Source organism: Acomys minous, assembly GCF_964271855.1.
Source record: "Acomys minous genome assembly, chromosome: 13".
Classification (NCBI taxonomy): Eukaryota; Metazoa; Chordata; class Mammalia; order Rodentia; family Muridae; genus Acomys; species Acomys minous.
Window position 1 is genome coordinate 61,137,621 of NC_140495.1, and position 127,810 is coordinate 61,265,430.

General features: G+C 46.6%; 3 protein-coding genes across 7 annotated transcripts; 1 reads left to right on the forward strand and 2 right to left on the reverse strand.

Annotated features, from left to right (window-relative positions):
• Window positions 1-7,224: 7,224 nt before the first annotated feature.
• On the reverse strand, window positions 7,225-7,467 carry LOC311581177 (non-histone chromosomal protein HMG-17-like; the record flags this gene model as incomplete). The annotated part of the gene is made up of 1 exon (XM_084753193.1): window positions 7,225-7,467. The coding sequence occupies one exon, from the start codon at window positions 7,465-7,467 to the stop codon at window positions 7,225-7,227; it is 243 nt and encodes an 80-aa protein (XP_084609319.1).
• A 2,962-nt stretch (window positions 7,468-10,429) lies between these two features.
• Window positions 10,430-95,558, forward strand: UBR2 (ubiquitin protein ligase E3 component n-recognin 2). Of its 5 annotated transcripts, none has more exons than XM_084752954.1 (47): window positions 10,430-10,913; window positions 22,108-22,367; window positions 28,817-28,895; window positions 30,684-30,797; window positions 34,167-34,297; window positions 35,737-35,875; window positions 36,483-36,545; window positions 40,982-41,102; window positions 42,119-42,226; window positions 42,943-43,031; window positions 43,843-43,941; window positions 48,267-48,430; window positions 48,517-48,616; window positions 50,749-50,877; window positions 51,847-52,030; window positions 54,619-54,680; window positions 55,426-55,536; window positions 57,087-57,152; window positions 59,234-59,356; window positions 59,455-59,518; window positions 60,288-60,412; window positions 61,751-61,803; window positions 63,576-63,678; window positions 64,603-64,651; window positions 65,359-65,513; window positions 67,511-67,613; window positions 69,700-69,809; window positions 69,921-70,001; window positions 70,510-70,688; window positions 71,267-71,466; window positions 72,248-72,341; window positions 73,241-73,402; window positions 75,902-76,005; window positions 77,621-77,684; window positions 79,188-79,336; window positions 80,410-80,465; window positions 80,618-80,714; window positions 80,903-80,970; window positions 82,226-82,361; window positions 82,970-83,060; window positions 84,853-84,983; window positions 85,809-85,917; window positions 86,965-87,021; window positions 88,664-88,741; window positions 89,659-89,829; window positions 90,962-91,063; window positions 93,308-95,558. In XM_084752954.1, the coding sequence occupies exons 1-47, from the start codon at window positions 10,836-10,838 to the stop codon at window positions 93,447-93,449; spliced, it is 5,253 nt and encodes a 1,750-aa protein (XP_084609080.1). In that variant the 5' UTR covers window positions 10,430-10,835; the 3' UTR covers window positions 93,450-95,558. The 5 variants fall into 5 exon arrangements, with proteins under 5 accessions (XP_084609080.1, XP_084609083.1, XP_084609079.1 ...); XM_084752957.1 differs by having other exon boundaries at window positions 82,973-83,060; XM_084752953.1 differs by lacking the exon at window positions 43,843-43,941 and adding an exon at window positions 44,011-44,109.
• Window positions 95,559-99,921: 4,363 nt separating this feature from the next.
• On the reverse strand, window positions 99,922-116,126 carry PRPH2 (peripherin 2; the record flags this gene model as incomplete). Its single annotated transcript, XM_084752187.1, has 3 exons — window positions 99,922-100,237; window positions 104,715-104,961; window positions 115,546-116,126. 3 exons carry the CDS (start codon window positions 116,124-116,126, stop codon window positions 100,025-100,027), a joined length of 1,041 nt encoding a protein of 346 aa, XP_084608313.1. The 3' UTR covers window positions 99,922-100,024.
• Between the last annotated feature and the right edge of the window lie 11,684 nt (window positions 116,127-127,810).

Here is a 127,810-nt window from a genome sequence, read left to right on the forward strand (position 1 = left end):
CTCTGGGTAGCCTTGGCTGTCCTGGACTCACTTTGTAGACCAGGCTGGCCTCGAACTCACAGAGACCTACCAGCCTCTGCCTCCCGAGTGCTGTCATTTTCTTCATAAGACAGAGCACGTGCTAGTCTCTATCTCCCCAAGCACCCACGGCTGGCCTCAGGCACCTGGTCTTCCTCCTTCCACTTCCAAATGCTAGAATTGCAGTATGCAGCACCATGGCCTGTGGAAGTCATACCAGTAAGACGTGACACAATGGTTCCCATGCTGGTGGGATGGCTCAGTGGGTAAGGGTGCTTGATACCAAGTCCAACAACTGAGTTCGACCCTCAGGACCCCATGGTATGTGCATGAGCTGGCACAATACTCTCTCACCATAGATAGATAGATAGATAGATAGATAGATAGATAGATGATAGAGAGATAGATAGATAATTGATAGAGAGATAGATGATAAATAGATACATAAAAATGTAGTATAAAAATATTTAATCAGCCCCATCACAGAACTCCGCAGTAACAGGACCAAAAGATGAGCACAGATAATGGAGAACAGGTAAAAGTGTAACACGTAAGTAGGTCAAATCCTGGTTATATCTGAACTAACACCTACAATAAGACCTGAAAGATACCTCTAAGGAATTTTCAACTCTGCTCTGAGACATGGAGACTAGGACAAGGAATGAGAAGAGTTTTTTGTTTTTTTTTTAAACATTTTTAGTTAGAGACAGGTTTTTATCTGTGTAGTCTTGGCTGTCTTAGACTCACTTTGTAGACCAGGCTGGCTTTGAACTTACAGCGATCCTCCTGCCTTTGCCTCCCAAGTGCTGGGATTAAAGGTGTGCGCTACCACACCTAGCTGAGAAGAGAATTATAAACCAGTGAAGAGGCAAGGAAATCCATGAGTCTAATGTCACTTGAGCTGTAATGGATTTGTAAACTCATTTATTTATTTATTTGTACACATGTGCAATGCGTGCGCACGTGTGTGTGTGTGTGTGTGTGTGTGTGTGTGTCTGTCTGTCTGTCTGTCTGTCTGTCTGTTCCGGTGTGTTCCATGTGTGTGCAGGTGCCTGAGGAAATCAGAAGAGGGTGTCAGATCCCCTGGAGCTGGAATTGCAGGCACTTGTGGCTGCTTGGAACCCAACTCCAGTCCCAGGCAAGAGCGGAAGCACTAAGCCATTTCTGTAGCCCCCTTTTGGGGTTTTATGAAATGTTGCCATGTACGGAAATTAACCCTCACTAAATCACATCACTGTGAAAACCGAGAACTGTAAGGATAAAGAGAACTGTGGGTTCCCTGAGATAGAAAACGAGGGGCAGTAACAAAACATCAGACGTCAATGGCTGTGGATTTCTTGACAGTAGGACCAGCAGCTGCAAGAACCCGGGCATACTTTTTCACACAGCCTTTCTTGGAGAGGCACTGGAATTCATGTTTTAACAAAATTAGGGGGGATCCAAGAATGAACAAAATATCCGAAATAAGGCCAGGCATGGTGGCGCACGCCTTTAATCCCAGCACTTGGAAGGCAGAGGCAGGTAGATCTCTGTGAGTTCGAGGCCAACCTGGTCTACAGAGTGAGTACAGGACAGCCAGGACTACAAATGAAACCCTGTCTCAAAAAAAAATTTTATATATATATATATATGTATATATATACATATATATATACATATATATACACACACACATATATGTATATATGAGATAAGTAAGTAGTAAATAGTTCCAACCCAAGAGAGAATTTCTTTATTTTATTGTAAATTTATATATATCAATATACAGAAGAAGATGCCAGTCCTCTGGGGCTGGAGTTACAGGTGGATGTGAGCCACTGTGTGGGTGCTGGGAATCAAGCCCAGGACCTCTGGAAGAGCTGAGCGCTCTTAATGGCTGATCCATGTCTCCAGCACTATCAGAGGAAGGAAACTTAAGGATGTGGAGACAGAGCATTCCAGAATAATCTTTTCCTTTTGTCCTTTGACTATCCTTAAAAAGAGTTTGGTAATTATCTGAAAAATAATTTTTATTCAATTTTATTATAAAACACCAGAAAAAGCTAATGAATTCCACAATCAAGACAAATAATGCATGGAACAGGCATAGTGGTACACATCTTTGATCCCAGCACTCGGGAGGCAGAGGCAGGCAGATCTCTGTGAGTTCAAGGCCAGCCTGGTCTACAAAACAAGTTCTAGGACAGCCAGGGATACAGAAAGAAACCCAGTCTTGAAAAAAAAAACAAAAACAAAACCAACTACATAATGATGTGTTCTATCATAGAATACTATGAAGAGCATTGCTTGTTTAAAAAATAATCAGGGTGGCTTTCTGGTTTATTCACTTATCTTTTATTTACTTCCTTGGAGACAGGGTCTCATGTATCCCTGGCTGGCTTCAAACTCGCCATGTTCCTCAGAATGCCTTTGAACTTCTGATGTTTGTGTCTCCAAGCGCCACCTGCCCAGCTTGTGAGGCACTGCAGTGGGGATCTGTCGCTGACTGAACCACACTCTCTCCTGAGCTTTTCTTTCTTTCTTTCTTTCTTTGTTTTGTTTTGTTTGTTTGTTTGTTTGTTTGTTTTTTGTTTTTTGAGACAGGGTCTCTCTGTGTAGCGTTGGCTGTCCTAGAGTAGCTCTGTAGACCGAGCTGGCCTCGAATTCACAGTGATCCACCTGTCTCTGCCTCCCGCGTGCTGGGATTAAAGGCGTGTGCCACCACGCCCCGCGAAGCTGAGCTACACCTGGCTGTGAGCTCAGGATTGTGATTGCTAAATCAGCTACTTTCATACAGTTGCTCCACATCTTCCAAGATTTTGATGTAGGGCCTCTAGCCCCTCCCTCACCTGGGTCGGGGGGCAAATATCCTGCAATGTCTGTGAAGTATAGCACGTCTGACTGTGTGCCAGAAGATGGTGCCGGGTCGCCCGGAACAGTGCTATAGGTGAATTATGAGCCATCTGAGAAAGAAATTTGTAAAGGAATCTTTCATCATGCTCAGAGTCAAGGCAAGGCCTATAGCTTAGGCGAGAAATAGGAAGTAGGACATCTAGCAGGCAGAAAGGATTCTGGGTAGAGTCAGGTATGGGAAGATTCAACCTGGACGATGTGAGGATTAGACACATGGTACCTGAGCACAAGTAACCAGCCACGTGGCAGAACGTAGATTAGTATACGTGGGTTGTTTTGAGTTACAAGCTAGTCAGAGAAGAGCCTAGCCATATGACCTAGGTATTTGTAAAAATAATATGAGTCTCATGAGTCATTATTCTAGGAGCTTAGGCCTAGGGGAAAAGTTCACAACATAATGGTGCCCAACGTGGGATACAGAATCCAAACTAACCTGAGAAAAGTCCTGGGTAGAGGCACAAACTCTCCCCCAAACCAAAATAGCTTCTAAGCTCTGTCTGTCTAAGAAAAGAGTCTGGGGACGGGGAGGCAGTAATGCTCAAAACCTCCACTTTACACAAGCATTAGTGGGCTCTCCCTAGCACTGCATGGTTCCAGGGGTCAAAGTGCAAACTAGGATTCAGCTACACACACTGAGCAGACCGCTTGCCCTGCCTTGCTGTGTTCAGCCCTTAGCCTGGCTGAACATAGGGACAGAGGCCAGTGGGAACCTTCCCAGGAGACAGGGCAGCAATGAGAAAAGGACAGAGCCAGAACTGTGCAAAGCACAGGCTGGTGAAGACAACAGACCCCAAGTCAGAGGCTTTGCATGACCTGGCAAGCCACAGACCAACCCAGGTGGGCACTTGGGCCCAGGTAAACGGTGGGAATGTGAGCCAGTTTTAGGCCAGAGTCAGAGAAAAGGCCAAAATGCCTCTTCCTGTGAGCAAAGGCACAGGTGTTCCGCCACGTGCAGCACAGCGCAGGAAACAGGAGTTAAGTGTAGACACAGAAAGCCTCTGCTTCCCCCCCCACCCCCTTCTCTCTCTCCAAATTCAGCCACCCAGGTTAAAAAAACAAACAAACATTTAAACTTAAGTGTTAATGTTAGAGAGGGAAAGAGACTGTACGTGAAATATCATAGGTAAATGTATGATTTAAATTTGATAAAATAAAATCCTTAAAGACAGAATTAAATAAATTGAAAGGAATACGCCACCTGAAGATGGGAAAGAGTTTAGATAAAGTTATTACAGAAGGCTGAGCATGGTGGCACACATTTTTAATCCCAGCATTCGGGAGGCAGAGGCAGGTGGATTGCTGTGAGTTCAAGGCCAGCCTGATCTACAAAGTGAGTCCAGGACAGCCAAGGCTAGCAAAGAGAGACCCTGTCTCAAAAAACCAAAAAAAAAAGGTGGTAAAAGAGAAATAAATAAATGCACACAGAAAGTAAATCTCCAAAGAAAGGAGACAGAAAGAAAAATGGGTAAAGATGTTTCTGAGGGTACATGGATACTAAAGCATAAATAAACACATGTCTTTAAACCCAGCACTCAGGAGGCATAGGCAGAGCCGGAGCCACACAGAAAAACTCTGTCTCAAGAAAATTAGAGCCAGGTGTGGTGATGCATGCCTTTAATCCCAGCACTCGGGAGGCAGAGGCAGGTGGATCGCTGTGAGTTCGAGGACAGCCTGGTCTACAAAGTGAGTCCAGGACAGCCAAGGCTGCACAGAGAAACCCTATCTCCAACAACAAAACAAAACAAAACAAAACAAAAATTAGATCTGACAGAAGGAGACCACCTGAAGAGCTTGGCTTCAAACAGGAAGGGGGGGGGGGACACCAAGACAGGTAACGTCTTTGCTGGCCTCTGTCTATGGGAATAGCTCTTAAACTGGAAGAGACAAAAATGTCTATGCATAGCCAATAACTCTTGTTGGCTACAAAAGCCTCAAGACTTATGCCATTCTTTTGAATGGCATACACAAAATTGGTATTACAGTTTGGCATATACTCCAGACTGGCTCAAAGACAGACAGACGTCTTTTACCTGCTCATACAAAGAGCAAGAAATCATCTTTATTTGATCCAGGCACCTTGCACATCTTGTGCATATGTAATTGCAGAGCATCCTGACGAGACTCATCCCTCCAGGATGCTGAGACACTGAATTATTAATATATACTATTAACAGATATAATTATTATGTCGGTTATTATTTAACCCACTACCATATCAATAAGTGAAACGGATACCTGTGCTCATCTGGGTGGCAAACAGATCTTGGGGGCCAGTAATTAGCATTAGAATACATAGTACCAGATTAACCCCAACAGGCTTTCTCTATCTATTAAGTATATAGTGTTCTGTCTGCATGCATGTACACCTGCAGGCCAGAAGAGGGCATCAGATCACAGTATAGATGGTTGTGAGCTACCATGTGCTGAGAATTGAACTCAGGACCTCTGGAAGAACAAGTAGCGCACTTAACCACTGAGTCATCTCTCCAGCCCCCCCCCAACAGGCTTTCTTAAGACAACCTTTTCCCCAATTTTCGCGGGCCCTCCAAAAGGAATACTACACCCCAAATCAGCAGGAAGCAATATTAAAGAATGACGTCCCATTCCCGTAAGGCAGGGTGGAAGGTTTTAGTTGTTTTATTGGGTGATGGATACTTGTTATTAAAAGAGGTTGGTTACAAGTTATTAATATTCTTGATCAGGGAAAAAACCAAGTATAGAAACTTAGACTCAGGGATTTCTCTCTTTCCTTTCCTTTTCTCTATTATTTTTTTATTAGGTAATGGGAAAGAGGTTGTGAGGAAAAAGGGGGAAATAGAAAAATATGTATAGAAATGATATAGGAACGATAGAAAAAAGGTAGAAATTTAAATCTGTTCTTCAACTATAGAGCTATTATTATTCTCAAATATTCTTGAGATTTGGATATGATACAGAAAATAGTTATTTTTACTTATATTAGTATAGATTTTAATATATTAGTATAGATTATTGTATATTGATACAAAGTTAAGTTATTTTTGATACACATGTATATATGTTTTAACTCTTGTATAAGGTATTGGACCTATACAAATCATTTATAAATATAAGGTTTACTTCCAGTCCTTTTGTTGTTGTTGTTGGTTTGTTGTTGTTTCCGAGACAGGGTTTCTCTGTGTAGCCTTGGTTGCCATAGGCTCACTTTGTAGACCAGGCTGACCTCGAACTCACAGGGATCTGCCTGCCTCTGCCTCCTGAGTGCAAGTGCTGGGATTAAAGGCGTGGGCCACCACACCCGGCTACCTCCAGTCCTTTTATTTATTTATTTTTAACTGTATCCAGCATTATTAAAGATGCTTTTCATAAACAATCATGGTATTTCAGGCAGGATGTGGGCAGACAATCATTAACAGTATACAAGAACTTCCAAACTCCCTTTTTGTATAGACTGCCAAAATCAGAAAGCCACTATAAAATCCAATGAAATCTCTATTCAATGCTTTGAAAAGGGGGGAGTAGCTTAGAGTGAGGGTTGACATTTCACATTAAGGATGTTGTTTAACAACTTTTCACAAGCCAACTCTGACTTTCAGGAAATGAAATGGAAATGGCAGAATTATCTGAAGATCCACAGTCTTTTATAAAAGGAACCACCCCTCTTCTGAGGACACTCAATGACATCACTGCAAAGTCCAGATTGCCCAATAGACTGGGAAAACAATTTTGGGGGTCAGGTTCCAACAGGTCTCTGGTTTTAAGGGAGTTAAGTCGATGTTGATGGTACGGGGAAGGAGGATACAAAAGTGAATTTAGTTTTCCCACATCACAAGGCGTTTTGTGCCATGGCAGCCACATATGTCAACACCAGGATGTCTCTTGGGAGCCGACAGGAGCCTTTGAAATTTATCAGGGAAAGATGTTTTCCATCATCAATCGAGCTTAGGAGACATTATGTTAGTGACACATGTTCCTTCCCCGCCCCTCCCCTGAACAATGACATGTTCTGTGTGCTAACATAATAGCTTAAAAAAAAAAGTTAAAACAAAATTCTGCCTTTATAAAACTTGATTAAAAGGTAGTATTTCAAACTGTACAGTCCCCAGAAATACACAGTTATCAAAAATGCACACACGGGGCCTGGAGAGATGGCTCAGTGGTTAAGAGCACTGACTACTCTTTCAGAGGTCCTGAGTTCAATTTCCAGGAACCACATGGTGGCCCACAACCATCTATAATGTGATCTCATGCCCTCTTCTGGTGTGCAGGTGTACATGCAGGCAGAACATTGTATATATAATAAATAAATCTTTTTTTTTTTTTAATGCACACGCGTTACTTGGCATCTCCAGCACCTCTAGCTTTCTTGGTGTCTCCATTTTCCGAGGGATTATTCGCATCCTTCCCGGCATCTGCTTTCCCCTTCTTCCCCTTGGGTACCTTCTCTCCCGTCTTAGGCTTGGGCTCCGGCTCTAGAGGAGCAGGTTTAGCAGACAACCCTGCAGATCTTCTCTGTGACTTGTCCTTCACCTTGACTTTATCTCCTTTAGCATCCCCTTTGGCCTTTCTTTTGGGCATGGCGGCGTTTCGGGGAGGGAGGGGGGGAGTCGGCGCTGAACGTGGTGGGGCGGGGGGGGGGGGTACAGCTGCACGGGTTTGGTCCATCAGGAGCTCAGTGTCGATGCTTCTTGACACTGCTCCTTCCAGACCTTTTAGAAGCTGCTCTTACAAACTAAGATAAGTAAGTGATGCAAGTCAATAGTCAGTGAAACTCATAGTCATGTGAGATACTAGTTTGCTTTGTCACAGAAATACACATCGTAGGTTAAACAGATAGTAAATAGCCAGAATAAGCAACATTTGCCTATTCTGACATCCTATAGATAGACAGTTAAGGACTGTGCACTACGTAAATATCTAGATAGATCAATGGTCTTTAGAAACCTCAGAGACCTGCAGAAAATGGCATTTAAAGATGTTTTATTATTTTATGGCCTTTCTGGCAATGAGGCATGTCCTCTCCTAGCAGCACCCCAGTCAACTTAAAAGACAACGAGCATCAAAGAGCCTCCATCAGGAGACGGCTTCAAATGTGGCAAGCTAGCCACCAAGCAAAGAGAATTATGCCCCTTCTCCCCTCTCACCTTATTTATCTTCTACCTAGTGTTGGGGTGTTGGAAGGGTTTGGGGTGGAGAAATGAGAAAGAGATATAAGAAACCAAAATAAAAACGGATTTTAAAAGTACGCCTACAGTGTAATGTGTGTGTAAACGTATGCCCATGCCATGCCATGTATGACACTTACTGAAAGCTCTTTCTCTCCTTTCATTGCAGTCACTGGTGATGACACTCCAGTTGTCAAGTTTGTGTGTGACAAACTCTTTTATCCACTGAGGCATCTTACAAGCCCAGTAGTAATTTTATTTCATTTAATTTTTAGGAAATCACACCCAGGACCTAGAACATCAGAAGCAAGATCTTTCCCAGTCCAACAGCAGATTAAAAATATATATATGTGTGTGTGTGTGTGTGTGTGTGTGTGTGTGTGTGCGTGTGTGTGTGTTTAAAAAGTTTTCTTTATTTAAAAAGTAATATTTTGGCGTGGGGACGTGGGTGCTTTTGGAGGAGCGTAAAAAATCTGACTGACTTAGATTGTTGAGGGTTACGAATTCAAGGCAGACTTCCAAAGAGTGCATGCTGTCTTACTTACTTGTCGGTTGTTGTAATAAAGACATCATGACCAATGCAGCCCATAGAAGGAAAGGTTTATTGCAGTTTATAGTTTCAGAGGCTGAGTCCACATCGTGGCGGGGCACATGGCAGCAGGCAGCCATAGCACTGGAGCAGTAGCTGAGGGCCCACATCTGATCCACAAGCAGTGGGCAGAGGTAAGAGCTAACTGGGCATGGCAAGGGCTTTTGAACCCTGAAAGCCCTCTCCCTAGTGACACACCTCCCCCAAAACAGTTCGACCCACTGGGGACCAAGCATTCAAATAGATAAGCCCCTAGCAGGCCCCTTTTCATTCAGAGTAGTACCACAGATGCTCTTCCAGGGTGCAGCTCCCGAGTAGAAGCCTTTTCATATCCTAGCATCAAAAGCATCTCTCTTTTCTCCAGCCCCAGCTGGTACGAAGTCTTCTGACACTTGTGCTCCTCCTTCCTTTGGCTACTAGGCTATTGAGACAATGGTCCCCGCAGGATAGGAAGTGGCAAAGGCTGGCAATCGGGTGTCAGTCAGAGCCAGAGCTTGTCTCCCGCCCAGAAAGAGATTTCCTACAGAGCACCTTGCAAAAGAGAGGGAATCAAGATAATGATGGATCAGCGATGGGGGAGGACCACGCTTTGACCAAGGCTGCCCTTTATTTAAACCTAAACCTCACGTCAGGGCTCTAAAGGTGGTGAACAAGTTTAGGGATGGGGATGGGACCACTGGGCCGCTTTGTTCCTATTCCCAATGTGGGAGAGGAGTCGAATGTGTCGAATAAGACCCCTTTGTTTTGTTTTGTTTTGTTTTTCTTGTTTTTGTTTTTTCACTATTGATCATCTCGTTAATTGTCCTATTGAGGGCACCTGTGCGTGCCTAGCTTGTTAGGGCTGCCAGGCTCCAAAATCTAAGCCTAACAACTCCAATAACGAAAATACCAGCTTCTTCCCACAGGGCAACTGGGGTCTGGTTATCTTTGAAAGCCTAAACTTCTCCGCAAAGATAATTTAAAAGGTATTTAAGGCATGTCACAAAGTACACAATTTACACAAATTACAATCCATCTGCTTTCAGTGAAAACAACTTGTCTTAAAGCGACGTAGCTGAAAAATATCCAACACCTCTTCTGCTACCTTGTGGCCTGCCGTTGGACCTAGAGTTGTTTTGTTTTGTTTTGCTTTGCTTCGTTTCCTTATCGTTTGGGAAACTGCAAATACAATGGCAGCTCTTCGCCTTGGCTCTCGCTCCGCGCAGCCGCAGGACGCAGGCGGGCTGGACGCGGAAGTAAGGGCTGTTCCACTCTCGAACCCTGAGAGTTAATCTTTAAGTTGGCTCGTTAGATTTCTTTTGCATAAAGACTTAAACAAACAAAAAAAAAAAAAAAAAAGGAGGGGGGGTGGGAAATCAATCGATGGTAATAAACTAATTGCTTGCGAAGTTTTAGGGGAAAAATGTGTTTTAAAACTCTTCCAAACCTCGCTACTAAAACACCGCGCTGACTCGCGCAAGGATGACAAGGCATTAGAACCTCTGGAATAGAACGCGCGGTTCATTCATTCTTTTGACAATTGAGGGCTTGTCAGACACCAGACTTTTGACAGACAGCTGATCGTCTATCGCGCCAGAAACCTTTGTTTTTGGTGCTGTGGAGATTTTTTTAAAAATGACAAGAATAAATGAGACTAAGCGTCTAAAGGGAGGGTTCACACGGTTTTTTCCGCTCTTCTGGCGTCAAATTTCTCTCGCGGATTCTAAATTGTTATATCCCAGGCTTCCGCCAAGGGGATGGACTACAACTCCCATAATACTCGTGCGCCGCACCTTATTTAAGGCTTCCCTTCGCTCCTTGGCCGCGCAGGGAACGACTACAGTACCCAGAATCCTATGCTCCCCCGCCTGGGTGTTTTTGCCCCTCTCTTGGCGTTGAACGCGGTAGTGGCCATCCTGAGTGCCAGGCCTGGGGTTCTCGGTGTCCTTCCCCGGGTCACGGGCGAGGCGGCGACTTGACTTCTGGGCGCTAAGCCCGGGAGCGCGCGCAAGCGTCTTGCCGCCCCTGCTGCAGGTTCGCGTCCCGCTTTGCTCCTTGCGCAGTTCGGCTCGCGCCCGCCGGGACGACCCGGGACTGACGGCCCCGGGACAGGGGTGACTGTCGCGGCTGCTGGAGCAGAGGCGAAGCTGAGGCCCGGGGAGAGGCGACAGCGGCGAGAGCGCCCGGGGAGAGGAGGAGGAGGAGGAGAGAAGATGGCGTCGGAGATGGAGCCTGAGGTGCAGGCCATCGACCGCAGTTTGCTGGAATGTTCTGCTGAGGAGATCGCAGGGGTGAGTGCGGGAGCCCGGGAGGGATACGTCCGGCCCTCGCAGGCCGCGCCCCGGAGGAGGAACAGCGTCCTGGAAATCCCGGAGTCTGCCAGTGACTTTGGGTAACAGCCGCGCTGGCCGTGTCTTGTGGGGGGAAAGGACCCAGGAGGCCATCGAGCCTGCTCCGCGCCTTCCGTGCTCGGGGGGGGGGGGTCTCCAGGCGCCCTGACACCCGGCGACTCTACTGTGGCGCTTTCATTATCCCTAATTACCTTCACCCTCCATTAAGTCTACAACACTTGGGCCTGTTTTGCCCTTTATGCCGGCTTGTTGGGAGACGGGAGGGAGCGAGCAGCCTCCTAGCGTTGTCGTATAGTCGCCCTACTTTATCTTCTGAGCCCTTTTCTTGGGATAAGCGGAGCTGTGTCTGCAACCTGTCCTCACCCTCATCCAACTAAGTTGTTGGGACTGCGGGGGGAGGTGCGGGGGGGGGGAGGGGGTACCCAGGCCTCACACAACACAGCCCCACAACCCCGTCGGTGCTTTTTTTTTTTTTTAAAGTTGTTTTGCACTTATTTATTTAGTTAGATGGCAACGTCGGTGCCTGTGTGTAAGGTAATGAATGTCTTGACACGTTTGCTAATTTTTTTTTTTTTTTTAGGAGTTGGGAAAAGTTGGACAGGGAACAAACGTTATATAACTTTGAGAAAGCAGCTCTGGTTAAACAGATGCAAGCTCATTAAATGATAGAATTGATCACAGCATTATTTATCAGCAGCCCTGAGGCCCTAACCTTAAGCCATTCAGACTTAGTAAGGACTTAAAATGTAATATGAGCATTGCTCATACAAGTAGCAAAGTGATAAAAAAAACAACTTAAGCAAACTCAGTGTCATCTTTTGCCAGTGAGGGCAGGGAACACCAGTCAGAACAGACTGTCTAAAGTGAGGGTGTATGGCTCAGACAATTGGAGCCCAGCGTGGAGGCCTCCAGTTAGCTAGGAAAGGAGTGACTCTGAACCCATCAGCAGTGTTGGGACAGTAACTGCAATATACGGCTGGTGGTGAGTATTTGGAGTGAATTGATGAAACTAAGAAAGTTCAGGTGGAAGTCAATAAGAGGGTAGAGGGGATTTTTTTTTTTTTTTAAAATACATTGTTGCCTGATGAGATTAAATTTCAGGTTTTTTTCCCTCTTTTCTAATACTAAGGTGTGCAGTCTGTTTTCATGTACTTTCTGTGTGATATATGCACAACCAAATTATTTTTCAACCCCCATCTGCCCTTGATTTATCAAAGAGATTTGGAAAAGGAAATGAAAATCCTGTTATAAGAAAATAGGAAAGTAAATAATAAGTGACTTGGTATCCTTTTCTATTTGTGTCAAAATGTTTTTTCTTTTTTTTTCCCCCCCTCTCCCACTAAATTTTTTGCGTCTGTTGGCTGGTGGTGATACCAGCTGTGTTACCCCATTCTAAAAGTGAAGAGGGTATCCTCAGTTTGCTGAGGTTTCTGAGGAAGCCGTTTGTAAAACCAGTGCCTGAGGCTCTTGCCCCCAGGTTTTAAGTGGTGAAAATTTCAAGCAGATGGAGTTGGGGGAAACTAAGGGAAATGGAACAAAACATTTAACATTTTTATTTTTTATTTTTAGTTATGTGTATTTGTGTCTGTCTGTGTTGGGGTGTGTGCATATGAGTGCAGGTGTCTTCACCCTGTCCAGAAGCATCAGATCCCCTGGCACTGGAGTTACAGATGCCCAGCGAGTGCTGGATGAAGAGTAATAGTGCTCTTCACCGCTGAGCCGTCGCCAGCCTCCAGCAGAACCTTGTTAACCTGTGCTTATCTGAGCTTGTGAAGATCTCCATCTGGGCTCACTTTACTGTTAAGCGCTTTCCTATATAGATTTATGAACTTTCAACTTGGGGTAGAGCAGAGCACATGCACACTAGGGTGGATGCCATGCTTTTCCCCCTCCCCTACCGCCCCTCCCACCCCCTCATCCCCCCCACCCCCCACCCACCCCCACTGCCGCAGGGTGTTTCTCACCTGGCATTATTATGTCTGGAGGGCTTTACTGGCTATATTTGGCCAGAACTCAGTATTGTTCTTTTAGCCTTAGGCCCCAGCATGGCCTTTGACCACAACTGAAAATTCGGGTGGTGTTTCCTCTTAGGTTAAAAGTAAATTTTAGTCAGCTGTGCTGGTATATGCCCTTAATTCCAGCACTGCTGAGACCAGGAAGCAGATGTCAGTTTCAGGCCAGCATGGTCTACATAAAATTCCAGGCCAGCCAGAGGTATTAAAAAAAAAAGTTTGTTTTATTTTTTAAAGATTTATTTATTTATTATGTATCCAGTGTTCTACCTGCATGTAACACCTGCACACCAGAAGAGGGCACCAGGCCTCATTATGGATGGCTGTGAGCCATTATGTGGTTAGCAGGAATTGAACTCAGAACCTTTGGAAGAGCAGCCAGTGCTCTCAACCTCTGAGCTATCTCTCCAGCCCCCCATTTTATTTATTTATTTATTTATTTATTTATTTATTTTCTTTTTCAAGAAAGGATTTCTCTGTGTAGCCTTGACTGTCCTGGACTTTGTAGACCAGGCTGGCCTCAAACTCACAGTGATCCACCAGTCTCTGCCTCCCGAATGCTGGGACTAAAGGTGTGTGCCACCACGCCTGACATTTTTTTCCCTTAAATTTATTTTTTAATTTTTAATTTTTTTATTATTAATTTATTTTTGTTACATCTCAATGGTTATCCCATGCCTTGTATCCTCCCATTCTTCCCTCCCTCCCATTTTCCCCTTACTCCCCTCCCCTATGACTGTGCCTGAGGGGGACTTCCTCCCCCTGTATATGCTCATAGGGTTTCAAGTCTCTTCCTGGTAGCCTGCTGTCCTTCCTCTGAGTGCCACCAGGTCTCCCCCTCCAGGGGACATGGTCAAATATGAGGCACCAGAGTATGTGTGAAAGTCATATCCCACTCTCCACTCAACTGTGGAAAATGTCCTGTCCATGGGCTAGATCTGGGGAGGGGTTTGCTTTTTCCTTAACTTTTAAGAAGTAAATTTCAAAGAAGATTAAATAAAGCAAGCAGTTTTTGCAGAATTTAAACTTCTATAGTTGGTAATTTTCTAAGGCCAGTTCCGTCTTAACTTAATAAGTACTGATGCCTTTGGTGTCATTATTTTGAAATGAACTTGCTGTTTGTCCCAAGCTACCCTTGAACTCACATATCTTCCTGCCTTAACCTCCTGCATGCCGGACTTACAGGCATGTGACACCACACCTGGCCTATGAGCATCAAGTCTTGAACACTATATTGACACACTGTAGTAGGCAAAAGAAAGACTTTGCAGTTGCATCCATTTCAGTTGTGACTTTAAAGGGTCGCTGAAGCCAGCTGCTGTCTCATTCTTGGTAGAGGCAACTCAAGTATGATTGGTCATTCTGGTATGTCCTGATGAGTGACTATCGTTTAAAGCAGTTCATGATTCCCCCTCACCCCCACCCCAAGCATAAAAAGAAATCCAAAGTGTGTTGGATGGTGCAGATCTGTAGCCCCAGCACTCGCAAGCCTGAGGCAGCAGGATCACTTGGGAGTTCCAACCCAGCCTGTGCTATGTAGGGATCCTTCTCTCAAAAGACAGGCAGAAAGGAGAGACATTTGGAGCTGGGTAGATGGCTTATTCAGTCAAATGCTTCTTTTCTTTCTTTCTTTCTTTCTTTCTTTTTTTTTTCTCGAGACAGGGTTTTTCTGTGTATCCCCAGCTGTCCTGGACTAACTTTGTAGTCCAGGTTGGTCTCGAACTCACAGCAATCCGCCTGCCTCTGCCTCCCAAATCCTGGGATTAAAGGCATGCCACCACCGCCCCGGCTCAGTCAAATGCTTCTTCATGGAGCCATGAGGACTTGAGTTCTCTCACCTGTAAAGGGCTAGGCACAGCAGGGTGTGCCTGTGATCCCAGCCCTGGGGAGCAAGAGACAGGATTCTTGGGGCTTAATAGCAAGCTAGTCTGGCTGAATCAGGAACTCCAGATTCAGTGAGAGACTTGTTTAAATAAGGCAGCGAGCAATTGAGGAAGACATCTGATGCGTCCACACACACACACACACATACACACACAGCAAGCAAGAGGTCTCAAAATTGTCTTATCATGAACTTGAATACCCACCAGTTTGTGTGCGTGTGAAGAATGAATGAATGTGAGTTGGCACGCGTGTGCCAGGCAGTCTTGTGGAGGTCACAGAGCATCCTGTGTAGTCTGTTCTACCCTCCCAACTTCATGTGGACTCTGGGGACTAAACACAGATGACGAGGTTTGCCAGGCAAGCTCCTTTAACCAATGGGCCATCCCGGCGGCATTCGTTCTGGATGTTTTGTGTGTGTCTTATTTATTCCTAGCGTCACACTGTGGCCTGTGTTAGGGAGGAACAGCACACACTGTGTGGTTCAGGGATTGGGTGCATTGCTAGAGTTGTATGATCATGACTTCTCTTTTATAATGTTTTTATCATCTTTCCAAAGGAATATGTCTCTCTCCAGTCCCCCAGATCTCCAAGCTGTAAACAACTGCTAACCTATCTTCTGTTTCCATAGATTTGTTTATTCTGGACACCATATAAATAAAATCATACAATGTATTTTGTGATCGTCTCCTTTTTTTCACAGATGTTCACCACTGTTGTAGGATGCATCATTACTTCATTCCTTTTTATTGCCAAACAGCCCCTTGTGCATATGGGTATACCGTGTTTTATCCACTCGAGAGTGGAGAGATGTTTGGGCTTTGATGATTTTTGGATATGTGGAATGTGCTACTGTGTGTGTGTGTGAGTGTGTGTGTGTGTGAGAGAGAGAGAGAGAGAGGGAGGGAGGGAGAGAGAGGGGTGAGTGTGTTTGTGTAGAGATGTGAGTGGGCGCCTTTGGTTTCTCTTGGCTATGTCCCTGGGCCTGGAGCTGCTGGGTCAAACGTTAATAACTCTTTTGAGGAACTGCCAGTCTGTTTTCCTAAGTGGCTGCAGCATTTTGTATCCCGTCAGTAGTGCAGGGCAGTTCTTCGTTTTCCGCGTCCTTGCCAGCGTCTGTCTGTTTTGATTATTGCCATTATGTTAGGTGTGAAGTACTTTCTCCTGACTGGGGTTTACATTTCTTCCTTGATCGCGGTGCTGAACACCTGCCGTGAGCTCATTGCCCACTCCGTGTCTTCTTCCTACCTGTATTGTAGTGTAGCTCTCCCCCTACTCTGCTGTCCATTTTACCAGTAGGGTTTGCTGCTTCAAAGCTAACTCTCTTGTTGGGTAGCCTTGTTTGAAAGCAAACCAGATGTGCTTAAAGGACGCGACTTTAATTGGCTATGGAGTACTTAGAGTAATGAAGGAGGCTAACCTCTAGGGATTCTTTTGTTTTTGTGTTTATATTTTATATATGCTCTCAATCCCAAGGCTTAAATTTAACATTCAATAAAAGGAAAGCTGCACATGTTGTCATAGCATGTTCACTCTAGTAGAATGAGGTGGCAGTTTCTTTGTTTCTTTGATGGGCACTTACAAGGTAGTAAATGCTTATTATTCTAGTCCGTGTGTCTGAAATAAGGACAAATGAAAGTGCAGCCAAGTTAGAAATCCTGTTAATGTTTCACGTGGAAGACTCAGATGCATTTAGCAGGTGAGAACCGATAAAAAGCTGTTGATTTTATTATTTTGAGAAATATGTGAGCAGTCATTGTGAGAGACAATACTCAGTTATTCTTGCTTTATATAATGACACATATTAAATTCAATCAGCCTAAGGTGCCTGTAAGAGTCCAAATATATTAGGTGGCATCTAACTTTTCACACAACAGTAGTAAACTTTTGTTTTTGTTTACTATTTTGCAGTACTGGGTGTTGTAACCAGGACTTTTTTGTTGTTGTTGTTGGTTTTTGTTTTTTGGTTTTATGGTTTTTCAAGACAGGGTTTCTCTGCGTAGCCCTGGCTGTCCTGGACTCACTTTGTAGACGAGGCTGGCCTCTAACTCACAGCGATCCACCTGCTTCTGCCTCCTGAGTGCTGGGATTAAAGGCATGTGCCACCACGCCTGGCAGTGGTTTACTTTCTAGAGATGGGGAACATATGTCAGCCTTTGTAGCTAGGTTTTGAAGTAATAGCACATAATAAAATGATATTTAAAATAAGATACTTGTTTTTCTAGTGGCATGTTTCATGTGAGGACAGTAGTCAACTTTTTTCTTTCCTCTGACTTATTTTCAACTTTTAGTTATGTGTATGTATGTGTGGTCATGTGTCTGTGTGTATGTACACATGTATGCAGGTGTTCTCAAGGGGTCAAAAGAGGCCACCAGATCCCTTGGCTCTAGAACTCAGGTGGTCGTAAGCTGCCAGGGGAGTGCTGGGGCATGAGTTCAGGTTCACTGCTTGCAGCCCTGGCCCTTCTCCAGTCCAAGCTTCCTATATATCAACTTTATGAACAGATTTGCTACATCTGATGTTGGAACCATAGTAAATACTGCGTAATTTCTTCTAGGAATTATCTGATTTTTTTATTACAATTCTGCAAAAGTGGTTTTAGGAGAAATGGCAGCATAAAATAAGAAAAACTTAATTTTTTTTTCTTCTTTTAAATGGCTGCCTCCACTCCCTAAGTAGCTGAGGATGAGCTTGAACTTCTGATCCTCCTGCCTCCATACCCAAGTGCTGGCAGTATAGGTGTGTGTCCCATCTCCCCACCCAGTTCACCATTTTAAATGTAATCTTTTTGAACAATTCGTGTTCTCATTCATTCTCTTGTGCTTGCTTTCTTACCATGGTGGGCTTGGATGCAGGGCTTTGCTCATTCGAGGCAAATCCTTTCCCCCTAAGCTATGTCCCCCGTCCTTTTTTCAAAAAATCTATTTATTCAAGACTTACTTCTGGCCAGGCTTTGGTGTCACATGCCTTTAATCACAGCACTCAGGTAGTGGATTTCTGTGAGTTTCAGGCTAGTGAGAGCTATATAGTGAGACCCTGTTACCCCCTCTAATATGTGTGTGTGTGTGTGTGTGTGTGTGTGTGTGTGTGTGTGTGTGTGTGTGTGAGAGAGAGAGAGAGAGACAGAGACAGAGACAGAGACAGAGACAGAGACACAGAAACAGACAGAGACAGAGACAGAGGGGTATATTCACTTGAGTGCAGGTATCCACAGTGTCCAGGAGAAAGTGTTGGATCCCTTAGAGCTGTAGGTGGGTGCTAGGGACCAAACTCTGGTCCTCTGTAAGAGCAGCACATCCTTTTAACCTCTGAGTTGTCTCTCCATCCCCTGAATTTATTTTTAAGTGTGTTTGAATGTATGTCATTATATTTGTTCTTCATCCTGTCTCCCACTTAGGGGAAAAGGTTTTAAATAAAACCTTTCATAGGCTTGTAACTAAAATTGTATTCAGTCTTTTTACTTTTTCATTCAGAAAGAGGATGAGTTGATAACCTTTTTGGGTTTTAATTTTTGGTTTTTTAAAGACAGGGTTTCTCTGTGTAATAGCCCTGGCTACCCTGGAACCCTCTTTGTAGACCAGGCTGGCCTGGAACTCACAGAGATCCGCCTGCTGCTGCCACTGCACCGGGCGATAACCTGTCTTCATTTTCATGACAGTGGGTAAACAATTGGACATCTACCCTTGGACGTGCCAATAAAGGTATCATTTAAAACTCAATGAGTCAGGTGTGGTGCTTTTTGGGCTGCTGAGGCTAGAGGGTCTCTGACAGTCTGATCTATATACAGGTCAGGACAGCCAGGCCTATGTAGAGAGACCCCGCCTCAAAGGGGGGAACAAACCTCAATGAATAAGGTTTCACTTTCCCTTTTGTTAACTACAGCACTTAAAGTTTGTGTGTACACGTGCTTGCTTACATATGTGTGTTCCTGTACGTACAGAATTTTGAATTATAGCTACTCTTTAAAAGAAGACAAAGCTACTCTTTAAAAGGAGACAAAGCGGTAGTGGCCCACACCTGTAATCCCAGGACTTGGGGGAGGCAGACACAGGCGGATCTATGTGAGTTCAAGGCCAGCCTGGTCTACAAAAAGAGGAGAATCCTTAAATTCTTGGGATTGTCTCTAAGAAATACTGTCATTTTAGTCCCTTCCTGCTTACATAAAGCAAACACGAAGGTGGTGTTTGAAGAATTCACTGTAACCAGAGTGGTAAAAGCTCATGTTTGCAGTTGCAGCCTTTCTTTCAGTACCATGCCTTACGCACCAAGTGCTCTTTGGAACCTCAGAATGACTGAAAGTTAGTATGTGCCACCTCACAAATATTTAGAATGTCACTTTCAGAAGGAAGTACATGAACTGAGGGCTGTGCAGATAGTAGTTAAATGAAGGCCTAACGTTTACTTTTTATTTGTAAGAGCATTTTGCATGGATGGATGGATGTGAGCCATGTGCACGTCTGGTGCCCTTGGAGTTTAGAAGAGGACATCACATTTCTTGGGACTGAAGCTACATAACTGAGCCATTACGTGGGTGCTGGGAACTGAGCCTGGGTCCTCCGCAAGAGCAGCAAGCGCTTTTAACCTCTGAGCCAGCTCTCCAGCTCCTTACACAGACTTTCTCAGGTGCTAGGATTGATCATAGTTCCTTGAGTTCTTGGTCTTCCTGCTTCTACTTAAGGAGTTCTGGGATTACATGTATACTATAAAGTGCATGTTTTTTTTCTATGCCCACTCTAGCTCTCAAGTAACAACACTGAAGACCTATTATATATATTATTAGCTTAGGACACTATAGCTGGGCATATACTAAGCTATTCTAACCCAACTACGCTGGCCTGGCCTACTTCGCAGCCTTGTGGCCTGCCACCTGCTGTCTTAGTCTCTAGCACCTCCATGTTCACGCGCGTCCTCATGATGACTTCCTTCATGGTTACTCCCGGTCCCCACCTGAGACCCTCTCTGTGTCTCTTGGTCCTGGAAGTCCCACCTTATACTTTCTTGCCCAACTATAGGCTGTTCAGCTCTTTATTAACCAATCAAAAGGTGATGGAGAATAGTTTTACACAACATTAAGACAGGAGATGCTTCATAAAAATGAATACACCAAAGTCATTTTTATGATTTTGTTTTATTTGCAGTCATTTTAAGACTGCAACCACATCTCTAGGTACAGAAACTGGCATTTGAATACACAGTGCACAAAACCAGCCCCCAACAGTATATGTCACTGTGGCTGGCTTGAATGGGAGGGTTTTGTCTTGTTTTTTGTCATTTTGAATTTTCAAGACAGGGTTTCTCTGTATAGCCCTGGCTGCCCTGGAACTTGCTGTGTAGACCAGGCTGGCTCAGACTCAGAGACCCACCTGCCTCTGTCTCTTTGAGGATTAAAGGCCTGTACCATCACCACCTGCCAAATAGGAGTCTTTTTTTTAAAAAAGCAAGACTGTGATTGCAACTTAAGTAAACACTGGGTCTGTGGGTTTGGGTAACTGCTTTAGTAGAAGTGGATCATTTTATTTCACGTTTTGAGGTTTATAATCTTTTTCTTGGTGTAGAGCCGATATGGCGCAAAGAAATTTAAGAGAGCAATGGGCCCCTGGGCAGAGGGGGTAGGGATGCGTGGCAGGAGGCAAGGGAAGGACGGAAGGAGAGAGGAACAGTTCGAGGGTGCCTTACCTAGGAGTCCATGGGTGTAGTTTAGAGACTTAGCGACCCTGCTGCAGGCCTGCAGCCCCCTCTGCTTGCTCTCTGTGGGGCATTTTTCTGCTGCAGGCCTGCAGCCCCTCTGCTTGCTCTCTGTGGGGCATTTTTCTAGAATGTAAGTACAGTGGGAGTGAGAGTGGCCGTGTTTGCAGTCCTTCACTGGTCTACCCAAGTGCTCACTGCGGAAACCTAACCAAAGGGGAGGGAAGGCAGGAGACGGACTGAGAGGACTCCTTTCAGGAGACAAAGCGCATGCACTCAGGATGACTAGAGATGGCTATAAAGCCGCATCTAGTGAGACAGCAGGACTTTACAGGCCATGCCAGGGATGACCTTAAACATAACGGGAAGGCGTATGACACGATCAAATTTGTACTTGTTGAAAATTACCCCAGTCGTGAGTTTAGAAAAAGTTCACAGAGGGACAAGGCTTGTGGGGACCCTAAGAAGGACATGACTTTGCTATTCTTGGTGATGGGCTGAGGGGTCCTGTAGGGGGAAAAAAATCAGGAGAGTTTTAGGATGCCTGCCTGATGGTGAAGACAAAGCAATTAGGTGTTGAGTGAGGAGAAGAAAGTTTTTTTAGGTTTAAGAACGTAGGTAAATATTATAACAGATTTTGATGGTGGTGGAAGGATTGGGAGTTCAATTTTGGGCATTTTGACTTGGTACTTGTGTATACCCAGGTATATCCAGATATATCCATAGTAGTTGGAAGCGGCCAGGTGTGGTGGTGCACACCTTTAATCCCAGCACTTGGGAGGCAAAGGCAAGAAGATCTCTGAGTTTGAGGCCAGCCTGGTCTATACAGTGAGTTACAGGACAGCCAGGGCTACACAGAGAAACTCTGTCTCAAAAAACAAACAAAACAAAACAAAAAAAGTAGTTAGAAGCAAAAGTTGAGGCACAGAAAGGGACGTATTTAGTTTGTTTTGGTTTTTTGTTTTCTATTTGGATTTAGTAGGGAGAGCCAAAGGGAAAGGATTTATAGAAAGAAGTTGGTCAGAGAAAGAATTGGCCAGGCTCTTGTAATACAACATTCATGAAAGACTACTCCTGCATATGTGCGCGCGCGCACACACACACACACACACACACACACACACACACACACACACACACACATCTATCCATTCATCTCTGACATGAAAATCCCTGTCACAATTAGAATAACATTTGAGCAAAGCATTAGAAGTCAAAAGAATATGACAGCTGGGGTCTGAATAAGGAGAGAGGGGAGGACGGTAGGGACACATATGTCAAGAGTAAAGGGACAACTTTGTGGAATCTGTTTTCTCCTACCTTTATGGGGGTTCTGGGATTGAAATCAAGTCATCAGGCAAGCACTTTTACCCACTGAGTCACCTTGCTGGCCCAGATTAAATTTAATGTACATCGCTATAAACAAATTATGAAAAAACAAAAAAAACAAATTATGATTATTAGTTTTTTTAATCAAAAAAGAAGTTGGGTATAATTATTCAAATTAGCAGTTATTTGACCTTATTTAAAACTTTGTTGTTCTCTTTTTCTAAAGAAATGGCTGCAAGCAACTGACCTCACCAGAGAAGTATACCAGCATTTAGCCCACTGTGTACCCAAAATCTACTGCCGGGGTCCCAACCCTTTTCCCCAGAAGGAAGACACCCTGGCACAGCATATCTTGCTGGGACCTATGGAGTGGTACATCTGCGGTGAGGACCCTGCGCTGGGATTTCCAAAGCTTGAGCAGGCGAACAAGCCTTCTCATCTCTGTGGCCGAGTGTTTAAAGTGGGGGAGCCTACGTACTCCTGCAGGTAAAATACTACACTTCTCCTGTAAAACTTTAAATTTTTATTTCCGAATTATAAAATCTATGCATTTAAAAGTCAACAGCTTGGACTTTAAAATGGAAACAAGTATTCGTGAAATGATTTCCCAGATCAAGAGCCAGCCTGTCCCCAGCACAGAAGCCCCTGGGGAACCGCCATCTCTCTGCTGGCCACAGTTCCTTCCTTACCCTTCCTGATGCAGCTCGCTGACAGTGACTCTTTGATGCTCCCATTGTTCCAGAACTGGCTGTGGAGCCCTATCATGCTGTCCTTTGTTCCGTTCCTGTCACGTCATTAGCTTTGGGGTGCTTCTACCTCCCTGGCATGATGAGATGCCCACAGCTTCCTGTGTTTGCTGTGACCTATATGGAGAACCAGCCATTTCTCCAAGGAGTTTCTTTTTAATTGGGAATGGTAGAAAGTAGGATATGTTTGCTGCGTGGGCTGGCTGCTACAAGATGACCTTAAAAGATTGGTGAAATTGAATCTGAAAGAGTAGAAGGAGGAGACTACTGTGCCCTGGCCCTGTCTGACTCTCCATCCCTGTGTCATTGTTAGCACTTTTGTCCTTCAGAAATTCTTTATGCATAATAGGCATCATGTGTGCATGTGGATGCGCAGACTATCTTAACCATAAGTATTAACACGTACACACAAAAAGGAATATATGGGCTGCCTCAAATGGGTTAAGGCCCCTGCTGCTAAGCCAGAATTTGATCCTTGAGAGCACTGATAGAAGGAGAGACTTGCACACACACTCCTGGCACTCAAGCTTTACACATGTGCCCATGCGCAGAGAATGAATTAATGACAGTAGGCATGTAAGCCAGGGGTGAGGGCACATGCCTCTAAGCTCAGCATTCTGAGGCAGAGGCTGGTGGATCTCTGTGTATTCAAGGACAGCCTGCTCTACATAGTGTGTTGGCTCTGTTTCTTAACAATTAAACTTTATTATACAACCCAACTAGCTTACACAAGAAGGAAAAGAAAAGTTTAATCTTTCCCACATAGTGATTTCCAGGACAGCCTGCTCTACATAAAAAAACCCTGTCTCAAAATGAAGAAAAGAAAAGAAAAAAATAAGTATACAGAATTAAAGTTTCTGTTTGACAAAAGTGTAGCATCTTTCCATTCAGTTTACACACCTAGGTAATATACCACTGTGCTGACATACTGTTGATAGAGGTACTGTTTAATGTTTAAAAAGCGTTTTCCTATAAAACTCAATTAAAGCTAATTAAGGTGTCTGGGTTTCCATATTGGTTTTCCCTATTATGGTGGTCAGAATATCGATTCTGTAAAGCACTGTTAGATTAGGTTCCTTGATACTATCACGATCTCTTTGAGTGTGCTCTTGGTGCTTGGAGAAGAGCTGTAGTCCAACCTTGCGATTTACAAATAAGGAAGCTATGTTCCAGCGGGTCCAGCAGTGTCCTTTGTATCCAAAGATACAATTCCAACCGCACACTTGTATGGTTTTAAATCTAAAGTCTGAATATTACCCTCTGTCTTTATTTGATTTTTTTCGTAATCTTGACACTTTTGAAGATTACAAACTAGTTATTTTGAAAAATGTTCTTCAAGTTGAGTTTGTCTGTAAATGGACCTTGTACCTTTGGCCAGAGTGCCATAGAGAACAGGAATCTAATCCTGTCATGTGGCCTGTGGCCCCATTGATCACCTGCTGTCTCTACTATGAGATGACTGTCCCTCATGTAATCAAGAATTTTGTCGGAAGCACTTTGCTACTATTACCTATCCTTTTCTCTATAAAACGTTGAGTTTCTTTGTTTTTCTTATGTTTCTGCGGTGCACTCCATGCCCTAGCCTCACACAGTAGGAACCTTTGATGTCATCAGCTCTTCCATACTGCTAGTGTTCTCAGTGAGCATGCTTGGTTCCTGGCACACGATGCCACAGTGACATCTTGGATTTCTCTCCAACCATTTTCCCAGGAAACTGATTTTCATAGTAGAGAACGGTGTTTAGCAATAGGATAGTGGCGGGGGGCAAGTGTGCTCAGTGCTTTGGGTTGTTGGTGCTTCTGGACCCTCTCATGGGTCTGCATTTTATCTTTGTCCAAGCACTGAAATGGATTCCAGGGTCCAGAGTGGTTTCTCCCCTCCTAACCCACCCCCTCAGGGTTCTCAGTTTGTGTAACTCCCGCTCTGCCAGGAGGAGCTTAAGTCCCATCATCTTTCTGTGTACAGCCATGCCTTGGCTCTTGCCACCAGCTGTGTGCAGGGACTTCCTTGTCACCTCGCCTCCCTTGTGTCTGCTGGACATCTGTCTGCCTTGCCCAGGACTCCAAAGCCTCCTAGTTCTCAGCCTCCTAGACTCCAAGTGTCTTTGTGGCGCTCTCTAGTCCACACCACTCTAGGAAGCCTGCAGAGCCTGCCCCTGACTTACTGCTGACTCCGCGTCATCTTCTGTCCTTGGACCAGTTCTCAAAGGAGCCAACCCAATAGGACTTGGCGACATTATAAAAGAGCGTTTGCTAGAACAGCTTACACGGTGCTGTCTGGGGAGCCCCAGAGTGGCTAGCTCAGTCCATGAGCTTCCTCCCTCACTGCTACCAGTCATGGGCTGAGGACCTGCATAACTGCCAGAGAATCCACTAATCTTTGGCCCAACAAGCTGGAGTCCAGTGTGAGCGGAGGACGGTGGCTGCACTGGTTCAGCAGGGAATGTGGGGCACTTGGTCACATGGCACTCACAGTCAGGCTGGTGCTCAGCTCTCATCTCCCTTTCACTCAGGTCAGGGCTCTTCATGTGGGATCGCACTGCCTGCATGTAGGATGGGTCTCCCCACTGCATTTAAATGTTTCTGGAAACATCCTCATAGACACCCAGAGATAGATTTTTAGTGTGGTTCTAAATCCAGTCATGTGGACAAGAAGATGGCCAGGGTGCCTTGACCACAGCGGGCAGCGCTAACTGAACCTCAGCTGTGCTCAGACTTGTCTGTAGCTGGGCTGTCCTGGGGGACGCTTGGGGGCCTTCCCTTAGTCCTTGCTCCCGTGCTGCCTGGTATGCAGCCTCTCTGTGTTTCAACTCATCTTACTCGTTCTCAGTGGCCACGATGGTGGGATGGGTGAGTGTACGTGGGATAGCTGTCTCTGAATGCATGCAGGCCGCTCATGTGGACAGATGGAAGCCAGTCAGGCAGAATCTTCTAATTCTTCCATAGCCTCTGAGATGATGTCCTCCAGAACCTGAGGGTCAGCGGGGGAGTTATTTCCTGACAATCACAAAACTTACAGCCACATCCGACATGGAGGAAAACTCAGGCTCAGTTTCTGTTTTTCCTGTTGTATTCTCACAACACAGTGCCGAGTCTCATGGTTACTTCCCCTCCCTCCCCATCTCAAATGACTGTCACAATTCTGAACCCCCGAGTTCAGGATGGGGATGGATTCCTTAGCAATTGGGATTCCTACATCTCCTTGGCTTTGATTAATTTGCCACAGGGACGACTTCTATTTCCTGGGCTACTATAAAGCATAAAGGACACAGATGTGCAGGGCAGGATGTGGGAGATAGGCATTGAGCATTCTGGAAGTACTCCAGTACTCCACGATGCGTCCTTGTTTTATGGAGCATGGGTGAGGCTCCAGCAAGCATGCAGGAATGTGACTGGACCAAAAGGTAAGCTCTAATGCTAATAATAGACCAGGTGGGAAACCCCTGCAAAGCCTGTCCGAGGATACCTCTCGGCCTCTGCAGCTTTCCTTCTAAGCGGTACGGGGCAGGACCACTTCTGGATCCCCATTAGCATCACCTTGGGAGCTGCTCTCCGAGTTTCTTTACGGCTCTCTTCAATACATGGGACTGAACATAAGTGCGTTTTCAGTCCTGGTGACCTAGTGTAGAAAGGAGAAGCGGGTGGGAGGAACGCAGGAGAAGGTCAGGAGACATTTGCTCTCTGAGGCCTGAAGCACCTCAGTGTTGTTCAGCCACTGGGAAGCCCGAGTGGGGAACATGGGCAAAGCCTGAGTATCTGTGTGTGTCACACCAGGCCTCTGACTGGGAAGCCCTTTGTTAGCCACCTTGCCTTTTAGTCTCAATCTCACCAGTATGTTAGGAGTGTTTCACTCATACAAATAAAATTGTGGGGAAACAGGCTTTTTTTTTTTCCACCAAGCTAAATCCAGCTAAATTTAAATGCTTAGACCTATGTACTTTGTTGTTAAAAATATATCATGGTGGCTGGAAATTGGCTCAGCAGCTAAGAGCACAAACTGCTCTTGCGGAAGACCTAAGTACCATTTCCCCACATCCGCATTTGTCAGTTTGAAACTACTTGTAACCCAGTTCCAAGGCATCTAACTCCTGTTGTCCTCTGCAGGCACGTACAGGCATGCTCTCTCACACATGCGCATCCACACCCTGAGGCATGCTCCCATACACATTGCCACACACACACAGGCATGCTCATATAATACACACACACACACACACACACACACACACACACATACACACACACACACACACACACACACACACACACGAATAAACAATAAAACATTATATGAGTTGATGGTAATAAACTTTTGTTTTTGAGTACTCTTGTTTTGTTTAATGGATAATTTCTTGTGGGCACTGAAACTCACAGTGTGGCAGCTGCTGTTGGGAATTGTTGTCCCTAGGAAGAGCTGTGGAGTTTTTGAGGTAGGGAAAGCAAAGCCTCCAGGTTCCTAAGAGGTTTTGTCACACCCTAGAGAAAGAATTCTGGGGCTTAAGTAAGGAATTTTGATTAATTTTATTGCAGAGACAAGTGGGCATGCAGGCTTAGAGAGAGGTTTGTGCTGCTGGGGTTTGGACAGCTGTCTTATGGGCAGACTGGATGGAGAGGAACTCTCATGAGCTACAGTGAATTATTCTAAGGAAGGGTCAGGAAAGGCCCTTGGAGGGCACTCTTTCTGTCCTTACATGCGGGTTGCAGGTGTGTCAGGTGCATAATGGGAACAGCTGGTTTTGCAAGGCTGCAGATGTCACTCTGGTGAAGCAAGGATGACTGTCACGGCGGCTGGCCATCTTAGTCCCAGCCCCCTTGGGATGGTGCTGTGGTAAGGTGTTGAGTAGTCACAGGATGGCCTGAAGGTGCATCAGCAGCTCGCCTCCATGCACTTTGACCCTTAGAGGAAAGTTAAGTTGTGTTGTGGTACTGCTCCTACCACCAAGTACACACAAAGGCTACATATGAGCAGCATGCTCGGGTTGTAGAAAGAGCTGTTCATAACGCAGAACCATGGACTTGACCTGAACCCACATCTCCTGTTACCGCAGCTGCAGATGTGAAGTATGTATCTAGTGCCTCAGACAGAACAGCACGTATTGTCAGCCAAATTCTGTGCTACTGTCTAAGTACAGGGGGCAGTAGAAAGGGGACATTTTACTGTTCTTACTTTAAATGTCTTTAATACTGCTATTAGTTGGGTATTTCCATTTTTGTTCACAACCTAATCAGGAAACTGTCAGAACTATCTTGAATTTAATTTTTAAAAAGAATTTATTTATTTATATGTAGTGTTTTGCCTACATGTACACATGTCCACCAGAAGGGGACACCAGATCTCATTATAGATGGTTATGAGCCACCATGTGGTTGCTGGGCCTTTGGAAGAGCAGACAGTGCTCCTAACCCCTGAGCCACCTCTCCAGCCCCTGTCCTGAACTTATTATAGGTACTAAACACAGTGGCCTTTACCCACTAGAGGTGAGACTGAGAGAAATATATCCAGAAGAGATAGCTGTTAACCAAGGAACATCACGGAGTCAAATAAAACTTCACCGGCTGGTTGTGGTGGTGCCGCCTTTAGTCCTAGCACTCAGGAGGCAGAGGCAGGCAGACAGCCATGAGTTCAAAGCCAGCCTGGTCTACCAAGTGAGCCCAGAGCAGCCAAGGCTACATAGAGAAAGCCATGTCTCCAAAAAACAAAACAAAAAACCCAAAACAAACAAACAAACAAACAAACCCAAAAAACCAAAAACTTCACCTTTAATCCCCAAACATGGGAAGCAGAGGTGGTTGGAACTCTGTGAGTTTAAGGACAGACACAATTATAGTGAGACCCTGTCTCAAAAGAGAAGAGTACCATCAGTGTTCAGGCGTGGCCTTCACTTTAGATGCCACTTCCAACAGGAAGGTGTCAGCTGTGATGTAAGGGTTTGGTTAGCTTATTAGGTTAAGTCTTCCCAAACCTGTGGAGAAATGGACTGTTCTAGTCAGTGTGTGCTCAAGGGCTTCCTTGTACACTGCTCCTGTATGAAGGCGAAACCCCTGTGCTTGCTGATTTCATTGGGTGAAGATCTAACAGATTTGGAGGACTGGCACTCGTTATTTTGGCACTCCTAGAAGGGTTCTCATGTTGCGGGAAAGTGTGTTAATTTTTGGCGCTCTGATTTATTCATTCTCTTTAACTTCACAGAGACTGTGCAGTCGACCCCACCTGTGTTTTGTGCATGGAGTGCTTTTTGGGAAGTATCCACAGAGAGCATCGGTACAGGGTCAGTAACGTCCACACACAGGACTGACTGTTAGTCTAAATAGTGTTGCCTCATCTTAAAATGTAATGGATGAGAGGGCGAGCTGGCCGAGCTGGCTGGGTGCTCCCTTCCCCATCACCGCTCCACTTGGTTCTCTCCTAAAGTTACGTGCTCAGTCAGGAACAGCTCTCCCCCAAATGCAGGACCTGTCTTCAGTGAGGGTGAACTGCGCCCCTCACTAGAGCCCCCAAGCCAGTTCTCATTTAAAGCCTAAAGATTTAACTGTAAAGGGGAGAGAATGGTTTTAACTGTGGGATTTTATTTTCATTTTTAGGAAATGTAGATTGTTGGTAGATAAGCCAGGCACAGGCCAAGCCTGGACTCTTCCCAAGGAGGGAGGGAGGGGACTCAGTGTGGAACTCAAAGACTGAGGAAGAGCGCCCACAAATCAGGCTATCTGTGCCGGCTGTCAGCCACTTTGATCTGGTATTTTAAAAGATTATTAAAGAGGCCTGCACTACTTACTATATCAATCAGGGCCCACCTCTAGCACCTGAGACTTTTTTTTTTTTTTTTAAATATACAGTGCTGTCTACACATAACACCTGCAGGCCAGAAGAGGGCATCAAATCACATTATAGATGGTTGTGAGCCACCATGTGGTTGCTGAGAATTGAACTCAGGACCTCTGGAAGAGCAGTCAGTGCTCTTAACTGCTGAGCCATCTCTCCAGCCCACACCTGAGACTCTTTTATAGTTCTTTTATGGGCAGATTATCCCCAAACCTGCCCTTCTTCCTCTACTGGAGATGGTTTGTCATCATTCAGAAGGCAGTTGCCAAGAGGAACTTTTAGATAAAATGGGAGGGAGGGAGCTTCGGTGCTCTTCCTAATTCCAGAGCCCACTTGGGAGCCAGTTTGTTTTCATTCACTCTACCCCAGTGTAGATGATGATGATGAGAAAAAGGACTGTATATAAAATCAGTTGTTTTCATTCTCGTAAACCAGTAAGAGGCTCCCTGGTACCCTGGAGCTGCTCTGTCTAGTGTTTGGTAACAAGAGCACATGCAGACGGGCCGCTGCTTCCCAAGGGGCTGCCTACCCATGCTTCTTGGTGCACATCTGCATCTCATGGGAACAAGAGCGTTGTGCAAACTGACATCATTATACTGTGATGCAGAGCACACAGACGCGTACTTTGGGCAGAGTGAAATTGACTTTATTCTAAATATTGGTGCATCTGAACTAACCCATTCCTAACTCTCTCATGGCACTTTTTAAAAAGCAGAATTTCTGATGTACCAGTTATTAGCCTATAGGTTCTGTCTGGCCAGACTTAGCAACTAGTTGTGTAGCTCAAGGAAGTGTGACTAATTCTGAAGTCTCCAGGTGATAACAAAGTCTCAATGAGCACTTTTTAGGAGTTGTTAAAGAAGAAAAATTGTTTCCTTGAACCCACTCTGTTGCAGCATCATTAGCACAGGCAGCAGGCGCTCCCTGGCGAAGCCCCAGGGAAACCTCTGCAGTCTTCAGGATTTTCCTAATTAAGAAAGCAGTGTGTGCAGACAGCCTCTCTGACTTATCTGGACTTCCCCTCTGTGACCAGGCAGCTCACTCTCATTTGAAACCAGCCAAAAGCCTACAGGCTTCCTTATTAGAAAATAGCGACGGGCTCCTTTGCTTGCTGTGTTTTCCCTCTGAAGCAAGGAAGCACTTAAGCAGGTTTCTGTCCTCAGCACTTGATATTCTGATTTTTTTATCTGAGAATCCTGTGAACACTCACCGGATACCGTCTTCTTTTTCCTTGAAGATGACAACGTCAGGAGGTGGAGGCTTCTGTGACTGTGGTGACACTGAAGCCTGGAAAGAGGGTCCTTACTGTCGAAAGCATGAACTTAACAGCTCGGAAGTTGTGGAAGAGGAGGTAAAAATACCCCCAAAACTGTCTTTAAATGTATACTATGTTGGTTTGCAGTGTGTGTGAGAGTGTGTGTGAGTGTGTGTCTCTGTGTGTGTGTCTCTGTGTATGTGTGTGTCTGTGTGTGTGTGTGTGTGTAGGACAGAAGTTAATGTTGGCCATCTTCCCCTGTTCCTTCCCACCTTACTGGTTTTTTTTGTTGTTGTTGTTTTGTTTGTTTGTTTGTTTGTGGGGATGGGAAGGGTTCAAGACCTTGTTTCTCTGTTTTAGCTCTGGCAGTCCTGGAACTCACTGTTGACCAGGTTAGCCCTAAACTCAGAGATGTGCCTGCCTCTGCCTCTGCCTCCCAAGTGGTGGGGTAAAGGCATGCACCAGCACTGCCCGGCTCCCAGCTTACTGCTGACATTGAGCTCTAGGGGATCCTCCTGTCTCCTCCCCAGTGAGGGATTCTATTCCCATAAGGAGCCCTGTCTAATGGAGTACTTGAAGTAGGTGTGCTGTACTAGGCCCAGCTGTTTACATGGATGCTAGGGCTAACTCAGGTCCTCATGCTAGCTAGACTAGCCAGAAGCTTCAGCTTCAGCAAGTGACCCTACCTCAATAAAAAGTAGAAGGTGATAGAAAAAGACAAATCAGCTCTGTCCTCTATACACATGTACAAATGTGCAAGCATACCTACACACATACATAAGCACACTACACATACATATGCACACAAAAGAATAAAAGTAAAGCTGGGCGTAGTGGCACATGCCTTTAATCCCAGCACTTGGGAGGCAGAGGCAGGTGGATCACTGTGAGTTCAAGGCCAGCCTACAAAGCGAGTACAGGACAGCCAAGGCTACATAGAGAAACCCTGTCTCAAAACACAAAAAAACAAAACAAAACAAAAAAATAAATAAAAGTAAAATAGTTTGGATTAAAGAAAAAAAACAATAGTATTTTGTCATGTGAAAGTGACATGAAATCTGTTTCATTATTCATAAATATTTTCTGGGTGTTGGCTTGCTTGTAGTATCTTTGTACTATGTGGTTGCAGTATCCTCAGAGGCCAAAAGAGAGTGTCCAATCCCTATGGAACTGGAGCTGCAGATGTTGTCAGCTACCATGGAAATGCTGGGACTCAAGCTTGGGTCCTCTGGAAGAGCAGCCAGTGCTCTAACACGGAGCCACCTCTCCAGCACCGAGCTTCAGAGTTAATGTACCGCCCGTAGCCTCTTTCTTATCAGAACAGCAAAGTTATAGAGCAGCTATGGCGAGTTAGAGTGCTGCATTAGGCGGACGGGGCTCTCGGTAGGAACAGTCGACAAACAGATGACTTACACAGGGGATGCTTAGATTCCAGGCTTCTACAGCAGGAGCTGGCTTTCCTGCAGTGGCCATCTGCATGCTGGAGAGACTGAGAACAGTCCATAGCTGGATGCCAGCAACCCAGTTGACACTGAAGCCCTGGTATGGGGGTGGTGGGGCGTTCCCGGAAAGTCACTAACACTCAGTCACTTTGGGAAACCAAAGTTCTCAGAGGCTGGAGTTTGACAGCAGCAGCTATGGCTACACTTGCTCAGAAGTGAAGGAGGCAGACAGGCATTTGCCTGGGTCCTTTTTCTAGCTGGCTCCTCATCAGAAGGTGTGGCTGAATTTGAGGGTGGATTGTTCTCCCCTTTGTGTAAATGACCTCTCAACAGACACAGGCCTGTGTCTCCTAGATAATGCCAAATTCCCTCTACATGCCAATCAAGATGTGCCACTGCAGGCCCAGAGAGATAGCTCAGCAACTTGATAGAGCACCACTTGCTGATTTTCTGGAGGACCCAGGTTCGATTCCCAGCACTCACATAATGGCTTACAACAATTTGTGACTCCTTTTCCAGGGAATCTGACTACCTCTTCTGGCCCCTTTAAGAGCCCTGAAAGCATGCTGCACAGAAACACTTGTAGGCATACCAATAAAATAAAAATAATTTTAGAGAGACTAACCATTGCAAGTACTGTGTCATTATGAAGAAAATTTATTGAGCAGATGTATTAGGCTATTAAATACATCGTGTTGAGTATACCTGGTTCCCCTTCACCAAATGGCAGCAGCGTCTCTCTCGTCACTGTGACAATTAAGAAAAACCCATCAAAATTGCACATGGCGCCTTGGCAGGCGTGAACAGGGAAGGTGGTGGGTGTCAGGAGAGCATAATACACCGTGTGGCACATCAGTTGTTCATGTAAGAAGCTTTTCCTGGGGAAACGCATGTTTTCTCCCTTGTAAATTGTTTTTTAATAAAAAATTTAAATTAACCAAGAAGAGACTTGATAACCTATGAGCATATAAAGGGGGAGGAAGTCCCCCTCAGTCACAGTCATAGGGGAGAGGAGTAAGGGGAAAATGGGAGGGAGGGAGGAATGGGAGGATACAAGGGATGGGATAACCATTAAGATGTAACAAGAATAAATTAATTTAAACTTTTTTAAAATTATTTATTTTATGTGCATTGATGTTTTGCGTGAATGTATGTCTGTGTGAGAGGATCAGATCTTGGAGTTACAGACAGTTGCGAGCTGCCATGTGGGTGCTGGGAATTGAACCTGAGTCCTCTGGAAGAGCAGTCAGTGCTCTTAAACTCTGAGCCATCTCTCCAGCCACTGCCATGTAAATTTGATAGCTGATTGTCTTCCCTTGTTTTGTAGGGCATTTCTTACCATGTGTGTACATGTACACATGCATACCACACACCATGTGACCGTAAGAGCACTTGCAAGGAGGTGATTCTCCCATGCTACCAGGTAGCCTTAGGGATCAAACTCAGACCATTAGGCTTCCCTGCAACACCTTTCCTCAGTTCTGCAACTTGGAGCTTCCCATACAAAGCTGGAAAGATGCTTTGATGTTGGAACTTAGAGATCCCTGTGTGCCATTCCAAAGTGTTTAGTTATATTTGTTAGGCATTTGTGAGTCTAGATATTTTGACTTAGCTGATTTTAAATTGACATCATTGAAAGATAACATTTTAGGAAGTTTAATTTTGTATTTTGTAACATATACAGGATTAAATAAATTATGAAATGAAACCTGTCAGCCTTCGTGTGTGTGTGTGTGTGTGTGTGTGTGTGTGTGTGTGTGTGTGTGTGTGTGTGTGTATGTTTTGATTTTGTTTTGTTTTTCAAGACAGGGTCTCTCTGTGTTAGCCTTGGCTGTCCTGGACTCACTTTGTAGATCAGGCTGGCCTCGAACTCACATCATCCACCTGCCTCTGCCTCCCGAGTGCTGGGATTAAAGGTGTGCCCCACCATGCCTGGCCAGCCTTCTTGTGTTTTGAGAACTAAGGTTGGAAAGCAGAAGAAACTAGTGTGCACTGATGGTTTGTGCTTTCTGTTCTCCCTCAGGACCCTCTTGTGCATCTCTCAGAAGATGTGATAGCAAGAACATATAACATCTTTGCTATCATGTTTCGATATGCAGTAGATATCCTGACCTGGGAAAAGGAAAGCGAATTACCTGCAGACTTAGAGGTGGCGTAAGTAGCAGCCATTCCTTATGTATACAGTACTACTAAGTTTTAACGTCTTTCACACAGCAAAGAGAGCATAGTCTTTTCTTTTACAATTATTATTACATCTACTGGGACATTTGTTTGTGTGTGAGGAGGTACTCTCTGCATTGGTGTGTAGATGGAGGTCAGAGGAGAGCTACCCAGTGCGTGCTGGGCCCTTACCTCCTAAGCTACCTTGCTGTCTCAGCACTTTTTAGAAAATAGTTGGATTTTAGCAGAATCCTAAGTTTGGCGTTACAGTTTTGTAGTTTGTATGGCAAATCAGTGAAAGTTTTTTAGGTTGATGGGTGGTTAGAATGTTAAATTATGTCGGGCTACAAGATGACACAGCAAGTAAGTCCTTGCCGGGAAGCTTGACAACTTGAGTTTGATCCTTAGCAAGAACCCTTAGGAACCCTGGCATCTCTGTCCTTTGCACTACTTCTCTGATTGACCTGAAGCTCACTGTGTAAGCAGGCTGCTTTCACTCAGAGAGCCGCCTGCCTCTTCCTCCTGAGTGCTGGGAATAAAGGCGCTCTACCATGCCCACTAGCCATCTTTTTTTTTTTTTTAATGATCTAATAAAACTGGAAAGGTATTAGGGATGAGCTCTTTTATGTAAGTGAATTTAGGGGTTTTATGAAATGTGCAGAGGAAATTTTAGCCATTTTGCTTCTAATTTTAAAATGTACTCAACATTGTGCTATTTTGCTGTACATCTGCCATTTTTATTTAGACTGTTGAGGTCATAAACTCGCAAACAGACAGTTGAATTCAGCAGCAGCTCTGTTAAAAAGTCCAGCTGCTGGTTCCCGTTAAATGCTCACCTCACATGGCCCTCTCTGCTCTGAAAAGTCATTCCCTGCTTGTTGGGCCTTTGTGCGTAGCTGAGGGAACTGTGGGCTGGAGACTGGATGTCAGAAGGTCACCAGACTAATATTGAACATCAGTCTTCAGAAGGGGACTTCTCTGCATTTTCAGCATGTTCCAGATAATTGGGATTATGGGTAAAATGTTGGTGGCTTTTTTCTTTCTTTTTTGTTTGTAATAGGGTTTCTCTGTGGATTAAGTAAGCCCTGGCTGTCACTCACTCTGTAGACCAGGCCAGTCAGACTCAGAGATCTGCCTGCCTCTGCTTCTCAGGTGCTGGGATTGAAGGGTTTTGCCATCACAGCCTGGCTCTTGCTTTGGTTTGACTTTAATTTTCATAACTGGTCAGGGCCACCAACACAGGAAACTCTGGGCTTCTCAAAATAATTTGCCGTATCAGTTACCATCTAGCCAGGAACCTGCATCACCCAGCCCTTTGGCCAGCACCGCCTCGGCTTCTCTCCCTCCAATTCCTCTGCTACTGTTCATGCAAGGCATGCCTGCTCCTCACGCCTGCCCCTCACGCTGCTTTCCCATCATTGTGTTCTGTTCAGAGAGAAGAGTGACACCTACTACTGCATGCTGTTTAACGATGAGGTTCACACCTATGAGCAAGTCATTTATACTCTTCAGAAAGCTGTTAACTGTACACAGAAGGAAGCCATTGGCTTTGCAACAACTGTCGATCGAGATGTAAGTAACCAGTCATGAGAAACCCAACATTTTTCCAGATGGGGGCCCACTGCATAGTCTTCACTGACTTACAGAGGTCTGTATGCCTCTACCTCCTAAGGTCTGAGATTAAAGAAATTGAACTTTCATAGCAGATAGCAGCCTAGAAAAGTTAGTTAAAAGAATATGTGTCTAGGCTTTTTTTTTTTTTCATTTGAATACTGGCCCAAATATATGTTGTTAGAGCTAAGCTGTTACCAGGTAGAACATTAAAAGGAAATGTACAGTTGTCCTACTTCTGCCCAGTGATTAAAAATACTGGGCCATGACAGTGGACATTATAGAAGTCTGCTAAAATAAGTGCTCTGTTGTTAGGGATATATATATAATGTTATATAAACATAATATAGATAGATAGATAGATAGATAGATAGATAGATAGATAGATAGATACTTTAAACAATCAAAATAACATTAAAGAGAGATTTTAGGTTTTTTGTTGGTGACTAGGACAGATGTTAAAATATTAAAGGCTGACTCTAGTTGTATGTTCAAGCATATTGACGGGTTTACAAATGACTCGTGCTGAGTATAATGCTTTTACAGTTAGATTTAAACGTCTTTACAGGGGCGTAGGTCTGTTCGATATGGAGATTTCCAGTACTGTGATCAAGCAAAATCAGTCATTGTGGTAAGTGATTTAAAGCCATGCATGTGTTATTTTTTATTAGCTTAAAACTTACTATATTTCAGCATTTATTAAGACATTTGTATGCCTTAGTAAACCCAGTATCACCTAGGTTGTGTTTGAAGATGTCTCTTGGCATTGGATTACTCTAGTTCTTTCAAAGCCATGTAAGAATGCTAAGAGGATAATCAATACTCAGCCAAGACTTAGGTTTTCTGTTTGCCCATCTGTCTCATCAGAGGAATCTTAGAAGGCTCTTTGCACCCAGCCACCTCCATGGTCCTGATTTTTTGCTTTGTTTTTAGTTATTTTTACATTTATTTTATATGTGAGTGTTTCCTCCATGTTTGTGTGTATGTGTCATACGCTGGTACCCGAGGAGATCAGAAAAGCACATTGGACCCTCTGGACCTGGAATTACAGACAGTTGTGAGCTCTCATGTAGGTCCTCTTCAAGGGCAGAAAGTGTTCTTAACCACTGACCCGTCCAACCTACTGTTTGGTTTTTAGTTATGAGGGTTTCACTGACGTTTAGGAACTAAATTGGCCTTTATGACCAAAATTGAAATTCAAGAAAAGTATTTCTTGGCATATTATTGATAAGGTATAGTCAATATTTAATAGTATTAGTATTGGGGGTTTTTTGTTTTAATCTTAGCTTTATTTGTTTATTCATTTGCTTATTCATTTATTCTTTTTTTCCTTTTGGGTTGAGGGGTTGGTTTTTCGAGACAAGGTTTCTCTGTGTAGCCTTGGCTGTCCTGGACTCACTTTGTAGACCAGGCTGGCCTTGAATTCACAGAGATTCACCTGCCTCTGCCTCCCAAGTGCTGGGATTAGCTTAGGTTTATTTTTAACTGTTTCATATAACTGCATCTTATGTATTTGTGGATTTGTTCTTTTCTAAAAAAAAATTCTTCTTCTTCCACTACCCCCCGGGCCCCTCCCCCAGACAGGGTTTCTCTGTGTAGCCTTCACTGTCCTGGACTCGCTTTGTAGACCAGGCTGGCCTCAAACTCACAGTGACTCACCTGCCTCTGCCTCCCAAGTGCTGGAATTAAAGGCGTGCACCACCACTGCCCAGCCTAAAAAGAATTCTATATGTTATAAAATGTTTTAAATATATAGTTAAACGTAAGCTGTTAAGCATCTGTTTATAGATCTCCTGTCTCACTTCCTGCTTTAGGACTTTTATCTTTGTTTGTTTTATTGTTTTTGAGGTAGTGCTCTCTGGTTACCCATTCTGGTCCCAAGCTCACCTTTTAGCAGAGGCTGACCTTAAAGTCTTCCTGGCTCCTCTGCCTCTGCCTTCCATTGTGGAGACTACCTACTTATTTTAAACAAAACAGTTTGGAGGCCTGTGGATTTTTTTTCTTCTTGATCCTGCTGCCCTTCCTCCTTTCCTGGAGATAACTACTTTCCTCAGGTCACTGGTTGCATTTGTGGGGTTTTTGTTTCTCTGTTTTTTTAGATAAGGCCTTACTATGTAGTCCTGACTGACCTAGAACTCTCGATGTAGATCAGGATGGCCTTGAGCTCACCAGAGATCTACGTGCCTCTGCCTCTTGAAAGCTTTTGTAAATTAAAAAAAAAAAATTGCCATCCTGGCATTCTTGAAATGGTTATCCCATCTGTTAAATTCTTACTGAACATACTCAATAAGCGGTTAGAAGCTGTGCCGTGGCCGTACAGAAGCATAGTTCTCATTGGCTGGAAATGCTACCATAATATTGAAGTATAGTAGTAACCTAACACGTAAGTGTGTCTGTGTGTATCCATGTGTGTATGTGTAGAAAGGAGGTGGTGTGCTAATGATAGACCAGTTGGAATAAAATGCAAGTACATGGGCCTGGGCAAATGACAATGTTTATAGCTTTATTTTGTACCATTCTTGTTCCTATGGTAAATTAAAGGTATTTTCAATAAAAATGTACTTATAAGGTCTAAATTCAATTTCTCTGATGTTTAAAGATGCTCCTGAATGGGCCTGGGAGTCACTCTAAATTGCTGTTTTTATAAGCATGGGAAACTGGGATGGAAAGGCAGTCAGTGCTTGCTCTAGCAGCACGTGAGCATGTGTGGGACCAGTGCAGGGATGATCATGGCCTCCAGTGCAGGCGTGACTGCAGAGTCAGGAAGCATCTCGTATTTAAAACAAACACTAGAACTATTGTTATGTCCTGATTTTCGATCTTATGTAAGGACATGTTGCCAGGTGCTTCTCGTGTCTCCTTGCATGTCAGTGGGATATTCTCATTAATATTTTTGGTCCCTGGTGGGGTTTGCATAGGAGTAGCCAGGTGTATTGGCTCATACAGAAGAGTCCAAATGCACTTAGTCCTATGAAGAAACTGGTGACTACAGGAGGGACACATCTTTGCCAAGACTAGAACTTCAGGAGTCAGAGAAGAAATTACATACATTATTGGCCACATCAAATTCTTATGTAACAAAATATTCCGTATCTGAAGTCAAAAGACAGGTGGCTGATTTGGGAAAAAAGATTTCTAACACAGATGTATATGATGTGTGCACACAGAAAATATGCAGAGCCATGCATGTAAAAAGTAGGCTGTGGAGATAGGGTAAAGCAGGCAAGAAATAGAAGGAAGTAAAGTTGTATGTTCCGTGTCCCTGGACGCCGTAGGCATTCTTCAGACACAGATAAACAGCCAATAGGAACATGGAGACAGGAACCACGCCCAACTGGGGGAGTGAAGATACGGCACTCCTGCTGGAATGGCTTCCGTCCAGGAGAGTCAGCAGGTCCAGGGTGACAGAGTGCTGACAGAGATGTAAAGGAGCAGGAGCCACACGAGGCTACATGGCAGCTCCCCTAGAAAGTCACACAGTTACCATGCGGGCCAGCCGCTCTGCTTCTGGGTGTGCAGGTGGAAGAGAAGCTATGGAACCCAGTGCCTGGTGACAGGTGGACAGAGAAAAGGTGGCGTACATGTACACCAGGATGTTGTTCCACATTTAAAAACAACGGCCATTTTACAGGTGCTGCACTGTGTATAGCTCATGACTGCTGTAAGGTGAAATGAGCAAGGAACGGATGAATGCTTGTGTGATTCCACTTGTCTGAGGGCAGAATTGTAGAGTGATGATGGCTAGGGAAGGGACAGGCACCTAGTCAGTGAGTATAAGGTTTTAGCTTTCCAAATAAAGCATTCTTGGGGCTGGAGAAACAGATGGTGCAGGGCTTTAAGAGCACTGGCTGCTCTTGTTAAAGACCCAGGTTCAAATCCCAGTACCCACATCACAGCTAACAACTGTCTATAGCACTAGTCCAGGGGAATCTGATCCTCTCTCTCTGGACTCCACAGTCACATGTAGGCACAACACCATACACATAATAAAATTAAACAGTAAAACCTTAAAGATAAATAAAGAATGCATTCTCTAGCTGGGCATGGTGGCACCATCCTTTAAGTTTGTTGCCAGTTAAAGTCAGACTTTCTTAGGCCGTCAGCTCCCAATAATGGCATGGAAGTTTTTAATATTAATTATTAAAGCTTGGCCATAGCTTAGGCTTGTTTTACAACTAGTCTTTTTTTTTTTTTTTTTTTTTTAAGTCTTCAAGACAGGGTTTCTCAGTATAGCCTTGACTGTCCTGGACTCGCTTTGTAGACCAGGCTGGCCTCGAACTCACAGTGATCCGCCTGCTTCTGCCTCCTGAGTGCTGGGATTACAGGCATGCACCACCATGCCCGGCTCACAACTAGCTCTTAAATTAGCCCCTTTATACTAATCTTCATTCTGCCTCTTGCCTTGTTACCTTTCCTCAGTCTCTCAGTCCCAGCTAGTGACTTAGCCCTCACCTGATTCTTTTGTGGAGTTCCTTTCTCTGCCAGATGCCCCGCCTTTCTCTCCTGCCTCAGCTATTGGTCTACAGCTCTTTATTAAACTAATCAGAAGCTGTTGGAGGAAGTGCTTACAAAGTGTGTGTTCTTAGAAACAGTGAAGATAAGTTTTATGTCGTATGTATTAGCTTGGCTTTTAAAATTGACTGTGCATATCTGTGCAGTGAACTGAATTATTTAAATACTCTGAGTGTTTTTAAGAACTTGAAGGTAGAAAGCAAGCTTACTTGAGGTTTTCAAGTACATGACCACAGCCACTGGGGACTCACAAAGCGGGGCCTCTTACTGTTGTCACCGAATCTTTAGATTCTGGCTAGGAAAAAACCTGAGTCAGTGAGTTGTTTTTTTTTTTTTAAGCTGCCTTATTAAACAGGTACATGAAAATTGTGTGAGATGGTGTTTTTTGTATTAAGAATGCTGACATTGGCCAGGCATATGGCGCAGGCCTTTAATCTCAGCACTGGGGAGGCAGAGAAACCCTGTCTTGAAAACAACAAAAAAGAATGCTGATATCGCTCTGCCTCTTAAACAGCTGTTTTAAATTTCTCTTTTTCCCACCCTGTTCTCTTTAAGAGGAATACCAGCAGACAGACCAAGCCACTCAAAGTTCAAGTTATGCACTCGTCTGTGGCTGCTCATCAAAATTTCGGTCTGAAAGCTCTGTCTTGGCTAGGAAGTGTTATTGGATATTCAGGTAGGTTTAATATGTTGAGACCATATCTAAATAATGTAACAAAAGGAACTGTTTTCAATGATGTGCCTTATGGAACCCTTCACAAACGAAGTTGCAAAATGCTGCCATAATTAAACCCAGCAATAATACAATTTAAATAAAATAATTTAAATGTTTGGCTTCCTACAGTTTTTGCACAAAGCCAGTACTTTGCATCTCTGAAAACATGTACATTGGAATGTAGGAGTTTATGTTTGCTTGATTTTAGGTTTATCTTTTCTCGCCTTACAAAGGAGACAATTTATAACATACAATTATGAACTCCATGTCCAAAGCCAAACATACAAGTTGGGTTCTAGCATAAAGAGTAAATTAGGGATAGATTTATGCTGCCTGTTGTACATAGGCAAGACATTCCAATGTTACTGTAAGGCAGGTTCCTCACCATTTGTACTGAAGGCTGTTAGAAAAACACCACAGTGAACTGATGGTTAAAAGTAGACAAGACAAGACACACCTCATCCATACATGCTGGGAGGGCTTGTCAGAGTGTGACGTTAGGATGTGGAGTCTGTCTTCCAGGCCTCTCCTGGCAGAGCGCTAGAGGATTTCAGTTTGATGGGAAGTATTTTAACACAGCACTAATAACTGATATCGGTGCATATTATGGTGTGGGGGTCATGTATCCTCCTGTTGTGTATCATAGCTGCCTTAGACATCATGGTGTTTGTGGCTAATTTTACTACAGCTGCTTCCTTTAGTGTAAATGCCTGGAGAACAGCATTGTGTCAGCAGCCGAGTTCACTAAAAGCGGGGAAGGCATTGCTTTTCCCACAGACAAGAGCTTTGATGTCCTGGATAAGAGTTGTTTGTGGTTTGAGAGTTCTAATTCTTCTTTTTGTAAAAATAAAACAGTAAGCCCCTTTTTACAGTTTACCCATCACTGAGGTATGTGGGGCTCTGATTGAGCCCACACTAAAGCGTCATTTTTCTCCGGTTTTGGCTTCTATCTCATGACCGTTATTCCTCTGTTTAAGATGGCCTTCGTCGGATTTTGTGTCAAGTCGGATTACAAGAAGGTCCAGATGGTGAAAACTCTTCTCTGGTAGACAGACTAATGCTCAATGATTCCAAGTTATGGAAAGGTGAGCTGCTTAGTACTTCTGGGCAGGGAGACACACCAAAATTGGGTGTTTCTTTTAATTTGAAAATGTTAGTAAATGTCTTTATGCTTTTTAAAGTTACAGTTGCAGAGCTAGATTCAGTCCCTAGCAGACACACTATGCTCTTACCTTTGGGAAAAAAATTATGGGGGAGCCCTATGACCTAGATTAAACAACCTTTATATTTTATTACAGAATCACATTTAAAGTTAGGCAAGGTAACACATGCCTGTATTCTGAGCATCAGGAGAGCAAGGCGGGAGGATTGAGAGTTCCCCACCACCTAGGCTGTTGGCCTGCGTGCACTGCATACAGGGCCCTGCCTCAAAACTACAAAGGGGCGGAGGATTAATTTTGCATGCATTTTATTTCTAAAAAGTGTTGCCGGATGGGAGAGATGACTCAGTGGTTGAAAGGACGCGCTGCTCTAGCAGAGGACCCAAGCTCTGCTCCCACCACACACGTCAGCTGGCTCACACCACATGTAATGCTAGTTCCAGAGGGCCTCTGTGGTCACTCGGGGGCGGACAGACACACGTGCTCACACACACCTGTGGATAACTAAAGTAAAATCCTTTAGAAAATAAAGAAATTAGTTATTATTCTGAGCTAAGCACAGAGTTTTTGTCTTGTGGCTAGACACATAAAACTATGGAAGTGGAGCTCTGGCTTGCCTCACACTCTGCTCCTTTCTGAAGGCGCCAGGAGTGTGTACCATCAGCTGTTCATGAGCAGCCTGCTCATGGATCTCAAGTACAAGAAGCTGTTTGCTGTCCGATTTGCAAAAGTAAGTAGGGTTTTGTTTTGTTTTTTCCAGTTTTGACGATAAAGAAATAGGTTATATATGTAATAACTATAGTATGTGGCCTCCAAAAATATTAGGGTTTACCAGTGAGGTGTCAGAATAACTGATTGAACTTCTAAGAAACTTCATCTTTTTACCTGTGGTAATAAAGGTGTAGAAACGAGACTCCCTCCCCACCCCCAACATGGAAGCGCAGAGTGGCATGTGCAGGGAAGACTTAGCTCATGCCAGTATGAGTGGCAGTGTGCTCACGTGCCTCTGTCGGTGCGGGTGAGATGGTGAGCCCCAGGAGCTTGACAGAGTTGACTTACATGCTGCCTTCAGAGCACATGATGACGCTAGAAGTTACTCTCTATGCCCCCAAGTAGGAGCTCTCAGCCAAGGAAGCACGTGATTGTCATTTGGAGAGCTCTATCCGAACAGCTGGGTTTGGTTTGTGTCCTGTTTCCAAACCTATTGATGGTGACCTTGAAGGAGTCATATGATTCTTACGTGTATTCTGAGTCAATGCAGGCCTGCTTTCGGGACAGACAGCCTGATGGTGTGTCTCACTCCCACCCCGGTACAGTGGCCTGAGGGTTTCAGGAGCTCTGACCCCTGTTTGGGCTGCCCCACTGCCACTGTGCTCCAGAAGAACCCATTAGCACAGCTTTCCACATGGAAATCCTCTGAGTTTCCACCGTCCTCGTCCTCGTAGTGTCTTCCTGTTGCCGTCCCCAGCACTGACTTTGCAGTCTAACCTTAACCGTTTGGACACTGTGGACTAGAGGTGGATTTCCCCCTTGTTGTTTAGAATTACCAGCAGTTGCAGAGGGATTTTATGGAGGATGATCACGAGCGGGCAGTGTCGGTGACTGCTCTGTCTGTCCAGTTCTTCACCGCACCTACTCTGGTGAGTAGTGTTTGCCTCTTCTTTGTAACTCATAGCCGGCACTCCTTGCCTCTTTTTGCCTCTTACTAGAACTATGAGCGTTTGCAGAGTGATTATGTGACAGATGACCACGACAGAGAGTTTTCAGTCGCAGACCTCTCGGTTCAGATATTCACAGTCCCTTCACTTGTAAGTACTGAAAGACTAGAGAACGCTCTTGGTTGCCATTAAGCCACAAAGTCATAGAGGTAAGACCTGTGTGTTGTTCCTGGATAGGAAAGGCCTCATGGCACACACCGTCACCCGCAAGTCATTGTGGCGGAGAGTTCCTTTACAGTCAATACTTACTTTCCCGCAGGGCTTCCTAGACTGAGAAGTTAACTCTGAGCTGGCTGGTTTATCAAATATACTCTTGACAGTCGCATCGGATAGCATGCCATACACCCTTAGAGCTTGAGGAATCTTCTCCTCTACCCTCCCCCTCATAGGGAAAGCGGATAAGGCAACTGAGTCTCTCTGCGTGGTCTGCCTTTTACTCAGGTGCACCAGGTGCTCCCTGGCCTAGTCCCGGGGACTACTGCAGTGATCAAACACTGACTAAAAGCACCTTGGGGAGGAAAGGATTTATTCAGCTTACAGTTCCACAGTGTAGTCCATCAGTAGAGGAAATCACAGGAGGTCAAGCAGGGCAGGAACCTGGAGACAGAGCCGATACAAGGCCCTGGAGGAGTGTGCTTACTGCCTTACTCCTCATGGCTTGTTCTTTCTTATAGAACCACCAGCCCAGGGAAGGCGCTCATGGAATGGGCTGGGCCCTCCCCTATTGATCACTAGTTAAAAAAATGCCCTCCAGGCCTGCCTGCAACTCTGTCTTATGGAGGTTCTCTCAGCTGAGGCTCCCTCCTCTCAGATGACTCTAGATTGTGTCACGGTGACATAGAACTAGCAGCACACTCCTGAAGCTTCCGTTAATCAAGTTTTATCATGTATGGTAACTAAAAATTGTACTTTGTTGAACAAAATTATTAACATTTATTAAGCAAGGCTTTTAAATGAACTGGTCAACAGAACAGATATGACTTGAGTAAATAATTACAATGCTCTGCCAGAGGACCTGTCAATTCCCAGGACCCACATAGTGGCTGAAAACTGCCTGTATCTCCAGGCCAGGGGATCTGATGCTGCCTTCTGGCCTGTACAGACAACAAACTTAAATGTAGTGCACGGACATCTGCGCAGGCAGACACCGGCACACGTTCACTTTGCTTTCTCAGAGAGGGTAGGGGCGATCTGGCCTTTGCCAGAGTTGAGGGGCTTTGCTTAGGGAGGTCCATGGGTGGTGGCTGACAAGGATGTGTGTGGAGCCTGCAGTGCGAGGGGCTCTGCATGTGGGAGCAGAGCCTTAGTGTACCTGGAGACCCAGAGCACAGAGCAAGGCTGTGGAGCTTTCTGAACAGTTTGTGTACACTTCCCTAACAAGTGGATTTTCTAGTTAGTGGGGGGAAAAGATTTTTTTTCGTTTCTTTTTGTTAAGGAATGTGTTCTAGTAAAGAATATCTTAGTAATTTGCCCATTGATGAATGCTACTATAAACAAACTACAGAATCATGCGTTTATCTCAAGAGCAAGAGAGGGCACTGGAGCCGCTGTATTCATGTGTCTGTATGAGTGTGTGTGAGTGTGGGTGCCTGTGTGGTGCCGGGGATCTAACGCAGGGCTTCACACATGCCGGGTGGCCTCACTCTACCATTGAGCTGTAGCCCTACATTTGTGACTCTAAAAGACTAGGTTATTAGCAAATTGAGGAAGACAGTAAAGTGAGTCTGGGGAACTTAATTAGAAATTAATGCAACAAGGCCCAAGGAATCAGCTTGCAAATGCTCTTGCTGCTAAGCCTTATACCTGACAGCAGCCCTGAGGCCTACGCTGTGGGAGGAGAGAGATGAGACCCAGAAATTGTCCGATAACCTCCTCTGCGCATTGTGGAACACACACACACACACACACACACACACACACACACACACACACACACAGACACAAGCGTGTGCGCATGCACACACACTGGTAAGTAGAATTCAAGTTCTGAGGGCACCAGAGACCAAAGTCATTTTTATTTCTTTTCTTTCCTTGGTTTTTTTGTTTTGTTTTGTTTTGTTGGTTTGTTTGTTTGTTTGTTTCAAGACAGGCTTTCTCTGTGTAGCCATGGCTGCCCTTGAACTCACACTGATTTGCCTGCCTCTACTCCTGAGTGCTGGGATTAAAGGCGTAAGACACCATGCTTAGTTCGGTTTTCCTTTTTTTTTTTTTTTTATGTTTTATTTCATTTTAATTTATTGTATTGGTGTGAGGGTGTCAGATCTTGGAGTTACAGAGTTGTGAGCTGCCATGTGGGTGCTGGGAATTGAACCTGAGTCCTTTGGAAGAGCAGGCAGTGCTCTTAACCACTGAGCCATCTCTCCAGCCCCTAGTTCGGTTTTTCTTAACCACCCCAGTCAGCATTCTTCTGATAGTATCCTGTACTATTGAGTTTAACCAGAGAGTGTCCCCCAAAACATTATTTTTATTCAGTCTTAGAGGAGAATTTAACCTACTGTGAATATGTTGTAAAATGTGTGCTAAGTCTGGCCGTGCGAATGTTAATATGAATTATAAAATATGGATAAAAATGATAACTGACTTAGGGGATGACAGTGTTTTATAAAGCAAGTTGGACTGGAGGTCTGTGCATCGGGTGGTGGGCGTCTGACAACACTTACTCGGGCTGTGTAATAATCAGAGTTTAATGATAACAGTTGCTTTGAAAGGTTAGCAGGAGTTTAGTTCTGATGCAGGCACTAGCTTTCTGTGTAGCCCTGGAGAATGTGCCTCTTGCCGTTTTAGAGGACACCCAGACCTGCCCATGTGTGCGTCCTCCCCTGGCTGCCTTCCCCAGCATCACTACCCTCCTCAGGCTCCGCTCCTCCCTCTGCCTTGCAGGCTCATGCTGCGTAGCTGCTTCCCAGCCCAGTGGGGTTGCCTCAGCTTCCTTTAATGTCCCAGCCTCTACAACAAACAGGAAAGAGACTCGTTCATTCGTGCAACCTGTCTGTGCTTGCTGCTCCTTCACACTTGACCGTAATAGTCACTGGAAAATTCTTTGCTGTTCTTCCACCTTAGCTTTCCCTAGTTACAGTAGAAAGTCTAGTTTTCTTTGACTGCCACACTTTTCCTTTAACACATGAGATCAAAATGAAATTGTGTTGGGTTAGGGTGGAGTGAGAAAGGCTCACATGGATGAGCCTAGTGGTTGTCACTATGGTGACATTGTCAAAACTCAGACTGCACTCCCCTCAGTGATTCGTCTGGCAGGGAGTCCTCTCTAAGTGTTTCCGCCATTTTGCATAGTGGATATTTGTGACTTCCTTTGTAATATCACAGGCATGAAAGCATTCCTGCTAATGGCCAAAAAGACCGAGAGAGGCTGTATGCACTGCTACAGGGTAACCTCTGAGTAAAAGTTTTTCATATCAAGTGAAAACTAAGTGGCAGAGTGATAGCTGATAGTGTGCTCGCTGTGGAGGAAAGAGGCAGATGTGGGTATATGTCCGTACTTAGAGACTCAGTGTACACGTTACATATGCACACTTTAGGTAGGTGGGTATTAAACACCAGCTCTGGAAGAATGCAAAAACCACTTAACAGTTGGTGTTTGGATGGCAGACCTCAGGATCCAGGAGACCCTGACTTCCTAGAGTTCTGTGCACATAGACAGAAAAGCAAAAATAAATGTCAGCTGTAACATAGAGGAGATACAGTTTCATACTAAGCTTTAGAAAATCTGTGACTTGGCCTGGAGAGATGGCTCAGAGGTTAAGAGCAATGTCTGCTCTTCCAGAGGTCCTGAGTTCAATTCCTAGCAACCATATGATGGCTCACAACCATCTATTTGGTGCCCTCTTGTCTCGTGCAGGCACACATGCAGGCAGAGTACTGTATAAATAATAAATTAATAAATAAATAAATAAATATTTAAAAAAAAGAAAATCAGCGACTCAACCCTCTGGCTTCTGCAGTAAGTGCCCATCCTTGTTGTATAATGTGTGTAAATGTCTCAGTTCAGGAGAAGTTGCATCATTTCACCTTCTTCTGGCCTCCGTGGACGCTACACACACACATATGTGTGCAAGCGCTCATTCACATAAAATACAAAAAATCTTTAGAAAGTGCTAGTAGTGCATTTCTGGTCTGAGGTGTTTGTGTTGAGAACATTTAAGGTGCAGGTGCTATGCTAGCAATGCAGGCTCTTTGTGCTTTCCTGGCTCACGGGTTTTGATTGCCAGACTTTCTGATACACGTTGTTTTAGGCTCGGATGCTCATCACAGAGGAGAACCTGATGACTGTTATCATCAAGGCTTTCATGAACCATCTGAAGCACAGAGATGCCCAGGGCAGATTCCAGTTTGAACGCTACACTGCCATCCAAGCCTTCAAGTTCAGGAGAGTGCAGAGCCTTATCTTAGATCTCAAGTGAGTGTTTCCTTAATTTCCAAACCAATTACAGTGTATGCAGTGCCAGCGTTACCACACTCACTGCCACTTGTCTGTCCCTGTAGGTATGTGTTGATTAGCAAACCAACCGAGTGGTCGGATGAGCTGAGGCAGAAGTTCCTAGAAGGGTTCGATGCCTTTTTGGAGTTGCTGAAATGCATGCAGGTATGTATAAACTGGACTCATTCTAAAAGATCAGTTAGGTCAAGACAGTTCTCTATAATTGAGGCTCTTTGGGAGTAGATTATGTGAGATCCCAGCAGAGGATATTTCAGTGACCAGTGCGGTGGCTTCATACATAAAAGTGCTTATTGTACAAGTCAAATGGCATGAGTTCTGCTCCCAGTTGTCCTTGCACACGAACCCACACTTACATCATACACACAATAATAGTAAATAAGTTTTGGTTTTTGTTTTTTAATGTTTTGGTTGGGATTGAAGAAATGGCTTAGCAGTTAAAAAAGCACTGGCTGCTCTTCCAGGGACCCAGGTTCAGTCCCTATCAACCCATCCACTTGGTAGCTCTGAACCAAACCACATGTAACTTAAGTTCCAGGGGATCCACTGCCCTCTTCTGGTCACCTTGGGCACTGCTTGAACATGGTGCACCAACATGGTGTGCAAGCAAAACATACATGAAGGAGAAAAACCCTCTTAATTAAAAGAAAGATGATTGGGTCCTCATAAGTACCGCTAAAAGTTTGCAAGTCCTTTTCTGTGGTTGCTTTGCTAACGTACTTGGAAATGTAATTAAGTTCATTATTTGAGAAACTATCTGTTTTCTGATGCTGTTATCAAAGTCAGGACCCTGTGCAGACAGGAGGCAGGCATTCTGCCTAGCTCCCCCTAAACTCAGAGGCTCTTGGTTTTCCATGTTGCCACTGGGTTTTTTGTTTGTATGTGTGTGTGCATGCTGGTGAATATGAGCCTGTGGAGGTCAGGAGACGGCTCCACCATGTGGGCCCCTCAGAGGGACTCAGGTCTTGAGGTAGCATCAGGCTCTGATGCTACCCACTGAGCCATCTCACTGGCCCTTGTTTTATTTTCAGTGTTTCCACATTTCCTTTTCCTCTTAGTAGGCTATGTACATAGTACAATCTAACTTTTTTTCCTGCCTAATCTCTTTGTGAAGCATACCTACACACAGATCAGTATGGAGACGCAGAAAAAGCTCAGCAGATAAGCAGTTCTAACACAGAACACTAGTTTGCATCAAAGGGTGTGTTTGTTATTCTCTTGCTTTCGTTCTGGCACTCTGAACACTTTCTTCAGCTACATGGTAGTGGATAGTGTAAAACCTGTCTTCGAGTATAACTGTCTATTGCCGGACTTTTTTAGACCTGCCAGCATTTGAATAATGACACAGAGACTTACTAATACTTATTATAGCTTAGGCTACCTCCCAGCTAGCTCATTTAACTTAGTTAACCAACTATTCTAATCCACATCTGCCACATGGCTCGTTGCCTCTCTCTCACTCTGTACATCCAACCTCTGTGTCCAGCTGGCAAATCTCTCTCTCTCTCTCTCTCTCTCTCTTTCTCTCTCTCTCTCTCTCTCTCTCTCTCTCTCTCTCTCACACACACACACACACACACACACACACACACACACACACACCAATCAGCGAGCGAGGAAAGTAGATGTTTACAAACTCCTGAGGCAGGTGTGAGCCGTAAGAATAGCAGTAACAAAGTCTGGACAGTTTCCAGCTCTCTGCTGGTACAGAGCCAACAGTTGACTAACACAGAGACACTTCCCACAGTGCATAGAAAGATCGCCCCAATAGCTGTGTGTTTGTAAGTTGAGTCACGTTGTACAAGCCTGTCAGGGGGCTGAGGATAGAACAATGCTGAAGCATGTTCTTAGTATGTGTGGGGCTCCGGTTCAGCCATCACTGGCACACACAGCCTGGCGAGCAGTGGTGACAGATCGCTATAATGCCAGCAAGTAAGGAGCTGAGGCAAAGTGGTCATGTGCTCCAGGCCAGCCAAGTGGCTTACCCTGCCTCAAATACAAATAAATAAGCACATGATAGATAGATAGACAGACAGACAGACAGATTTTTAAGGAATATATTGAAGTTCTTAGTTTTTCCCTCTGACACTTCTTGATTACAATTTTACCTTATTTGAATAGTCTCTGTAATCAATTTCTATTTCTTTTTTTTTTTTCAATTTATATTTCTTATGCATCTTTTTTTAGGTTTTTTTTTTTCTTCTTTTGTTGGACTCCTTAGGTTTCTGTGTGAGAAACAAACTAGCTTTTATTCTTACGCACTCTTTCCCCTCTCTAAGGGAATGGACCCGATCACACGTCAAGTAGGGCAGCACATTGAGATGGAACCGGAATGGGAAGCGGCCTTCACCCTGCAGATGAAGCTGACGCATGTGATTTCAATGGTGCAGGACTGGTGTGCCTTGGATGTGAGTTCCTCTTTGTGCTGGGAGCTGGGAGGAGAATAGAGTGGGCAGACAGAAGCTTAAGGAAAGCACCTTTGAAGAAGTACTTGTACGCTCAAGTCATTGCACACTTGCCCTTCCACTTGCACACTCAATACAGATTCAAAAGCTCAAATTCTAAAGTGTAATAAGAAAAAATAAGTCAAAGAGGAAAGGGTCTACACTCTTATGTAATTATGTTCATTTTCCCATAATCCTCCCCAGACACTAAGCCTATAAAAACGAGTACTTTATCCAAGAATACTGTTTGCTTTTGCTATATTTATTCTGTGACTTAAAATAATTTCCTCATTAATAAGAACCTGTAGCGTTCCAAGGGTCAGAGAAGCATCCACAAGACTTAGACAATGTATGAAAACTACTAGTTCAGAGGCCAGCTGTATCGTTCTGGGGATGAGAGGCCTATGGTCACTGGGAGCTTTGAGGAGGCTCTGCGGGAGGGCAGGGGTTGGCAGGCTTGCCTGGTGTCTGGGCCATGGGTGTCATCTGAGTAATATTGTAGTTGAAGTCGGAGGCTGTTAGGCTCTATTTAACAGTGCTGTGGTCCTACTCTGTGGAGAATGGGTGGGCAGGACAAGAACTAAGGCAGGGAGATGAACAGAGGTGTGGTGGCCGTGCCTTTGAGTTATAGGAGAACAAGAGAATAGCTGATTTTGAGGGTTTTTGAAAATAGAAAGTTGTTGCTTTGATAATAGACTAGATAGTGGTGGACTGAGGTAAAGGACATTACTGGTAACTTCTAGATTCCACAGTTTTATTGATAAGTCATGCCATCCACTGGGACAGAGGGCCCATTCTGGGAGGGAGCGCTGAGTTTGGTTTGGTCTGTATCATTATGTGAGGTACTTAGTCACCATGAGATTTGAGGTACTCACTCAGCGTTGTAGCAGTACAGTCTTTTGAGTGACTTATATTACAAACCCTCTTTTGTAGGAAAAAGTGTTAATTGAAGCTTACAAGAAATGCCTGGCTGTGCTGATGCAGTGTCACGGTGGTTTTACCGACGGTGAACAGCCGATCACACTCAGCATCTGTGGACACTCAGTGGAAACTATCAGATACTGTGTTTCCCAAGAAAAAGTCAGCATCCACCTCCCGGTTTCTCGCTTGCTTGCAGGTAAAGCACCTCCCTAAGAAAAGAACCCTAAAGTTCTCCCAAGTCCTGTGGTGTTTGTGCATCCCTACTGTGTGCTAGGTACTATCCACTATCCTGGGCGTTCTACGTGTGTTCGCCTGTCTGATCGTTCTGCTGTGAAGAAGTTACTAAACTTGGACCATAGATGAGAATCTTTAGTGTCAGAGCAAGAAAGAAGCCAAGCTGGTCTTGGCACATTTGTACAGCAGGGCTTACCCCAACTCATTGTGAGCGCACATCTAATGACTGAGCTCAGTCTCTCAGACAAGTCACACTGGCCACGCACTCATAAGCCACTGCTAAGGGACCAAAGCCTGCATAGCTTTTCTCTCTAAGCTCTTTCTGGCTCATTGATCAATAACCTTTTAAGCAAAAGGTTACAAGTGAATGCCTTATTGATCTCAGGCTGATTTACATGCCACTTAGAATCCCTGGATGACCTAAAACTGGCTGGCACCTTGCAGTAGCCAGAGGCTGGGAGTGTGCACCTGACTCGTGGTAGGGCCCTCGCAGCCCTGCTTCGAGATCTCCTGAGTCTAGATACTCTGACCTGTTCACTCTGTCTGCCCTTTAGTTCATTCTAACTCAGAGAATAATGACTCCCTGTTTACCGCCACAGAGCCAGTCACTAATGATTGTGGCTTGGTACCTTTAATGTGATACACAGGTGTGCTTGGTGCTTTGGTTGCATTTTCGTTTTGTTTTTTCTCAAGGGGAGACTATGGAGAATCCATACCATGGTTTCCTTAAATGTGTATTGAAGAGGCTATTAATCACTGATTGAATCCTCTGTCAGACCATGGCCTTGTTGAGCTTATCCATTCCTCATGGGAGTATTGACAGTTGGTGTCTCCCCAGGAGTCCGTCCGTTTCATCTAAATCATTAACGATGAGCCAAGTTTCTGATGGCTTTCATGTAGTAACGATCGCTTTCATTATGAAAGGGCATGTTGTGAGCGCCATCTGGCTGATAGGCCTCCAGTCTGCCAGCCTTTGGGTGTGTTTGTCAGCTGAAGTCTCAGATCCCTTACACGGAGTCCTGTGAGCTTTTATTTGTAGGAGTTTGAATAGTGAAATAATACAACAAGCTGTGGGTGCTGACTGACATCTGCTTCCCCAGGACTCAAGCGGGGAAAGGTGCTCATGAGTCCCAGGCTAGCCTGGGCTAAGTGAGCTCAAGGCCAGCCTGCACTATAGAGCGAGAACCTGTCCCTAAGTTACAAGAGAGAGAAAGGGAAAGAAGAAGGGAGGGAATGAATAAAGAAGAGATAAAGTGGGCTAGAGAGATGGCTCAGAGGTTAAGAGCACTGCCTGCTCGTCCAGAGGTCATGAGTTCAATTCCCAGCAACCACATGGTGGCTCACAACCGTCTGTAATGAGAACTGGTGCCCTCTTCTGGCCTGCAGGTGTACATGAAAGTGAAGCACTGTATACTTAAATAAACAAATATTTAAAAAGAAGAGATAAAGCTCTGATCATTGGGGAAAAAAAATCTCTCTCCTGCTCCTATAATTTGTTTACCTGGGTCTGTTTCCAGCAACTGAAAACTATTAGACTAGAGAGCAAAAGTGTGGGTCCCTGCATTTCACCAAGTCATCCTTCCAAAACCTGCTTGGCTGGGTAGAAGCTGAAGCTAGTAATTCTCCGCAGTGAAAAAGCTCATTTCTGCTACATCTTCACCGCCCTGATCTCTGAACTGCGAATACCTGGGAGTGTTCATCTCCCGGAAGTAGATGAGTCCTTCCCAGGATGTTTGTAGTCAGAAGAGAGAACACAATAAAGACACGACACGGTCCATACAGCCTACTGTGGTGGCATGTGTCTGTGACCCCAGCACTTGGGAGGCAGAGGCAGGAGATCTGACCACAAGTTTGAGACCAGCCAGGGCTATGTAGCAAGAGCCTGATTCAAAACAAAGCAAACAAGCAAAATACAGTTGACAGGCAAGGTGGAGAGGGGGCTTGCTGGCGCTGCCGCAGTAACTCCTACAGGTTACTAGGAATGCCCAGCAGTGAAGGAAGCCTCTCAGGCTGGAGCTGGGCGGCCCAGCAGATGCTGATCAGCATGCCCTGTCAGGGGAGTGACCTAAGGTTGATCTAGAAATGCTCATCTCATGCATAGGAAGCAAATTGGCTTTGACTGTAACCTGAAATTCTAGGGCACTTAATTCCAAGGTCAGGGTCAGCATAGAACATGAGTCCAGGGCCAGTTTCTCTGTTCAGTAGCCGAAGGGACCTCAGCTCCCAGCAGTAATGAAGCCCATGGCCCAGGAGAGAAGTCCACACTGGCCAGTGTGCATATGCTGGTTTGGTTGCTGTCGAGGTGTTTGGCTGTGTCTAACATCCAGCATTTACTTCTAAAATGTCAGCAGTGTTGATGACAATGAGTTCTAACTGCCTCTCACAAAGCTTTGTTTATAGATACAGTTCACTTTATAACTTAATTTGTAATCTAATATACGCCCAAAGAATTTTCAAAAGTTAAATAGTAAAGCTGAGTGATCATTGAGTCAAGTGAACATTAGTTTTACTTATAGAAAAACATTTTTGTTTGTTTGTTCTCCCGTGCAGGTTTGCATGTATTGTTAAGCAAAAGTGAAGTGGCATATAAATTTCCAGAGCTCCTACCTCTAGTAAGTGGCTTTACCGTTAAAGAGACCATCTTAGTCATTGGTGGTGGTGTCTGAAAGCAAACTGAAACAAACTTTTATTAATTTAGGTTCTCCAGAGGAACAGAACCTATGGGGGCGAGGGGGTGTGCATGTGGGTGGAACGGGGGTTAAGGAGTTATTTTAAGGTCTTGCCTTCTGCATTTGTGGGGTTGGAAATGAGTCAGTAGAGCATCCTGGCACACTGCAGAGGACAGTTGACATTGCCCATCATGGGAGCAGAACCCTTCCTCAGAGACCACACTCATGGCTCAGTGGTGACTGCGTGCTGTGCAGGTGTGAGGACCACGGTTTGGGCTGCATGTTGCAGCACAGGCCTCTGCAGCCCTGACAAAGATGGTGCTTCCAGGGGACGTTCAAGGTCACAGCAGCTGTAAGAGCCTTCCTTAACCAAGGTGTAAGGCAAGAACCTCTCCCCCCCCCACACACACCACATGTCCGCCCCACACATGAGAAACCTTACTTTTTTACAGCCTCCATCTGAGTTGGTGAAGCCCACTATCTTTATAGAGGATACTAAGATACTACTCAAACAATGCCTGCAGCCTCAAGCAGATGGGGCTGACCATAGGAGCTAAGCTGATACAAAAGTAACTGTCACACAGATACATATTAAAGCAGACTTAATACATTATTTTATAAGCTTTCCTGTCAACTACCTTTCCTTATGTAATTTTTGATAAGTCTGTTTGTTTGTTTAAACACACAGAGTGAACTGAGCCCACCCATGTTGATAGAGCATCCTCTAAGATGTCTTGTCTTATGTGCCCAAGTACATGCTGGGATGTGGAGAAGAAATGGCTTCTCTCTAGTAAACCAGGTAAGTGGGTTTCATTAGCTTCTTAAATTCTGTGGTGCTTTGATTCCATTCACTAGCTTTTGTGAGAAACTTTTTACAGTTTTAAATGGACTTTCATGGCAAGTTTTGAATCAGGAATGTAGAGTTAAAAGTGCTGGCTGGCTGCATCTGCAGAGGACCCTGGTTCAGTTCCCAGCATCCATGTCTGCTCATTCGCCACCTCCTATAAATTTAGCTCCAAGGGGTCTGACACCGTCTTTTGGCCTGAGAGATATACAAACACACACAAATAAGTCTTTTTTTTTTTTAAAGGTTTAGTATGATAAATTGTTTGAAAATGTAAATGAAAGCTGAGCCAAGGTTTCTTCAACCTCTTGCCATATATTTCATCAGGGAGAGTGGAAATGGGCACATGTGGCCTCAGCATTCACTCGCACGAGTTTTAAAACAAAGCTGGTCGTAAAGACTAAACTTTCTTTCTCTTCAGTTAGGTTAAACACTGGGTGTGTGAGCCAGTGACATGCTCAGTAGGTAGGGGTGCGTGCGAGCAAAGCGATGACCTGAGTCAGTTCCTGGCACCCACACTGGCCTGGTTTGCTCTTTACGGCTGTGAACCTCCATGACCTAAAGCAGCTCTGGAGCGGGGTGTGCCTCCTCTCACAGGCCACAGTCTAGCGTGGAGATAAGTCAGGGCAGGAACTGAAGTAGGGACTGTGGAGGAATACTGCTTAGCTTCTCACAACCCACGGCCACCTGCCCAGTGGGGCCCCTGCTCACAGTGGCGGGGCCCTCCACATCAACACAAGTCAAGAGAATGCCCCACAGACTTGCCTAAAAGCCAGTCTTATTTAGGTTCCCTCTTCCTGTTTGACCTTAGTGCGTGTAAAGTTGACAGGAAACTAACCACTCATGTGGCAAAAGAATAGAACCAACTCCTGCAGATTGTCCTCTGCCGGCCTGGTATATGTATTCTCATACCGTATAAACACACACAAATAATAAATGAAAGGGGAGAAAGTAGGTGTGGCAGGTTCATGCTGCTAAGCAAGTATTCAGAACACAGCATGGGGAGCTCTGTAAATTTAAGGCTAGCCTGATCTATCTATACAGTGAGTTCCAGGTTAGCCAGGACTAGACAGTGAGACCCTGACTTAAAAAAAAAAAAGTAGGGGTGTAGGGGTGCCTCTTTTCTGTTTGACCAGAGAGTGGGGGGTACATATGTACAGTCACTGCATAACTCTGTGGGGTTGTCTCCTTCCCACCTTTACATGAATCCTGGGGATCAAATCCAGGTCATCAACAAACACACCACAGCGAGGGCTTCATAGTCTCACTCATCCTGCTCCCCTCATCCCCAATTCTGGGAGCCCTAAACTTTCCTGAAACAGTCTTTTGTTGTTGTTGGGAGACCAAAAACACTGGCTGGAATCTGCAGCTGCCATCAGTGGCTATCTCTAGTTGGTGTGTTTTAAGACATTGTTAACTAAGAGCCCAGGCCAGGTCCATACGCAAAGAGGCTCAGTGCAATGATCAGAAAGCTTATTTCCCTAACAACTTACTATCGCTTACAGATCTATTACTACCATAACGTGAAGTGCAGACGAGAGATGTTCGACAAGGACATCGTGATGCTTCAGGTAACGAATTAAAAACCCCAACTTCAGGGCCTTGGGGAGTCTGGGTTCTGTTCAACCAAGCCAGTCACGTGACGCTCACCCATAAACCTGCCTCCTACCTGTCCTGCCCATTGACACTCCCCACTCATGGCCAGCAGCCTGCAAAATGCTCCTACCTGCCAAGCTCACTGCCTTGCACAGTCTACCAACCTGCTCCAGTCAGAAGCCCCGCTAGACAGGTAGCTCAGTGCTCACGAGCTTTTGCTGCTCTTCCAAGGAACCAGAGTTCTTTTCCCAGCACCCACGTCAGGTACCTCACAACTACCTGCAACTCCAGCTCCAAGGGATCTGATACCATTCTGGTCTCTGTAGGCACAGTACTCACAAGGCAGATAGACACACATAAACATAAAGTTTTAAACAATAAAATAAGACTGGCTCAGTGGCACACACCTTTAATCCCAGCACTTGGGAGGTAGAGACAGGCTTATCTCTGCTCACACAATGAGACCTTGTCTCAAAAAGACTAGTAAGAGCAGCAGCAGCAAAACGGTAGGTGCTGTGGGAGGTGGCCCAGCCCTGGCTGCTCTTCCAGAGGACTCTAGTTCAGTTCCCAGCTGGTTGAAATCCAATTTGATTTAGAATTTATAAAATGACATTAAAAGAAAACTAGAACCAATGTGAAAGCTGTTATTTTATGTAATAGAGTGCTCACCCTAAAGGAAAGGGTGGGAGAGCTCGATAATGGTGTATGCATGCTGTTCATTTAAAAGTACGTCCTACCAACCATGGACAAAACGGGCAGTCATCATCAAACCCCTACCCAGATCTAGCCAAGGGACAGAACATTCTCCACAGCTAAGTGGAGACTGGGGACTGACTTTCACAGGATCTCTGGTGCCCCATATTTGGCCATGTCCCTTTGTGGGGGAGGCCCAATGGCACTCGGAGGAAGGATAGCGGACTACCAAGAAAAGACTTGATACCCTAGCACCATATTCAGGGGGAGGAGGTCCCCCACAGCCACAGTCATAGGGAAGGGGGATTGGGGTGAAAGTGGGAGGGAGGGAGGAATGGGAGGATGCATGGGATGGGATAGAAAATGAGATGTAATAGGAATTATTTTTAATTTTCAATAAAAATGTGAAAAAAATGAGAAAATGAATAAAATGCATTGCGAAGTCAAAAAAAAATAAAATAAAAATAAAAAAAAATAAAAGTACGTCCTAGCCGGGTAGGGGTGGTGGCGGCGCACGCCTGTAATCCCAGCATGTGGGAGGCAGAGGCAGGCAGATCGCTGTGAGTTCCAGGCCTACCTGGTCTACAGAGCGAGTCCCAGGACAGCCAGAGCTGTTATACAGAGAAACTCTGTCTCAAAAAACCAAAGAAAAAGTATGTCCTAAATGATGTTTATTTTAGGCTTATAATTATTACAGCAGTATTATCCAGCCTGCCACCACAATCAATAAAGACACAGACACCTGACAGATTTTAGAATAGCCTTATTTCACCAAGGGCATGCAGATACCATCACGTAAGCTACCTTCTATTATCCTGTGTGCCTCTTTCTCCCAAGATCCTTCTTCCCTCAATAAAACCTGAGAACTTTGGCCACACCTACCCCATTCTGCCCTGCCCAGCCCAGGTTTACAAATGTGAGTGTCTGCTCATAAAAGACAGCCAACAGAACTCAGCGGGGGAACTAATAGCAATCAAGTATAAAGCACCAGACTGGGCCCCAGCATGTGTATGTACAAACTAGTTGATATTTAGTTTGTACGCACTCGATACCTCTCTCAGTTCCTAGCAGGCAGTGAGTGCTGATAGAGTCTGCAGCAAAATGCACAGTCCTTCTCTGAACTGACAGACAGGAAGGGAGCTGGAGCAGCCCTGCGGGTCTCCTGTGGGTTTAGGGCTTAGGGGAGGATTGTCTGTGTGGACTGTTTGACCAGCTTAGATCCCTGTCCCCTCTTGTGAGACACACCATAGAGGGTGTGACTAGGCAGGTGTCCGTCTTCTCTAGTTGGACTGAAATCTCTCTCAGTAGCAGTGAGTGTCCCTTCTGACCTTCTTCTTCTCCTTTCTCTCAAACAAATAAAAAGACAGGTGTCTCCATGATGGATCCAAACCACTTCCTGATGATCATGCTGAGCCGCTTCGAGCTCTATCAGATCTTCAGCACACCTGACTATGGGAAGAGATTCAGTTCTGAGGTTACCCACAAGGTAAGATCCCGCATCACAAGAGCCGAGAGTCCTGTCTGCATATGTCGTCAGGGACGGCGGTGCACAAGTTCTCTCTGCCTCTCCTCTCCTCCCTGCAGGACGTTGTTCAACAGAACAACACGCTAATCGAGGAGATGCTGTACCTCATCATCATGCTTGTTGGTGAGTTCACGCCTCTCAGGCGTCTGCAGGCGGCTTTCGAGGGTTTCTGAGCTTGCTCGTTAGTCCTGGCAAGGGCCCTGGTTTTAGGAGAAGGGAAAGGAGGGCACACTCCCCTTCCCTCCCCTGTGGCTGAAGCAAAGTGAACTAAGAGACAGGAGGAAAGGCAGTGGAAGACTGGCACAGTCTAGGAAGCAGAGAGTGAGCAGAGTTGCTGGTTCTCAAATCTGCGCTTTGTTTCTTCTCTATGGTTCTTGGAATAAATGTCTTCTTGACTCCGAAGGTAACGATGGCAGGTTAATGATGACCAGTGGCTCACAGATGTCTGTTCATAACCTACGTGTGTCTCCAGCCCTCTGCCCTGTTCTCTCAGGTCTTTTATCCCTTCTGCTCTGTCGTTCACCCTACTGTATCAGACCTTCTGTGACCATACAGTAGCCAATCCAATAGCCAGGAGGGATGCTAATGAAGAGGGTCCCAAGGTGAGATCTAGCCTGCCCCTGGAGGAAGTGGAGAGGAAGGCTCCCTCCTAGAGAAAGCCTTGACTTCTGCTGATCCCACCGCCCTTCTGGTCCTTCTCGGAGTGGCCAGTAACCCTCACGGGTGCAGGGAGGGAACTGCTCTGCCTTTGCCCCTAGCAAGCCAGCCATTGTTTTCCCACAGCACAGTGAGCCCGACAGAGGAATAATGTTCTGCTGCAGAAACTGGAGGTCAGTGTCTCATAAGTATTATGGTCTATAAAACGTGTGCATCTCTCTTTCCTTTTGCACAGGAGAAAGATTCAGCCCTGGGGTTGGACAGGTGAGTGCCACAGATGAAATCAAGCGGGAGATTGTCCATCAGCTGAGCATCAAGCCTATGGCTCACAGCGAGCTGGTCAAGTCTCTACCTGAAGACGTAAGTGGCTGCATTTTTAAAAGACTAGTCAGCTTCCCTAGTCCATGACCTGTGTGTACAGGTGTCCCTCTGCGCTGCCCTCACCTGCACGAGCTGCAGCTCTAAGATGTGGGCAGTCCCACTCAGTGGGATCACCTGAGCAATCTGAAAAGGCAAATGTTGTGAACTTTGAGTAGAAAGCAGAGCAGGGCTAGAAAGAGAACAACTGAAGAACACGATGCTTAGAGCCAAGTGTTTTGTCCATCAAGAGAGGGCATGTGGTTAGGGTCTTTCTGAACACTCCACGGATGCACACAATACTTTCCATTGAGGGAGAAGCGAGGTGCCCACTTGCTTGAGTTGAGTGGGCACAAATTTGCAGAGCTTTTTCCTTCTCAGGCACCAGAGTAATCTTTTGTTTGGTTGGTTTGGTTTTGCAAGAGGGTTTCTCTGTGTAGACCTGGCTATCTTGGAACTTGCTCTGTAAACCAGTCTGGCCCCAAACTCAGAAATCCACCTGCCTCTGCCTCTTCAGGGCAAGGATTAAAGGCATGCGCCACCACCGCCCAGTGGCAGAGTCTTTTTTTTTTTTTTCCCCTCCCCTCATTGAGGTGACTTAAGTCGCTGGTACAAGGACTGAATTGTATAGGCTGAATTGTAGCAGCTCTTCCTCCCGGAGCCATTAGTCTCTCAGCCACCTAATTTTCAGCTGTGGGGTTTTTTAGAAATTCAGCTCCTGCTGCTAAAATAAAGCCTCTATTTTTATTAAGGCTCTTCAATGTGTTTATTTACTTGCTTGCTAATTTTAATTTTAAATTATGTGTATATGTGGGTGTGTCCCCCCAAAGAGCCCAGGAGAGGGAGTTAGATCCCCTGGAGTTAGAGTTATAGATGCTTGTGAACTACCCAACGTGGGTTCTGGAAATTGAACCAGGTCCTCTGGAAAAGCAGCAAATATTCGTAGCTGCTGCGCTGTCTCCTTAGCCCCTCTCTGATATATTTTGCCAAAGTTGAAACCTTTGAACTTTTTTTTCACATCCCAGGGTTCTGCAGGTCCAGGGCTTGATCAATTGGGTTGGCCTTGCTTAGTCACCTCATTGTGACACCTTGGTTGACACTAGAGGTTCAGCTGTTAGCGGTGCTTCCTGGACTAGGCTGGTGTGGAGCAAGTCCCCGTTAGAGACCCCTTCCTCTGTGGTCAGTCCTGGCCTTCCGCATGTGTAGACTCTTCAGTCTTTCAAAACAGTGGATAGCCACATTCTGTCTGTGGTTTCTGAAAGGGTCACGGGCAGAGCACACTGCTCAGAGTGCTGCAGTCGCTGGCCAGCCGCTGAGCACACTTGTTTTCTGCTACCCTAGGAGAACAAGGAGACTGGCATGGAGAGCGTCATTGAAGCCGTTGCACATTTCAAGTGAGTTTATGTCATATTCTATGAAGTTGTTATTTATTTTTTCAAACATATTTACTTTGTGTGCACCTGCGCTAACTGCAACACACATGTAGACATCAAAGGACAGCCTGAGAAAATCAGCTCTCTTCAACCATAGGTGTCCCAAGGACTGAACGCAGGTCACCAGGCTTGGCAGCAGCGCCTTACCCACTAAGCCATCTGTCCAGCCTCCATAATCATCTTTCTTACTGTGTTTCTTTTGATAAACCTAAGTGTGTGTGCCTGTGTGATTCCCTGGAGCTAGAGTTAAGTGGTCATGAGCCAGCTGATGCGGATGTTAGAAGCTGTCCTTGGAAGCGCAGCAAGTGCTCTTAACTGCTAAGCCATTTCAGCCCCAGGATAGTTTCTCATCCTGCTCTTCTTGCTCCACACTCCAGCTGAAATGTCTTTATTGATTCTGAAGATAGTATATGCACAATAAATAAGCAGTGTGTTTTTATAGAGAAAACACAGAAAAGCGTGGTTATCACCATTGCTCAACTATCTAGCTGCATCCTAATCTTATTCTGAGTTTGCCTATATTTGTAGAAATTTTTATCTGTATGCTTCTAAGTAGCTAGGAAGGTACAGACTTCGAGCAAAAATGAGTTTGTGTTTGTTATTCTATAGTTCAGAGCTTCGTGCTTGAATGCGCTCTATGCTGAGCTTCATCACCTACCTCTGTTGCCTCTTTTAAGTGTGAACGTAATAGGATGTGGTGGGGCTTTGGTTCTGTATTTAATGTGCCATGTCGGCATGTGGAGCCCACTTCATTCCTGCATCTTCCTCATGCTGCACGGTGTGGATTTGCCTCCTCTCTGCTGACAGATCGCCAATGCCCGGACATTCCCTGGTCCCGGCAGCAAGTGCTGGGCATCATGGGCATCTCTGTTCTGACTAGCTCCAAGGGAAGGCACAGCTTATATTCTGACAGATGCCTCCAAGTTGTCTTCCCAGTGGAACATCAGTTTACGCCCCCAGCCCCTGCACTCTGTCAGCACTTGAATGTGTGTGCACCTTCCCTCTCTGCAGAGGAGGGAATAGCATTGCTATAGATTGAACGCAGGACTAAGAACCGGCTGCCAGTGAGCTCCTCCCTCCCCTGGCCTGGTCCACCTTTATAATTCTGTATAGTAAATGAGTGGACACGTTGCCTTACTTCAGTTTGCATCATGCAGCCAACGAGTATCTTGTCATGTGTTAACTATTTGTAGATCGTGACACCTTTGTGTAATTTTCTTCCTAGCCATTCATTCCTATCTTAGGTTTTAGAATTTTTATATATTAGAAACATTGATCTCAACATATTAAGTATTTGGTGAATACTTTCTCTGTTGCTTGATTTTTAACTGTATAATGTCATTTCACAGGTGTTTAAAAATATTTCCCAGTATTATCTGACCTCTGGTCCTTGTCCTATAAAATTCTTTTTAGAACATACACATATTGAAACAGAAAAGCTAACCCCACGTGTACTGGTGTTCAGAGGCTTAGAAATGCTGCAGTCTTGAAGCCTGTTCTGTTGGGCTTTTGAGCTGCATCTCCATCACATTCACTTGCATAGTTAGGACCAGTTCAAAGCGGAGGTGCTGAATAAGATGGCTGCAGAAAGGGTTCTGCGTGTGTAGTGTCACTCAGCCCACAGACCAGTTTCAGCTTGAAGCCCTAAAAAGGTAGCTGTGGGAGCTCACATCTTACTCAGACCTCTGAGGCCTCGGTGCGTGTGGCTCTGCTGATTGTGTCCTGCTCCATAGGAAGCCTGGGCTGACAGGACGAGGCATGTACGAGCTGAAGCCAGAGTGCGCCAAAGACTTCAGCCTCTACTTCTATCACTTCTCCAGGGCAGAGCAGGCCAAGGTGAGCAGGGCTTGGGCTTTAGGCAATTTTCCTAGTAATTTCAGACTTAAATTTTGCAATCTTTTAATGTATTTTTTCAATAAATGGTGTTAAAAAGAAGAACTACTATGAAGTTTTATTTTGTTTTGATACACTTCATAGCATTCAAACCTATGTTGCATTTCCTTTTTGTACCTGCTTTTTTTCTGCATCCTAAAGAATTAAAGAGCCAGGCAGTGGTGGCACACACCTTTAATCCCAGCACTTGGGAGGCAGAGGCAGGTGGATCACTGTAAGTTTGAGGCCAGCCTGGTCTACAAAGTGAGTCCAGGATGGTCAAGGCTACACAGAGAAACCCTGTCTCAAAAAAACAAAAACAAACAAACAAAAAGAATTAAAGAACACATTTGAGTTAATTGACAAAAAGAATTAACCTTGCTATATGAATGGTGAGGAAGACTAAACATTTATGAGGTAGCACCCTGTCCTAAGCCACACGCATTGGCTCCTGCCTGGAATCTAGGTAGAAGGATCAGTGAAAGCCAGCTTGGAGTGTGTGGGGCCCTGTCTGTCTTTAAGGGGGGAGTGTGGGGGGCCCTGTCTGTCTTTAAGGGGGAGTGGGGGGGCTCTGTCTGTCTTTAAGGGGGGAGTGTGGGGGGGCCCTGTCTGTCTTTAAGGGGAGAGTGGGGGGGGCCCTGTCTGTCTTTAAGGGGGAGTGTGTGGGGCCCTGTCTGTCTTTAAGGGGGGAGCATGGGGGGCCCTGTCTGTCTTTAAGGGAGGAGCATGGGGGGCCCTGTCTGTCTTTAAGGGGGAGCATGGGGGGCCCTGTCTGTCTTTAAGGGAGGAGCATGGGGGGCCCTGTCTGTCTTTAAGGGAGAGTGGGCAGACTCTATCACTAACGTCACATGTTGTAACTCTCGTCCAAATTACTTTGTCTTTCATTAGGCAGAGGAAGCTCAACAGAAATTGAAAAGACAAAATAGGGAAGATACAGGTATTTAAATCTGATAAGACGTTGCTTTCTATTGGACACGATGATTACCCTTGGTGGGGTGGGAGATTTAGTGTAAGCTGTTTGTGTGAACATCCTCCTGTTCTGAGGAATAGTGAACACAGACATCTGGCAATGGCTCTGGATCGGCCTGTCTTACCCAGTAGACGCCCTGCAGCTGTCTCAGCACTTCCCTCCACTCCTGCCGTTCCAAGTGGTGCTGCCTGTGTTTTGAAAATGGTTTTGGTACACAGAGAGACCCTGTCTCAAAAAAAAAAAAAGAAAAGAAAAGAAAATGGTTTGGGGATAGGGAAGTTTGGCAAAAGAACAGTTTTTCAGCTAGCTGGGTATCGTAGCACATGCCTTTAATCCCAGCACTCAGGGAGGCAGAGGCAGGTAGATCGCTGTGAGTTCAAGGCCAGCCTGGCCTACAAAATGAGTCCAGGACAGCCAGGGCTCCACAGAGAAACCCTGTCTCAAAAACAACAACAACAACAAAAAAGATATTCTAATCAAAGTCCTTTATCGACCATTGAAAGTTTCTAGCAAGCTGGGTGTGGTGCCTCATACCTGTAATCCCACACAGAGGAGGCAGGGGCAGGGGGAATCTCTGAGTTCAAGGCCAGCCTGCTCCACTTAGTGAGTTCCAGAAGAGCCAGGGCTACATAGAGAGGGATAGTTTCTTTAAACATGTTCTCCTTTATTCCCAGCCCTTCCTCCTCCGGCGTTGCCACCGTTCTGCCCTCTATTTGCAAGTCTGGTTAACATTTTGCAATGTGATGTCATGTTGTACATCATGGGAACAATCCTCCAATGGGCTGTAGAACATCATGGATCCGCCTGGTCGGAGTCTATGCTACAAAGGGTAGGTTTATCTGTATTTCCATTTGTTGTAGTGGAAAAAAGTCAGTCTCAGTAGACAGAACACTAGGACCTTGTGGTACTTTATTACCTCTCCTTTTTTTTTTTTGTCTCTGATGATGAACCGTGTGCCTGCCTGATATTTTCATACCAGGTGGTGATGGCTCCCTAAGTCCTGCTAGCCAGCCTGTCTCGGCCTTGACCCCAGCCTTTGCACAGTCTGGGATATGACAGGATGTAGAAGTCTTCACACACGGTCCTCATTTAAAGAACCTTAGCTCGTCAGTGTCGCTTCGGCAGCACATATACTAAAATTGGAACAATACAGAGAAGATTAGATGGCCCCTGCGCAAGGATGACACGCAAATTCATGAAGTGTTCGATATTTTAAAAAATGGAAAGAAAAGAAAGAAATTGAGACGTGGATACTTAGGTTCCTGTAACTAAAAGATGGCCAGTGTGGAGCCAGTTTTACTCTATAGCTTTAATGTCAGTCTTCAGTTATCAGATCCACACACGCTCCAGGAGCAGCTACTGCTTTATCCGCTATCAGTGGGGAGGCCAAGTCTCAACGAGCTTCTTCTGACTTGCTGTTCCGCCACCATTGTTATTATCCATCAGTCGAATGCCAGCTCTCTGCCGTGCTCTACACCAGGCATTGTCCGTCTAGTACCCATAAGCTCAGAACTCCAGAGCAAGGCTGTCTCTCTCTAGGCTAAAGATGATGGCGTAGTCTCTGAGGGATTCCCCTCAAGAATTAGTGTGAAAGCCGTAAAGCCAGGAATTGAAGTGAAGGCCAGCCTTGCGCCAGTAGTCACCTCAGAGGGCTGAAGTATCTCACTGACTAAGTCACGTGCGTGCTTACACCCCTCCCCTTCCTCAGCGTGTCTCTAAGATGTAAGCCCCGCACCTCTAGTACCCTGGAGACTGCCACTGTGGTGTGAGGAATACCCAAGGAGGGCGGGGGCAAGAATGCTCGGTGTTCATCCTGGGTACAGATGAGTCACTCAGGCCCTTGGCAGCCTGTCGCCCTTCGTGGAGGGAGGCTATCGTGTCTCACACCCATCCCCTTCAAGCCTTGGAGGCTTGACAAGATTAGTGAGAATGCACAGTAGTAGGCTCGGTGTGGTCTCCTCCTCTCAGACCTGTGGCAAGGGGTGTTCAGTGAGCTATCAGGAAGACAATAAGCATTTAATAAACTGCATTCAAGGTGAAGGTCTGGAGAGATGGCTCAGTAGTTGAGAGTCCTGGCTGCTCTTAGAAGACCAGGGTTTGATTCCTGGCTCCCACATGGTGTCTTACAAGCATCTAGAACTCCAGTTTTGTGGGATCTGACGTCCTCTTCTGGCCTCAAGCACCAGCCCTGTGGTGCACAGACATACAGGAAGTCAGACACTCATAAAATTAAATTGCATTAAAATATTTTGGGAAGAAAATTGAATCCTTGGAGGTGAGAAGTAGATATTATCAGAACAGGTGAGTGTGCGTTAGATGCCACAGGTCTTGAATTTGGTCACCTAGTTAGGACCTGTTTTCAAGGCTGAAGTACAGGTGGAAGACAGATGTGTGGCTGTGCACACGTTGCTTGTCACAGCACTGCCTGTAGGAAGCCTAGGAATTCACGCTTCAAGGCTCTTCCTAGCTGAGTAGGAACTTTTGTTTCTCCTTGCTAGGAGTTCTCTGTTCAGATACTAAAAATTGGGATTTGTTTTTATCATGTTTACTCTATGGTTTGTCTTTTTTTTTTTTTTTAAGATTTATTTACTTATTATGTATACAGTGTACATTAGATTACATTATAGATGGTTGTGAACCACCATGTGGTTGCTGGGACCTGAACTCAGGACCTCTGGAAAAGCAGTCAGGGCTCTTAACCGCTGAGCCATCTCTCCAGCCCAGTTTGTCATTTTTTAATGATATTTTTTTTATTCTTTTCAAATATATACTTGTATTTTGGTTTTTCCATCTTTTGTTTTCTAACCGTGAGACCTTTTGCTTGAGGTGCTGCATTTGATTGGCATGGCCCTCCAAGAGGAGAAGCACCATCTGGAAAACGCCGTGGAAGGTCACGTGGAGACATTCACCTTCACCCAGAAGATTTCAAGTACGTGTAGGCCTGCCACTCAGCCCGCACCCGCACAGTGACCGTATATAACAACCTGTAACTCTACAGGACGAGTACTAAATAGCTGTACTGAAGTCAGGTGATGGAAGCTGCCTTGTCCAGCCTCCAGCAGTGTTAATGATGCTCTATTAGAGCCTGGGAGGACACATACTTTGGGACTGTATTAGAGGTACTGCATCTGGACAATAGTGTCATTGCGTCCTAACATGAAAATATTTAGGGTCTGTGCATGCTTGAGTACACAAATGCTAATTCACAAACAGCAGAAAATAATGTGCTGGTGTTGACAGATCACTTCTCAGCCTTTTGAGATTGAGGTTCAAGTGAACTTGGTACAGAGACTCCCCTGGAGGAATGGCTTAGTGTGCGGTTCCTATATGAAGTTAGTGTCACACATATATTTACCTCTAGGATATACTTAGACTTGGATAAACACCAAGTGTGTTGTCAGCATTTCACCTTTAAGTTATTGCTGTTAGTTTACAAAAACATGGGCTTCTACAGTGTTCATAACCAGAAGAGTAGCTATAGGGGATTTTTCTATTTTATGTACATTTGTATTCTGCCTGCTTGTGTGTGTGTGTGTGTGTCAGGTCTCTGGAACCGGAGTTACAGACAGTTGTGAGCTGCATTGTGGTTGCTGGGAATTGAACCTTGATCCTTTGATAGAGCAGCCAGTGATCTTAACCACTGAACCATCTCTCCAGCCCCAGATTCTAGCTTTATGTAAAGTGATTCTTTTTTTTGTAAAGTAATTCTTTTTTTTTTTTTTTTTTTTTTTTTTTTTTTGGTTTTTCGAGACAGGGTTTCTCTGTGTAGCCTTGGCTGTCCTGGACCCGCTTTGTAGACCAGGCTGGCCTCAAACTCACAGCGATCCGCCTGCCTCTGCCTCCTGAGTGCTGGGATTAAAGGCGTTGCCACCACGCCCAGTTTATGTAAAGTAATTTGACGTTGTTGTTGTTGTTGTCGTCGTCATTTATGTTTGAGTAATATGACTTTTTAAAGGGCCAGAGAGATGTTTTTTGACTTTTTATTTTAAAAAACTTTCCAGCAACCTTGAATTCAATCCTCAGTACCACGCATACTATTTTTTTTCAAGATGAATATATATTTATATATTAGCTTTGTGTGATAATACATACACAAACATGCATGCACATATATGAGAAGGTGGGAAAGCTATGCAGCAACACCCTTGTATATACTCCTGAAGCTCACCAGTTAGTATTTGGTACATTTGCTTTTATATTTCTGTTTGTTTGTTTGTTTACGGAGACAAGGTCTCACTGTATGAGCCTGGCTGGCCTTGAGTTCACTATATAAACTAGGCTGACCTCAAACTCACAGGGACCTCCCTGCTTTGCATCCTGAGTGCTGGTGCTTTTTCTGCTTAGCTTGTGGCCAGCCATTTGTTTATGGGTGAATTTGTAATGCTTTAAGATAATGTAGGAGCTCCTGGGTTGAAAGGCTTATTTCTGTGCCTTTATTTCTCTTAAGTGCTGATGAGGATATTCCACTGTCCTACAAGAGAAGGGTAGGACTGAGAAGTGGTCCTGTTGGTCAGGAAAGCTCTGGTTTCCTTCCTTGCTCCCTTGCATGTAAATAAGAGCTGGAGGGGAGGCTGCCTCTGCCCACTGGCTTGTGCTTTGTTCTTCATAGGCACCAGCCTCCCTGCATCCTCTCTACTGGCATTGCCCGTGAGTTCATCGTGCCTTGCCCTCTGCCTTCTTTGTCTCTGATGCTTTTCTGTTCCAATAACCACACAAAAAACTGAGTCTATCCGTTCTCTCCTCACTATAAGGTGTCAGTTTCCAGGGGATGGATCCCAAGGGCTGGCTGGCCAGCTAGGCTAGCCAATCACTGAACACTAGGCCCAGTGAGAGCTCCTGATTCAAAAAAATGAGGTGGAGAACAATAGAGGAAGACTCCTGGCCTCCTCCGGCTTCCACACAGTCCAAGTGCAGTCAAATGATAGGCAGCGGCTGTTGTAAGCAGTTGCATTTCTCTTTGGTAGGATAAGTGCCCTGAGGAGTTAGCTGTTACTATGCCTTTCTGTTTCTCCTAGAACCTGGTGATGCGCCAAATAATTCCCCAAGCATCCTAGCTATGCTGGAGACGTTACAGAATGCTCCCTCCCTGGAAGTCCACAAAGACATGATTAGGTGGTTGCTAAAGGTAATATTTCCACACTGCTGTGCTTCTTGTGAAAAACATCAAATAGTTGTTATTTGTAATAGCAGTTCTTAACTTAAGAATAACAGAGTTTCTGGGTTTTGTTTTCTTAAGATGTTTAATGCAATTAAGAAGATAAGAGAAAGTTCATCCACCAGTCCTGTGGCAGAGGCAGAAGGAGCCGTAATGGAAGAGGTAATAAGAAACAAGCTCACGTCAGGCATGCCAGCATATGCCATTACCCCAGCACTTAAGAGGCAGAAGCAGGTGGAGCTCTGTGAATTCTAGGCTAGCCTGGTCTACATAATTTGTTCCAGGCCAACCAGGGCTGTTACATGCTGAAACAGTGTCTTTTTAAAAAAAAAAAAAATTTTTTTTTTGTATGAAACTAAGAGTACCAAAAAAGAAAAGTACAAAACAGCTTTAGCAGGTTGGCATGAACAAAGTAGGTTTCTCTGTATTAAGTCAGTAGTTGATAATGTTCACAAACATTAAATTCCAAAAGTTGCATATATGATGATAGATATTAATGTGTCGCAGTTTTCTAGTTTGTTCTTTTCCCGTAGCATCTTAAATTGACTCTTGCATTTAAATAAGAAAACACTGTGGTGGGTCTTAATTAATGCCTACAATCCAAGTGCTGTGCTTATGGGGAAAGACTGTGTAGCCTCTAAGAATCTAACTAAATGGAGCATCCTTCTAGAGCTCAAGAGACAAAGACAAGGCAGAGAGGAAAAGGAAAGCTGAGATTGCCAGACTGCGCCGCGAGAAGATCATGGCCCAGATGTCAGAGATGCAGCGGCACTTCATTGATGAGAACAAAGAGCTCTTCCAGCAGACCAAAGAGCAGGACGCTGCTGCCACTGCCACTCTGGACAAGAGGTAGACTGAGTAATGGCTGTAGGACTCAGAACCATTGCTTCTCTGGGCTTTTAATTTTAATGTAACTGAGTAAAAGTGGTGGATAACATTGTAACTTCCAGCTAGTAGAGTTCACTTCTAGGCCAGGGAAACAGCTCAGGGTCAGCCAGGAAACTGTCTACGAATAAACAAGGATCTGTGTTCACTCCCAGAACTCATGTAAAAAAACAAGGGACCGGCACATGCCGGCCAGTGCTGGAGAGGGAGAGACAGGTGGGTCCCTGGGTCAGTGACCAGACAGCCTATCCCGTTCAGCAAGTTCCTGACAAATGAGAGGCCCTGGGACCCACACATATGTGCACATACACACAAAAAGAAATCTCCAGCTCTGGGTAACATGTGTCTGCCTACAGTGTTACTTTCTACAGAGAACCTTAGCATGCGTGAAAGAATGAACACTGTGGGCAGGTTGCTATGACGATTAGAGATGGTTTTAAGCACATGAAAGCCTCCTCCCACTTCATGCCATCAAATCCATGTGTCCAGAGTGTACCTATCTGGATCTGTCACTGAATGCAGCCATCACCTTTGTATTGCAGCCCTCTGGTCTCAGATGCAGCACTCACAGCATTGGGCCCAGCACAGACACAGGTCCCTGAGCAGAGACAGTTTGTCACCTGTATATTGTGTCAAGAGGAGCAAGAGGTGACTGTGGAAAGCAGGGCGATGGTCTTGGCGGCATTTGTTCAGAGATCCACTGTACTGTCAAAAGATAGAAGCAAATTCATTGAGGATCCAGGTAAGATCTAGATCGTAACCCAGCGTCTGCCAGGACAAACCACAAGCCACCCCCGTGCCAGGCACCGTGATGCCTGTCTATAAGCCTGCACTCAGGAGCCTGGGGCCAGAGAATTGCGTGAGTTCCAGGCCGGTCTCTAGTGTGAGACTGTATCTTGACATGTCCCTTTAGCATGTCTACTCTAAGCTCAGGCCATGAGGCATGCTGGGGAATTAGACTCTCCCGGCACCAAAGCTTCAGATAGATCGTGATCCTTTGTAATCCAGAGTGGGCATCAAAACTCGCAGATGCTCCAGTCCTGTACAAGGTGCTGTAGTGCTGGCAGGGAGGGAACCGAGAGGGAAGAACCCTGCTCACACGGGTAGGATTTGTATGTGACCTTGGTGCATCTTCCTAGATACTTGATTTCTAGGCTGCAATTTCTGTGCTGATTAATGAGAGAATAGCGGGGACATACACTAGGTGTGTCAGCACCTATGGAGGGTCCCCTGGACGTTTTGTTCCACCTTCGAGTGACTCCCAGTATGCAGAGGGCCCAGTTACTTAATGCACTTTGAACCTCACATTACAGTTCAGGACTGTTCGATTCCACAGATGATGAGAAATTACAAAAGCCTCATTTTTTAAGTTACCAGAGCCTTGCACTAATTAGTGCTGTCTAAAGTCAGAATAAATTAGCATTTCCTTACCCAGGTCTTCAAATTTAAAGATGTACACTGATCATAGGAAAGTTAAATGCTTATAGGTTGTTTGTCTTTTATTTGTTTGTTTTGTAATGCAGAAAATTATGATCCATTATTCATGCACCCTGATCTGTCTTGTGGAACACACACTGGCAGCTGTGGACACGTTATGCATGCCCATTGTTGGCAAAGGTAATTTACATTCTTATGTTACTCAAAAGAAGCCATCTGAAGGCTCATAATTGATTTTTCAAGCAAAGGAAATTTTATTCTGAGAGTGGGGATAAAAAGAACTAAAGATACTGATAAATTCCTAAATATTTGCTTAATAAATAAGTGCTTGCTTTGTAATTAATGTAACAGAGCAATAAGAAATAGAGTGCCGGGTACATTTTTAATGTAGCTCTGTATCGGAATCTTCTTTATCCCTGCAGAGAAGGGGAGGAATCTGTCAGGCAACAAGCTGGAAGGACAGGAGAATTTAGTACCATAGAGTAAACCCTGTGCCATAGGTGGCCTATATGTAATGTATTGAGGATTTGGTGCCGTACAGTATATCGTACGTGTAATGTACTAAGGATTTGGTATCATACGGTTAACCCTGTACTGTACGTAGGCAATAAGAGTAATGTGTTCTTCGAGTACCCGAGGAACAGCTCTGTAATCCAGAGGTTAGTACATGCTTGATGGCTCCTCATGCTGTAGTGAATCCTTGTGCCAAGAGGAAGGCCCCAAGCCCTTCCCCACGCTCTGCCCTGTGCTTCATGTGATCCTCAGCACTGTGCTCACTATCTGTGTGACCACTCCCGACAGTGACCACCAGCCCTGAGAAATGGTCAGACAGAGCACCACAGAGTTCCCACTCCTGAAATGCCTGTTAGGCCAGTCAGGCTCTGTTACTTTATTGGTTATAACGTTTCTGTGGTGTAGGACTCCAGAGCCACTCTGAAGTCATGCTGCCTGTGTTTAAGACAGTTCAAGAGTTCGTGTTTGTAATTGTGTGTGAGAAAAACGACAGAATGTTGATGCTTGCACCTCCTGCTGACATAAACTGCACAGATTTTGACGCCCCCTGTTCTCTAATTGTGAAGGTATTTTGATTCCGTTCAAGCTAAAGAGCAGCGAAGGCAGCAGCGCCTGCGCCTGCACACTAGCTATGATGTGGAGAATGGCGAGTTCCTCTGCCCGCTCTGTGGCTGCCTGAGCAACACCGTGATCCCCCTGCTGCTTCCTCCACGGAGTGCCTTCAGCAGGTGAGCTCTGCCGCAGCCTGCCTCAGGGTGGCTTTGTGGGTGATGAAATTATAAAGCAGAGTGGACACTGGGCAACAACATCATGATGTGACCAGATCACCTTCCAGATGTGTTATTTCTTCTGCCAGATCTATGGAGTGTGATTGTGACTTTAAAGAGGAACAAGCCAAAATTTAACTTTTATTCACCTATAAATACTACAGAAGATGTAAATTTTCTGTTTCTTCATAAAAACCTGGTATCATCTTTATTTCTGGAGATCCTAATTTAAAGATGTTCTCTCATGCTTTTAAAGACATTTAGTCTATTGTTGGGTATGGTAGGATACACCTTTAATCCTAGCATGTGCGAGGGAGGTAGGTGGATCTCTGTGAGTTCCAGTCCTGGCTGCACAGTAAGACACTTGTCTCAAGGGGGAAAAAAGTCTACTAGCTTTATATGCTTCCCATGACATACATGGGCACACACATACATCATACACATACATAGTGAATTTAATAATGAATAAGAGCTGACGAGATGGCCTAGCCATTAAGAACACTGCTGCAGCTGGGTGCAATGGCGCACGCCTGTAATCCTAGCACTCAGGAGGCAGAGGCAGGCAGATCTCTGACTTCAAGGACAGCCAAGGCTACACAGAGGAACCCTATCTAGAAAAACAATGCAGAATGCTGCTGCTCTTGCTGAGGATCTGGCTTCAGTTTCTGCCCCACATGGTGGCTCACAACTATTTGTAATTCCATTTCTAGGGGATGTGATGTTCTCTCCTGGCCTCTGTGGGCACTGCTCACACATGGGACATACACATGCATACAGGCAGAACACTCATAAAAAATGAAGTAAATTTATAAAAAGTAAAAATAAGTTTTATGAATAAATTATCTGTTTCTGTGCAGTTCTTTGGATTTAGTTCAAAGCAGAGGCTGGTTTTTCTGTTCACTTGTAGGAACTCAGTTGGCTTTGTCTATGGTGCCATAAAACAGTTGTAGATTGTTATGAGGCTCCCACTTAATCGGTGCCTTTTCATCACAAGAGAGCACCACGGTGCTATCTTATGCCTGTATTTGATCTAGGAAGTAATAGCTGCCCATGAGGAGAAATTACATTTGTTTGATTTTGCCTGTGACTTCGGTGGCTTTGTTTTTGGCTTCTTTCCCGTGGTTGTTAATGATGGCGTAGCTGTAACTGAAGAACGCTATAGCAGAGCAGTGTTTAGAATCTGATATAACTGGGGTAGTGTCAGCGCTGCCCCTTGTGGCCTAAGTCGCGCTGCATAGCTCAGTTTCCATCTGTAAAATGGACACAGGCGTTCATCAAAATACTCGGAGAATTAGATGGGGTGCTTTGAGTGTCTTACAGTAAGGACTTTGCTGGCTTTGTCACGTAGTGTATGGTAAATGTCTGTGGAAATTTAGGCTTCCACACTGTAAGCCAGGCGTGGTGGCGCACGCCCTTAATCCCAGCACTCGGGAGGCAGAGGCAGGCAGATCACTGTGAGTTTGAGGCCAGCCTGTTCTACAAAGCGAGTCCAGGACAGCCAAGGCTACACAGAGAGACCCTGTATCGAAAAACCAAAAAGAAAAAAAAAAAAAAAAGAACGAAGGAAACTCTGCCATAATCCAGTGCTAAAAATACTTGCAGCTTTCAGTGCTATTGCCATCAGTGATCAAAAGGTAACTTCTTTCTCTTGGCCAGGGTCTGTTCTGAGTTTTCTACCTTCAGTGATGGCCCTGAACTGATAACCTCACTCCTATAGGCACCCCAGTCCACCTGTGCAATCAGGTGACAGCTCTGAGGAGGCTGTTGTTTCCTGCCACCACATGGGGTCTAGGCTCAGCAGCAGCAAGGCTCAACAAGTTCACTAGACCTGGATTTTTTGTTTCGTTTTTTGATACAAATTTTCCCAGACCTGATTTTTGTTTTTGTTTGTTTGTTTGCTTTATGTGTGTGAATGTCTTGCCTGTGTGCCACATGTGTGCTTGATGCCCACAGAGACCAGAAGACAGTATTTAGTCCCCTGGAACTGGAGTGACGCCACCATGTGGGTGCTGGGAATCAAACCTGGGTCCGCTATAAGAGCTGCCAGTGCAGGCGGATCTCTGTGAGTTCAAGGCCAGCCTGGTCTACAAAGAGAGTTCCAGGGCAGCCAGAACTACTACACAGAGAAAGCCTGTCTTGAAAAACAAAACAAACAAACAAACAAACAAGACAGCCAGTGTTCTTAACCTCTAAGCCATCTCTATACTCCTAACCTTGATTCTCAAATTGATTGTTTTTTGAGACGGTTTCTACGTGCAGCACTGGCTATCCTGGAACTGTTCTGTAGACCAGGCTGGCCTCAAATCACAGCGATCCTGCCTCTGCCTCCCAGGTGCTGTACCACTGCCTGGTGATTCCCAAATATCTGAGATGTGTCTAAAATACGTCTGTTATTTAAGAGAGCTTTTGTGCCTTAAGTTAATCATTAAGGAGTTAAGTGTTCTCTGCAATCTCTTCTAGGAGGTTAAACTTTTCAGACCAACCAGATCTGACACAATGGATTAGAACAACATCTCAACAGATAAAAACCATCCGGGTGCTAAGGAAAGAAGAAAGTGCTCCTGGTAAGTGCTGCTGACCTGCTTTTGTTTGGTTTCTTCTAAGTGTGCATGTATGGGGTGTGTGTGTGTGTGTGTGTGTGTGTGTGTGTGTGTGTGTGTGTGTGTGTGTGTGTGTTGTGTGTACATGCTTACATGTGGAGGTCAGAGAAGACTTTTAGGAGTTGGTTCTCCTATCATGTGGTTAAAGGAACACAACCCAGTCATCAGGCGCTTTGCCCCTGAGCTATCTCCCCAGCCTTCATACGCTTTCCTCTAAAGTTTAAGTTGTTGGAAAATGTGTCTCCAAATAAAACTGTTTTAAAGTATTTGAAAATGGGAGTCTAGAGAGATGGCTCAGTGAGTCAGAGCACTTGCTGCTCTTGCAGAAAACCCAAGTTCAGTTCCCAGCACCCACATCACAGTTTCTCAACCACCTATAACTCCAGGAGATCCAACACCCTCTTGTGACCTCGGGCACCTACATGCACATATGAATACACTCAAGACACACACAGACATAAGAACATACTTTAAAAGAAACAATGTAATAGGGGCTGGAGAAACAGCTAAGTGGGTAAAAGCACTGACTGCTCTCTTAAAATACCCATGTTTACTTAGCAGCACCTACGTGGTGGCTGTTTGTAACTTCAGTTCCAAGGAATCTAACATGCTCTTCTGACCTCAGTGGGCACCAAACACAGACAGCACATAGGCAAAACACTCATATATAAAAAATAAGTCTTTAAAAAATATATATATTTAACTAGGCTGGGCAGAGTATAAAAATAAATAATAAAATCTCTTTCTGAGGGGTGGTGGAGGTACATGCCTTTAATTCCAGCACTCAGGAGGCAGAGGCAGGTTAATCTCTGAGTTAAAGGCAAGCCTGGTCTACAGAGCAAATTCTAGGATAGCCAAGGCTACACAGAGAAGCCCTATCTCAAAAATAAGTAAGTAATACAATCTCTTTCTATACTACTAAAAAATGAAATCTCCCATTTTAAAATTTGATGTAAGCTCGTTATGGTGGCACAAATCTGTAATCTCAGCATCTCAGCACTAGGGAGACTGAGGCAGGAAGATCATAAGTTAAAAGGCCATCCTGGCCTACATGGCCAGACTCTGGCTCCAGGAAACAATAAAACTAAGTAACCTGATTGATCCTACTTGTCTTTGTCGTAGTAAACTACCCTGACTCTTCATTTTCTGAGAGCACACAAGCTCATGTCTGCAATAGCACATCTCCACCATTGAGGACTCCCTGCATGGGGACTCCGAGTGCTGAGGAGATGGCTCTAGTTCCCATTGGCAGGACCAGTGTTTTCTAGACCCTGCTCTGCCCTCAGGGCCCGTGGGAAAGTGCTGTGGGCAGCATTCTGTCACTAGCTTTCACACATGCAAACAGCATCCTCTCGGCTCTGAGGTCGGCTTGGGCACCTACAGACAGTGGCTTGTCAGCCACAGCAATGCTCCTTACACTTGGTGTAAAGATTTTGGCAGCTTGTAGCAATGGGAATTATTTTCAGGTTTTTATTTGTATTTATTTATTTGCCTACATGGTTGAAATTCATAAAGATGGTGTTGTGTTCTGCTGAAAAAATATGTAAAATGCCTGTTCCTGCAAACACTCTCTCTTCAGGGAACACAGAAGACGTGAATGAAGTACAGGTCCCAGAAGGCTTCAGGCCTGATTCTCGTCCTACGTGAGTATAAGACGTTCTTTCCTTTGAGTCTGGCCCATCTGAAATGGGAAGCTAAGTGAGTCGTTGGTGGGTCAAGGCTTGGCATGGCTGAGGGGACCTGTTACGGTGGCCATCTTGAGTTCTAAAGTTCATATACATGGAAAAGCATGTAGGGCAGGGGTTCTCAACCTGGGGAAGTCGAATGGCCCTTCCACAGGGGCTGCATGTCAAATATCCTGCACATCAGAAATTTGCATTACTATTCAAACACTAGCGAGTCACAGTTACGAGGTAGCAGCGATAATAGTTTCGTTGTTGGGGTCACTACAACATGAGGAGCTGTATGAAAGCTCACAGCATTAGGAGGGTTGAGGACCTCTGTCCTAGACGTTTTGCTCTGATCGGTGCCTGCTGCTCCACCGTGTAAACTGCCACTGTGTCCCTGACTCATCAAGACATTTAAATCCTGGCCTCTCAGCTTGCCCAGCAGGTGTGGGGCTTCCTCTAAACTCCTACCTTTCCTTTAGTGGCCCACTAAACTCTTAGTCGCCTGGCTTCCAAGCCAGAGTATTCCCTACATTGCTGCAGCCAAGAGCCGGTAAGTTACAATGTACAGCTTGGGGTCCAGAACTTGGCACCACTACTCATTCTCTGGGACTTTGAGCAGGGTCTTTAACCTCTCTGTGCCTGGAAGGTGAGGTAATTCCCAGGTCTGCTAAGGGTGAGGTGACTTAACAGTGCAATGCCCTGTGGAATCTGTCCGTGGTATCCTGAGTGACGCAGTAGGCAGACCTGGAAGGCCTTGCTGTGCTTCCCACAGCCCAGCCCCTTTCTGTCCTAGTGCCTATGTGCATACCCTCCGTACTTCCCTTTTGCTTTTTGTTGTTGTTGTTGTTGTTGTTAACCTTATGTTGGATATTGTCAGGGCCCCACGAGTCCCAGGCAAGTGCTCTACCAGTGAGCGCTACCTCCAACCCTGTCCTCATGTTTTGAATTTAGTAATACCTTATTGTCAGATAAAATCTTTTATTTTTCAGTTTGGGATTAAGTCAATTGTCATCTTTTACATTGTGTTTCTTCTGATAGTAATCTGTATATTGTAAGGTCTTCCATCCTGTAGCAGTTGGTCTCTGCTATAGTTCTGTGTGTCTGGTCCTGGGGTAGCTGTACACAGTAAAGCGCAGACACTCTGGGGACCCGCTGGGCAGATCAGAGTCTCACAGCAAGGTCACAAGCCACCAGCAGTCTTTGGCCCAAGGACTCCCTAACGTCAGTGTAGACATTTCTTCCAAGGCTCTATTCTGGGGACACCCATCTGTGTGAATGTGGGGAGCTCCTAAGAGTCCGTCACGAGTCCCTTAGCTCAGGGAGTGCTGTGCCTGTAGTCATCCTGCCTTCAGCCCTGCGCCTCTCCTCGGTCAGGCACAATGGCATACAGCATACAACACAGGGCAGAGTAGCCGAGATGGAGCCATTATCCCTGGGCGACAACTGTTAAGCTAATCCTATGCGGTTTTTATACAGGAACCCATATTCTGATAGCATAAAAGAAATGTTGACGACATTTGGAACAGCTACGTACAAGGTGGGGCTGAAGACTGATCCCAATGACGAGGACCCCCGTGTGCCCATCATGTGCTGGGGGAGCTGTGCGTACACGATCCAGAGCATAGGTAAGATGCTCGCAGTTGTGCCTCCTTAAGTCACAAACTGTTGATTTGAAATGTGCTCAGAAGCTGCGTATGGAGACACACTCCTTAATCCCAGGCAGAGGCCGGCAGATCTCTGTGAGTGTGAAGCCAGCTGGTCTGTAGATTCCAGGCCAGCCAAGATTTCACAATGAGACTCTGCCTTGAAAAAAAAGTAAGATCCAGCCTTCTTGGGCACACGTGGTGCACAGACAGACATGTAGGCAGTCACGCCAACACAGTCATTTTTAATGAATTTTTAGTGTGAAGAGCAGTATAAAGAAGTATAAAAAGAAACAGGAAATACTTGTGTATAAGCAAAATGCTGGTTTGTTTGACAGTTTCTAGATAAATAAAGTAACGGAAAACAAATTTAAGCAGTGGTTATGCCTACTTTTAGTTGAGGGACTCAGTAGGGTTTTTTCTTAATCTTATATGTATGAATGTTTAGCTACAGGTATGTCTGTGCACTACATGTGACCCTGGTGCCTGCAGAGGCCAGCATTGGGCACTGGATGCCCTGCGACTAGAGTTGCAGACAGTTATAAGCTACCATATGATTGCTGGGAACCAAACCCGCCCCTCTGCAGGAACAGCAAATGCTCTTACCTGCTGAGCCCCCATCCAAAGTGAATTCTTGTGAAACGACTTAAAGATACTAAAAACCTACTGGGAGTCATGTTGTACATCTTTAATCCCAGCACATGGGACGCAGAGGTAGGCCAGCCTGATCTACAGAGCTAGTTCCAAGTCAGAAAAACCTTGTCTTGAAAAAAAAGTAATAAAAGATATCAAAACCTGACAAAAATAAATAATTGAACAACCGTTTTTGTTTTTGTTTTTGTTTTTTGAGACAGGGTTTCTCTGTGTAGCCCTGGCTGTCCTGGACTTTGTAGACCAGGCTGGCCTTGAACTCACAGTGATCTGCCTGCCTCTGCCTCCCTGAGTGCTAGGACTAAAGGTGTGCACCACCATGCCCAGCTAGACTAAGTAACTTTTTAAAGATGTAAAATATGTATGGCTTTAAATTTACCTTCTTAACCATCTTGAATCTCTAGAAAGAATTCTGAGTGATGAGGAGAAGCCTCTCTTCGGGCCTCTGCCTTGTAGACTGGTAAGCACGCCCATTGCTCTCGGCAAAACCCCTTCTCTGTGAAGACGCTAACGAGGGTTTGCTTGTGGGCTAGCGTTGTGTGGCCTTTGTCTCAGAGTGTGTTTAGGAGGGGTCTGTTCTCTCCGGTAACTGCAAGGACTTCTTTATTTCAGGACGACTGTCTCCGGTCATTAACTCGATTTGCAGCAGCACATTGGACAGTGGCATCACTTCCCGTGGTACAAGGACACTTCTGTAAACTCTTTGCATGTGAGTGTTTTAGCGTCTACAGCCATCTGTGTTCTGGCAGCTTCTGGTGTTTGGGGACTGTGCTTGTGTTTGCTAGTGCTGTGTGCTCCGTGGTGCTCCAGCTCTAGATCCAGACATGTCGTAATTCCGTGCTTCCTAAGGCGAATGCCGGGGCGGGAGGTGTGCTGACGTGTCTCTTCTGTCTCTAGCCTTGGTGCCTGGCGGCAGCTATGAAGACCTCCCGTGCATATTAGACATCGACATGTTTCATTTGCTGGTGGGTGTCCACAGTTGGCTTCGCATCCTCCTCCTCAGACTCCACGGCAGGCAGGCGGGCAGGCGGCTCTGTCAAGCAGCGGACTTCTGCACACTTGTCTAGTTAGGCCTTGGGGAGCCGAGGTCCTGGGTGTGTGGTGGCCTTCCTCTCTCAGTTGCCTTTGTGGCTCAGATTTTCAATAAGTGTCTAGTTTTAACCCACTAAGATGTGAAAATAGCAGTGGCTACATAAGTGATGCTGACATTTATGCACAACCCATTTAGTGGTTTTGTGTATTTTAGGAAATCTGAACAAATCTAGCCCTGTGGTCATGCTACCTGGTGGCAGACTGCCTCCCCTCCCTTCTTTGTACTTTTTAAATTAGGGTATCTTCATTATACAAAACAGGAGCTTTCCCTGTGAAATTTCACATATATATATACATTGATCACATTCACCTCCCCCTACCTTCTCTTGTTCCCCCTTCTCCTTTTTACTTTCTTTTTTTAAATCTAGATACCACAGATGAGAAAAAATATGCTATAATTTATCTTTATGGTCTGATATACTTTATTTAATATGATACTGGGTCCCATCTTTCCCATCGCTTCACTTCTTTTATTTTCTTTTTTTTTTTTTTTTTTCCTTTCTTTTAATTTTTTATTTTTTATTTTTTGGTTTTTGGTTTTTTGAGACAGGGTTTCTGTGTGTAGCCCTAGCTATCCTGGACTCACTTTGTAGACCAGGCTGGTTTCAAACTCAAAGATTTACCTGCTCCTGCGTCCCAAGTGCTGGGATTAAAAGGCATGTGCCACCACGCCTGGCTTATCATTTCACTCTTAATGACTGAGATATACTACCTTGTGTATTTATTTTTTTAATTAAAAAAGAAAAGAAAAGAAAAGACAAGAAAAGAAACATTTGGCGTGTGTGCTCCGCAGCTCAAACATGGAAGTCATGTCCTTTGATTGCCACACTCTTGAGTATATATACACAAGAATAAATGTTAGGAAAGGAAAGGATTTCACGTGCTGTTTACTGTCATTAGCAGTAGTGTGTTCATAGGGATCCACTGCATAAATGAAATGACAGTGACTGACCCTCCAGGCCCCTTCAGCTCCAGTCAGGTCATCCAGCCAGCCCAAGTGAATTCTCAGATATTGCCCTTCCTCCCCTTTAAGTTTAAGCAGAGGGCTGAGCTTGGCAAGATCCCAGGAGTGCAGAAATGTGTAGCCCTGAGAGGAGAGGTGATGCTGACATTCTGTTTGATGTCTAGGTGGGCCTGGTGCTCGCTTTCCCGGCTCTGCAGTGTCAGGATTTTTCAGGAAGCAGCCTCGGCACTGGAGACCTGCACATTTTCCATCTGGTTACTATGGCACACATCGTACAGATCCTACTTACCTCATGTACAGGTGACTCTCCCAGCGCCAGCCATCAGCTTCTTAAACTTGAGATTTCTTTATTTACAACAAACATGTTTGGGAGAGAGCAATATATAATTTATAGTCAAGTTACTTGCTCTTTCTGTTTATCTTCCTGTAAAAAGTTTTACATTTCTTTCTTCCATGAAAACCCCCTGTGAATTGAACTTTGCTTTCTTCTGTTTGGTCCACTGATCTGTTCCCAGCATATGTTAAGCCGGCTGAATGTTTGTTTCAGAGTGCCAGTTTTGTTTTAACTCACAAGTGTCATTGGTCCCCGGCAAGCTCATTCTTAAGCTATGTTTCCATTCAAGCATCCTATTAGTCAAGTATTGGAAAACAATTGTGTTAACTGACAGGCCCCACTATGTGGTGGCTGCTAGACCGTGTTAGCTGATCCTGCCCACGGTATAGTGGTTCACTCAGTGCTCATAGGGAGGTCAGTTCCACATACACACTTAAAAGTGACAAGTCTGTATGTATAGGAATATTTCCTACTGTGAGTGTGTGGGTGTGTTTGGGTGCTTGGCTGGTGCGCTCGCCAGCCCTTCCAGCCACACAGTGGGAATGGAGACTACTAGTATGTCCTTGTCTTTCAGAAGACAATGGCATGGATCAAGAGAATCCCACTGGGGAGGAAGAACTGGCCATTCTCTCTTTGCACAAAACACTTCACCAGTATACTGGAAGGTGAGACCCCATTCTCCCATGACCGGCACTCCCCACAGGCTAGCAGGGTCAGCATGAGGAAGGGCTCGGTTTGTTAACTGGGGGAAATTGCTGTGTGTGGATGTGTTTACAAGAAGATATGGGAGTGACTATTCAGGGCCCTAAGAGAAAGACGATGATGATGATGATGATGATGATGATGATGATGATGATGATGATGATTGGAGCCTCCCACACTTGCTTGGCAGTGAGCTCTTAGCCCTCCATTTGCTCAGTCAGATGCCAGCTGGTGGACAGATGCACTCTGAAGTTGCTTTCCTAAAACACAGTATTTTACTAGCAATTTCAAAATGCAAATCAGATTAACATAGTGTATTTGCAAGATGGTATCCAGGATTGACAGAAATCAAGTGAGATGACTAGAACAGCACGTCCTGGCGTCACTGTGCCTTGGAAGAGCATTCTCGCTTAGATTCTAACAGTGTGTACCGAGAACCTGAGAGAATGTTTGTTCTGGGCTGGAGAGATGGACCCAGTGGGGAAAGTGTTAGTTGCACAAACATGAAGGCCTCAGTGTGAATCCAGCGTCCATGTAAGAAGCCCTGGGGCTCGATGTGAACCCAGCATCCCTGTCAGAAGCCCTGGGCCTTGGTGTGAATCCAGTGTCCATGTAGGAAGCCCTGGAGCTTGGTGTGAACCCAGCATCCATGTAGGAAGCCCTTGGGCTCGGTGTGAACCCAGCATCCATGTAAGAAGCCCTGGGGCTCAGGGAGACAGGAGGCTCTCGGGGCTTGCTGGCCCCCAGCACAACTCCAGGCTCAGAAAGAGACTGAGTGTCAAAGGAATAAATGGAGAGTGGTGGAAAGCAGGCACTCATAGCTCCTTCTGGCCTCTGAGTGCGTGCACACATTTGGATACACCATGCATGTATATGCACACATTAAAACAATTCTATGACTAAGTCATCCCATCTGAGAACCTGCACTAGTGAAGTAATCCAGCATACAGAAAAGCTTACGGGCATTAGCAGACCTGATCTATGTTAACTCTGCCAACACGGAACTGAAGGGATCCAGAGCTTTGTGTAGGGGCATAGTTTGAGGTCAGTTGTGATCAGTGTGTCCTGAAATAAAGTGGATGGATTAAAAATTATAGCGTGTAGTATGTCCTAGATAGAACGGTAGTCTTCAACTTCATATAACTAGAGCTGTGTAGGACACATTAGCATGGAAGCAGTATACTCGAATACTGTGTGCTGGTGTAAGATTCTGGAATAACTGCTGGGTTTGTTTTAAGATGAAGCATCCGGGCTCGAGAGAGGTTAAGAGCACTGACTTCTCATCTAGAGGTCTTGAGTTCATTCCCAGCAACCACATGGTGGCTCATAACCATCTATAATGAGATCTGGTGCCTTCTTCTGGTGGGCAGGCATACATGCAGTCAGAACAGTGTGTATATAAGAAATAAGATGAAACGTCCACATGTTGTCCTGGCTGGCCTTGAACTCACAGAGATCTGCCTGCCTTTGCCTCCGAAGTGCTGGAGGGTCTTGCTTCACCACACCCAGTTTGCGTTTTCATTTTCTTATTTTTCTGTATATGTAGCTATATTACATTTGTAAATCTTAATACTATCATTGGAGGCCCCATCACCATGTATGCTTGACATCCCTTAATAGCTAAGGTTATCACTAGCCTTAGACCTCCTAACTATAGCATCATCAATTCCAAATGTCGATCTTGGTTTTCACACTCTGCTTTACTGCACTGATCTTCCCTTTCTGGTTTTCCTAATGCTGATTTTCTCTCCTCAGTGCCTTGGAAGAAGCCCCCTCTGGCTGGCATCTGTGGAGAAGTGTCCGGGCTGGCATCATGCCTTTCCTCAACTGTTCTGCTTTATTTTTCCATTATTTAAATGGAGTCCCAGCCCCACCAGACCTTCAAGGTAACTGTCCGTTTCTTCCAAAATGTTTGTAGTCATCTGCTCCAGCTATTTAGATAAAGATGAGGCTAGGTGTAATAGAGCATGCCTTTACTCTCTGTACCAGGAAGCAGAGGCAGCGTAGTCTACTCATGAGTCCCAGGACAGCCAAAATGATGATGGTAATTTTAATAATAACAATAATGTTATTGTTGTTGTTGTTAAATAGAGTAACGATGAGTTAGAAACTGTAAAGTGGCTAGAGACAGAGCCTCAGAGGTGGTGCTTGCCTGACATGCTGGAGCCTTGGTTCTGCCCCAGCACTTTAAGAAAACAAAACAAGGGCTGGAGAGATGGCTCAGTGGTTAAAAGCACTAACTGTTCTCCCAGAGGACCCTGGTTCAATTCCCAACTGTCTATAACTCCAAGATCTCACACCCTCATGCAGGCATACTTGTAGGCAAAAACCAGTGCACAGAAATTAAAAGTAAATATTTTTTAAAAAGCAAAAGCATAAATGAGTGCATATGATTAAATAACGAGAGCGTAGGTAATTGGCCTATGGCAGCATACCCCTATCGAATGCTAATGTGCATCTTTGCATATGCGTCCGCTGCCTGTGAATCCCAGGAAGTTACTGACTGTGAAAACCTCTGTGAAAATGTGCATTTACACTACACTTCAGGGCTCAGGAATATCTGGCTTCTCTCAGGTTATAGAGTACTCAGAAGCACGTGATCCAAGCCCACAGGAGGCAGGGGCTGGCAGGTGGCTGACTTTCAGGCCAGCCTCTCTCGCTTCTGTGTGGGAGGTAACTGGGTATTTGTGCCTCTTCCTTCCCATTTGCAGTCCCTGGAACAAGCCATTTTGAGCATTTATGTAACTACCTTTCCCTGCCAACCAACCTCCTTCGCCTCTTTCAAGAAAGCAGTGATATCATGAACTCTCTGATTGAAAGGTAATGTTCGCTCAGCTCTGCGGTATTTAGAAGGATTTATAAAGTAAACTTAGTCTTTTACCCTTCAAAATCTCCAATGCTGAACATGATAGAATTCAACACGTAATTCAACTTAGGAGAGTTCGAATGCTTTTCCAAGTGTAACAGCACACACCTTTATCCTCAGCACTCGGGGAGGAGGGGAGGAGGTTTCTGTGAGTTCAAGGGCAGCGTGGTCTACATAGTTCCAGACCAGCCAGGGCTACACAGAGAAACCTTGTCTCAAAAATAATGAGTAAGTTTTTAAGAGAATTTGAGTGTCTAGCTAAGGATGTGGCTTCAGGATAAGATTGCTGCCAACCTAGTAACTTAAGATCCCATGGAGAAGTGCTGTGAGGGAATGTTTATTCCCTTCATGGGAACTGACTTGTTATGGACTCTGTTTCCATAATTGTGTGTGTGTTGCTGCGCTGTTTTGTTTGCTGCTATGGGTCTCCCTATAAAGTCCAACTGGGCCTCAAACTTCAGAGCCTCCTAACTTGCCTCCTGAGTGACTGCAGGCCTACACCAGCGCACCACTCCCATTTCGCCGATTCTTAAAGCTGAAGTACAAAGGTGTGGGACCCACCTTAATCCCAGCACCTGGAGGCTGAAGCAGAGGGCTTGCTGTATGCAGGGAGTTCAAGGCCAGCCTGGGCTATATAATGAGTTCAAGGCCAGACAGGGGCCACATACTGAGACCCTGTCTTAAACAATAAAGACAATGGCATGCGACCACATGAGTCTGAGTAGTTCCATTCAGGGGGTAAAGTAAAGTAGAGATTATCAGGGCCTGGGGAAGGGCAGATAGTGATTAATAGGGTTAGGCCAGATGAGAAAGATCTGGGGATGGGTGGTAGTGATGGCTATACAACAGTCTGAGTACACTTAATGCCGGAGAACTGTTAGGTAAGTGTCTGGAACGCCACCTGTAATCCTAGCACTCGGGGCTGTGGCAAAGGCCAGCTAGGCTGCGTAGTGAGACCCTGTCTCACAAAATTAATTTCACCTTTTCGGTTTGCCTTAAAGTTGGTGCCAGAACAGTGAAGTTAAAAGCTATCTGAATGGAGAGAGAGGAGCAATAAGGTGAGTTAGGGGAACTCGGGTGTTTGGTGTGGGTGGTGGCAAGAAGCCGCATGGGGTGTGAATGCTGTGCTCCTTCAGTGCTGCGGCCCTCACACGCGGGATTCCAGAAGGTGGGGTCCTGTCTCCACCTTCAGGCCCTGCTAGGAGTTGGACAGGAGTGTAAACATACTACATCCTGGATAAAGAAACAAAAGTAGCAGTGTTTGGAGAAAAGTGCTTTAGAAGTGTAGCTCTTAGTCCTGCATTTTGTTGGTTGTCTTTCTGTTTCTTTTTATCCTATCTTTCATTGTGAAGAAATTGGAATTGGCCAGTCATCAAGAAGGGTATAATAAGCTTCTCCTGAGCAGAAAGGGGAAATGTGGGCATCTGGGTCAGGGTTACTCACTGGAAGACCGTGGGTGACTGGAAGGGTCCGTCATAGCCAGCTGCTCAGGAGACCTGCGTCACGGGTCAAACCCCAGACAACCTTGCACCCTCTGTACCCAAGCTCCTCTGCCTCCAAGACCAACCCGGGGCAGGGGTGGCTGGATCTCAGGTGGGGACAAGGGTGACGGTGGATCCCACAGGGAATGAAGCCCTGAAGGACTGAATTGAGTCACGGAGCCAATGTGGCTGATAGAGAGAAAGTGGTTGCCCTCTTGTAGCGCCTTCAGATCACCCTAGTAAGCACACAGCTTCTGCCATCAGTCCTGAAGTTGTGTGCATGGGATCTCCGATATTGTGCCAACCAGGGCAAAACCAGGAGTGCGTGCCCTCACGTGCGCCTCCTCCCTACAGCCACCAGACATTTGCTGAAATGGGCAGGCAGATGTCACTGTTCATCTGAGCGCGTCAAGTGAAGAGTGGGCACTTCCTCCCTCCGGGGCTCCCCCATCCCTGGGGCTCCATTGAAAGAGTCTGGGCAAGAGACAAGCAGTGTAGTGTCCATTCAGAATTGCTTTGGTTTGCTTTGGGTGTTTTTGTTTTGATTTTTCTACTATTTGTATTTGTGTGTGGATGTTGGTGTGTGCATGCCACAGGCTGTGTGTGAAGGTCGGAGGACAGCTTGCAGGCGTCAGTTCTATTCTACTATGTAGATTCCAGGAGTTGACATCAGGCCGTCAGCTTGGCCCCAAGCCCCTGTCCCTGGTGGTGGATGGTCCCTGGGGCACTCTCAGGGAGAGAGTCACGTGACAGCGGGCTTTACCCCATTTCCAAAGACTTCCCTGGGTGGTGCATTCCTTCCAGAAAATTGACAGACCCACTTGGTTAACTTTAAGAGGAGACAGCGGTCTGTCCTGTTGTTTACCAGCTGGAACCTAAGCTCAGGCAGTTTAGACAGCTGTGTGTTAATAGCCTCTCGGTTTAGGACGTCCTGTCTCCACCCACAGCCAGCCGCCTCAGATGCTACTTCTGAGCAGTAGTGAGAGTCCTGCAGCCTGGGTCCCCAGTTCTCCAAACCCCCATTACAGGGGAGGGGTCACGCCCCGGCCTGCAGGCCAGCCGCTGGCAAATGGCTGAGAAGCAGTCAGGTGAGAGGCCTTCACTGCTCAGTCACTGCTCAGTTCAACGACCCTTGTTTTACTCTGAGCCAGGATTTAAGGGAATCTCGTGATAGCATGGGCACACACTCGCTGAGTTCTTGACATTTCTGACTCCATAGCTACCCGAGAGAAGCTAACAAGCTGATAGACCTGCCGGAGGACTACAGCAGCCTCATTAACCAGGCGTCCAATTTCTCGTAAGTCTCTCTTGGTGCCCTGCCCCTCAGATCCTTCCACGGACAGTCACAGCTGCTCATGCGAGCTCTTTGCTTTGTGTGAGGAAGAGAAATCAGCAGCACGTCTGTACCATGGTTAGTGGAAGTGTCACTTGCCGTGTCAGGCAGGGCATGGAGTGAAGCTCGGCGTCTGTCCGCGCCGCCCTACTTGCCCTGTGACCACACCATGCTGAGCGCTGGGCTGAGTCTCTCAGCCCTAGTTTACTCTGTTGATGTGATAAAACACCAGCTGAAGCAGCCTGGGGAGGAGAGGGCTTTACCTGGTTCAGCCTCCAGTCTTTCACAGAGGGCAGTAAGAGCAGGAGCCTGAGGCCAAGAGCTGAAGCAGAGACCACGGGAACCTGCTGTTTATACAGCCCCGGCCCTGCAGCCATGGCTGGCACTGCCCAGGTGGGCTGGCATCCCACATCAACTTTCAGCCAAGAAAGTGCCCTGCATACATAGGCCGTTCTCATGGAGGCACTCTAATTTGAAATTTCTTCTCTGCCCTTCCCTATGTGTCTAAGATGCTAACTATACGGGCTTCTGTTCCTAAGCAGCAGCTGTTGCTACTTTACATGTCTGCACTTGAAGTGCCTATATACATCTGCAGTGCTTTGCACATTGTGACTGAGATTTGTGCATGGCTGGAGACAGCACTTTTCTCTGCTCCATAGTATCCCGCTGCCATCAGTGGCAGCCCTCCGTTTCCATACAGTGCTCTCTTTCATTGGCCTTTCCTCCGGATGCTGCTCCCTGGGGTGTTTCTGGTCCGTGGTTTTAGTGTGTGCTCCAGTATCCTAACACAGAGCAGTTAATATTGAAATACTATTTTCCAGGATGCTCTGTAGCTACATGTCTTCATAGCAGTGATGTGTTATTGTGTCTTTGTCTTGGAGGTGCCCCAAATCAGGTGGTGACAAAAGCAGAGCCCCAACTCTGTGCCTCGTGTGTGGAAGTCTCCTCTGCTCTCAGAGTTACTGCTGCCAGGACGAGCTGGAGGGGGAGGATGTCGGAGCCTGCACAGCGCACACCTACTCCTGCGGCTCCGGGGCGGGCATCTTCCTGAGGTGAGGCCCTTGGCTAGACTGTTCAACTGAGCACTGCAGGGACTTTGAAGCCACCGTGTTCACTGTGAGGACTGTGAAGGGCCGTGGCTCTCATGTTTCCTGCATGGCAGCTACCAGCTCTGTTGGTTCTTCCAGGAGCGCCAGATATCAGCTGGCAGTTCTGTCCCCTTAAACATGGTAGGCTGCCCTGTCCCTGCTTCCTCCCAGCTGCACTAAGAGTTCCTGTCAGGGGCTGCAGAGACAGCACAAGAGTACTGGCTGCTCTTGCATAAGAAAGACCTGGATTGGTTTTCAGCATCCTCACTGGCAGCTCACAACTGCCTAGAACTCTGATGCTAGGGGATCTGACACCCTCTTCTCACCTCTGTGGGCTCACATACCTACACGTAAAACATAAATTGATAAATCTTTAAAAACTAACATCAACGTTTACTTTTGTCAAGTCAGGGTTTCTCTGTGTAGCCCTGGCTATCTTGGACTCACTTTGTAGACCAGGCTGGCTTCCAACTCACAGAGATCCACCTGCCTCTGCCTCCCTGAGCTGAGTGCTAGGATTACAAGGGTGCACCACACCCTGCTCTCATGCATAATTTTTTAAAATTATGTATACAGTGCTCTGCCTGCATGTCCACCTGCATGCCAGAAGAGGGCATCAGATCACATTATAGATGGCTGTGAGTCACCATGTGGTTGCTGGGAATTGAACTCAGGACCTCTGGAAGAGCAATCAGTGCTCTTAACCGCTGAGCCATCTCCCCAGCCCCTCATGCATAATATTTTAAATAAGTAACTTTCTCATAATTGTGAAAACATCATTCGTATTTCATGTTTAGAAGTTAGCTGTCTTCCCTCACACTTCACTGTTTTAGATTCTACTCCTGGAGCTCTGGGTTCTCGCTCCAGACTATGTGTTTGTAGCACGTCACTACTAGGTACATCACAGCGTCCTGGCTCCACTATAGACTTGGGCAGCGGCTTGCTGCTTCCAGGTGTCGCTCTGCTGTGGTTCTCTTCCCCTCTAACCCTGGGCTTTTGTTCATTTGTTTCCTCACATAAGCCCTGTTCCGTCTGAAGTGGGATCAACACCTTGGTTACTTATGTAAATACACAGTGATGAACCTTCTCTCCACAGAGTGCGGGAATGTCAGGTGCTATTTTTAGCTGGCAAAACCAAAGGATGTTTTTATTCTCCTCCTTACCTTGATGACTACGGGGAGACTGACCAGGGACTCAGGTAAGGGCCCAGCCGGGGGCGCCCCTCCTTCCTGGAGAGTGTGAGGAGCGGGAAGTCGTGCAGTCAGCCGGGCCAGTGCCCAGGGTTCTGATGGAGGTGGCTCCATTAGCCATGCACATGTTTCTAAGGAGGGCACCAGGCTGCCTCATCCACTGTTTGTTTCCTACCCTGAGAATATCATGAGAGGGTGAGGCATGGCTTCGTTGGTCAAGCGCTGCGGTGCAGCCGGGGGAGCAGGGCTTGGCCCCAGGACACGTGTAAAAGGCTGAGCGTAGTGCTACATGCTCTGATCCCAGTACTGAGGCGGTGGAGAAGGAGAGGGTGGGTCCTAGGGCTTCCTGCCAGCCAGCCTCACCAGAAAGTAAGAGACTGTCTCGAGAAGCAAACTGGCGAGTGAGTGAGCAAGAAGACCCCTGAGGTTGACTTCTGGCTTCTGTGAGCATGTGCAGCAGGCATAAGAACACCACAGGTGTGCATGTCGACGCATACTAATTAATTCCTTTAAAAATGCCTGCGGAGAAGGCTTAGTGGGTAAAGGGCTTGTCTGAAAAGCCTGAGGACTTGCAGTCAAATCCCCCAGCACTGTGTCACCCTAGCGCAGAAGGCAGAAACAGGCAAGTCCCTGGAGCTTGCCAGCCAGAATGGGGAGCTCTGGGCTCAGTGGACGGGCTTGTGCGTGAGGTGAGCTGGAAGGAGGCAGAGGAAGGCATCCCGCCATTGGCCCCAGGCTCCACAGGCAGCACGCGGCATGTGCTCGCAGATCCACATGCACATCCACACATGTTGAAAATAAAAACTTTAAGTTTAATAGTAAACAAAAAGGCTGATGATGGTTCAGCATGCTTTGCGGTGGGGCCTTGTGAGTGGGAAGGTCCGCATACAGATTTCAACCATGGAATCCCATGTAAAAGTAGAGAAAATGACTCCAAAGAGTTTCCCCTGACTGCCACATATGCACAACATGCACACATACAATAATAATATTAATAAATTTTTTAAGTAAATAATGTAAAAAAAATTAGCCTGGTGATGATGGTTCACACCTTTAATCCAAACACTCACGAGGTACAGTCCAGCGGATCTGAGTTCAAGACCAGCCTACTCTAGATAGTGAGTCCCAGGTCATCCAGGGCTACACAGAGAAACCTTGTCTTGAAAAATCCAAAATAAAAGATAAATAAAAAATTTAAAAGATTGCCATGAGCAACATAGGATACATATGAGAAAAGGAGAGAGACGGCACTTAATTCCATTTATCACCTGTGTGATTTGCACATAGCAGCCCCAGCATCAGCACAGGGCTCTGTGTGACTTTTCCTAAGACCAGACTTGCCTGCCCAGAGATGTGTGTGGAGAGAAAATCACACTGAAGCAGACACAGTGGCCTGTGAGGTGCAGCTGCTTCTGCCATGAACTCCCCACTCACAAGGCCCCACCGCAAGCATGCAGGCCTTCCTGCCCTCAGAGGATGAAAGGGTTGATATAGCCATGACCTCCCAGGCTTGAGTGGCCAAGGTTGGGCCCTATGCCACTTGGTGGCAGTTCATCTCTGAAGAGTGAGGGCCTTACAAGAAGGTCCTCAAGCCTGGGCATGGTGGCGCAGGCCTTTAATCCCAGCACTCAGGAAGCAGGGACAGGCAGATCAATGTGAGTTCAAGGCCAGCCTGGTCTACAAAGCGAGTCCAAGACTACACAGAGAAACCCTGTCTCAAAGAAAAAAAAGGTCCTCGATTCCAAAGTAGAAGCAGACCGCCAGCTTGGGGCTCTGAGCCCACCTGGGGACCCAGCCAAGCCTGCACTCGGTCCACCTGGAGCCAGCGCTTGCACACATTTGCCTGTTCTGCTGAGGCTTCTGGGTGACAGCTCCCATCTGTACTCTTGTCGCTCTTCCACCCTGTCCTTTGCCCAACTACCATTTTGACACATCACCCACAGAATAAAGAGTTTTAACCTCTGAACCCAGACCTCCTGGGCCCCAGCCATGTTTCCTGACCTCATTTCGCTGTGTGGCTCTCAGGCCCCCCCTTCTCTCTTCAGCCCATATTCACAGCAGCAGTGAAGAGAGGGTGTGTGGGTGTGCGTGGGCGTGGGTGTGAGTGGGCGTGGGTGTGGGTGTGTTCAGTAGGGCACTGAACAGAAACTGCAGATTTGTAAACTAGTACCACGCACCTTGCCTGGCACAGAAGGCATGGGCCGTGAGGGATGGGTAAACCATGCATGTGAGTGACACGTGTCTCTTTCTAGACGAGGAAATCCTTTACATTTATGCCAAGAGCGGTTTCGAAAGATCCAGAAGCTCTGGCAACAGCACAGCATCACAGAGGAGATTGGACACGCGCAGGAGGCCAACCAGACCCTGGTCGGCATCGACTGGCAGCATTTATAACCACTCCCCTCCCGAAAACGTGACTTGGAGTTTGTAACCCAACTGGCTATTCCAGAAAGACAACGGGAAATAAGCTCGGCTGAATCTATTTTGAAATAAATTCTTTATTTAAGTTCTTCTTCCCAGTTTTATTTTTCTAGTTTCTGGCTCTAGGGACTGATGAAAATCATTTTCTGCCAGATTTTATTGCTGTGTCCCTCAGATGCCACCTGGGCTCAGCCTTCTCTAGGCCGGAACCCAGCTCCTCTCGAAGTCGCCTGCTTCAGTTGCCAGTCGCCTGAGCTGTTCCACACCACCGATTGTGTTGAACTTGCTGGCTGTCCAGCAGAGGCCACAGGAGCCCTGGAGCCCATCAGGATGACACGTCCCCCTTGGTGCCTCCTGCTGAAGTGCGGTCACCTCTGGGACTGGACCTCACCTCTAAGAGCTGAGCAGTGGAATTTGAAGACAGGCTTCCCTTCTCTCCGTGGCCTAGATGGCTGAGGATGCTAACAGGGAGCCTAGGGTGCAGAGCAGCTGGCTTTTCATGGCTGTAGATGGTTGGTTTTTCTCTTCCTTTGTCAAGACATTCGGCTTTGAGAGCATTACTCAGTTAAAGGGCTTTCTGAAACATAAGGACCTCCTAGGCTTTCAGAGGCATTGAGGCTAAGCAGAGCGTGTGTGCACCCTCAAGCAGACAGTAGCTGGCAAGTGAGACCTCAGCTGAGTATAGCGCTACAAGCTTGTAATCCCAACACCTGGAAGGCTGAGGCAGGACCAGGAGTTCAAGGCTAGCTCACACATGTTACAAGCTCGAGGCCAGCCTGGATAACTTGAGACCCTCTCTCAAACCAAACAAAGCCCGGAAGCCGGTGTTCTGAGGTTCCCTGCCCTGCCCCACGTCTCCTGGATTAGATGTGCTGCTGTTTGCCACTGGTTCAGAACATTCCTCAGACAGCACGCACACACTTCTATCCTTTTTAGGTATTATTACTCTAAGAGGTGCCTTCCTAGAACTATAGCCACTTGGTGCCACAGTTACAGCTCTGGCACACTGCACACCTACTTCCTCGTCTAACAGACCTGCGCATAGAGCTCACGTACCCGTGGTGACAGCAGACTCTGCAGAGGGATGAACTCCACCCTCCACATGGGGCCGAGGCTACATGAACAGAAAGGGGCTGTCCGCCTTTCTAACCCACCCCAAGAACCTTTCCCTCAGCCTTTCAAATGGCATCCACAAGTTCTGTTCCACTCAGCTGTATCCGTGCCACAGTACCCCAGGAGGGTCAGAAATCCAGACCAGAGGCTCAAAGAAATGCAGGTAGCACAGTCTCCAGGATCATGTGAGGAGCTGCCTCCCCTTCGAGGATGGACTGCATGCAGTTAGCTCTTGTGCTTGGCACAGGCTCAGGAAGAGGGTATGCAACAGGAAGCCCAGACTAGAATTTCCCGTGCCCTCCCTTTCCCTAGCCTTTCCTTGGCACGGTCTGAATGGGCTGTGAGTGATGTAACCGTTCCTTCTGACTTTTGACATATGCCGTTTCTTTAGATTTTAAATTCTGCTTCTTCTGGTTTTTTTTTTTTTTTAATCTCTTCTTTACCATGCTTAAGTTTAAAATTATGAGAGCATCTCTAGGCTTGAGCCTAGTGCTAGTGCACTTACCAGGCCTGAGTACGATGCTGGGTTCTATCCTGCTACCAACCCAAAAAGGAAAAAATCATGAGCACAGCTCTAAGTGGGCTATAAGCATCTTCACAGGCCGTACCGAGACTTCGCTTTCAGGCCTGACTCCACGGGAGCCTGGAGTTAGCGGAGGGCAGCCCTGGGTTTCACTGCTGAGAATGTCAGGGCCTGGGCAATGAACTACCACAGAGCTGCAGAGCCCGCACACTCTGTGTGGAATGTTAAAATGTGTTCTCTCTCTATCAGCACATCTGACTTTTATTTGTTTCGCATGTTTTTTTGTTGTAGAAATGTTTATATAACATGCTTTCCATATCAGGGAAAATCATATGTTTAATAAATTGGCTATAATTTTAATATCTGTGGACACTTGTAAAATTTGGGATGTATCATATGTAAAAAGTTTAAAGATATTCAAATAAATGCTTTAGGTGTTGACATTACTTCAGTTGCCTCCATCTTCTCTGTTTTGTTTCGCACAACGCTCCAGCAAAGCTCCCCGTGTCACCTTGCTGCAAAAGTGGGACGTCAATATTAGCCTAGAATTTAAGAGGCTTAAACTATTAGTGTCAGTTATGGCCACTAGCCAAGCCATGCTGACCTTCCCAGAAAGCATGGACATTGTCTCAGCCGATTAAAGTTGCTGCTTCTTACTTATGAGAGCTAGAACCCTCTGGGGCCATTGGACCTTAGATCAGTACGCAGCAAGTCTGTGGGAGACTCCCGTGTGTAACCTCCTGCGTGGCCTTGCCTGCTTGTCTGCGAGTCCTTGTTTTGTTTATTGTTATTAAGATTATGTATCTTATGTACATGAGTCCTTTATTCAGATATTTGTCTTCATGACAGAAGAGGGCATCAGACCTAATAGATATTAAATCCTATTATAGATGGTTGTGAGCCACCATGTGGGTGCTGGGGATTGAACTCAGGACCTCTGGAAGAGCAGCCAGCGCTCTTAACCTCTGAGCCACCTCTCCAGCCTGAGTCCTTGTTCTTATACACTCACCAGATGCTTGGCTTTTGAGATGTGTAGAAAAAGGAAACTTACTGAGGGGAGAGTTCTCAGAATCCTCTTACCAGACACAGTCAAACATTGCACACAGTCAGCGTCAGGCTCTCCATTGGCTTCCTACCTCCTGTCGTTATGGCTGCCTCCAGCTAACTTCTACCCTAGCTCAGCTTCCTCGCACTGGCTGCTGGCTCTTTTTCTGGCTGGTTGGCTGGATTGGGTTGGGGTTGGGTTTTTGAGACATGGCTTGTCTGTATAGCCTTTGCTGTCCTGGAACTCAACTGGGTAGACAAAGCCGGCCTCGAACTCAGAAATCCGAGTGCTTAGATTAAAGGCATATGCCACCAGGGCCCTGCTGCCCTGACCCTACTCTTACCTAGTGATATTTACTGAGGTTTACTTTTCAGGGAGTAAGATCAACCCTTTTTAGGGCACAGGGTGGTTTTTTACATTTTGGCAAATGCACAGTTGTTTGACAACCACCGCAATTGAGAATTAGAACATTGCCTTCTCCCCAGAGCATCCGACATGCCCCTCTGGCGTCACCTCCTCCCTGCCCTGCATGCTGCTGACTCACTCACTGCCCTGCACCCCTTCCAAATGTTAGGTGATTGCTGTCACATCAGGTGCCTCCCCCACCTGCTTCTCTGCCCTCCAGCGCGTTGGAAAGCTGAAGAACGTGGCTGAGTTTCCGAGCATGCGTGAAGCCCCACAAAAGCTGCTGTGTTTTTTAACCACCTACAGTCCCAGCGAGGCAGGGAGATCAGGAGTTCAAGGTCATCTCGGGTACACAGTAAGTCTGAGGCCTGGAATACGTAAGAGATGGTTTCTGAGATAAAGTATTAAAAGGGAGAGTACATTTGAGAGTCACACGTGCCTGTGGGTGCTGATGGTACCCACTGTGCAGATGTCAGTGCAGTCACCAACTGAAGGACCCTGGGTGATTGTTGCGGTTGCAGACGCTCCCGTGTAGGGCTTTGTATGAACCCAGCTTTTTATTTCTTTAAGTGAATGGCTATGAGGTGTCCTTCCATGGTGCTGCTCCCCTCTGGAGGCAGTCCCGTGTCCACTGTGACATGGGAAGGCATCTGTCCCACCCTTGCATAGACTTCATACCTTCCACAGGTACAGCTCTGCCACATGTGGCCACCAAGCGCTGCTCCTCAGTCTGGTGGGTAACGGGCCCTAGTTGTTTCGGCTAAGCTGCAAACCTGCTTGCCTAGCGTGACGAGTGCCCGGGTGAGGAGGGGCTTGGAGCTTGCCAAACAGAGCACCAGCTAATCTTATTAGCTGATATTCAGGTTACTTGGGGTTTACTTGGTGGCTTAGTTTGGAGCTTGAAGCATGTTGGAAGGAAATTGTAGGTTCTTGAGACTACAAACTCCTAGGGTTCCTGTCTTTCTGAGTGTTCAGCATAAGAAGCCACCAACTGTTATTTCATAGGTATTGTTTGAAATTAGGGGCCTGGGGGTGGAGAAATGACTCAGTGGTTAAGGGCACCGCCTGCTCTTTCAGAGGTCCTGAGTTCAATTCCCAGCAACCACATGGTGGCTCACAACCATCTATGTTATCTGGTGCCCTCTTCTGCAGATAAAGCATTCATATACAATAAATACAATAAATAAATCTTTAAAAACAAGAAAAAGAAAATAGAGGGCTGGGGCCAGGCATGGTAGCGTATGTCTTTAATCCCGGCACTCAGGAGGCAGAGGCAGGCAGATCACTGTGAGTTCGAGGCCAGCCTAATCTACAAAGCAAGTCCAGGACAGCCAAGGCTACACAGACCCTGTCTCGAAAAACAAAAAGTAAAAAGAGGGCTGGGCCAACATAATAGTGACACAGGCCTTCAATATCAACACTCAGGAGGCAGAGGCTGGCAGATCTCTATGAAGTCAAGACCAGTCTGGTTTACAAAGCAAGTTCCAGGACAGTCAGCGTTGCATAGTGAGACTGTGTCTTTTGTTTTGTTTTGTTTTGTTTTGTTTTGTTTTGTTTTGTTTTTCGAGACAGGGTTTCTCTGTTAGACTTGGCTGTTCTGGACTCACTCTGTAGACCAGGCTGGCCTCAAACTCAGAGATGCACCTGCCTCTGCCTCCCGAGTACTGAGATTAAAGGCATGCGCCACCACGCCTGGCAAGACTTGATTTTTTTTTTGAAGGTATTATTTCTGTGCCTGTGGGAGGGTGCCACGAGTGTGGTTGTCTGTGAAGGCCAGAAAGAGGTAACAGATCCCCTGGATCTGGAGTTACAGGGTTTTAAAGATGTATCTGTGAATGCTGAGAACTGAATGTGTGTCCTCTGGAAGAACAGCATGCTCTCTTAATCACTGAGCCATCTCTCTGGTGCCCACCCTAACCCTATTTATAAGACAGGGTCTCATGTAGCCCAGCCTAGCCTTGGAATTTACTATGTAGTAGAAGATGACATTGAACTGATCCTCTGGTGCCTCTACCTCCCAAATGCTAGGATCAGAGGCATGCAGAGCAGTCCTGGCCCCTGCCTTTTAAAACAGGAAGTGCCCAGAATTGGGCTTCCCATGATGTGTGCTGTTGAATAGACTGATAGTCACTTAACAAAAGTGGTTTGCATACAATACAGTTTTTAATATCTCTTAGTACGACTGTTGACAACATAGTTAGGCGTGGGTCTAAAGTATCTTTTACAGTGATCTCAGGTGGCAGGGTACTCAGGTCCCTGCCACTGAAGCCTGGCTCAGCATCTGGGCCATTCCTTGTTCTGAGAGACTCAGAAGACTGAACAACACTGGGGCCAAAGTGTGTTGGGTGTACCAGCATCTCTAATCCAGTCTTCCCCCTGGGAGAGTTGGAGCCATGCAGCACACGCCAGCAGCACCTGGGCCCTGTGGTGATCTGGTACCCTAGCCTAGGTGCCACCAAAATCATGCTCCCAGAGAGTTTTCCTGCCTTTCTCAGAAGAAATGGCAACTTCCCACACATGCTCGCTCAGAAAGATAGCCTATCTCCCAGAACCTTCCTTGATATAGAGGTATTCCCATAGTGCTTTGTGGGAGGGAAAACATCTCCCCAAGGTCCTGGTCCTCCTCTCAACAGTGCAGTCCACAAGGACACTCATGGCCATCTGAGTCCATGTCCCCAAGCCCACCAGGAGGTAAGCCTGGTCCCCAAGTGGCAGACTCTTGTTTGATCAGCACCCCTCGTCCAAAGGCTAGCACACTCACCCGGAGGTTTTGCAGACAAGCCACAGGCAGTGGCTCACCCAGCACTTTGTGTGTGGAGGGGATGCTGGAACATGCCAGCAGCCCGTGGTTTGAGCTAGAATTAAGTGACAGAGGGTGTAGAAACGGGGCAGATACTGGCCTCCCACTGCGTGTTCTGTAGAAGGACGTTTTCACCTCTTGCACCATCTATGACCTCCTATGTGGAGGTTACCCTCTGGGTATAAGTTCTATCTTATAAAAATAGAACTGCCCCTCCCCCATCATCTAACGTTAAGCGAATGACGACTAGCCTCTTCACCCTGCCATTAAGGAAAAGACCACATGGCCCTTGGAGGTTTTTTTTCCACCTTTGTGTTTATATATCAAGTGATGACTCGGACACAGAACTTGGAGCTTAAAATTAGGCAGACACTACTGAGGGGGAAGAGGCCCTGGGTGTGGCCAGTCACCTTGGGAGAGCTGGACTCCCACTTGGATAGAGTCCTAGGCTGGTGAGCCCTGTGAGATTACACATCCACTGGGAGGGTTTGTTCACTCACATTTGGAGGCAGCCACTTCACAAATGCTTGTCGCCTGCCCTGAGGACCCTGAACTTCAAGGCCCACATCAAGGAGAATCAGTCGGGATGTTCAGCTGGGCAAGGGAGTATCCACATTTCCTGGAGTCCGCTAAGTGTAGAGGAGGGGGCAGGCCCCGGACCGTCAGCCAGCCTCTGGGGCCTGGCCTGCATCTGCACCTTCAGCCTCCACCTGATTGCTCTTGCCCAGCTTCTTAAAGCTCTCCACGAAGGCCTTCCAGGTCTCCGGCACACTTTTCTCCAGCAGCCAGCCCTCACTCTCACACTCAGGGTCCTCGGGGTCGGACACATTTTCCAGCGCTGTGTGTAGGTAGCGGAGTCCGGCCGTGATGCTCACCTGATGGGGAGAGCGGAGACTTAGAGCACACGTGGGGGCATAGCTAGGAGCTGGGCTGTTAGGAAAATGCAAGCGTCAGCTACTCGCATCTCCCTGAGTGTGAGGTTTAAACTGATGGTGGCACCACAGGTCCACCCTGGTCTCCCTCTCCAAGCCCCTGAAGGTGTTTACAAAATGTGATGTCCTCAGCCTAGGCCATCATGACTGTCCTCAGTGGCCTGTTAGCCTGGAGCCAACTCTAAGCGACTGACTCTGCCACTCCCGGCCCTCCCAGTCTTCCGTACCCACCATGCTGAGCACACCAGTCCTCAACTCCATGCCCTCCTGCTCTCCCCTGAGGATGTCAGCAGCTTTACCAGATAGGATCCCAAGGCAACTTCCTGGGCTGGCAAGATGGCTTGATGGGTAATTTGCTGCCAAGAATCACAACTTTTGCTTGGTTCCCCATAGTGGAAGGAGACAACTGACTCCCGCAAGTGTGCCATGGCACCCGTATGCCCAAACATGTACATGCACACACAAAATAAGCAAACATGTAATTTTTAAAACTGACTCCCAGGCCAGACGTGGTGGCATTTGCCGCCTTTAATCCCAGCATGTGGGAGTTTGAGGCCAGCCTGGTCTATATAAAGAGCTCCAGGACAGCCAGGACTATGTAGAGAGATTCCCATCACAAAACAAACAAACAAACAAAAAAGTCATTTCTGGCGCTGGATGATGGCTCAGCAGTCAAGAGTGCTTGTTCTTGCAGAGGACCCAGGTTCCCAGCCCCCACAGCTGACAGCCATCTGTGACTCCAGTTCCAGGGGACAAGATCCACTAGTATAACCTCCACTGGCACCATGTGAAGAGCATGCATTATAGGCAGACTGTGTGTGTGTGTGTGTGTGTGTGTGTGTGTGTCTGTGTGTGTGTGTGTGTGTGTGTGTGTCTGTGTGTGTGTGTGTGTGTGTCTGTGTGTGTGTGTCTGTGTGTGTCTCTGTGTGTGTGTGTCTCTGTGTGTATGTCTGTGTGTCTGTGTGTCTGTGTGTGTCTGTGTCTGTGTGTCTGTGTGTGTCTGTGTGTCTGTGTGTGTCTGTGTGTGTGTGTATTTGTTTTTGAGACAGGGTTTCTCTGTGTAGCCTTGGCTTTCCTAGGACTAGCTCTGTAGACCAGGCTGGCCTCAAACTCAGAGAGTTCCACTTGCCTCTGCACCCCAAGTGCTGCATTTAAGGTATGCACCAACACTGCCTGGCTAACAAAATACTTGCACACAGGAAGATGAAAACTCATTTCCTCTTCTACAAACCCTAGGTATGGGGTAATCTCTTATTTTCATTAGTGTAGCAATGAACGGATGCTTGGCACCAGCTGTTTGCGTTTCTTTTTTTTTATTATTATTATTTATTTTTCATTATTTTTTCTTTTTTAAGATTTAATTATTTATACATATGAGTGCTCTATTTGCATGTATGCCTGTATAACAGAAGAGGGTATCAAATCCCATTATAGATGGTCATGAGCCACCACGTGGTTGCCGGGAATTGAACTCAGGACCTCTGGAAGAGCAGACAGTGCTCTTAACCACTGAACCATCTCTCCAGCCCCCGTTTGCATTTCTTCACTAGCATCCACTGTGGCAGACTGAAAAGTGTCTGGATTGGCATCCCAGCCTGCACTTAACTGACTATGAGACTAAGAGAAGACAGTGGTTTTATCTTCTGGCTCACAGATTTTCAGAGGAGGTGACAACTGCCTCCCATGGATGGCGTGGGGCCCTGTATATGCAGAGCACACCTTATGTGGCGCCTGGCAGGGCAGGTGAAGCTGTCAGCTGATTGGTGAGGGCATGGCAGATACTCCTCTCTCTGTCTCTCTCTGTCTCTCTCTGTCTCTCTCTGTCTCTCTCTGTCTCTGTCTCTCTGTCTCTGTCTCTCTCTCTCTCTCTCTCTCTCTCTCTCTCTCTCTCTCTCTCTCTCTCTCTGTCTCTCTGTCTCTGTCTCTGTCTCTCTCTCTCTCTCTCTCTGTCCTATTCACTACTTACCTCTATGCAAATTCAAGTTTCCTGTGTGGCTCCAGGCAGCCCTCCACCCCTGTAAATCTGCTGCATCCCACACCCCAGTCCCAGAGCACACAGGGTGGTGGCAGTACCTCACTCACCAAACATCTGCCAGTGGGTGCATGGGGGGGGAGGGTAGAGGATTTAATTGTAGGAGTATCTAATGATAGGGACTGATTGATTTCAGGTATTATTGGTCTTTGTTAAAAGTTTACTAATGGAGGCAGAGGCAGGCGGATCTCTGTGAGTTCGAAGCCAGCCTGGTCTACAGAGCAAGTTCCAGAATAGCTAGAGCTGTTACACAGTGAAACTCTATCTCCGGCGAAAAAAGAAAGTTTACTAACATGTTTAACAGTGGGAAAAACCACCTCCTCCTGCAGGAAGCCCACTGCACCAAGGACTTCGCATTTGGCAGTGGTCTGCCCTTTTTTGTTTTTGTTTTTGTTTTGGGGTTTCTTGTTTTGTTTTGTTTTGTTTGGAGACAGGGTTTCTCTGTGTAGCCTTGACTATGCTGGACTCGCTTTGTAGACCAAGCTGGCCTCGAACTCACAACGATCCGCCTGCCTCTGCCTCCCGAGTGCTGGGATTAAAGGCGTGCTCCAAGTGTGTCTGCCCTTTTGTGAGTAATCCTCTCCTGGCTGGATTGTGGTGCACAGGAGGTCAGGGCTAAGGTTACAACGCTGCTGTCAGTGCCAGCACCCTAGTGTCAGCAGCAGTCCTGGTCACTAGAAGTCAAGCAGGGTGTTCAGACTCCCTGTGTCCCATGAACTGGCCCCTGTGAGCTGAGCTCCCGCAACAGTGAGCTCGGAAGCCACCAGGTGCTCCACTACACTCTTCACGAACAGGCATCTTGTCGTGGCTTTTAGGGCGGTGGCTAGCTGCTCCCTCCTGCCCCTCACTCCCCAGACCTCCTGAAGGGGTCCTCAGCCAGTAAATGGCCATGGCATGCTGCCTTTGCCTCCGTCCATATCAATGTCTTCGCATGCAGTCCAGCCACCCTGGCATTTCACGTGGGGGCTTAAAAGACATGTGCAGGGCTGGAGAGATGGCTCAGTGGTTAAGAGCGCCGCCTGCTCTTCCAGAGGTCCTGAGTTCAGTTCCCAGCAACCACATGGTGGCTCACAACCATCTATAATGTAATCTGATACCCTCTTCTGCAGATAAAGCACTCATATGCAATAAATAAAATAAATAAATCTTAAAAAAAAAAAAAAGACATGTGCAGATACACCCTGCCCTGTCCATGACCACAAGAGAGATTCAAGAAATCTCTAACAGCACGAAACTGCCTCCGCTAAAGCTTCTGTCTTAATACCTTTTGAGTCTGGAACCTAGGTTATCTGATGCCCGGGTAACTCCGTGCAGTCACCGAGTCCCCTCCCAGCCCCGGAGTTTGGGAATTCCTTTCCAACTCTGAAGCAGACAGCGTGCCCATCCATACGGACCCTCTTGACTAAAGGTCCCAAACACTGCCCCCAGAGGTAGCACTGCTGTCCCCACGGAACAAAAGGGAAGGCTGGCTAAGTGAGAACGCCAACATGACAGATGGCACCGTGCAAAGGTCCGTGTAGATGGAGTGTCCAGTATAGGGCACTGCACAGACACAGATGACGGATGGGTAGCTGCCGAGAGTTGGAGGCGCGAGCGTTACTGTTTAATGGGGATGAGGTTTTCTGAGGCCCGGGAGTGAATGAAATGTTTTATTTTTTTATTTATTTTTTTTTTTTTTGGTTTTTCGAGACAGGGTCTCTCTGTAGCCTTGGCTGTCCTGGACTCACTTTGTCGACCAGGCTGGCCTCGAACTCACAGTGATCCGCCCGCCTCTGCCTCCCGAGTGCTGGGATTAAAGGCATGCGCCACCACGCCCGGCTAATGAATGAAATGTTTTAGAACTAGGTTGAGGTGGTGACACATGCTACTGTGAATATACTAAATGCCTTAATTTTGCGCACGCCATCTTTAATCCCAGCACTTAGGAAGCAGGGGAAGGCAGATCTCTGTGAGTTTGAGGCCAGCCTGGCCTACATGGAAAGTTCCAGGACAGCCAGGGCTATGTATATAGAAAGACCTTATCTCAAAAAGAAAAGAAAAAGTTAATTTTATGTTGATTTTACCTAAATATATTTTATAGGCATTGAGGCCAGGCACGGTGGCATACTTGTGATCCCAGCTTTTGGGGCAGAGGCTGAGGCAGATCTCATATAAGTTCAAGGCCAGTATGGGTAGCATAGTGAGACTCTGTCTCAACTACAAAAAGATGCCAGGCGTGGTGATGGATACCTGTTTCCTGACACTTAGAAGGCAGCGCCAGGAGGATAAGGAATTTAGGGCTAGCCTTGGCTACATGTCAAGTTCAAGGCCAGCCTAGGTTCCATGAGACCCTGTAGGTTTGCTCACCAGGCCTGACAGGCTTCCGTCCCCTGTCCTCTGTGGGCCTACCTCAAAGAGCCAGACGAGGAGCGTGACGACACCCATGGAGTTCATGAGGCTGCTGTAGTAAGTCAGCAGGGCGGCCCTGCAGCCCCGCAGCCAGAGGTTGAGCTCCTCCGTCTGATGGTCATAGCTGTAGTGGGCAGAGTTGTTGGTGAGCTGGTACTGGATACAGGGTCGTGGCGAGCTGGGATTGCAGCAGCTGAAAGGGACACCGTCCACCAGGTACCGCCCGTCCACATTGCTCTTGATGCGACTGGAAAAGAAATGGCCCCGTTCAGGCTTCTGGGACGTCTCACCAAGCAGCCAAGTCTCCCCCTCCCCCAATGAGAGCCTGCATTTTCATCCATGGGGTGCCTGTGAGCACCCACCCCATACAAGCCTCTGCACTAGGAACTGCAGTGAGCACTGGGCCCAATCCTGCTTTCCTGGGGTGTTCCTTCTAGAAGGTAGAAACAGGATTTAGCCCCTAAGCCCTTCACCAACCATCTCTCCCCTTCACAGGGCACTCGTGACCAAAGCCTGGTTTGTCCCAGGGCCTGTGCAGAGGCGGGACATGGAGGTTGGGGACAGGTGCAGGCCTCACCTCTGTAAACTCCACACCAGCCGTGGCCCCTCCTTACTCACTTTGAAAGACAAGGCTGTGTCCTCTGCTCACTAAACTGCCAGCCAAGGCTCCCAGCAACACTGGGTTTCTTTAGGGTCTGCTGTGCCTTTGCAGGCATCCAAAATCCCAAAGAAATCTTTACAGTGATAAGTCCTTCCTACCCCCAACAAACCATACGTGCCGCCTGACCAGGGGTTGGCAAACTTATGATGTGTGCAGCACTCTTACGATGTATGCACTTGGGTAGGCATGGCAGAGCACCCAGCAGCACACTTACGACGTGCGCACTTGGGTGGGCATGGCGGAGCGCCCAGCAGCACACTTATGACGTGCGCACTTGGGTGGGCATGGCGGAGCGCCAAGCAGCACACTTATGACGTGCACACTTGGGTGGGCATGGTGGAGCGCCCAGCAGCACACTTAGGATGTGCGCACTTGGGTGGGCATGGCAGAGCACCCAGCAGCACTCTTACGATGTATGCACTTGGGTAGGCATGGCAGAGCACCCAGCAGCACACTTACGACGTGCGCACTTGGGTGGGCATGGCGGAGCGCCCAGCAGCACACTTATGACGTGCGCACTTGGGTGGGCATGGCGGAGCGCCAAGCAGCACACTTATGACGTGCACACTTGGGTGGGCATGGTGGAGCGCCCAGCAGCACACTTAGGATGTGCGCACTTGGGTGAACATGGCGGAGCGCCCTGAAATCCCAGCGCTTACGAGGTGGAGGCAGGAGGAGCAGCTTAAGGCTTTCCTCAGCTATGTAGTGCGTCTAGCACCTGGGGAAGTGCTAGGCCATGCAAGCGGAAGGACCTGAATTCAGTCGCTGCCTTGATGATGGCTTAGGCTTGAGGGATGCTGACAAAGGGATTCCTTGAACTCACTGCTTAGGAAGTTCCAGGCCAGGGAGAGACTCTATCTTTAAAAAAAAAAAATGTGGCCAGCACCTGCGGACTTCTGAGGGTGTCCTCAGCCCTCCACACACACTCATACAGCCTTGTGTACCCATGTGCATGAGTGCACACACGATGGCTCCGTGGATAACGGGGCTTGCTGAGCTTGAAGACCTGAGTCTGAGCACCAACACCACATAGGAGAAGGAGAAAACCAACTTCAGCGAGATGTCTGCTGACCTCCCCAAGTGTGCTACAGAATATGCACACCTGTGTACGCACACCGCAGGCACACATACCTATACTAGTAATAAATAACTGTTTTTAAAAATTGAAAAACCCAAGCTGGGCGGTGGTGGCACACGCCTTTAATCCCAACACTCAGGGAGGCAGAAGCAGGCGGATCACTGTGAGTTCAAGGCCAGCCTGGTCTACAAAGCGAGTTCAGGACAGCCAAGGCTACAGAGAAACCCTGTCTCAAAAAAAAAAAAAAAAAAGAAAAAGAAAAAGAAAAGAAAAGAAAAAGAAAGAAAGAAAGAGAAAAAGAAAGAAAGAAACAGCCCACCTACATAGTAGCATTACATGCTAGCCTTGAACTTCAGTGATCTTTCCTTATCTGCTAATAAAGAGTGTCCTAGATTTTTTGGGTTTTTTGTTTGTTTGTTTGTTTCAGTGAGCTACCTCTGTGGCAGCCTGCTGTGAGGATGGTCCCCATGGTCCCTAGGTTTGCTCAGGTGAAATATAGATGCGGAATCTATAGAAATGCCCCGTGTCTGTGGGTGATCCTCAGAGGCACTTCCTGGCTGCACCCACACCGGTCCACGCTGTAGTCTCTGTAGACCTAGTAGATTGAAAAAATAGTACCTTGGAGTTTTGAGGGTTTGTTTTTTTTTTAGGGTACTCATCAGTGTCTGACGTGTAAGTTTCTCTTGCATTTGTCATTATGTGCACACACATGTATCGCGGGGCCATGTGGCCGTCAGAGGACAACGTCCCGGAGCTGGTCCCTCCCTCCCCTCACTAGGCCATGTCACTTGCCCCCTTCAACTTGTCTGAATTTACTCTTTCTTCTCTCTAAGAGCATCCTTTGCTGTAGGACTCACCTGTGGGCCTTTTCTGTGAGCTGCCTGCTGCTTTCTACCCTTCGGGATTAGGTGGGGCTTTGGAAGGCTGCACATGGTGGCCTGGGTTATGATGTATTCCCACGTGTCCTTCGGTCCTGACATCTGATCATGGGCAGGACACACTACATAATGAATAGGTGGCACTAGGTGACATGGGCATGACTCCTGCCCTGCACAGACCAGCTTCATCCCACAGACAAGTCCCTTAATCCTGGCCTGCCTCAGCTTCCTCGTGACAGGAGGGTTATGCAGAGAGACAGGTGAAGGAGCCGGAAGAGGGCGTGGCACTCAGGAAACACAAAGTGTGAGTTCACACGCAAAGGGTGCCTCACCGGGCAGTGGCCAATCAAGAGCTATCCTGAGTACAGGAGGGGGGGGTGCTTACATCAGGTTATGGAAAGAGCAGACCAGAGGACATCACACGGACACAGTCACTTGCGTGATAATGGCTGTTGTGCTTGGCCTTTGAGGGTAACCACAGGGGGCAGGGGATGCATGACCCTAGGCTGCCACTGGAGCCATCTCCCTGATGGCACCTTTGTGCATAGGGCAGCATTTGCTAGGGCTTGCTGAGCTCCTGCCAAGCCCATGCAATGCTAGGCCAGTGCTGGTGAGGGTACCCCAGATGGGGCAGGGTGGGAAGACAGGCTGGAGGGGTGTTAGCAAGGCCTGCAGGTATCCCTGAGATGCAGGGAAGCCTGTATGCCTGCCTTTCAGGGCCACCACAGGGGTACCTGAAATGAGGGTCAGACGGGGGGGGGGGGGGGTCATGACTGAGGCCCACAGAGGCTCCCATCTGTCCCCCACTTCCCTCTTAAAGGTGATGACCTTGGGCACACTGAGACACTCCCTCCCTCCAAGCACCCAGGACCCTCAAATGGTTTTACTGAAAGCTGAGGACATCCACGCTCTGGTGCTGTTCTTCCTGCTTCTGACTGGCAGGCTGTCCCTTGAGCCTCTATCCCAGCCACATATATTTCCTAGGACCCCAGGGACAGGTGTGAGTATGGCAGAGAAGAGACCGCAGTGACACTTGTCACCTTTCAGAGCCCATGTGAGGTGGCTGTGAGACCATCACCTCACAGGTGCACCGGTAATGCAAGAAACACATTAGTCCAAGCCTAGTGTTCCCAGGGCTTTCAGAAAATCGTGGCTCCTCTCCAACTAAAACCTTCTGAAGAGGATCTTGAAAACTACTAGGTTGTTCGATAGAGAGAGAAGTGGGACTCTGAGCAGGACAGGGTCTCCTCCAAAACGACACAGGCGCCACGCATGGTGGCGCACACCTTTAATCCCAGCACTTGGGAGGCAGAAGCCGGTGGATCTCCCTGAGTTCAAGGCCAGCCTGGACTACAGAGCAAGTTCCAGGACAGCCAGAGCTGTTATACAAAGAAACGCTGTCTCAGAAAACCAAAACCAAAACAAACAAACAAACAAAAAACACAACAAAACAAAACCACACAGGTAATGGAAGGCCTATCCACGGCTGCTACCCACTGGCAGGCTTTTCCCCCCCAAGACAGGGTTTCTCTGTGTAGCCTTGGCTGTCCTGCACTCACTTTACAGACCAGGCTGGCCTCAAACTCACAGTGATCCACCTGCCTCTGCCTCCCTGAGTGCTGGGATTACAGGCCTGCGCCACCACCCCTGGCTACCCACTGACATCCTATTGCCTTGGAATTTACCCACTGCTCAGAGAACCATTCCCTTTGTAGCTGAGGATGACCTTGAACTTCTGATTCTCCTGCCTTCCCCTCCCTAGTGCTAAGATTACTGGCATGCATCACGACAACCAGTTTACGAGGAGCCGGGGATAGAACCCAAGGCCTCCACCCTGCTGGGTACACGTTCTACCAACCGAGTCAATCCCAGCCCCGCTTCTCTAGGGCCTCTACCTGGAGAGAGTTAAGTAAGAAAGAAACAATCCCCCCATTCGTCCTGTACCCCAGCAACCCCTGCCTAGCCCCATCAACCACCTTACACCGCACCCAGATGTCCCCAAGCTAAGGTAAAGCAGGCACACCTCCCTCACACATACTACAAGTCTACCTGAAGTCTGCAGTCCCTTGGCTGAGGCCAGCAGAGACCCCTGAGTGCTGTACCCCTGCAACTTTCCTCCTCCCCTTCCTAAACTCCTAAACTCCTAAACTCCACCCTGTGGGTCTCCCTCAGACTGGGGCTCCCTGAGGACACACCCCCCCCTTCCTTACATAGCTCCTGACCACCTGAAGTAGCAAAACACCTAAGCAGGGGCTGGGTGGAGCAGGATGCTAACCCCTTGCTACATGCGCTGTGCTCTAAACAGCCTCCTGGACCTGCTCTCCACCGTAGTTTCTTAGATTCCCACTCTCTGGATGGGTTACCAAAGGTCAGAGGTCAAGGGAATGGCCCCCAGGTCCCCAGCTGTCCCTCTGCTCACTGAGCAGGTTTAAGTCACTGGCTGCCGGCATGGCATCCCTCTCCCCGCGCTTTTCCGACTTTCTTTCCCTCTCGGTTTTGCAATTCGCCACTAAAGTTCCACGTTTCTCCAGAAGAGTCTGCAGGATGCCTTGCGAAGGCTAGACCTGCCTTGACTGTGGGCGCAGCCTAGAATACAGGCTTAAGACTCAAGACCCAGTGAAGCCACCCCTACCACCCCTGTAAGCAGTGTACTCTTATAGCCTGGGAGATACTGTGATATAAATATCCAGGTCACCAGCTAAGGAGCTCAGCGACACCTGGCTTTGTCTTAGGGGGTGAGTAGGGCCCTAATCTGTGGATAAAGGGAGGGCAAGCCCTGAGTAAACAGGTGAGACTCCAGATAGGGGGCAGACTTGTATGCCAGCAGGGTCCAGGAAGGTCCCACCTTGAGCTTGGCCCTACCTCCCCTCTGCTAACTGCGTGTCCTAAAATGAACCAGGAGAAGCACTGGTTGGGAAAAATGTGCATTCCTGATGACTGGGGTCCTCCATGGGCTTGGCTCCTCCCTCTGCAGACCTCAGGCAGTGACCCCCAGCTGAGGAGGGATGCTAAGGCACAGTTAAGAACTTTTAGGACAGTTTGCAGAACAGGGGGTAGGGATGTGGAGGGTTAAGGGGGAAGTGGCTATGGTTTGGGGGAGGCCACCTCTTCTATCTGAGGTGCTGACAGAAGCACTGAGACTCAAGTTGTCCTATGACCTCTACACACTGTGGCACATGCACCCTTCCACACACTCCATACAAAATAAATAAATATGGTATTATAAATTTCTTTTTAAAGCTTTTTGTGGCTAGTCATGTGACACCCCCCCCCCTTTTCTGGCCTTATCTCTGCCATAGGAATCTTACCCTAAGGCTTCTGAGACAATCCAGGAAGTAAATGCAGACCACTCCTCAGGGATTGGGGTTGCAAAACATGAAAAATAAACTTTTTTTGTGTGTGTGTAACCCTAACTGTCCTGGCACTCACTCACCAAGTTGGCCTTGAACTCACAAAGATTTGCCTGCCTCTGCCTCCCAAGTGCTGGGATTAAAGATGTGTGCCACCACCGCCTGGAAAATTTTACAATTTCAAGGAAGGATTTACCACATAGATTTATCAAGCCCTCCTAAAGGGTGCAGCCAAATGTGAAAGAAAAAGAAAAAAATTTTAACCTTTATTTATTTCTTTGTTCATTTGTGTATCTGTGCATGTGAGTGCAGGTGCCTGTGGGGACCAGAAGAGGGAGCTAGATCCCCTGGAGCTGGGGTTACAGGTGATTATCTACTTGACATGGGTGCTGGGAACCAAGCTCGGATCCTCTGTAAAAGCAGTACACAAATTCAACCTCAAGCCGGGCTTGGTGGCGCACGCCTGTAATCCCAGCACTCGGGAGACAGAGGCAGGTGGATCAATGTGAGTTCAAGGCCAGCCTGGTCTACAAAGTGAGTCCAGGACAGCCAAGGCTACACAGAGAAACCCTGTCTTAAAAAAATCAAAATAAAAACAGAAACAAACAAGTTTAACCTCTGAGCCACCTCTCCAATCTCCAAAAGAAAAAATTTCAATTTAGAAAATTTTAGGGTTGGGCGATGGTGGCAAACACCTTTAATCCCAGCACTTGAGAGGCAGAGGCAGGTAGATCTTTGTGAGTTCGAGGCCAGCCTGGTCTGCAGAGTGAGTTCCAGGACAGCCAAGGCTACACAGAGAAACCCTGTCCCCAAAATCCAAAAGAAAAAGAGAAAAAGAAAAAGAAAGAAAGAAAAGAAAAGCTTTTGGTTATTTACTTTGCCTGTGTGCCGTGGTGGGCGCATGTGACAGGCAAAGGACAACTCTCAGAGGTCAGCAGTCTCCGTCCAGCACGTGGGTCCTAGGGATCACACTCAGGGCCTCAGGCTTAACAACAAGCAACTTTATGTACTGAGCCGTCTCGCCAGCCCCACCTGCTTCCGTGTAGACCCCGGACCCCCACCTCAGCCCCGTTCTCTCACTCCTCCCCACCCCTGAGATGGACTGGACTCTGGTTGTGACTCTGGAAGCTCTCTGGGCTGAGTGCATGCCCCTCGTGTAAAACTATCACTGGTCACTGATGTAGACGCCTACGGGAAATGCTGGTGGGATCTCCTGCCGGCTCTGTGCAGGGTAGCACAGGCTATCCCACTATGGTGTGAAAACCCTAGGGGTATTTTATTCCCAAGGTTGTATCTTGGTTTTGTTTTTTCTTGTTTTGGACCTTTCCAAGACAGGGTTTCTCTGTGTAGCCCTGGCTGTCCTAGAACTCACACTTTAGACCAGGCTGGCCTCAAATTCACAGAGATCCACCTGCCTCTGCCTCCTGAGTGCTGGGATCAAAGGCTTGTGTGCCACCACACCCAGCCACAATTGTTTCTTCCTTCCTTCCTTTTTTTTTTTTTAACAATTGTATCTTGTTTTGTTTTCGTTTTTTCAAGACAAGGTTTCTCTATGTTATCTTGGCTGTCCTGGACTCCCTTGGTAGACCAGGCTGGCCTCAAACTCACAAAGATCCACCTGCCTCTGCCTCCTGAGTGCTGTGATTAAAGCAGGTACAGTTGTATCTTAAATATTTATTTATTTATTATTGTGTATACAATGTTCTGTCTGCATGTACACCTGCAGGCCAGTAGAGGGCACCATTATAGATGGCTGTGAGCCAACATGGGTTGCTGGGAATTGAACTCAGGAGCTCTGGAATAGCAGTCAGTGCTCTTAACCTCTGAGCCATCTCTCCAACTCCACAATTGTATTTTAAGACGAGCTTTGTGCAAAGAAAAAGCAAACCCGGCCAAAGGACGGTGAGAGAGGAGACGGGAGAAAAGAGCTGGGATAGGCCTGCTCCAATATTACAAAAACAGCATGAGAGCAGCTAGTGCCTGCCTGTGTGTGCACTTCTTCAGGGGGATAGCATGCAGCTGTTTTAAAAGGTCACAGCGAAGGAATGTATAAGTCACAGGATCAGATTGTACTTGATTGCTAGATTCTATAGTCAACATGTTGTTATGAAAATGTGAATTAATACTAGACTAAAATGTAGAAAATGTGAAACTGTCAATTGTGGATGAGAATCTGTCCTGAATGTTTTTTCCCCTATGGTTTAAAAAAAATTACTATTTAGCTTGTATAGGCAGGGTTTCTCTGTATAGCTCTGGCTGTCCTGGAACTTGCTTTGTAGACTGGGCTAGCTTGGAACTCAGAGATCTGCCTGCCTCTGCCTCCCGAGTGCTGGGATTAGCGGCGTGCGCCACCACGCTCTACTCTTTCTATCTTCAAGCCACATACTATGGTCAAACATGTGTGTGTGTGTGTGTGTGTGTGTGTGTGTGTGTGTTCAGTAGTGAAATTTTTCTCCAGCACAATGGAATTAGGATAACTGCATCCTCGCTATGATTTCGAGGCCAGCCTGGTCTACAAGGCGAGTCTAGGACAGCCAAGGCCACACAGAGAAACCCTGTTTCAAAACAAAACAAAAAAACAAACAAAAAGACAAGATAACTACATCCCAGCAAGTTGGTATGGTACACAGGTAAATTTTTGAAGAATTTCTAAAGCATACTAGATAGTGTAGCAGGGCACAAGCATGACACAGCACTTGTGTGGAATGGGCCCTCTCACCATGTGGCATCAAAGGCAGGCTGGCAGACTTGGCAGCAAGAATCTTCACCCAAGACCTACCTTGCCAGGCCCACTGAAGTAGTTCCGACTAAGTGTCCACTTAGAAATTTGAGTCCCCTCATCACTGGGAGTAGAGTGACCTGGGTCATTTCTCCACTCTCAAAGCAAAAGGAATTTAGAATTACAAAGACGCTTTTGTATTCCTCTCCAAAGAATGGCTCTAAGGGCAAGACAAGAGTCTTCCAGGGTGGGGGCACTGGGGGAGGGGTGGGGGGTGGTAGTTGAAAGGGACAGTCCCTGTCTCCTCCATGAAAAGAAGAGGAGGGGCAGGTGGTGGTGGTGCACCCCCTTAATCTCAGCACTTGGGAGGCAGAGGCAACAGATAGCTGTGAGTTCAAGGCCAGCCTGGTCTACAAAGCAAGTCCAAGATAGTCAAGGCTACACAGAGAAACCCTGTCTCAAAAAGAAAACAAAAAACAAACAAACAAAAAAAAGAAACAAAGAAAGAAAAGGAGGGAGGGAGGAAGGGGATGAGAAGAAACGCAAGACAGCCAGTGTTGAGAAGGCTGAGGGTGGTAAAGCACTTGCGGAGCAATGCCCAAGAGCCTGGGTTGTGCAGAACCTGGCACCGAGAGAGGAAAGGAAAGGTCCCCTAGGGAGGACCCACTGCTGCTCTGCTAAGTGCGCTTAGCATTAAACCGACTCCTGACGCCTTATTTCACCCACATAGGAGTGCTGGCTCTCCTGCCCCATCACAGACGCTTCCTCTCACGGCAGACAGTGATCAGCACAGAGCATGAGACTAACGGATGCTCAGCTCTAAACAGGACATGTCTTTCACACCCCCTCCTCCCAAAGCTCAGGGATCATCTCGGAGAAGGCGGCGGACAGTGTAAGAGCCAATGGGTGAAAACTGCTTCTCAGACACAACAGGGCAACTGCGTGTATGAACTGGACATGCATAAGACTTGCACAAAAGCAAGCCAGAAGTCCCAGCATGAATGTGGAGGTGGTCAGGAGTCCTCACCTCTAACTGGGGTGCTATGGCAACTGATGGTTGCTGGGGGAAGCGGAGTCAGCTTCCCTTGGGGGATGGGCCCCCCCCCCCCCCCCAGAGAATATCCATGCTGCAGCAGATGGCCAGGCACCCAGGTGCATAAGGATAGCACTGACTGGACTTCGCTAATTTAAGAGAAGAGAGAGAGCACATGTAATTGGGAGGAAACAGTGGGAAGGGTTGGGGGTTAGAAGGGCGTGGGGTGGACTTGACCAAGGCACATTATACACATGTGAAACTCTCAGTCTATTCGAAAAAGAGAAAAAAGAAAAAGGCATGACACAGGCCTGTAATCCCAGCACTCGGGAGGCAGAGGCAGGAGGATTGCTGTGAGTTTGAGACAGGCCTGATCTACAAAGTGAGTCCAGGACAGCCAAAGCTACACAGAGAAACCCTACCTCAAAAATAAATAAACAAATAAATAAATAATAAAAATTTTAAATTAAAAAAAATTTTTAAAGGAAAGAAAGAAAGAGAAAAATGCCAAAGAGATGAATGAAAGTTTTCCTCTGTTTTTACCTTTGGCCTCTCATATTCCCAGAGTTCTGCTTGTCCCTTGGTTTCATACCCTTCTACGTGATTTATGCAAATCACGCCCTCCTTCCTGTCCCCACAGACTTGTCATCTAGGAAGGGCAGACCTAGGCACAATCCTCTCCTTGGCTGGGGATTTGTGGCTGTAATCTCCTTCCACAGAGAAAATGACATCCAAGGACAGACTCCTCGCGGGCACCTTTGGCCTTGTCAGGGGTTGAAAGCATGGGAAACCGAGGTACAAACCAGGGAATTTAAGTTTCCACAAGATACGTACAGAGAGATACCCGTGAGCTCTGAAGACCCCGTTCTTACTGTATGAAGCAGCCCCACAATCTAGCCCTCCTCCTGGTAACTCCCATCTATCCAAGAATCTTTATTTCACGCCACACCTTTCCTGCCTCAGCCATTGTGGGAGGCCGGAGGGGCCCCAAGCTGCTGGCGGTCTCACGCGGTCCATCAGAACGACCCCTCTCACAGACACACATCCGTTCTATACCCAACCGAGGGGAAAAGGCACCGGGCAGGCTGGGGGTAAAAATCAAAGCGACTCACTCTTTGACCTCCTTGGAGGAAAAGTCCAGGTAGCGGTTGCTGATCCACTGGATCTCGAACCAGTCCCGGAAGCCGTTGTTGCCGCAGCACTTGAACTCGATCTGGAGCATGTCAATAGTCTTTTTCATGAAGCACCTGCCCGGGGTGTCCGTGTCCCGATAGAACTTCATCCCGTTCTTGAGCCCGTAGGCCAGGGTGCTCTCCAGGGAGCCCCGCAGCAGAAAGCAGCAGAGAGCCACTAGGAAGAGGATGACGTTGAAGACGACGCAGACAGCCAGGTACGACTTCAGCCAAGGCTTCCACTTGGCGTACTTGGCAGGGTCCAGGGCGTCATAGCAGATCTTCCCGGCCAGAGAGTTGAAGACACAGGACAGAACCCCCACCCCTATCAGGGAGTTGGGCACGAAGTGGCTCTCGGAATTATTCATCACTTCACTCCTCTTGCGGAGTTCAATCTTGAGGAACAGCCCCAGGCTGAAGAGGAGGATGCCGGCCAACACGGACAGCCAGTTCATAAGCCAGAGGCCCTGGGCCAACTTGACCCGCTTCTTCTGGTCAAACTTGACTTTGAGCAGCGCCATGCTTACCGAGTGGGGTCCAGGCAGCCTCCTCCAGTTCAACTTCCACTCCTAAGCAGGGTGAGGTCAGGGGCTGGACCACTCAGGGTCTTGGGAAGAGCACCGTGGGCCCAAGCTGTAGGGAGCTGCCCATTTTGGGGCCTCCCTAGCCTAGGAGCTCCGGTAACCCAGTAACGTTTCTGCAGCGTCCTTCCCAGCCAAGGAGGGACAGTCCAAACACTGCGGATTAAAAGTGGGATCCACAATGCAATCGCTAAGCTCTTTAGCCAGGGTCATCCCATTAGAGAAAGCTATGACAATTCAAAACATGGCCGGGAGGAGGCTCTGTGTATGTACATGCTGGACCCAGCTCAGCAGCTGACCAGTCTAGGACCAGAAGGATGGAGGCGAACTAGAAGAGGCTAGGAGGTTCTTGCAAGCCACACGGAGGTTCTGTTGCGTCTGTGAGTCTGAGACAACGGAGACATATGACTTTCTGGACAGGAGCGATGGCTCAGTGGTTAAGACCACTCACTGACTGCTCTTGCAGATAACTCAGGCTTGACCCGCAAACACCCTCATAGCGGCTCACAGCCATCTGTATGTAACCCCAGTTCCAGGGTATCTGACACTCTCTTCTGGCTTCCACAGAACCCAGACTTGTAAAGTGGTACGCAGACATACATGCAGGCAAAACAACCACTTACGTGTGTTAAGATCACAAACAAGACGGGCGTGGTGGCGCACGCCTCTAATCCCAGCACTCTGGAGGCAGAGGCAGGTGGATCGCTGTGAGTTTGAGGCCAGCCTGGTCTACAGAGAGAGTCTAGGGCAGCCAAGGCTACACAGAGAAACCTTGTCTTGAAAAACGAAAACAAACAAACAAACAAACAAAAAAGATCACAAAGACTGGCAGTGGTAGCCTTCAATCCCAGCACTTGACAGCCAGGTCTCTGAGTTAGAGGCCAGCCTGGTCTACAAAGTGAGTTCCAGGACAGCCAGGGCTACACAGAGAAACCCTGTCTCAAACTCTACCTCCACCCCTCAACAAAAATCACAAACAAATAATTACAGATTTCACCCCCATCTTGGAAGTTGGGTCTCTCTCTCTCTCTCTCTCTCTCTCTCTCTCTCTCTCTCTCTCTCTCTCTCTGTCTCCCTCTCTCTATCACTCTGTAGTCCTGGCTGGCCTAGAACTCACCGTGTAAATGAGGCTGCCTCAAACACAGAAAGACCCAATTACGTCTGCCTTTTCAATGCAGGTATTAAAGGAGCACAGCGCCAACATGGCTACATGTAGCAAGTTCAAGACCACTGAGCTACATGAGGCCCTAGCAGCAGGTGCACTAACCATCTGTCACCACAGCCATAAGCCAAGATCCGAGTGGGAAGTTTACCATCGTGGTGAGTCTGTACCTGTATGTTGCTGTTTGGGGTTGGTTTTCTGTCTTCTGGTTTTTTCCATTGTTAAGATAGGCTCTCTAGGGCTGGAGAGATGGCTCAGAGGTTTAGAGAGCACTGTCTACTCTTCCAGGAGTCCTGAGTTCAATTCCCAGCAACCACATGGCGGCTCACAACCATCTATAGTGAGCTCTGATGCCCTCTTCTGGAGTACAGGCATACATGTAGACATAGCACTGCATACATAATAAATAAATAAATCTTTAAAAAAGAAAGAGACAGGCTCTCTATAGCCTTCCTATCACTATGTAGCGCGGGCTGGCCTCAACACTGAAGAAATATTCCAGCCTCAGCACCACTAAGCCAGCTTATTGTCATTTCTAACTGGTAGATACTTGATTTTAAAAGCAATTTTAGGGTTACAAAAATTTTAACAGAAATGCAGAGCTACAGCTGGGCGTGGTGGCGCACGCCTTTACTCCCAGCACTTAGGAGGTAGAGGCAGTCACATCTCTGTGAGGTCAAGGCCAGCCTGGTGTACAAAGGGAGTCCAGGACAGCCAAGGCTACACACATAGAAACCCCATCTCGAAAAAACAAGAAAGAAAGAAAGAAAGAAAGAAAGAAAGAAAGAAAGGAAGGAAGGAAAAAATACAGACCTTTTATCCACAAACATGTTAGCCAGTAATATCTTTCATGACTGTGTTCTATTTTTTTTCTGTGTTCTATTTTTTTTTTATTTTTTATTTTTATTTATTTTATTTTATTATTATTATTATTTTTTTTTTTTTTTTGGTTTTTCGAGACAGGGTTTCTCTGTGTAGCCTTGGCTGTCCTGGACTTGCTTTGTAGACCAGGCTGGCCTCGAACTCACAGCGATCCGCCCGCCTCTGCCTCCTGAGTGCTGGGATTAAAGGCGTGCGCCACCACGCCCGGCTCTGCATTCTATTTTTATATTATTTTGTTTGAGACATGATTTTGCCATGAGGCCGAGTTAGCCTTGAAGTATCCCTTTTTCTTCCTCAACTGCTGGAGTATATACACTTTTTAAAAAGATTTTCTTTTTACTTACATCTCTCTGTGGGTGTGGGGGAGTGTACACATGGATGCAGGCACCCATGGAGATCAGAAGAGGGTCCCAGAGTCTCTGTGGCTGAAGTTACAAGCCTCATGTGGGTGCTGGGATCAAACACCAGCCCTCTGCAAGAGCAGCAAGTGCCGCGTCTCCTGCCCCGATTGTCACCAGCCGCCCCTCCTCTTTTAGATTTTCGAGGCAGGGTTTTTCTAGGTAGTTCTGTCCTATCCTGGAACTCACTGTGTAGACCAGGCTGGCCTCAAACTCACAGAGATCCCCCACCTCTGCGTCCTGGGTGCTGGGATTAAAGGTGTGCGCCACCAGGCCTGGCAATCTTCACTACTCTTAAGGGTGTACAATGATAGCACATTGCTATTTTATTTATTCTCTCTCTCTCTCTCTCTCTCTCTCTCTCTCTCTCTCTCTCTCTCTCTCTCCGTTTTCAGAGACAGGGTCTCTCTGTGTAGCCTTGGCTGTCCTGGACTCGCTTTGTAGACCAGGCTGGCCTCGAACTCACAGAGATTCGACTGCCTCTGCCTCTCAAGTGCTGGAATTAAAGTCGTGCGCCACCACCCGGCAGCCTGATTTTTTTTTAATTTAATGTTTTTATTGATTATTTGAAAATTTCACATTTGTAGCCCAATCGTGTTTGAGTGATGTTTTGCGCACTGTGTAAAGGTTGTCCTTGTGTATTCAAATGCTGATTTCTGGACCAGCTGAGAGCTTAGTACAGACCAGACTTTGGTATTGTTAAGTATCTCCTGTCTCAATGTTTTATAAACGTTGTTCTCCATTGCCTTCTGATTGGCTGAATGAAGAACTGAGTGGCCTATAGCAAAGGCAGGCGAGAGTAGGCGGGACTATCGGAGAGATAGGAACTCTGGGAAAGAAAGAGGAGATGTACAAAACCGAGGAGAGGTAAAGAACCGCGTGGCAGAACATAGATTAAACACAGCTTATAAGAGCTGGTTGGGAACAGCAGTCAGCTAAGGCCTAAAGCTGTTATAAGTAAATATAAGTCAGAGCTGGAAGGGCATAGAAAGTCGGCTTGGTGTAACAATCCCATTCACTTTTCAGTCCTCTCCGGTCCACCCTCCCACTTTCATGACCTCCCTCAAAACAAAAGAAAAAAAATAAATAAATAAAAAGATCATGTCCAAGCTGGGCCCCATGCCTGCCTGTAATTCCAGCACTCAGGGAGGCAAAGGCAGGCGAATCTCTGTGACTTTGAGGCCACAGCCTGGTCTACAAAGCTAGTCCTGTACAGCCAGGGCTGTGACACAAAAATCCTATCTTGAAAAACAAAAGCAAGGGCTAGAGAGATGGCTCAGAGGTTAAGGGCACTGTCTGCTCCTCCAGAGGTCATGAGTTCAATTCCCAGCATCCACATGGTGGCTCACAACCATCTATAATGTGATCTGATAGAGCATTCGTATACATAAAATAAATAAATCTTAAAAAAGAAAAAAGAAAAAGAAAAAGAAAAAAAGAAAAACAAAAGCAGCCTGGCGGTGGTGGTGCATGCCTTTTAATCCCAGCACTCGGGAGCTACAGGCAAGTGGATCACTGGGAATTTGAGGGCAGCCTGGTCTACAAAGTGAGTCCAGGACAGCCAAGGCTACACAGAGAAACCTTGTCTCAAAAAAAAAAAAAAAAGAAAAGAAAAGAAAAGAAAGAAAGAAGGAAAGAAAGAAAAAAGAAAAAGAAAAGCGAGCAAACCAACAAACAAAAAAGATCAAGTCCAGTTTGTGTTGTCCATACACTTACTAGAGCAAGGTCAAACTCCCAATGGCCAGCCTCTTAAAGAAAATGAGAGCTGGGCGGTGGTGGCGCACTCCTTTAATCCCAGCACTCAGGTCGGCAGAGGCAGGTGGATCGCTGTGAGTTCGAGGCCAGCCTGGTCTACAAAGTGAGTCCAGGACAGCTAAGGCTATAGTAGAGAAACCCTGTCTCAAAAAACCAAAAAAAAAAAAAAAAAAAAAAAAAAAGAAAGAAAAAAAAAAAGAAAAAGAAAGAAAATGAGTCCTTCCCCTCCCCCACCTCTGACAGAAGCCATCAACTGTGAACAGCTGCACTTTAACACTCCCCATCACAATTTTTATGAGTTCACTTCAATGGCTTCCACTCCCCATCACAATTTTTATGAGTTCACTTCAATGGCTTCCACTCCCCATCACAATTTTTATGAGTTCACTTCAATGGCTTTCTGTCTGAACTTTCTTTTTGCAGGACGTTAGGGGCTTGGGGGGAGACAGGTTGTCACAAAAGCCTTCTATATCACTCGTTCTCAACTGTGAACGTCGGTGCTACAGCAAAAGTAGCTTCCTTGCCCATTTTAGTCAGTGACAGCACAGGTCACGGACTTCCACATGGCTTCTACCTACCCGCACCGCCCACAGCGCTGCCGTCTGTAGTTTCCCCACTCACCCCTGCGCACCCAACTCTGTTCCACCATCTTGCCTTACAATTTTGCGAGTTCACTTTTTAAAAGCATCTTTTTGTGGGCCGGCCCTTCCCTAGTTTTTCCAGGGACACTGTAGGTTCTGAAGACTCTCCTGCAGCCCCCTCAGCTCGCCTCGGAGCCTTTACGGGTCCCTAAGGCTCATCGGAGCTGCTCCGAAGGCGGGTGCCGCCTTCACTTGAGGATGGGCTTGTGAGCTTTCTACTCATTTATTTACTTGTGAGACGGGGTCTCACAAAGCCCAGGCTGGCCTTAAACTCACTATGTAGCTGAGGGTGGTGTCGAATTCTCTTGCTTCAACCCCCCTCACCCCGCCCCCCACCCCTGAGAACGGAGATTACAGGCAAGAGTCACATGGATGGTTGGTTTTGGTTTTTCAGACAGGGTTTCTCTGTTTAGCCCTTGGCTGTCTTAGACTCGCTTTAGAGATCATGCTGGCCTCGAACTCACAGAGATTAGCCTGGCTATGCCTCCCAAGTGCTAGGATTACAGGTGTGTGCCACCAAACCCAGCTAGGAAGCTAGGAACAGTCTTTTTTTTTCCCCCCGGAGACAGGGTTTCTCTGTGTAATCCTGGCTGTTCTGGACCAGGCTAGCCTCACAGGGATCCACCTGCCTCTGCCTCCCGAGTGCTTGGGATTACAGGTTTGTGCCACCAAGCCCAGCTAGGAACAGTCTTGTTTTATTATCGTCATACCACAGTTTGGGTAAAACAAACAAAAAAACATTACTCAGGGTCTCTGATTTATTTTATCTACTTTTTTGTGTGTTTGTTTTTTCCAACAAGGTTTCCCTGTGTAACCCTGGCTGTCTTGCAACTGGCTGTAAAGACCAGGCTGGATTTGAACTAACAGAGAGATCCACCTGCCTCTGCCTCCCAAGTGCTGGACTGAAGGTGTGCCGCCACTACCTGGCCTCTGACTTTTTTATTTTTTATTTATTTTTATTTGTTTGTCTGTTTGTTTGTTTATTGGCTTTTTGAGACAGGGTTTCTCTGTGTAGCCTTGGCTGTCCTAGACTCACTTTGTAGACCAGGCTGGCCTCAAACTCCCAGTGATCCACCTGCCTCTGCCTCCCGAGTGCTGGGATTAAAGGCGTGTGCCACCACACCTGGCTTTTTTATTTTTTAAACACCCCTCCCCTCGGCTCTTCACAGCTTAGGCTCTTCAAAGTATTTCAACTTTTCACCATCAGAGACTTTGGAAAGAACGAACTTCTTTGGCTGGGGTTGCTTTGCATTGCTGCAGACTTTTCCCAAAGCAATGCTCCTGCCTCCGTCATGCAAGCATGTGGAAGCTGGCCGGAAACGAAACAGGGTTTCGATGGCTGTGGGAAGCTCTTAGGGCACGCGTGTAGATGAGAGAAAATAAGAGGGAAGAGCTGGAAAGAAGCCAGATGTAGGCATGTAAAAATAGGCTGCAAGGACAGCCGGTTAGCTACGCATCTTTCTCCTGGTCTGTGGATAGTAAACCACGCAGAGACAGGAAGGAACCTATGCTGCGTCTATGTGCGCCCCCTAGTGGTCATGACAAGGATGGCGGCAATGGATGGAAAGGGGATGGTGAGATTACTCACCTCTGGGAGGCCAGCATCGCTGAGGTCAAATTACCAAGGAAGGCAAAAGGTAAACTAGAAGTGAGCCTATGAGAGGAAAACATTTCACGATCATCAGGAAATTACGCTATAATTAAATCTCTGTAAATGTTATCTATGTTGTATTTAAAATATAGGAAGTGGAGCTGGCCAAGCTGGGCATGACGCTGCATGCCTATAATCCCAGCATTTTGGGAAGCAGAGGTGGGTGGATCACTGTGAGTTTGAGACCAGCCTGGTCTACAAAGCGAATCCAGGTCAGCCAAGGCTACACAGAGAGACCCTGTCTTGGAAGAAGAAGCAGAAGAAGCCAAAGAAAAAGACAAAGAAGGAGGAGGAGGAGAAGAAGGAGAAGAAGAAGAAGAAGAAGAAGAACAACAACAACAACAACAACAACAACAACAACAACAACAACAACAACAAAACAGAGTGGGACTAGCCAAATGGCTCAACCTGTAAAGGCACTGAATGTACAATTTCCGTCACCTGAGCTTCATACCCAGACAAGTACCAGATTTGTCTCAATATCTCTCTGTTTGCTGGACTTGGGTTTAGTGGGCTTGGGTCTTTTTAATTCTGTTTGTTTGTTTTGCTTTTTGTTGTTTTTGAGACTGGGTCTCACTATGTGGCCCTGCTTGGCCTGGAACTCACTATGTAGATCAGGCTGGTCTGGAACTCACTGAGCTCTGCCTGCCTCTGCCTCTGCCTCACAAGAACTGAGACACACGGCATCACTCCAGTCAGCTGTTACAATCTTACTGTTCTAGAACATATCTGTATGTCATCCTTTGGCTTAAATTTTAATTAGTTTTGCTGTTGAGACAAAGCCTGGGTATGTACCCCTGGCTGACCTGGAACTCATTCTGTGGACCAGGCTGGCCTTGAACTTTCAGATATCTGCTTGCCTCTGCCTGAGTGCTGGGATTAATGGTGTGCGCCACCATGCCTGACCTGAAATTTTTTCTTTTTCTTTTTTTATTTTATTTTTATTTATTTATTTTATTTTTATTTATTTATTTTATTTTATTTTATTTATTTATTTATTTATTGGTTTTTTAAGATAGGGTTTCTCTGTGTAGCCCTGGCCCTCCTGGACTCACTTTATAGACCTGAAATTTTCTTTTCATACTGTATATAATATTTGTTTGACTGTGTTTATCTCTCAGGACTTTGAAACAACTGTTGCAGGGTTTTCTAGTCTCTGTTGTTAATAAAGAGAAGATGGCGAGCCAGGCGTGGTGGCACATGCCTTTAATCCCAGCACTCGGAAGGCAGAGGCAGAAGGATCGCTGTGAGTTTGAGGCCAGCCTGGTCTACAAAGTGAGTCTAGGACAGTCAAGACTACACAGAGAAACCTTGTCTCGAAAACCAAAAAAAAAAAAAAAAAGAGAGAGAGAGAGAGAGAGAGAGAGAGAGAGAGAGAGAGAGAAGATGGCTAGGAGCCTAAGGCCATTTCTTTGTGTGTGAACTGCCTTTTCATTTGGACCACATAGTTTTCCGTTATGGAGGGCTAGTTGGTGTTTATAGACTGTTTTCAGAGTTCCTGACTGCTTCTCACTGCCCACTATCTCCCAACTGTCACTTTCTTGTTCTGTTACTATAAAAAGTTGATGAAATTGCTCCCTCGTCGGGACGTTCTGCTGGAGGACGCCTGACTCTGTGTTCCCCGGCCACAGTCACTCATTGGCCTCTTTCACTCCTTGGCGGCAAGAACTGTTTCTTTTGTCCACATCCTGTCCGCCTTGCTCTTTGGTCTCTCTATAGAGTGTTTCCTGTGATGTCTCATCTTTTCTTGAATGTTTCAAAAGAAACAGTGACTTTGCTGAAATCACGTGCAAGCCAGCCTGACTCAGAGGCACCGCAGAGCCTAGGAAAGTCGGCTGAGTTGGCCTTTGCAGTCCACATTCCTCCAGTTTTCCCCCTCCAAATTCAAGCCAGCTGAACTGATAGGCTGGTGTGCACCTATACTCCCACCACTCGGAAGGTTCAGATGGAGGGATGGAGAGTTCGAAGCCAGCCTGGACTACAAAGCCAGACTCCACCTCTAAAACAAAATCAAGCAGATGTGGTTTTGTGGGAAGAACCCTTCCCCAGCATGGAGGAGAAGCTGGGCTTGATTCCCAGTGTTGGGTCAACCAGCATAGAGTCATGTGGCTATAGTCTCTATGCTCAGGGAGGGGAAGGCAGGAGCGTCAGGACAGGTAGCCTGTCCTAGGCTACACTGCAGGTTTGAGGCAGGAGAATCCTCAACTTGCCCTCAGGGACCAGCTTTCTCTCCTTGTTCATACTGTCTCATGATTCTGGGCTGGGCGAGGTGGCACATACCTCTAATCTCAGCAGTCTTGGGACGTAGGCAGGCAGGTCTCTGTGAGTTTGAGGCCAGCCAGAGCTATATAGTGAGACCAGCAATGCAGTAGACCACTTGCCTAGTGTGCCTCGAGCTTGGATTCTATCCCCAGAAGTACCCAAAGTGTGTGTGTGTGTGTGTGTGTGTGTGTGTGTGTGTGTGTGTGTGTGTGTGTAAGACAGACAGACAGACAGGCGAGAGAGACACACACACACGGAGAATGTGTGGTTACACATTATGCCTCATTTTCAGAGACTGAGGAAAAACCCCAGAGGAAGTGACATTTGAGTTATACAAAACATTGGCCGGTTGCACAAGGACCCACCCCAACTGTGTGGAATCTGATGGCACAGAGCCCAGGAAGTTTGGAAGAAACCGTTTGTCGCCAAATCACCTTCCATTCGCTTCTCTGGATCCTGTCTCCATTTTCCCACCCTGGTTTGTGTCCTGGGCGTTGATTACTATGAGCTGTCCCGACAGACTGCTCTGCTCTGCTCTGCCCTTTCCATTGGGTTCAGCCAGTGCCGGAGGGGTGGCGCAGTGGCCCCCATTCTAAGGGTTGGTTGCATTCTTCCACTGAAACCTAAACCGCTTGTATGGTGTATACCCCCCTTTATCCCCCCCCCCCCAACACACACACACTCCTCTCCCTCTTATTCAGGTAACAGCTTTAGCCCTAGGGAAAATGCAGGTCTTGCAAACTGTCTCATTGCTGATCCTAAACTGTGCCTCCATCTGTGTAGATAGCCCCTACGTTCATCTCTTCACAAACTACCCTCTGAGTCTTTTCTAAGCCGCTTGGTTTCCCGCCAGGGCCCTGACTGATACGGTGTGTGTGTGTGTGTGATTAAATGGCTGTTGGTTCAGAGCTGGAGCGTGACATGTATGAGGAAAGGTCACTTTGTAGACCAGGCTGGCCTCGAACTCACAGTGATCCACCTGCCTCTGCCTCCCGAGTGCTGGGATTAAAGGCATGAGCCCACCACTGCCCAGCTTTTAAATGTGTAGCCCAGGCTGGCCTCGAACTCGTGATCCTCCTGTCTCTGCCTGCTTCAGCAAATCCTACTGCTGTGCGCCACCACAACCGGCGACATACTTTAAAAAGGCCAGTTTGGCAGCAGCATACAAGATGGTTTAAACAGTGGAGAAGGGGAGAAAATTACAGGCAGACTACAAGACAATCGCAGCTGTTATCAGACTGGAGAAGGGACGGAGGTCTGATCTCTGGCTTTGCTGATAAAGGTGGGAAAGCACAGTACTCCCAGAGCACCTGGAAGTTAACGAGCATCTTAGGAATACCACGGATGTCAGTATCCTAGATGCTCGAAGCCTGTTGATGCAGAGTTCAGCCCCAGGTATTTAGCCTACAGAGAGAACAGCCTATCTCTGAGTCATTTCTACACGAAGATATTCACTCATTGTTAACTTTGATTTTTATTTCCTTTTTCAAAGACAGGGTTTCTCTGTGTAGCCTTGGCTGTCCTGGACTTGCTTTGTAGACCAGGCTGGACTCAAACTCAGAGATCTGCTTGCCTCTGCCTCTGAGTGCTGGGATTAAAGGTGTGTGCCACCATTCCCAGATTTTTTTTAAATACTGAAGGATGTTGATTGGGTGCCAGCGAGGTGGCTTATCACCAGTCCATCTGGTGCGGTCTGCAGAGTCGCAGGCATGAGATGTGAAATGGTGACATGAAGATCAGGTTAGCACATAGGCCCTGGACAGCAGAGAAAGCTGATAGCCTGCAGTGATCATGGTTCAAACTGACATTACAACCTGCTGCTTTGTGGCTAGGCGTGGCGGTACATGATTGTAATGTCACCACTGGGGAGGTTGAGGCAGGGAGATCTGAAGGCTAGCCTGGGCTAAATGAAACCCTGTCGGAAGGACAAATAAACTAAAAAGCTAATGACAGAATTCTAAGATCTAAGGGATTTCCAGGCATTTTATATTTATTTAGTGGATTTGGTGTGAGCTCACCTGTCTACCTATGTTAAGGCCAGGGGTACCTTCCCCTTTCTCTACCTTACCTTTTGAGATGGGATTTCTCTTACTTTATGTATTTTCTCCCTTTTTAGTTTTCGGGACAGGGTTTCACTGTGTAACCTTGGCTGTTCAGGCTGGCCTTGAACTCAGAGATCTTGCTGCCTCTGTCACCCAGATGTTGGGATTATAGGCTTGTACCACCACTGCCTGGCTCCCAATATTTTATTCTTATTCCTTTTTTTTTCCTCTAGTGGTCACGGAGATCAAATCCAGCCAACGGGAGGACTTACCCAGTGGCAGAGTTTTTCTAAATGTAGTGAGCTTTGCTGTTAAGAATTGCAAGGCCGTTAGTGTATGCTCCTGGAGTGCTGTGTCCTGCGGTGTATTAGCGTATGACTGAATGTGCTTGAGACCTTTGCTCCATCTGTCTCTTGTTATCAAGAGATAAGGTCAGTTTGAGTAACTGACTTTTTCCCTTGGTAGATGCTGTAAATCCCGAAACTATTAGTATTCCTTTCCAAGGCTCGTGGGTGAGAGGAAGAAAAGCTGGCTCACCTCTGCCATCTGAGCCGCCCAGGCCCCTTCCCATAAGCTTTGGTGGCCCTGTCACATGTCACTTACCCAAAAGCTACTTTAAATCCTCTTCTGGAGACAGAACATATACAATTTAAACATAAGTGTGTGAGGTATGACAAGTATCTTAATCCTTGAGGTATTTAAAAAAAAATGGCACGTTAAAATCTAAAATATATGTCCTAAAATTAGCTTCCAGGCCAGGTACAATGGTGCATGTATTTGCTGTCAGCACTGAGAAACAGCCAAGTGGATCTCTTTGACAGCAAGTGCCAG

Coding starts and splice junctions, on each gene's coding strand:
- UBR2 (XM_084752954.1), top strand. CDS start 10,836: ATGGCGTCGGAGATGGAGCCTGAGGTGCAGGCCATCGACCGCAGTTTG. Junction 61,804..63,575: donor GAAGCCGTTGCACATTTCAA/GTGAGTTTATGT, acceptor CCTGCTCCATAG/GAAGCCTGGGCTGACAGGAC. Junction 64,652..65,358: donor ACAAAATAGGGAAGATACAG/GTATTTAAATCT, acceptor CTTTATTCCCAG/CCCTTCCTCCTCCGGCGTTG.